The sequence below is a fragment of the Globicephala melas genome, chromosome 5 (genome assembly GCF_963455315.2).
Source record: "Globicephala melas chromosome 5, mGloMel1.2, whole genome shotgun sequence".
NCBI classification, from domain to species: Eukaryota; Metazoa; Chordata; class Mammalia; order Artiodactyla; family Delphinidae; genus Globicephala; species Globicephala melas.
The window spans coordinates 7,651,142-7,795,320 of NC_083318.1; positions in this window are offsets into that span (position 1 = coordinate 7,651,142).

Below are 144,179 nucleotides of genomic sequence, written 5' to 3' on the forward strand. Positions count from 1 at the left end.
CCACATCTATCAATACCCTGATGAAGGAAGTGTCCAGCTGTACCTCTCAGACTTGTATGGTTAAGAAATGGCTGAGCAATTTAAACATTTGACATGCCCATCTCCCTAAATCTTTGGACTTCTTCCTTTACATTATTCAAGGAAGTCCTGACAATTCATCCTCATAGACTGATATCAAATATTTAGTCCAAGATTTATAGCCAAACTCTCAGAACATTAATGCCACTCCAAGATGATCAAGCCAATATACAATATTAATTCTGAATGAATAAATCTATATTGCATTAGTTTTTTTTGTGCTCAATAACAAGCTACACAAACTCAAGGGCTTAAAGAACATGCATTTGCTATCTCAAGTTTTCCATGGATCCTCTGGTCCCCACGTTCTTGCAGGCTATGACTGGAGGCTGCTCAAGTTCTAGAGTCAGATGGCAGTCCCCTACCATGTGGCACTCTCCACCTTCTCCATGGTTAGTTCATAACATGACAGTTTGCTTCTTTAGAGCCAGCAAAGAAAATCTCTAGTGTTCTGGTATGCTGACATGAATTTTCACATAATACAACCTAATCAAAGGTGATCTATCGTCATCTGTGTCATATTCTATTGTTTTAGACACAAATCACAGATGCCTCCCACATTCAAAGGGAGAGGATTTTACAAAACTGACTCACTAGGGGTCACTGTAGGGTGGGCTGCCATAATATTTATCAGTTAAAGGTTTTCCTCTTATCTAGAGCATAAGCCCCATGAAAGAAAAAACTCTGTTGAAGAAATCAATTAATTCAGCAAAATACTAAGTCTTAACATATTGTATTATGTGTGTGTTTTATATCTATTTGAACCTTAAAAACTGTAATTGTATATACATGTTTGAGGAAAACCCAAGTGTCTGATTTCCTGAGAGGAATAATGCTATTGAGTTTTGTTTCTTGTTTTTTAATCACTGTATATTTATAATACATAAAACATAAGAACAAAAATGATGATCCGATTAGATCAGCAGTTACTGGTTTCTATCAAATTTTATCTGGTATGCATTCCAACAGTATATTTCTCTCTGGCTCCTGACATATACTTGATTTCAATCCTAAAACATCACATATTTTAGCAGGAGTTTAAAATAGTTATCTTCCAGTTAGAATGCAGACAGTGATGGATGCAAGTTGGTTCCCTGGGGACCTTGTTAGAGAAAATCACTCGTATGTTCAGTGAGCATTTGAACAAATGGACCTGCTGTTCTACCTAATGCTAGTGCAATTCCTTGATATATGGCCACTGTGTGTGACAATTGTTACTGTCATTTAGTTCAGATACATAACATTTCTAAACTCAAGTCATAAAAGCTGCATATTAATGCTTCTTTAAGGGGTTATCACAAATAAGACAAATAAATGAATAATTCTGGTCCGGGCAGTTATTCAATTAAAAATAAATGCATGTCCATCATTGAGGAAATTAAGACAACATTTAATACATTTTTGTATTAAGGCATTTTGGAAAACTCCATTTGAGCATGCCTCCTGGTGGATTCTATTTTTTTAGGCAACAGGTGTTTCATTAGAGTGTTTTGCTGCTGTAGGTAGGACTGTCTAACCATCAGAGACCATGAATCTATTTATGGTTTGTGTAAAGCTGCCAACAATAACTTTAATCTGGCCTTCATGATTTAAAATAAAGCATTTAATCTGATTTCCACTAACAAAATACTAAATATTCCAGGAGATATCTTTGTGGATCAAGCCTAGAGGATGTTTAGGTGTTTAATACAAAAACTAAAAATTAAATATCCATGTACATTTATAACAATACACAGTTTCCCTAATGGCATTCTTTAAATAGATTCAAATTACAGTTAATCTGATTCCAAAAGGAAAAGGTTTTCCGAAATGTATTTCAAAGACTTTATTCGGCTATTTAATACCACATTCAGTATTCAAATAAGAAATCATAGAATAATCTAAGTTTTTCTACATTAATAAAAGGGAGTAACAACTAAATAAACCAGAAACTTAAATAATCCAAAAACTAACTGTGTTTGGCATTAAAATTTGATTTATTCACTTAATTTAAATGAGTATTATTTGAATTCTAGTAATTGAGTACATTACCATAGATTGAAGTCAAAGATGATGAAGAACTTGCCTTTGTATCAATTGATCAGCTGTTTTTCTCTCCCAGTCAGCACATTATAGTTATTTTCACAAACATAAGACACTCCAGTGGGTTCCCCTGGTTTTTAAATCTTCTCTTACAAATGTTGGGGATTAAAAGGACTCATCCAATAGATTTCAGTAACCTAAAATATTAACAAATAAGTGTTTATGTAATAAAATTTATACATAAAATATAAAATAATCATGAGGCAACTATACAACTATGACTAATCTCATTATTTAGAATAGTAAATATACATTTTTAACCTGAGTTTTCTAAAGTTCTAGTTTACTTATAAAAACATGATTATTCAATAATAAAACTACTATTTGAATGTTTCAGATATATGCATATGTAATTTATGAGATTTACATATATGTAAATGATGTATGTGAGTACATAAGTATTGATATATGAATAAGTATAAAAATTACACATACTTAAAATATATTTACATAGTATTAGTAGTGTCGTGTGAGCTTCAATTGCATTCCATTACTGTGCTCCTTCTATTACTAAGGTTATTTATAATTCTTGCTATGGTGCAATGATGTTGAGACATGTTTCTCATGGTTTATTATATTCCTTCTTTCTTATCCAACTTATATACATGTGTATGCAGAATATTTTTTTCTGACAAATTGATAGTTATAAAAATACCCCAGGAGAAGTAGACCAGGAGAACATATATAAGCTTCATTTTTTTTTTTTTTTTTTTTTCGGTACGCGGGCCTCCCACCGCTGTGGCCTCTCCCGTTGCGGAGCACAGGCTCCACACGCGCAGGCTCAGCGGCCATGGCTCACGGGCCCAGCCGCTCCGCGGCATGTGGGATCTTCCCGGACCAGGGCACGAACCCGCGTCCCCTGTATCGGCAGGCAGACTCTCAACCACTGCACCACCAGGGAAGCCCCTAAGCTTCATTTTTAATATAAAATGTATGACTCCTCAGTTATAATATGGATGGGTGGGGATTCAACTAAGAAAACTTAAATTCTTTATATAACAAATTATGATTTTGAAATAAACAACTGACAGCTCTGGAAGATGAGATTAGAGAACAGGTTTCTGGTTGGAAAGGAATTGACCCCAAAATATGGCTGAGGGAGCCCAGAAAGAAAGAGAGACAGGTAGAATTTACTGCAAGAAGTTTTCAATGAAGGCACAAGATTGAGAACAAGATTTAGCAGAACTTTTAGGGCTCACGGAAGTAAATATTCTGTTTGTTTCAATCAAATATATAGTAAGGAAAATGGTTGTCATGTAAGTTATTATTTACAACACTGAAGTTACAAAATTTATATAAGATACCATAACTAATGAAATAATGCAATATTTATAAATTAGAATGTAAAACTCTAACCTTACCTATCTCCTTTCCAACATTCCTGAAGTAAATAATTTTAACAGCAAATAATGTTAACATTATATATATCTATTTATATAATTTCTATTTTTATACATATATGCACAAAATATTTTGAAATACATATTTCTGGATTATTGGTTATTTTATAAAATATAAAGGAATCATATTTCAGTTCCACAATTGCGTATCTGGAAACCTTGGGACTATATGTGTTTCAGGATTAAGAATTTTATTCAGATTTCAGAAGGGTGGTGTGATGCAAGTAATGATCAGGTTGTGTTTCATCACCAAATGAGTTTACAGCAAATTACACTGTTGGAAAAAATTCACTTTTCAGAACTTTGTAGCGGAGAGGTTTTGAAATGCAAGTAAGACATTGTGAACCTACAGATATGTAGTCAGCTCTTCATATCTGCAGGTTCTGCATCTGCGGATTCAACCAACTGCGATGAAAATTATTCAGGGGAGAAAAGAATTTGAAAGTTTCAAAAAGCAAAACTTTGCACAGGCAACAATTTATATAGCACTTACATCGCATTTACAACTATTTGGATAGTATTTACATTGTATTAGGTATTATAAATAATCTAGAAATGATTTGAAGTATGTGGGAAGATGTGCTAGGCTATGTGCAAATACTACCTCATTTTATATGAGAAATTTGAGTGTCATTGGATTTTGGTGTTTGGGAGAGTGGGGGGATATTTGGGTTGGTGTTCTGGAACCAATCCCCTGGAAGGTACCAAGGGACGACAGTATTACACTGCAACTGGTTTTTCTTACCTAATACATTATGGAAAGTCCTTCAGCCTGCTGAATGTAGAATTTAGAAGTTACTTGCGTAGTATTAAAAAGTTTAATTAAGCATGATTTATTTAACATTTCTCCATTGATGGGCATTTATGACTTTTTTTGTTGTTTTGCTATTATAGATACAGACAAGGAAGAAATGTTAGAATTAATTTTAAAATAATATTTATTTGGAAAATATTTATCTGGGTTTACATCAATAGACAAACAATTTGGAAAAGCCTGTATTTCAAGTAACTAGAAATAATTTTTTTTTAAAAAAGCCTTTTTATACCTTTATTCCATCTTAAGGGTTGAAGTGATTTAAAACTAGGTTTTAAGTCCCTATGAAAGCAGGTTCATTTCAAGTGTACCCTTAATCCTTTGGTGACAAGTTTTGGGCCCCCAGTGTATAAAATTTACCAGGATTCCCTTTTTGTTGAAGGGCAAGATACTAACTTTGTCCACCTAGCCCCAACAGCATTAGCAAGAAGGGAACTTCTGCCATGCTGGTGATGCTCTATTGTTTTTTAATGTGTTCATTGATTATATGAGTGTTCACCTTTAGATATTTTATTTAGATGTGCAGTTGTGATTCTAACTCTTTTTGATGGTGTGGAATACGTTAAAAAATGCAAATATTTTCTATTGTTAATTAACCAAAGTTATATCTAAGAGGATCACATAACTAAATTTTTTCAATTTAGTTGATATAGGATATCAATCACTATAGTTGGATTTTTGACATGGTGAGAGACGATTCGTTGCACTTAAATTGCATTTGGTGCTTTAGAATGAGCGTAAGAAGATAAGATACATATACACTGAAAAATACAATTTCTTAAAACATTTTTTCTTCCAAAGTGAAGTACAGGCCGCAAGACCTTCCAACTCATGACCAAATGAGTTTTTAAACTTTCACAGGTGTCTCAATTCAAGTACAGCAAATTTCAAACTGGCTTTTGCAAGAATTTTCCTTCTATTATAAGAATTTTCCATTTTTTATTTCTTTGCCCCACATTTCAGCAGAACAAAGTTGAGTTTATATAGAAATAGGTAGTTTTCAGTTCATTCTCTGATTATAATATACAACTATTTTCTAGTATTTCCACTAAGACATTAACTAAAGGAGATCCTGCTGACTATAATAAACAAGCAGGTATTTAATTTTTTATGGCAAAATTGGAAACCCTTATGATGATAGAATAATGCCCTCAGTGCTTACCATTTCCAGTGAATCACCTGATCCAGTGCATTGAGATTTTTAGAAGTACATATTAAAACACATTGTACCAATTTAGTATATTAGCTTTCTTAATGAGGTGAGGGTGATTGTAAAAATTAAATAGCAACCTTTTTAGAAGAGGAAAACATTTATTTTAAATAATTCTCTATAACTGTATTAAATCATCATTACATGACAAAGATATTCCATAAAGTTTTAATAACTTTCTATTTTACACAAAGATTTATAAATTCCTGAGTGTATAATAATTTTGAGAAGGTTCAACTCTAAAACTCAGCAAATTGCAACAAATCATCTCCTTGTTTGTCTGTGTTACTCTATTAGGTAATGCCAATTTATGGTGAAATGCAAATATATGACCTATAAAAGAAATCACCATTGCTAAGTCTCAAATGATATGATAAAGTAACTTAAAATTTAAATGTTACATTAATATAACTGGAAAAACTTTAAAACGCTTTTGAAATATTTGGCAATATCCTTGTTCAACACTGTTGAATAAATGGCATTAATCCCTCAAGAGGAAAGTAACTACTTACAACCACCTAAACACATTTGAGTCTCAAAGTTGATTTGTCTGAGTCCTTTCTGTTAGAAGAGTTAAGAGAGTGGACGCAAGAAAGCAGTCATCAATCTTCTCATTCTCTGTGCTTAGTGGATTGAAACATGGTAGGAAAGAGAGGGAGAAAAATCCCAGATGACATCAATAAAAGTCAAAAAAAAAACAATCATGCTCTGTCTCCACCTCTTAAGACTCTGGAAAGACACAGACCTACTAGAGAATGGACTTGAGGATATGGGGAGGGGAAAGGGTAAGCTGTGACAAACCGAGAGAGAGGCATGGACATATATACACTACCAAACGTAAAATAGATAGCTAGTGGGAAGCAGCCGCATAGCACAGGGAGATCAGCTCGGTGCTTTGTGACCGCCTGGAGGGGTGGGATAGGGAAGGTGGGAGGGAGGGAGACGCAAGAGGGAAGAGATATGGGAATATATGTATATGTATAACTGATTCACTTTGTTATAAAGCAGAAACTAACACACCATTGTAAAGCAATTCTACTCCAATAAAGATGTAAAAAAAGAAAAAAAAAAAAGAAAGAAAGGGCAAAGAAACAGATCTCTATAAGCCTCCAAAAAGAAATGCCATTCTGTGGACCCCTTGATTTTAAACCCATTGAGACCTACAAAACCATAAGATAATAAAGTGTTGTTTAAGCTGCTAAAAAAAAAAAAAAAGACTCTGGGACATAGATTACAGTGTTTGATAGACCAACTTTAGGAAAAGCAGGGTAAAATTGGTAATTTGATCAATTAAAGCACTTCATGTCTCACAGACCAATTCCAGTAAAATACAAAAAGTCCCAGAATTTCCCAGTCGCTCTCCAGTCCTGGATACAGAACATCACCGAGATGTAAGAATCAATGAACCTGCCATGGGGTTTCTGTGGTAAGAAGAGGGTGATCACACAGCATAGGTTATGAGATATACAGTCTAGACTGGGATCAAATGGAGGATGTGACTGAAATTGTGAGGATTAGTAGTGATTCCATTAGCTTCAGGTGAGTACTCTATCGGGTCATATCAGACCGAAGAGACCACCAGGGCTTGGTAGAGCTAAAAAGACTGGACGTGAATTATAGTAACCTCAGACTTTTAGTAACAGAGTCAGTGAGGGACTCACTGCCCAATCAGTGAAATGAGTTAGACTCAACAGGAAGACAGTGTTAAGTAAACAAACAAACAAGCATCCACATAAGCACAGATCACCCAAATGCACTATGGAAATTTATCCTTTTTTTCACCATTCATTTAGTTTTTATATTTTATGCATGTCATCATTTAGAGTTTACTCATGTACTTTCAGTAAATAGTAATTATTTAATTGCTTATTGAAAAATATACTTCATGTATAATTTTCACATATGGATGGAGCATTGATTTTGCAGCTTGTGTCTAACTGCATAAAAAAAGAAACGATGTATCAGGTTTATATCATTAATAGATACATAATCATGTTAGACACTTTTGCTCTAAGAAATCCTTTTTGCAACATGTCCAAAAATGATTGTAAATATACTAACCATTCAGATATACAGTGTGCCAAATTCTTGTTTGAATTTAAATAGCATATTTATGAGAATTTTCCAAAAAAGCTAAACTGCACATATGTTTAAATCAATTTTTATAAATGTCATTAACTATAACCAAAGATTAAATTATTTATTCCTTCATTCATATAAATTATGAAGACATGGTTTTTAATGTTGGGAAGGAATTCTCTATGCATTTCTCTCATTTCTGAACATCTTACAATAAGATATACTGACAACTTTTTGTTCTGGACTATCATTTCAAGGATATTTGTATAGCAAACATCCTTGGAAGATAGAGTCAGTGCTTCCATATAGAACAGAGAGCAGGTTTGTTTGTGTGTTGTAAAATGAAGAAAACACCTGTCTTTGAGACAAATATTGGGAAGGTGTGGTTGTGATCCATTATGAAAAACTGGTTTTCTAAGCTTAAAGTTTCTCAGCTGGGACATAAAAGCACTGCTTGAACAGTACCCTTCTATGTCCACCTGTATCACCCTCATGGGAGCCCCCTGGGGAGCCAGAGCAAACACGAAGTTCATACAGCAGGTAGCGCAACAAGTAATAAAGTTCTTTGTCTGACTCAGAATTCTCATGTCTTCTGGCTGCATCTATGAAATATGGCAGGCTAACTTATAAGCATGCAAACAAGATACAATCTCAGATACTTCACAGTTCTTGATACTGTGGCTAGGCACTAGGAATACAGATAAAGAAATAATGAAAGGACCTTTCAAGAGCTGAAAAATAAAAAGACTTGGAGAATGTCAAGCAAGATTGAATAACTCATTTGAAGGAAATAAGATGGGAGATTTTCTCTACCACATATTAATACTTATTATAATCAAAACACTGATTGTCTTGCCTAACATTTATCTCATGCACTAACACTCACCTAAACTCTGTGTTTAGTTTTGTTTAGCACAATAATTGCTCAGTCTAGTCTTTATAGAAACTTTACATCTTTTTTTCAAACATTCTTTTAATCTAAATGAGTCAATTCTCTCATTTTGAATTTGCTATTAAGATGAAAGGGGAGAAGGAATGAAACAGGAGAAGACAAAAATGTAAATTTTTCAAGACTGTCATTGTAGCATGGCTGGATAGATAATTATCTTTTCTAAATCTAGCTTCTGCAGAACTTGTGTCAGTTTAATAGTCTTGTTTTTAACTTTAGTGAAAGCGGTAATGCTCTTTCCCAATCTGTGCGATTTAATGTTTTAGAAAATGCACACAATTATATGAAGAAAAGAATGTAAACCATTTTTTGAGAAACAATATGTACACTATGTTAAATTTCTGTCCATTTTAAAAATTTTTACATAATTGAGAAAATAAAACATATGATATAGATTGACATCATTTTATGTAAGTAAAAAAGCATTTCTACCTCATTTAAAATGTTATAAGCATCATTTTTAATCACTATATAATATTATTGCAATAGTACATTTCACAGTATGATTAATGATTGTTAATTCTTTACATTTATGTTTTCATTGTTATATATAATGCTACAATGAATGCCTATATGATGTTATATCTTTTAAAAATGTTATTAAAACTATCACAAGTAGGAGAGTTACTGGATTAAAGGATGAAAACCTATTTGAGACTTCTGATACACATTGCTAAATTGTTTTCAAAGAAGCTCTAATAATTTACAATGCTCCAAATATTTTATAGACATACTTATTTAAATTTATAACATCTAACATTGGATATTCTTTTATTATAAAATATCTTTCAAGTATATAAATAAAAATGCATCTCCCAGTTTTACAATTTATTTCCCTCATCAGTGAGCTTGCTGTATTATAAATATGTGTTGACAGTTTTCATATTCTTTTGTACATTTTTCAGTTTACTCTAGTTATTTAGAGTCTGAGTATGGAGTCAAATAGAGGTAGGCTTTATGCAGCTACTTACTAATTATGTCACCTTAGGCAACTTACTTAACTTTCATAAACCTCATCTATATAATGGGGGCATAAGGGAGGATGGTTTGTAATACTGAAGTTACGGAGTTTTTTGAAAACTGCCAACTGTCCTCCCCAGCTCCCATCAACAGAAGAGTTAGACGTAGAATTGGAAAGGTAAGGAGATATCCTGAACCAAACTGCCTCCTTGTACTTTGTTGCCAAGCGTTAGAAGTAAAGGGTAAAAGAGGAGTTCAGTCACTGTTCCCACTTCAGGTCCCCAAACTAGAACTTAAACATGCCCTTGGAGAGGGGAGAAAATAAGATGCAAATCATCTAGTGTGAGATTTTGTGTTTAAACTCAACTGAGGCTTAATAACTAAGTGAACAGAAATCAGTGAAATCTGCTTAAGATCTCATTGAGGATTTTGAAAAGAAGCTATACAGAATATTTAAGGTAATTTTTTATAAAGTGTACATTATTTAGAATGTATTTCCTACTGATTTTATATTGCTCAATACATCAGTTTTTTGTTTAATGTTCTAAAAGAAGTTTCCAGTATAGAACTAATGCTAAACAAATTCCCTTGTTTGATATAGTGTTATAAGTGTTGTATGTATATATATACATATAACACCTTTAGTCAGTTCGGTGATTCATACCTTTTTAGAAATGTGTCCCAATCTAAGTCGCCTAATGTGCTAACATAAATTTGTTAATTTTCCTTATATTTCTTTTAATTCATGTTGAATCAGTATTTGTTACACTGGCAACCCAAACTCAGGTTCCAAAATCTGTATAACTTTCCTATTGCTACTGTAATAAGTTACCATAATTTAGTGGCTTAAAACAATATAGCTCTAGAAGTCAGAATTCCTAAAATCAAGGTGTCAGCAGGGCTGTACTCCCTCTGGAGGCTTAAAAGTGTACCTGTTTACTTGCGTTTTTTCCAGCTCCTAGAGGTTACCTGCATTCCTTGGTTTTTGAACCCTTCCCCCAGGTTCAAGGCCAGCAGCACAGCACCTTCACTATCTCTCTCTTTCTCTCACTTCTACTCTGTCATTACCTCTCCTTCTCTAACTCTGAGCCTCCTTCCTTACTTTTAGTAGGACTCTTTTGATTATGTAAGGCCATGCAAATAATCCAGTGTAATCGTCCCATCTCAAGGTCCTTAAATTAATCACATCTGTAAGGTGTCTTTTGTTATTCACAGGTAGCAGAGATTGGCATACGGTCAACTTTGGAGGGCTATTATTCTTTCCAGAAATAACTTGTCTCCACCACTTGTGAAGTCTGTCTCCCTACAATGGGCATCTACTAATGACTCTACTCGGCTTTATTTTTCTTTTTTCTCGGCTTCCTTGGGGCCACTTCTGCATCCTCATTGCTTAATTGACAAAGGCTGGTGAAAGATTTTGTTCAAATACCTTGAGCATATAAGGCTTCCAACCTCTAGTGATAGATCTGAGCAAATTGAGGCTGGAGAACTAGTCAGAGACAAAACACTTCCTGTATTTAGATATAGAAACCAAATAAGAAATTTAGGTTCCAAAACAGATGACAATGAGAAGTGATAAAGAACTTTAAACATAGAGATATATGATCATATTTTCATTGTGGAAAAAATATTGTGGATGATGTGAGGAAGAGATAACTGCAAAAATAAGAGCAAGTGTAGCTATGCCCCTTAGCAGACTGTTTCTGTTGTTTGAGAAGAGGGCATGGAAGCCTGAAGTAGAGGCTAGTGGCAGTGCAAATGGAGAAAGTGGAGAATTATAAAATACAGCTGAAACATCAATAGAACCTAGAGATTTGTTCTATAGGAGAAAAGGTCAAAGGCAGGTCAAAGACTATTCCTAACTTTGTGACTTATAAAACCTGGTAGTCATTCACTGAGAAATAGGATGGTAGAGTATCATCAAAATTGGGGATGAGAAAAAGGCCATAGATTGGTTTTGTACATATTCTGTATTTTTTTTTTTAATGTAGAAATTTGGGGCTAAAGATCAGAGAACAAGTTAGTCCACTGATTTGAATTTGTGAGGCTTTTACATATGAGTGGTAAACAATTCCAAAGACTCATACAAGAATGGTATGGAACTGAGTATTGAGTTAGAGGACAGCATTCCCTATTACTTCAGTAGAAACTTGGATATTTAATGAGTGGAGGAAGATAGGTTTCAAAGAAGATTCATAAAAAATATTTAGAGAAGTTAAATAAAAATGAGGAACCTGTGTGTGACAGACAGAATCATAGTAGGCCCCATGATCTCTGCCCCAGTGTTATTTTTGTGATTTAGGGTCACCGTATGGCAGAAGTAATGGATGAGACTCCCTTGTTTAGATTATCTTACATATCAAAATGGAAAAGGTTTTTCAGATATAATAAAGGTTATTATTAATCTGTTAGCTCTATGTTAGTCAAAAGGGAGATTATCCTGGGTGGTCTGAGCATAATCAGCTGAGTTCTCCAAAAGGGAGCCACTCAACAGGTGGCCTCAAAAGAGCATAGATAACTAGTAAGGACGTACTGTATAGTGCAGGGAACACTACTCAGTACTCTGTAATGGCCTATATTGGAAAAGAATCTAAAAAAGAGTGGGGGCTTCCCTGGTGGCGCAGTGGTTGAGAGTCCGCCTGCCGATGCAGGGGACACGGGTTTGTGCCCCGGTCCGGGAAGATCCCACATGCCGCGGAGCGGCTAGGCCCGTGAACCATGGCCGCTGAGCCTGCGCGTCCGGAGCCTGTGCTCTGCAACGGGAGAGGCCACAACAGTGAGAGGCCCGTGTACCTCAAAAATAAATAAATAAATAAATAAATAAATAAATAAATAAGTGGATATATGTATATGTATAACTGATTCACTTTGCTCTACAGCAGAAACTAACACAACATTGTAAATCAAATATACTCCAATAAAAATTGAAAACAAACAAATGAACAAACAAACTAACAACCAAGCAGCCATATAGTGAATTGCTTATGGAGAAGGGCAGCCTTTAGGAGCTAAGGATCTCAGTCTTACAACCAAAAAGAAGTGAATTCTGCCAACAACTAGGAAGCTTATTTAGAGCTTCAAAGAGGACCTTGAGCTCCAGATGATGATATAATCTGGTCTATACCTTGACCAACTGCAGCCTTTTGAGATCCTCAGCAGAGGACCCAGCTAAATCCTGTCCAGTCTCCTGACCTACAGAAACTGTGAGGTAAGAAGTATATGTTGTCTTAAGCTGCTAAAATTGCAATAATTTGTTATGCAGCATAGAGAGCATAGCAATATTCATAGCAGCATTATTTACAATTGCCAAGATATGGAGGTAAACTAAGGGTCCATCAACAGATGAATGGATAAAGAAGATGTGAGATACATATATATGTGTAGACACACACACATACAATGGAATATTACTCAGCCATAAAAAGAATGAAATTTTGCCATTTGCAGCAACATGGATGGATTTGGAGGGCATTATGGTAAGAGTAATTTCAGACAGAGAAAGACCAATATCACTTATATGTGTCTAGCACTTATATGTGGAATCTAAAAAATACAACAAACTAGTGAATAAAACAAAAAGAAGCAGACTCACAGATATAGAGAACAAACTAGTGGTTATCAGTGGGGAGAAGGGGGAGGGGCAATATAGTGGTAGGGGATTTAAAAAATGGGTTATTATGGGATTATATGAAATGATGCATGTGAAACTTTTGAACACTGTAAAGCACTATACAATTTAAAGCATCTTTCATTCAATGAAAAAAATAAATTAAGAAAACAAATACTTGTAGTATCACCAAAGTCAAAGTATATTTAAAGAAAAGTGATTAATAGTTTTGCAAATTACTAAGACAACAAAGATGATTGAGGTTGACAAATAATCCTCGTTTGGTTATGCAAAGAGCACTGGTAAATTTAGCCGATCTGACAGATTATGGGGGTACAAAGTAGGTTGAAGTGGCTCCAGGAGGGAGTGTAAGAAGAATTAATGGTAAATATGAAGTAAACTTGTGGAGAAGTTTCCCTGTGGAAAAAAGGTCAGGTCTAAGGAGATTGCTAACAGGGAATGTGAATTGGAGAGAGATGATTTGTTTTAGGCTTGTCGATATGTTTTGTTTTGTTTTGTTTTAAACAGAAGAGACTTGGAAATTTTTAAAGGCTCTTTAAAGATTTAATTGAGGAGTGACTGAGGAAAAGTGAAGTGATTCCCCACAATAGCTTCACTTCCATCTTAAATCTTTTCTTATTAGAGCTTATATTGTCAGTGATTATTCATTTAACTATAGCCTCTGAGAATAAAATTTAAAAATATAAAATAAGCTTCTATTTCTCTTTCTCATAGGAAAGTGTGTTGTTTATATAGCTTTGCCTTTTATACACTTATAGGAACCCAATTTTGTTTAAATGTCTATCATGATGAATTAAGTTTTTAATCTTTATTTGTAACTATTTACAATTGATGATATCAAAAAATGATACATTGCTGTGTCTAGGTTGACCTGAAATATATTTTTAGAAATTCAAATATTTCAATCAATGCATAACACATTTTTTTCTCTCAGCTGTAAGTGACTTTGATAAAGGAAAACTACCTTACCTGAAGCAATTACTTACCTCTGAAACTAGAAATGCATAAAGTATAATTTCTAAGGAATTTATCATATTTTCAATAGCAGGCATTTGGACATTAGTAACATGACAAGGCAATTACCTATATATTAAGGGTTATTTAAGGCATTATGAGATTAGAATACATTTTTTACACTGAACTTATAGGTCTCAAGTATTTAAATTCCACATATATTGAGAAATGTAGTTAGGACCCTTCAAGCATAATTTTCCTTCAGTAATTATGTCTACAAAAAATAATTTGCATGACAGGAATTTTTGTATCCTGTAATGCATGGTGATTTGTAATAATTCAGAAATTTATAGCTGTCATAAGAAAAAAATAATGATACTTGGTATTTTTATTATAATAAAGATCTATAGAAGAATTAAAAAGAGAAAGAATTTCTATAAGTTTAACTTCTCAAAGATATATTAGGGGAAAGAAAGTGAATGATCTTTATAAATGTGTGCTAATATACAGGCACGTTAAGTAACTAGAGAAAACTTTGTGAAATAAACTGTTACTTAAAACAAAAATTTTTAAATAAATTTGAAAAATACATAAAGTTGATGTGTGAACTTACAAGGTACTGGGATAGAATGGACAATGACTATTGCTTTAATGTTTTTTTCATAAAAATTTCAGGCTTCGCATAATGTCACCAGAAATGTGACATGTTCCTGCTGCCTAATTAATTGTTAGGTGTCATGTATCTTGCTTATTAAAAAATTTTAGTGTTTTCCATATCAGCAGAATATGAAAATAGTTATGCTTCGCTGCACTGATTAATGTTATGTGCCATGAACTATGAAAAGATGGTTAGAACATACCGTTATCATGATTTTTGTTCAAATAGGAAATGCTATAAAATCAGACCCAACAAGGGACATGTTATAGTTTGATGTCATTAATATTTGGACAAAAATGTAAGCAAGAATGTTCTTGGAACTGAGTGAAGATGTTTATTCCACACAGATGGTATAGCTTACTTCAGCTTATGGGGCTTCCAAACACATGTTCCTAAGTTACTTTTTTTTTTCTTTTTTTTTAAATAAAATGAATGTTGACGGGTACCTCAAGGTCTATGAGATCTAGAATCAGAATGACCTATATATGATTATTAATACTTTTCTAACACACACACATATGTCAATTGGTTGGGCTGTTTTCTGCAGATTGCAGATCTATCCAATATCAGGCTCCAGTAGGAGGGTTAATTATAATTTACTATGACCCCTAGAAATAAGGAAATATTTTAAATCCAAGCAATTACAATACATAAGTGACAGCAGACCTGCCATTAGAAACATAGAATATGATTTTAAAATTTTAGAACTGTTTATAGCAAAACTTCAGTTACTAGTAATAAAATAAGGCATAAAGTTTGCAATTTGTTAATTGATCTAGTGAACTTACTTTTTGTTTGTCAATATAAATACCAGATGCTCTGGTGTGTTTAGTCAATATATTTATCTTCAGTGTTTGAAGTAAAAAAAAAATTTTCTTATATTTAACTCGCTGCTTACAGATTAATGGTGAAGGTGTGGACTCAGCCAGGCTGCCTGGGAATGAGTCACAATTCTTACCAGCTGGTGACCTTGAATTAGAGACTCAAACTCCCACTGTCTCAGTTTTTCAAGTGTTAAATTGGAGATGACAGTATATAATCCACAGGGTTGCTGTGAGTATTGAGTACTTTACTACATGTGAAGTGCGTAGAACTGAGCCTGGCAGACACTAAGTGCCTTATAAATATTAGCTCTAAATATTAAGGCTAGTGAAAGTATTTATTCCCTTCCTTAGCCCATACAACTTCTGGAATTTATCTACATTCTAATTATCTAAATAGCTTCTATACCATGGTCATAGAGGCATAAGTTAAAGAAATTTAATAAGTGCCTAGTATATGCTAGATTCAGATTTGAGCAGTGAAAAGCTTATCAAAGCTATTAGTGTTTTTGGAGCCACAAATTATGATTTTCCTATATCTATCTATATTAACTATGTATTACTTCAGAGGAATGGTTCAAAACTAGTTAGTAGGTGTTTTAGCAGTACATGTTCACATTTTTAAAAAAAATTTAAGCGTATGAATGCTGTTCAAAATTAATTGAAAAAACAACTAGCCAAATTAATAAAATAGTAAATATATAAAAATTCTAAAAAAATATTTATTGCTCCTTGCTAGTAAAACTAAATTAAAAAGAACACAATTTTGTGCAATTCCATTTTGCCTCAAGTACAGGTTTTTAAGTAAAGGTTCTCATTTGTACCCTTTCTGAATACAAACACCTTGCTAAACAGCCATATCGAAGGCATTTACTGGAAGTATTTGGAGAAAGAAGGTATTTTTTTCCTGGCATAACTAAGCTGGAGCTCTTGGTTACAATGTGAAGAGGACTTGTTTCAAAATAAAACCACTTTAAAGGAAAGCAGGGCTGAATGTTGCAGAGATTAAAAGGGAAAGTTTTCTGATGTCATCCTTCACGTGGATCTGTCCATGTCAAAGGTTAGAGTGCATCTTTTCAGTTAGGTAACCTTTATAGTTATGTAAACAAATTAATTTCTCTTGAGTTTTAGCCAGTTTAAGTAAGGTTTCTAAAACTGACAATCAAATTAATCTTAATATATTTATTTATATGTATGCTTTTTCTTTTCTTTCTGTAGTGTGGTAAAATACACATAACAAAAAATTTATCATCTTATTCATTTTTAATTATACAGTTGAACTAAATACATTCATATTGTTGTGAAACTATTACCACCATCCATCCCCATAACTCTTTTTATCTTGTAAAACTGAAGTTCTATACCTATTAAAATTTCTTTGTAGTGAAACAGATATTCCAGAAAACATTAAAATCTCAATTAAGAACGTTCAGACTGCATGTTAATTACATGGACAAATCAATATAATACTTTTTCTCCTTTCTTTAAAAAAAAGTCTGTTATAATTTAAATAATAAAACAAATTCAATACATTTTCCATATTTCGTAACTTCTTTCCTTACTTAGGAAAGTATCTGAGGTGAATTTTCTTATAAAAACTGCAGAAGAAATTAGTTGGAAACTCAGAGAAATACCAGTTTTATTAACTCCTATAAACCTAATCAGAACTAAATGTCATAAGTTAATCATTCACAATTAAAATATATTTTAAAAACAGATACAAAATAGGGCCACCAGCAATGCTCATACAGTAATATTCATGCTTTCTTGAGCCTTTAAACATTCTTCCAGAACTTCATATTTTGCTTCAAAAGAAATTCTGAGTTTTTGTTTTCCATATATCATATCTGAAGGTGAATGGGTTCTAAACCTTCATTCTAAAAGCAAACCCTCCTACACTGTTTGTGGGAATGTAAATTGATGCAGTCACTATGGAAAACAGTATGGTGGTTCCTTTAAAAAACTAAAAATCGGGTTACCATATGATCCAGCAATCCCACTACTGGGCATATATCTGGAAAACTCTAATTTGAAAAGATATATGCCAATGTTCATAGCATCAGTATTTACAATATCCAAGGCATGGAAGCAAACTAAATGTCCATCAATAGATGAATGGATAAAGAAAATGTGGTGTATATATACAAAGGAATATTACTCAGCCAAAAAAAGAATGAAATAATGCCATTTGAAGCAACATGGATGGACCTAGAGATTATCATACTAAGTGAATTAAATCAGAGAAACACATATATTGATAACGCTTATATGTGGAATCTACAAAAATGATACAAATGAACTAATTTATAGAACAGAAATAGACTCACAGACATAGAAAACAAACATATGGTTACCAAAGGGGAAAGAGAGGGGAGGGATAAATTAGGAGGTTGGGATTAACAGATGCACACTACTATATATAATAAGTAAATCTTACATATAGTAATAAATAAAAAGGATCTACTGTATAGCACAGGGAACTATATTCAATATCTTATAATAAGCTATAATGGAAAATATATATATGTATAATTGAATCACTTTGCTGTATACCTGAAACATTGTAAGTCAACTATACTTGAATTAAAAAAAAAGGAAAAGAAAAAAAAAAACTAAAATAAATAAATAAATAAAATCTTCATTCTGATAGAAGTTTTATGGTGACATTGACGTTAAACATGTACATGAGATATGCAGCTGTAAATATGAAATTTTATATTTATCAAATCAAATAGAATAAAGAGAAAAAATTTTAAAGAATGATCCACATCATGTCACTGTAGGTTATCATAAAACTAAAGATTTAGGTCAAAATTTCACAGATAGCAAGTGATAAGGCAAGCTGAATTTTAAAAAAGGTAAGAACTAAATATATAAAACTATGAAAACATTTGGCCTATTTATTGGGGAAATTTAATTAATTCTTTTCATGTTTGGATTTGGTCTATACTTCACAACTTGGCCGGCAGCACTCAGGGAGTGAGGTATATAGAGTGCTGAGTTGGGAGAGTAGAGCTTTGGAGATACTTTTCTGGCACAGTAACTGCTGGTGGCACTTTAGATGGTAGATCTAGACAAAGAAAGTATTTGTTTGATTCTGTAGAGGCATTAGAAATAATGAGGAGCTCCTCTTACTTCACGTGGAAAGCAGAGTTCTAACAAAATTTTCTTTGAAGACTTGGATTGTTCTGGCCCACTTCTTTTTCCCTCACATTGTGAACAGAATGTATTTCTTTGACTGATGTTCTGCTTGGCAAAGTGATTTGATTAATCCTCTATAATACAACCGGATGTCATCTGAGCAGAAATCTTAAAGATGTTTGCACAGTTGTGTTTGTTTCTGGAACTTGGGTGATCTGCCATGAGAATAGCATGCCCCAGGAGCTGCGCTCCCTTAAGCCTGGGCTACAAAATGGAACAGATGTGAACTCAATCTGCAGCTTTGAAGGAAGCAAAACCAGGCTGTAGTCTGAAGCACAGCCATCTACCCACTAAATTGACTGAACTACAGTCACCCATCCTGTGGAACTTGCATGGGCTAAATGTTTACTATTGTAAGTCACTGAGATTTGAGGGCGCTTTTTAAATAGCAGTATTGTGAGAAGAAGCGACTTATACAGATATTAGGACTAAAATACGTAGCATTGGCTTTGGATTGACAACAGATGGAAAGGAAACTCTCATAGGTAAAATAATTTATCTCATTTATTGAGAATAATAGCAGGTTGCAAACTGAGGTGGGGTTTCTCTGATACAATCTTGGGGCAGAATTTTTTTCCCCAGAAAACGTGTTTTTATTCTTAAGTTCTTCAACTGATTTGATGAGACCCACCCACATTATGGAGGGTAATGTCTTACTTCTAAGCAAGGGATTGTAAATATTAATCACATTTATTAAAGATCTTCATGGCAAAATCTAGACTAGTGTTTGACCAAACGATTAGACCAAACACTCACTATAGCCTAGCCAAGTTGACACATAAAATTTTACCATCACAGTAGCCATAACTAAAGAAAGATAGAGATATGTCTTGAAAAGGACTTTGGTTATGATTTTCTGCACATGGAGTTGACTGGGATGAAAAGTGTTTTAACTTTCAAAATTAATTCTACACATAAATTGAACAAAGGAGAATGGCCATGTGATAGTATCAATTATTTGTAGAAGTAAAGTTGTTCAATAAAATTAGTTGCCCATTTTATATAAAATACTTTCAGTTCATTAAAATGTGTTTTAGGTTTTTGATACTGGCTTGCAGTTTTCCTTCTTCCAATATGCTTTTCAGCTTTTGGTATGATTTGGCTGACAACAAAGTGAGTTAATGGTGGTGTCACTATTTCTCACTTTATGGAAGAATTTTTGTAATTTTAAAATGTAAATTTGTAAATTTTTGTCAGAGTTTTCTGTTGAAGCCATAAGTGCCTGTAGTTTTCATTGTGGAAAGGGTTTGCTTGAAGGCTTCAAATTACTGCATAGTTAAATAAATATACAGATTTTCTATTTAATTTTGTTTAAGTTGTATTTTTCTGGTAATTTGCCTATGAAATTTAAATGTGCACTTTTTGACGGTATGCTGTTCATAATATTAATTTGTTCCCATTTGATTGCCTGCAGGATTATTATGATGTCCTCTTTTTTCCTGGCAATGATTATTGCATCTTCATTTTTTAAATTTTTGTTAATATTACCAAAGAGTTAAAATTTCAATAGTCTTTATAGAAAAACCATTTTGTCTTTGATGATTATATCTGTTTTATGTTTGTTTTTTATTTCACTAATTTATCTTATCTTTATTATGCTTTCTTCTACCTTCTGTGGGGTACTACCTTTTTCTAGTTTCCAGAAATATACCCATAGGTTTTGGTATTGTACCTTTCTTCTATTATAATATACTTATGGCTATAAATTTCTCTCTGAAATGGCTTAATTTGCTTAACACAGTTTTGGTTTGTAGTATTTTCCTCATCACCCAGTCCAAGCTGTGTTCTGATTTCCAGGGTGTTTTCTTCACTGGCTTATGAGAATTTATATTAAATATTATTTATATTATATATTAAAGTATGTATTCTACATTAGTTTGTAAACATATGGGTATTTTGTAGATATGTTTTACTTATGAATTTCTAACTTTATTTGACTGTGAAGCAGTTGTTCCTTTTTGCTTTGTCTAAAAAGTGTATTACTGAAAGCATAAATATTGAGAATTTTTATATATTCTTGGAGAATAGATTGTATTATCATTATGTTACATCCTTATTTATCTCCAGTAATGCTCTTTGGCTAAAAGCCTTTCTTATCAGTTATTAATACAGCCATACTAGTTGTTTTGTTGTAGTTATTATGTCATTCTGTGTTTACTTGATTTACCAGTTATCTTTTGCTGTACAACGCTTTATTCCAAATCTTAGTGGCTTAAAACGACAATAATCATTTACTATTTCTTATAGTTTCTGCAAGGGAGGAGTTTAGCTGGATATATCTGACTTGAGCATCTCTCAAAAGGGTGCAATCAAGATGTTAGCTGATACTACAGTTATCTGAAAGTTTGACTGTGGCTGGAGAATTTTTTTCACAATTGATTCTCTGACATGGTTGGAATGCTGAGCTGATTCTTGTTGGGGTGGGGGACCTCAGTTTCTGCTCAAGTTTGCCTTTCTCCAGATTGCTTAAGTGTGCTCATGACATGAAGGCTGCTTTCCTTCAGAGAGAGCAATGTGGAATCTCAATGTATTTCATGATCTAGACGCTGACACACTGACATTGCCTCAGAATTCTACAGATGTACAGATCAGTTCTATGCAGCATGGTAATGCACTACACAATTCTGTGAGTACCAGGAGGTGAGAACCATCAGGGACTATCTCACAGGTGGTCTACCATACATGGTCTATTCTTCCATTAGTCTACTTCCAAACTTTCTATGTCCTTAATTTTATAGAAATTTCTTTTAAATACCACATAGTTTTTAGTCTAACAGTCAACTATTTTTCTTTAAATTTCAGCATAAGTTGGCCAATTACATGTAATGTAATTTTTGGATTTACATTAGTATAATTCTACCAATTTACTAGGGGTGACTTATTTGTCTTACTTTTTAAATGTTTTTCTCTTTCTTTTGGATTGATATGTTTTATTATTCTATATTACTCCTGTATTAGCTTGACAATTTTATGGCATGTGCATTTGTGTGTGTGTTCACTTTTTTTTAATGTTAGTGTAAAGAATATATCATTCTTCCTTGGCTAAGCAAATTGTAATCTTACTTTGCTCTTTTATCCTTTTCCTAAATAACACAAAGTCTTTAATAGATTTTTAAAAATTCCATTTACTAGACTTCTTAAATTACATGCAATTATTTTGGTGATTTTAATTCTAACATATGCATTTCTTACTTTATCCAGTTAACATTCTCTTAGATTAGCCAGTATATTTACTTTCTACAAACTCTTCATTTCTCTCTGCATCTCTGTGCTACCACCTGGATATTATTCTATTTTTTCCCAAGTTATACCATTTAATATTTCTTTTTGTCTGTGCCTGTTTGTGATAAATTCTCTAAACTTCTCTATCTCTAAAACTGACTTTTTCCACTTATATTATCATAAAGTATTTTGTGTTGAGTTTATATTTAAAAGTTGGCTGTTTCATTTCTTTAGATTTTGAATTCATCATTTCACTATGTTCTGACTTCCATTTTTTTTCTATTTCTATTATTTGTGTGGCAGCTTGAAGTCTAATTATTGCTCCTATGAAGGTAATTAGTTTTTATTCCTGGTTATTCTTGAGATTTTCTCAATGTTTTCATTTTTCAGCAGTTTTATTCTGGTGCCTTGTAATGGCATATCTATTACTTTGTGATAGGTCTTCCTTTGAAGTCTGGGCCTGAAGAGTACATTTTCAGAAATGCTTATGGATTTGTGTCTATTGCCTCTTTCAACTCCTGACTTGGACCACTGTGCATTTGCTTAGTTCTATTTGATTGAGTGACTGAAACTATACAAGAAACTATAGAAAAATGAGAGGCATAAGATGATATAATTTTTCTCAAGAAAGGATTTATGTTTGTTCCCTGGGATCATTATTTGAATATCAGAAATTAGGAAGATTTAATTCCCTTCAAGGGTTGTCTACTTCCAGCTATTGTTGACCTCTAAGTGTCGAACCTCAGGGTCCAAGCTTAAAATAAGAAGAATTAAGATAGTGCTACTTCCTTTGACATATTCTCTCTGAAATTTTTTGTGAGTTTGGATCTGTGAGTGTCTCAAAGCACCTTTCACCTTATTATCCTAACAGACATCTCTTTGAGAACTGACAGACCCATTCAGAGAAAAAGATGTTCCAAAATTCTTGGTTAAAGTATCATTTTTTTTATCTTCTCCTGAATCTTTGTCTTGTATTTTTCTTCACTGTTTTATTGACTGTTTGATATTATGTAGTTATAAATATATATATATATATTTTTTTTTTTTCAGTTTTTCTCTTGGCCTTAGTGGGTGGTTGTCAGAATTACCTAACCCAATATTATTCTACCTGATTTTACTAAAGAAATAATTAGGGACTTCCCTGGTGGTGCAGTGGTAAAGAATCCACCTTACAATGCAGGGGACGCGGGTTTCATCCCTGGTCGGATAACTAGGATACCACAGGCCGCGGGGCAACAAAGCCTGCGTGCCACAACTACTGAGCTCACGCACCTCAACTAGAGAGCCTGCGTGCTGCAAACTACAGAGCCCATGTTGTCTGGAACCCTCACGCCACAGTTACACAGCCCATGTGCCCTGGAGCCTACATGCCACAGCTAGAGAAGTGAAAATCTGCAGACCACAACTAGAGAGAAGACCACAACTAGAGAGAACCACAACTAGAGAGTGCACCCCAGTGAAAGATCCTGCATGCCTCAATGAAGATCCCGCATGCTGCAAGTAAGACCTGATGCAGTCAAAAATAAATTAAATAAATTATAAATAAATCTTTAAAAAATAATAATTAGATGGCTTATATAGGTTGTTTGATATTACCAATATGTTTTCTTTTAAATAAATGTGCTTACATCTCCCTATTTTATAAAAATGTTAAATGTTGTCAAATTAAATTTTTTTCTGATTTTTAAAATATAATTAGAAATATAAATTGGAAAATATTAGATTCAGGAAGTTTAGATTCAGGTTTTATTTTTAAAGCAAAAATATATTATGATTTAACTTAATTACTTACTTGAATAGCCTTAAAAGGAGATCACAGACATCTAAGTATTTTTCACCAACAACTTGAATGACTGTATTAAGACGTGACGAAACATTTTATACTACTATACTATAATATCATTAAGTTTCAAAACATATTTTTCATGATATTATGAGCCTGCTATCAACTACCATAAAATTCATCCCTTTTTCCAAATTCAGTTATCAATTGACAAAAATAATTAACATAATATCTTAGCAATGGATAAAAAAACAATAACATGTTACTTAATATTAACTATTCTGTCATAGATTTTGGCTGCAAATCTAACTATTAAGGAATCGTAACACATTTATACTAGAAAAATATTGTGTACATAAATTCATATACATATTTAAGTGTATTCAGTTATCAATACCATTTCACAGAACGCTAATTTTTTCCCTATTTTTTCCATTAACACAGTAAATGGAATATGTGGATATGAAAAAAAATTTGTTAACTAATTGTGTTAGCAATACCACACATCAAATTCTTTATAACTATTAATGAATCAAATCCAATCCAAATGGAATGCTAATTCAAAAAAAGGAAAATAAGGCTCTTTTGGTCAAAACATGTTTTGTTCTTTACTGTGCCTGTTAAAGGATATAATCAGTGGAAGCTGTTGTTTAGTAAAATTAGTTGAATAAAATTCTAAACATGAATTATGATATGCAAAATTTAACATCTTAGGTATGATATGAAGCTTCCGTTATTTGATTTAAATTTTATCTTTTCTAAAATATATATTTTGATTTACATTTCTCTAATAATTACTGATATTGAGCATCTTTTCATATGTCTGTTGGACACCTGTATGTCTTCTTTGGAGAAATGTCTATTTAGGTCTTCTGCCCATTTTTTGATTGTTTTGTTTGTTTGTTGTTTGGATACTAAGCTGTTTGAATTGTTTGTATATTTTGGAAATTAATCCCTTTTTGGTACCATTGTTTGCAAATATTTTCCAGAGGTTGTCTTTTTGTTTTGTTTATGGTCCCTTTGCTGTGCAAAAGCTTTTAAGTTTAATTAGGTCCCATTTGCTTATTTTTGTTTTTATTTCCATTACTCTAGGAGACGGATCAAAAAAACTATTGCTGCAATTTATGTCAAAGAGTGTTCTGTCTGTGTTTTCCTCTAGGAGTTTTAGAGTATCCAGTTTTACATTTAGGTCCTTAATCTATTTTGCACTTATTTTTGTATATGGTGTTAGAGAATGTTCTGATTTCATTCTTTTACATGTAGTTGTCCGTTTTTCCCAGCACCACTTATTGAAGACACTGTCTTTTCTCCATTGTATATTCTTGCCTCCTTTGTCAAAAATTAATTGACCATAAGTGCATGGGTTTATTTGTAGGCTTTCTGTCCTATTCCATTGATTTATGTGTCTGTTTTTGTGCCAGTACCATACTGTTTTGATTACTGTAGCTTTGTAGTATAGTCTGAAGTAAGGGAGCCTGATTCCTCCAGCTCTGTTCTTCTTTCTCATAATTGTTTTGGCTATTCTGGATCTTTTGTGTTTCTGTACAAAATTTTAAAAAAATGTTTTTTGGTTCCAGTTCTGTGAAAAATGCCCTTGGTAATTTGATAGGGATTGCATTGAATCTTTAGATTTGGCTTGGTACCACCTCACGCTGGTCAGAATAACCATCATTAAAATGTCTACAAATAATAAATGCTGGAAAGGGTGTGCAGAAAAGGGATCCCTCCCACATTGCAGGTGGGAATGCAAATTGGTACAGCCACCATGGAGAACAGTATGAAGGTTCCTTAAAAAGCTAAAAATAGAGTTACCATATGATCTAACAATCCTTCTCTTGGGCATATATCTGGAAAATATGAAAACTCTAATTTGAAAAGATACACACACCCCAATGTTCATAGCAGCAGTATTTATAATAGCCAAGGCATGGAAGCAACCTAAATGTCCATCTACAGAGAAAGATAAGTATCATATGATATTGCTTATATGTGGAATCTAAAAAATAGATACAAATGAACTTATTTACAAAGCAGAAATAAACACACAGACATAGAAAACAAACTTATGGTTACCAAAGGGGATAGGGTGGGATAAGTTAGGAGTTTAGCATTAACAGATACACACTACTATATATAAAACAAATAAACAACAAGGACCTACTGTACAGCACCAGGAACTATATTCAGTATCTTGCAATAACCTATAATGGAAAAGCATTTGAAATAGCATCTGAAAAAGCATCTGAATCACTTTGTTGTACACCTGAAATTAAATCAACTGTACTTCAATAAAAAAATAAAGATAAAAATTTAAAATAAAATATATATTATGAAAAATGATGTTCTAACTTACTTGAATATCATTTGTGCATGTGGTCAGTATAAGAGTACATTTCTAACACAAATATCCTTGAAAGGCATTCTAGTTTGAAATTGCTAGAAGGAAATATTGCTAGAAGGATAGAATGTTGGTACAGTAAAGTTGCCACACATTATAGATAACAAATGTTTATCTTTCTACCTTTATTTACTCACTTGTGATTGGTTTATTAAGGAAACACAGATTTTCTAAGTGTATAAAATAAGAATGAATTTATGGATCAAGTCTAGGAGTTTGATTATTAATGTGTATGCAATCTTTACTTCAAAGAAGATAACCAAAATTGTACATGCAAGCTAGTATAATATCTTGAAGCACAGAGATATTTTCATAGCACATTACATAATAGACTAGGTGTGAAATTAGTTTTATGGTGAATGGATACCCTGAAGGTTGTTAGGTTTTTATTATGTACAACTCTTTGTACACCAGATGCATTAACATTTCTTCTTATAGATAACAAAATTAATATGTTTAAATGAATGACTAACTCTTAAAGTGCAGTCACAATTTCCTATGTGCCCAAACACTAATTCCACTTTTATTTTGCAACTTTAACTCAAAAATAGATTTGCTTTGTATAATTTAAGGAATGAAGTGAAAATAGGAAAGACCACATTTTCCAAGTGAAGTATTGTGAGAAGATAAATAAACAAACATAAAACTGTATATTTATAATCACTTTATGATTTGAATCTAGCTCAGTTTTCAAAGAATCTAAAGATATGGATAAATTGTGTGATCAACTCTAAGTTGAAATGACTAAAATGAACTAGGAACAGCTGTATGAACTAATTTAGCAGTAAGCAGTTGAGGGCTATATATGTTTCTCTTTTCTCCAAATTGAGCTGTTAGCTTAGTGCATGGCAATAGTAAACAAAAAATAAACACAGGTTAAAAAATGTACATCTCTTACTCATGGATTTTTTCTGGGACTATAGAATTTAATTTTGTTTGTTTGCTTGTTTTTATTCAAAGATAATAATAGGAACTACGTGAAATGTAAGGTATGTATTTCTCTTAAAATTTCATACATGTCAAAGAATTAATAAAACTGTGTTTAAAAGTATAAATATAACCAATCCCAATATTTCCTCTTTGTGGGTTCTGTAAACATTTAGCACATAAGTATGAAAATTAGGTATTTTAAATTCTATAACACCCTGATAGTGGAAGATGTTATTATATTCCTGAATTTAATCTTCAAAGCAGTGCATTTATTTAAAAAAGATCAAACTCTGATTGGAAGAAAGGAATCTGTAAAGAGATTATGAAGGTGTGTACCATCATGAATATATATGCTATTTAAATACATGCCATTAAATTAAATCCAGCTCTCATTTATCCTTAATGTCATTCAGGTAAAATTTTCTGTAAATAAGTCACATATATGGTCAGAAAATTTTTTTTCTTAAGCAGTTTTTCCAATATAATGCATAACTTTTACTATATTTTCAATTATCTTACAGGGAGATTTAAAAGTTTTGGGCACTCAAAATGTATTTTATTTGGACCCCAGATAACCAGAGAATTATTCCAATCCATTCTCAGATATCTCTGTTTTCATTCATTTTAAAACATCTTTTATCACATTAGTTATCATCAACCAAAAAATCCACGTTGGAGGAATAACTACAGCTCATTGACGTCTTAATTTGTATCAAACAACTGGAGTAAACACTTTAGATCAATTGTCTAATTCTGTCATCAAAAATTAGAAATAGGTACTATATAAATAATTTGATTTTACATATCAGGCAACTGAGACATAGTGAGGTTAAGTAACTTGCCAAAAATTACATGACCACTATGTGGTAGGAAAAGATATGAGAGCTTTTACAGACTGTATTATATTGATATGAGTATAAACTTAAAATGGAAAGTCCAATGGAAAAGAGAGAAGTAAAGAAATAAATAGGAAAGTTACCAAAAGTGCAAAAGCAAGATTCACTGTAATTTTTTGAAGATTTTATTTCTACTTGAAATAATTCACTTTTTAAATAACATGCAATTAAAGTATAAGAAGAAGAATAAATGTAATATTCAAAAATATGTAAAAACAGATTTAAGAGGGTCAGCTAAACATTATGTATATAACAAACTTTTGTTTATACAGTTTGACAGCAATGTCAGTAATAACTTCCCAAAGCAGAAATTTAATTATTTGTATTTGTCTGAAATGCATTTTTGTATATGCAATATTTAACAAAATAATATGTCAGAATTATCCTGAATGCTTTAAAGTATAATAGTAGGAATAATCTATCCCTATTTAAAACGTGTTAGGATAATCATAGTATCAATACAGAACACGATCACTTTTTAATGGACTTTCTTGACCTCCAAATCCACCTATCAACAATAAACTAGAGAAATTAATGACGATGTAAAATTTATGTAGACTGTTGGCCTTCAATCATTTTCCTAAATCTTCAGTTGTATAAGTTAATTTAATTTGCTTGAAAGCCACAGAAACCAGCTTTGTCCAATTGAAGGAGATTCGTTGTTAAAATATGGGACATATCTTAAGAAAACAACAGGCTTTAATAGAGGACCTTTCACCTAAGTAGCAAGAGCTTAGCAAATTCCTACTTTGAATGACTCTGATAGAATTGATGATCCTCAGTGGGAGAGAGAGAGTAGAGCTACTTATTGATTAAACTTTCATAAACACTGTGTATCATAAGGAAGAGGTATTTTGCCAAATGAAAATCAGGGTAACATTAAGAAAGGAAAGGTTAGTACATGTAATGCACACACATAAGTTAGTCAATACATCTATTCATCTAAGTGTAATTTTTTTTCAAAGTAGCTTTCCTACTTAAAACTAGCACAGCCAGTCTACTATTAGATATTTCTCATTCACTGTATGTTTGGCAACAAGAAATCATCTTTAAAATGAATAGCTATGAGGAATGCGAAAATTATGTCTTCTCAGTTAAATAACTATATGTGTATATGTATTTCAATGAAATTCTAATGTTTATTGAACAATAGATATTCTGATAATATCTAATCATAAACATGGTGTTCAACACACTGAATTTCAGAACCATTAACCCTGAGATATAGCATTATTTTTTTTTAATTTGATACCACATATTTCACTGTTGTATCTATGAGAACACATTGGGTTATGCAGACTTGTTTTTTGTTTCTTGTTCTTGTTTTTTGTTCTCTAATATATCCTTAATTTCCTTCCAGTTACAACATACTTTAGTTAAAATTATATATATACATATATAATATATACCAGTTAAGTATTCAATCAACTCACTAATAAAAGAGAATGTGATCAACATGGATGTCATATTTAATGAAGGTAATATTAATTATATATAATGGCCAAACCCAGCTTCTTGGTTTCACTTAGACTATATCTTTATGAATGTCAAGAGTATATAAATATAAAAATCAATTACTCCTTCTCTGATATATACTGAAAATTGTAAAACATATGGATTATAATTACTTCAAATTCTACTTCACTTCTAGAGAATAGTAGTTTAAAAAATTTAATGATTTCACAAATCTATTTAGAGGTCTATTGTGTGAGAAAAAAAGTAAACTTGATATTACCATTCCCAGCTTAAGTCTTAGCTGTAACATGCCAGGTTCAGGGTGCAGTATATTTCAGGACTGTACAAATGATAAATATTCATGTGGACTTTACCATCTCTGGGATGAAATATTTTAAATAATGTCATGTTCAGTGTTTATTTTGCTCATTTAATCATAAATAACTTAAGGTGACAATTTCCATATTGTTACCTTATTTCAACTTCCATTTTTATGAGAAACAGTGTGAACAAAATGTAAAGCTTTGATGCTGAAACAGAAGAAATAGAACAACTATAAACTCTTTTATTAAGTTGAGAATACTTACCTGAAATTAATACAATAATTCTGCTTCATTTACCTGGCATCACTGGAGAATAAGCTATTTCACAAACATGAATTATCCAAATGAAATTCTCCCAGTTACTAACTGAAACTTTCATTATAATTGTTCTGTTAGAAATCTTTCAATAACTTATGACACACTTTTCTGACTCATTTTATAGTAGAGTGAATATAATTTAGCCTTTTCTTGTTGATTCAATCAATCATTTTAAATGTTATTCATTTATTCATCAGACATTTTTACTGAATGCCCACTAACTCAAAATCTGCAAAGGACTGGGACTAAAAGGATGGATCTCAAACATTAATTGCCTGCTGAAAGCCACTGGGATCATAGGTAGCTGAAATAGCTTTGCTTTCTTTTATAAGTGGCCCTCTTACAAGAAACGGTTTGGATTTTTCCTTCAGATTCCTTCAAGGATCTGGATAGTTACTCTTCAATCTTGACATAAACAAAAACACTACCTTTAAAAATCTATGTTGCCATGCCTTCCCCTTGAAAACTGAAATCCCATCTTGACCTCACGCCTAGGATTCTTTTGTAGGTTCCATTACCACCTAGATTATGGAAACATTATTTTATAAATGCTGTCATGAATTTAAAATATTAAGAATTAACATGTTGTGTAGATTTCTCTTCCCTTCTCTTAAATGTCCCATTAACTTTTATTCAGGAATTCCATGTTTCTAAGGGATCTTCTCTCACATTACTTAAGCAAGTCATTATTCTTTATGTTCTGCCCAATCATCTGAGTAATCTTCATCTTATATATTTTCTAGGACAGGGTAATTAAGCACTTGGCATTCCATCACATCTCCTTATTATGAGCCTTTCTCCAATGAAAAGATCTAAAAGCTCAACAATTCCAAGACTCACTTAGCTAGTGCTATGGAAAAAGGTCAGGCTCAAACAATTGTATGCTCTGATTTTTCCATTTGAAAGAGAGGTAGTTGGTGGGAGCAAATGGCACCTTGATTCTAGGCAGTTACAATGGTGGCATTTTCCTGACTCTAGCTTCCTGAGTACTGTACCTCAACTAAAGTGATATCTGGATTCCACTGGTAGCCCCTGATTCCTCACTGAGTGAGTTCTGCAACATGTTGGTAGTAACTTGTAAATGCTCAGCTCAGAGGCAGTTTCTCTAGCTCCTGCAATGGTTTGGTAAAAATGAATTCACTCTCTGCTTAAAATCACTCTAGGTTTCTACTTCCTGTACTGAATCCTGATGGACATTCATAAAATTTCAGATCTCTTAAGCAATATGATGAAAATAGATACAGTATGAATACATGAGCTTTTTGGCAACGAGTATCCCTCTAAGTCTAGTAGGTTTATTTTTATTTATTTTTGCATCTATGTATTTTTAAACTTCTATTATATGCGGTTCATTCATATATAGCAGATGGATAAAATAACTTGAATTGCAACTTTAACTCAAAAGCAGCACTTACTAAAAAGTAAATGAAAACATTGGGAAAATATTCTCTGGGGAAAGGGGTAGCTTGTTGGTACTGGTAGGCACCAAGGGTAAATAAATGAAAATTTGAAATGTAGGGCAGAAAAATTCAGAATAACTTTCAATCCACCAGTTCATTTAAAATTCTGAGGGGCTCAGGTCCTGCTCCACCCATGAAATTGGAAACTCTACTCTAGTAGAAGGGAAAAAGAAAATTCATGGCTGTGGAGCCAATGACCACTACAACTGGAAAATAACTTTAAGAAATAAGAAAAAACAAGGTAATAGGACCCCAATTAAAGACTATATTTGAAATGTATATAGATTGGACACATGCTTAAAAATCTACATAAGTTTTGATACCTCTATCGTTTTAAAAAAAGAACTGTTTTATTCCCAATTGAATTTGATCAAAACTGACATAACATCAATTTCCAGGGTTATTTACTAACTAGGAGCAGAGATTAAATTCCTGATCTCAGGAGAAGACTGAATTCACCAAAAGAATCAATTGCAACCATAACAGAACCATCAAAATCTGTGGTAAGGGGGATAGCTTCAAGATGGCAGAGGAGTAAGACATGGAGATCACCCTCATCTCCACAAATACATAAAAATACATGTACATGTGGAACAACTCCTACAGAACACCTACTGAATGCTGGCAGAAGACCTCAGACTTCCCAAAAGGCTAGAAACTCCCCACGTACCTGGGTAGGGCAAAAGAAAAAAGAAGAAACAGAGACAAAAGAATAGGGATGGGACCTGCCCCTCTGGGAGGGAGCTGTGGAGGAGGAAAAGTTTCCACACACTAGGAAGCCCCTTCGCGGGTGGAGACTGTGGGTGGCGGAGTGGGGGAGCTTCGGAGCTGCGGAGGAGAGTACAGCAACATTGGTGCAGAAGGCAAAGTGGAGAGATTCCCGCACGGAGGATCGGTGCCGACCAGCACTCACCAGCCCGAGAGGCTTGTCTGCTCACCCGCCGGGGCGGGCGGTGGCTGGGAGCTGAGGTTAGGACTTCGGAGGTCGGATCCCAGGAAGAGTCCTGGGGTTGGCTGCGTGAACACAGCCTGAAGGGGTTAGTGTGCCACGGTTAGCTGGGAGGGAGTCCGGGGAAAAGTCTGGACCTGCCGAAGAGGCAAGAGACTCTTCCTTCCCTCTTTGTTTCCTGGTGCGCGAGGAGAAGGGATTCAGAGCACCGCCAAAACGAGTCCCAGAGACGGGCACGAGCCGCGGCTATAAGCGCGGACACCAGAGACGGGCATGAGACACTAAGGCTGCTGAGCATCAACCAAGAGGCCTGTGTGCGAGCACAAGTCACTATCCACACCTCCCCTCCTGGAAGCCTGTGCAGCCTGCCACTGCCAGGGTCCCGTGATCCAGGGACAACTTCCCCGGGAGAACACATGGTGAGCCTCAGGCTGTTGCAATGTCACGCCGGCCTCTGCCACTGCAGGCTCGCCCCGCATTCCATACCCCTCCCTCCCCCCGGACTGAGTGAGCCAGAGCCCCCAAATCAGCTGCTCCTTTAAGCCCATCCTAGCTGGGCAGGGAACAGACACCCTCAGGCGACCTACACACAGAGGCAGGGCCAATTACAAAGCTGAACCCCAGGAGCTGTGCGAACAAAGAAGAGAAAGGGAAATCTCTCCTGGCAGCCTCGAGAGCAGTGGATTAAATCTCCACAGTCAAGTTGATGTACCTGCATCTGTGGAATACCTGAACAGACAATGAATCATCCCAAAATTGAGGTGGAGCAACTGTAGACTTGGGGTTTGCTTTCTGCAATTAATTTGTTTATGGTTTTATGTTTATCTTAGTTTAGTGTTTAGAGCTTATTATCATTGGTAGATTTGTTTATTGATTTGGTTGCTCTCTTTTTTATTAATATATATATATATTTTCCTTTTTCTCTTTTTGTGAGTGTGTATGTGTATGCTTCTTTGTGTGATTTTTGTCTGTATAGCTTTGCTTTTACCATATTTCTTAGGGTTCTGTCTGTCCTTTTTGTTTTGTTGTATACTTTTTAGTGATTGTTATCATGGATGGATTTGTTTTTTTGATTGGTTGCTCTCTTTTCTTTCTTTATTTTTATTACTTTTTAATTTTTTATTTTCAATATTTTTTTTATTTTAATAACTTCCCTTCCTCCCTCCCTCCCTTCCATCTTTCTTTCCTTCCTTCCTTCCTTCCTTTCTTTCCTTCCTTTCCTTCCTTTCTTTCTATCTTTCTTCCTTTCTTTCTTTCTTTCTTTATTTCTTTCATTTTCTTCCTTTTCTTCTGAGCCGTATGGCTGACAGGGTCTTGGTGCTCTGGCTGGGTGTAAGGCCTGAGCCTCTAGGTGGGAGAGCCGAGTTCACAACATTGGTCCACCAGAGACCTCCCAGCTCACGTAATGTCAAACAACGAAAGCTCTCCCAGAGATCTTCATCTAAACACTAAGACCCAGCTCCACTGAACACCCAACAAGCTAAAGTGCTGGACACCCTATGCCAAACAACTAGCAAGACAGGAACACAACCCCACCCATTAACAGAGAGGGCGGCTAAAATCATAATAAGTTCACAGACCCCAGAACAAACCACCGGATGCAGTCCTGCTCACCAGAAAGACAAGATCCAGTCTCATCCACCAGAACAGAGGCACCAGTCGCCTCCACCAGGAAGCCTACACAACCCACTGAACAACCTTACCCACTGGGGGCAGACACCAAAAACAATGGAAACTACGAACCTGCAGCCTGTGAAAAGGAGACCCCAAACACAGTCAGTTAAGCAAAATGAGAAGACAGAGAAATACACAGCAGATGAAGGAGGAAGGTAAAAACCTAGCAGACCAAACAAATGAAGAGGAAAATAGGCAGTCCACCTGAAAAAGAATTCAGAATAATGATAGTAAAGATGATGCAAAATCTTGTAAATAGAATGGAGAAAATACAAGAACATTTAACAAGGACCTAGAAGAACTAAAGAGCAAACAAACAATGATGAACAATACAATAAATGAAATTTAAAATTCTTTGGAAGGAATCAATAGCAGAATAACTGAGGCAGAAGAACGGATAAGTGACCTGGAAGATAAAATAGTGGAAAAAACTACCACAGAGGAGAATAAAGAAAAAAGAATGAAAAGAATCGAGGACAGTCTCAGAGACCTCTGGGACAACATTAAACACACCAACATTCGAATTATAGGGGTCCCAGAAGAAGAAGAGAAAAAGAAAGGGACTGAGAAAATATTTGAAGAGATTACAGTTGAAAACTTCCCTAATATGGAAAAGGAAATAGTCAATCAAGTCCAGGAAGCACAGAGAGTCCCATACAGGATAAATCCAAGGAGAAACATGCCAAGACACATATTAATCAAACAATCAAAAATTAAATTCAAAGAAAAAATATTAAAAGCAGCAAGGGAGGAGCAACAAATAACATACAAGGGAATCCTCATAAGGTTAACAGCTGATTTTTCATCAGAAACTCTGAAAGTTAGAAGGGAGTGGCAGGACATATTTAAAGTGATGAAAGGGAAAAACCTACAACCAAGATTACTCCATCCAGCAAGGATCTGATTCAGATTTGATGGAGAAATTAAAATCTTTACAGTTAAGCAAAAGTTAAGAAAATTCAGGACCACCAAACCAGCTTTACAACAAATGCTAAAGGAACTTTTCTAGGCAGGAAACACAAGAGAAGGAAAAGACCTACAATAACAAACACAAAACAATTAAGAAAATGGTAATAGTAACATACATATCGATAATTACCTTAAATGTAAATGGATAAAATACTCCAACCAAAAGACATACAGGGTGAATGGATATAAAAACAAGACCCATATATATGCTGTCTACAAGAGACCCACTTCAGACCTACAGACACATACAGACTGAAAGTAAGGGAAGCCAAAGAGATATTCCATGCAAATGGAAATCGAAAGAAAGCTGGAGTAGCAATTCTCATATCAGACAAAATACACTTTAAAATAAAGACTATTACAAGAGACAAAGGACACCACATAATGATCAAGGGGTCAATCCAAGACGATATAACAATTCTAAATACTTATGCACCCAACATAGGAGCAAATTAATATAAAGGCAAATACTAATGGCTATAAAAGGGGAAATCAACAGTAACACAATAATACTAGGGGACTTTAACACCCCACTTTCACCAATGCACAAATCATCCAAAATGAAAATAAATAAGGAAACACAAGCTTTAAATGATACAATAAACAAGATGGACTAATAGATATATATTGGACATTCCATCCAAAAGCAACAGAATACACTTTCTTCTCAAGTGCTCATGGAACATTCTCCAGGATAGATCATATCTTGGGTCAAAAATCAAGCCTCAGTAAATTTAAGGAAATTGATATCATATCAAGTATCTTTTTTGACCACAATGCTATGAGACCACATATGCTATGAGACCACATACTTGACCACATATCAATGCTATGAGACCACAATGCTATGAGACCACATAATTGACCACATATCAAGTATCTTTTCTGACCACAAATGCTATGAGATATCAATTACAGGGAAAAAATCCATAAAAATACAAACCCAAGGAGGCTAAGCAATACACTAGTAAATAACCAAGAGATCACTGAAGAAATCAAAGAGGAAATCAAAAAATACCTAGAAACAACTGACAATGAAAACACAACAACCCAAAACCTATGGGATGCAGCAAAACAGTTCTAAGAGGGAAATTTATAGCAATACAATCCTACCTCAAGAAACAAGAAATATCTCAAATAAACAACCTAACCTTACACCTAAAGCAATTAGAGAAAGAAGAACAGAAAAACCGGAAAGTTAGCAGAGGCAAAGAAATCATAAATATCAGATCAGAAATAAATGAAAAAGAAATGAAGGAAACAATAGCTCAATTGTTGAGCTATTACTGATATACAATTTGATCAACAATAGCTCTTATGGATCAAACAAAGATCAATAAAGCTTAAAGCTGGTTCTTTGAGAAGATAAACAAAATTGATAAACCATTAGCCAGACTCATCAACAAAAAAAGGGAGAAGACTCAAATCAATAGAATTAGAATTGAAAAAGGAGAAGTTACAAATGACACTAGAGAAATACAAAGGATCATGAGAGACTGCTAAAAGCAACTCTAAGCCAATAAAATGAACAACCTGGAAGAAATGGACAAATTCTTAGAAAAGCACAGTCTTCCAAGACTGAAGCAGAAAGAAATAGAAAATACAAACAGACCAATCACAAGCACTGAAATTGAGACTGTGATTAAAAATCTTCCAACTAACAAAAGCCCAGGACCAGATGGCTTCACAGATGAATTCTATCAAACACTTAGAGAAGAGCTAACACCTACCCTTCTCAAACTCTTCCAAAATATAGCAGAGGCAGGAACACTCCCAAATTCATTCTACGAGGCCATCATCACCCTGATACCAAAACCAGAAAAAGATGTCACAAAAAAAGAAAACTACAGGCCAATATCACTGATGAACATAGATGCAAAAATCCTCAACAAAATACTAGCAAACAGAATCCAACAGCACATTAAAAGGATCATACACCATGATCAAGTGGGGTTTATTCCAGGAATGCAAAGATTCTTCAAGATAAGCAAATCAATCCATGTGATAAACCATATTAACAAATTGAAGGAGAAAAGCCATATGATCATCTCAATAGATGCAGAAAAATCTTTTGACAAAATGCAACACCCATTTATAATAAAAACCCTCCAGAAAGTAGGTGTAGAGGGAACTTACCTCAACATAATAAAGGCCATATATGACAAACCCACAGGCAATGTCATTTTCAATGGTGAAAAACTGAAACCATTTCCACTAAGATAAGGAACAAGACAAGGTTGCCCACTCTCACCACTATTATTCAACATAGTTTTGGAAGTTTTAGCTACAGCAATTAGAGAAGAAAAAGAAGTAAACGGAATCCAAATCAGAAAAGAAGTAAACCTGTCACTGTTTGCAGATGGCATGATACTATACATAGAGAATTCTAAAGATGCTACCAGAAAACTACTAGAGGTAATCAATGAATTTGGTAAAATAGCAGTACACAAAATTAATGCACAGAAATCTCTTGCATTCCTATACACTAATGATGAAAAATCTGAAAGAGCAATTAAGGAAACACTCCCGTTGACCACTGCAACAAAAAGAATAAAATACCTAAGAATAAACCTACATGAGGAGGCAAAAGACCTCTACTCTGAAAAGTATAAGATGCTGATGAATAAAATCAAAGATGATACAAACAGATGGAGAGATATTCCATGTTCTTGGATTGGAAGAATCAACATTTTGAAAATGACTATACTACCCAACACTATCTACAGATTCAATGCAATCCCTATCAAACTACCACTGGCATTTTTCACAGAACTAGAACAAAAAATTTCACAATTTATGTGGAACCACAAAAGACCCTGAATAGCCAAAGCAATCTTGAGAAAGGAAAACAGAACTGGAGGAATCAGGCTCCCTGACTTCAGAGTATACTACAAAGCTACAGTAATCAAGACAGTATGGTACTGGCACAAAAACAGAAACATAGATCAATGGAACAAGATAGAAAGCCCAAAGATAAACCCACGCACCTATGGTCAACTAATCTATGACAAAGGAGACAAAGATATACAATGGAGAAAAGACAGCCTCTTCAATAAGTGGTGCTGGGAATACTGGACAGCTACATGTAAATGAATGAAATTAAAAAACTACCTAACACCATACACAAAAATAAACTCAAAATGGATTAAAGACCTAAATGTAAGGCCAGACACTATAAAACTCTTAGAGGAAAACATAGGCAGAACACTCTATGACATACATCACAGCAAGATTCTTTTTGACCCACCTCCTAGAGAAAGGGAAATAAAAACAAATATAAACCAATGGGACCTAATGAAACTTAAAAGCTTTTGCACAGCAAAGGAAAACATAAACAAGACAAAAAAACAACCCTCAGAATGGGAGAAAATATTTGCAAATGAGGCAACTGACAAAGGATCAATCTCCAGAATATACAAGCAGATCATGCAGCTCAATATCTGAAAAACAAACAGCCTAATCCAAAAATGGGCAGAAGAGCTAAATAGACATTTCTCCAAAGATGATACACAGATTACCAACAAACACATGAAAAGATGTTCAACATCACTAATCATTAGTGAAATGCAAGGCAAAACTACAGTGAGGCATCACCTCACACTGGTCAGAGTGGCCATCATCAAAAAATTCACAAACAATAAATGTTGGAGAGGGTATGGAGGAAAGGGAACCCTCTTGCACTGTTGGTGGGAATGTAAATTGATACAGCCACTATGTAGAACAGTATGGAGGTTCCTAAAAATCTAAAAATAGAACTACCATACGACCCAGCAATCCCACTACTGGGCATATCCCCTGAGATAACCATAATTCAAAAAGACCCAGGCATCACAATGTTCATTGCAGCTCTATTTACAATAGCCAGGACATGGAAGCAACCTAAGTGTCCATCGACAGATGAATGGATAAGGTAGATGTGGCACATATATACAATGGAATACTACTCAGCCATAAAAAGAAATGAAATTGAGTTATTGGTAGTGAGGTGTATAGACCTAGAGACTGTCATACAGAGTGAAGTAAGTCAGAAAGAGAGAAACAAACACTGTATGCTTATACGTAAGCATGTATGTATATACGTAATCTAAAAAGAAAAATGATTCTGAAGAACCTAGGGGCAGAACAGGAATAAAAACGCAGACGTAGAGAATGGACTTGAGGACATGTGGAAGGGGAACGGTAAGCTGGGACGAAGTAAGAGAGTGGCATGGACATATATACACTACCACATGTAAAATAGATAGCTAGTGGGAAGCAGCTGCATAGCACAGGGAGATCAGCTCGGTGCTTTGTGTCCCCTAGAGGAGTGGGAGAAGGAGGGTGGGAGGGAGATGCAAGAGTGAGGAGATATGGGGATATATGTATATGTATAGCTAATTCACTTTGTTTTACATCAGAAACTAACACATCATTGTAAAGCAATTATATTCCAATAAAGATGTTAAAAAGAAATAAAATCGGTGGTAAACGTGCATGAAAATAAGCCAGTTTGAAGTTCAGCAAATAAAGAAATGCTTGCAAATTGATCAGAGATAATAACCTTGTTGGAAGCTGAAGAGAAATGTAAGGGCCGGGAGCCCTGAGTTCTTCCTGAGAACTGTCCATCTTGAACTCTCAAGGCTGTCACTAAAGTCAGAGGGATACTTAAAGGGGTTTTGTTTTATTTTGTTTTTCTTTTGGTTTCGTTTGTATTATCTTAATCCAGGTTGTTTCTTTTTAGTAGTTGAAAGCAATGTGTTAAGTTATGTAAGACCTGTTTTTCATTTTATCTTCATTCAGTTAACAATAAAACACACAGGCAGGGTTTCCCTGATGGTGCAGTGGTTGAGAGTCTGCCTGCCGATGCAGGGGACATGAGTTCGTGCCCCTGTCCGGGAAGATCCCACATGCCGTGGAGTGGCTGGGCCCGTGAGCCATGGCCGCTGAGCCTGCGCGTCCAGAGCCTGTGCTCCGCAACGGGAGAATGTGATATGTGGTAGAAAATGTAAGTATGCACAGAGATGGATAAATTTACTTCTGTTTCAATGCTGTACATATTTAGTTTGTACAACTTGATGAGACTGGAGATAAGTATATGCTCATGGAAACATTACCACCATTAAGGCCATAAACATACCCATTATCTCCTAAGTCTCCTCCTGCTCCTTTTATTATTATTATTATTGCAACAACATTTCACGTAAGATCTATCCCAAATATTAAGTATATAATACTTAACTGGGGTTTAATATACAGGTCTTCAGTTAATAAATTTGCATCACAATATTGTCAGAGCCCTCCTCATACCAATTTCTTTTCCATAATACTTTCAATTAAATGGCATAAATGAGAACATGTTCCATACAATTCCTTTTTGTGCAGTAATATCTCATATGAGACTCTGAACACTGTACTACATGGTTTGCACTGATTCATTGCTTTTACTTAAAATTGTTGTAAGTATCATTTGACTGGGGTAGAGACTTGGTTTGAATTCTGGAAGATTACACTGAAAATGTAAGCCTAAAAATAAAAGCACAGTTTAATTAAACTCATGGATTAGGGATGAGGACGAGGTTATTTCACAAATATGAATTTGTTACTGAATGTCTCTTTGAATTTGGCTCAATCAGTGAGCTTGTTTTCTAAGATGTTTTACTGTAATTGGCAATAGAGATTTGGAAGAAGCAATGTTAAAGTAGAGATATAAATAAGAAACAATCCAAAGACTCAGAAGCCAATAGCCAATAATGCAGTTCAGAATGAAAGAAAAAAAAAAGTACCTGTTGAAAATTAAATTAAAAAGAGCGATATTTTGCCAGTGCAGGGAAAAGAACATTTCCACTTTGCTCAAAGCTACGTATTAGTATGCAAAGAAGCTGGAAGTAAAGTCTCATCTCAATGTCTTGGGATTTATTCACAAAGAGGTGCAGATACTTGGAATATTGCCAGAAATTAAAGTAATATGAAAGGATTCACATATAAAGCAGATATCCAAGTGCAGATTATTACTGATTTATGCAGGAGGCAAGAGAAAATGGAAGATACAGGGAAGTTACAAACAAGGTGAATGTGATATATTATTGCACTTGAATATTTTTTTGCATGTTAGTACACAATTTTGATATCTACCTTTCTATGCGGAAGTATTTATAAAAAGCTTTTGTAAATATCTGAAAATCCATTCAAATCTAAATTATAAAATAGCATTTAAAATTAAATTTTAAATATTTTGTGAAAGCTTTACAAAGAATAAACATTGTGTAAAAATACTACACATATTATCCAACATTTTCATTTTAACGTGATAAACCTTATAAATTGTATTTCAGCAGAGATCATCAGGACCCATTTTGGGGATAACTAATGACTAGCTTTCGAAAACTGTACAAGTTATTTTCTGTATATGTCCTACAGCTGCAAATAGTTTGGTTTCCCTTATACTGATGTTGTCTACCCTTAGGCAAGCTTAGATAATGTGTAAAGTATGACCCAAATCTTATGACATATACACAAACACATGAGGGTTGACTCTGGAAACAACTAGAGTCTTACATCAGGCTATGCATGGGTCCTTAGCCCATGGAGAGCTTTGATCATTATCAGCTTCAATGAAAGGCAGCCTGCAGGGAGTTAATTCAAGTTTAGGCTGAAATTTGCTGGCTTGATGTCATGGGAGTTCTAAAAATGGTTAAATTACTATTTTATTTTAAAAAATCAGTGTCATTTTATCTATTTGTTTAGAATTTTCCAAACAGAGTTAGATTTTTCTGGGGAATCTTATGTTTATGCATTTAAAAAACAGTAGTGGATTTTCTTGCACCCATCTTTGTTTACTGGATTGGTATCGTATAATTAGGTAAGGAAGGAAAAAATACCTTCTGTCATTAAAATATGCATGATAAATATTAACTGATCCGGACTTTTGAAGAATTGAACTACTATTTAAACCAAGTTTTTGTTTCTATGCATCTCTGACAATTAAAAGGAAGGAAATGCTATTTACTCATATCTTTACAGCTAAATTTTATATATATTCAGATACTCTGTAGACTATATCATATTCTGTAAATGAATAATACTCTGTAGTAAATATGTGATCTAGCAGACGAAAGTTCATTCTTTGTTATCAGCTAATTTAAGGGGTGTTTCTGTGTGTGTGTCCATTTATCATGCATTAATTGCATGATTCTTCCATGCTAAACACAGTCTCTTCTGTTGAGGGGCTTATAGTTTAGTTAAGGGAGCAGATAAATAAACAGGCAATTTTATGGGAATGAGATGAAAGCTATGATAAGGGGAGATATAAGAAAAAATAAAAAGGTTATGGGCAGGAAAATATGACTGGAGCAATAGCAGCTACGTTAAACAGTCAAGAATAAGTAGCCTGGTGAAGGCTGCTGGAAGAGGGGGTTTTGAGAAGCAATAGCTTTTAGAAAACCTATACAAATAACATTTTTAATTAAGACAAATAGCAGCTTTGTTTAAAGTTAGATAGCACACTTTGATTATACTAATAAACTTTGATTATACTAATAATCAAATAGCAATCGCCTAATAGTAGGCTATTAATTATGTATAGATTAATTTTCCCTTTACACTTATTGATGACTTATAGACATCTTCTCTTGATTTCCACCATTAATCTGCCAGAGTATTTAAGTTCCTCACTTTGTTTAGCAAAGCATTTCCAAGGTTTGCGTTGTGTTTTGCTGCTTTGGCATCAGCACAATAGCAAGAATCAAATCTTTCTGAAAGCTACATTTTTCTTCTGTTTCTTTCATCCTGCTGAGTCAAGTAATAACTAAATCTAAGCTTCATTATAGTTACAGTTTTGTTAATGTCATTTTTCACACCTATTACTCATTTGAGTTAGTTTTGTCATTTCAGTTGGGTGTTTTACATTTTATCCTCTGTTGCAAGCACTTAATTTTTTTTAATTTTTTGCTTGTTTGTTTCACACACTTATGTTTGCACTTAACTAGAGGGACTTCATGATTTACCATTCAAACCAGTACACTTTGGAGAGGAAAATAGGGCAGTATTAGTAATTCAGCTGTGGTGACAGGTGTAATCTTAGACTATCTGTGGCAAACCTACATCACGGTACTTCCCAACTCTAAGCAACACTCTACCTGAAATACTTAAGTTTCATTTTATATAGAATTTAAATAATCTTTGAAAGAGGTATGGTTATGCTATTACATAATTGAATGATTTCATATTCCTATTAATCAAAGTAGATTTTATTTAAAAAATTTTTTAACATCTTTATTAGAGTATAATTGCTTTAAAATGTTGTTAGATTCTGCTGTATAACAAAGTGAATCAGCTATATGTATACATATATCCCATATACCCTCCCTCTTGCGTCTCCCTCCCACCCTCCCTATCCCACCCCTCTAGGTCATCACAAAGCACTGAGCTGATCTCCCTGTGCGATGATGCTGCTGCTTCCCACTAGCTATCTACTTTACATTTGGTAGTGTATATATGTCAGTGCTATTCTTTCACTTCGTCCCAGCTTACCCTTCCCCGTCCCCGTGTCCTCAAGTCCATTCTCTCAAAGTAGATTTTATTTTTAATTCTATAAAAGGTGCCCTTAAGTTAGAAAGAGAGATTTGTATAGTTTAATATAATTACTATTGTCTATTAATATGAAGGTGGAAAAATTAAATCTTCTGGGGTTTATTTGGTCTTTGGAGAATATATTTTGTATATAAAGTGGTTTTCAAATCTCAGATTCACAACTGCTTAGCAGTGTGCTCTGGAGAAAGCACTTAAACTTTATGACGTTAAATCCTTCATTTGTAAAAGAAAAATATCAAAGCCTGCCCTGTTGAGTTTCTGTGAGGATTAAATATCATGAAAAATAAAACAATATGCATGGTGCCTTACTTATTATGGAGGTACAGTATATGTTACTTTATTACTTTACAATCATAAATATTAAATTGACAGATTTTTAAGTCCAATATATTGATAAATTACATGAGATAATTTTGTTTTTACATTATTTTCATAAAGATTTTTTATAGATTTGTACAAAATAACCTTATTTTTTGGAAGGTATCTAAAGTTGTTATTCACTTGTTCTGTCTTTACTTTTATTCTCGATCTCCAAGGTCAGATGCTTTCTTATTTTCATTTCTCAATATTTTTGGACAACTTTTGCAAATGTATTTTACCCTTTGCATTGCCAGACAAATTTCTCCTATAAGTAAATATTATTATCTTGGGTGTATGTAGATTATTTTGTAGAAACAGAATAATAGAATCCCTGTTTTAACTAAGAAAATATGAGATTAAAAATTAGAGTTTGCTTTTAAAAGGGAATCAGATTTCTTTTCAGGAAACTTATGTGGAAAAACTCACATGAATCCCCAAACCAGTGTAAATGTGTTTATTTGCAGGGACAGTGATACTTCATTTCCAAAAATAGTTTCTTCAAAAAAATAACCTGGATTATACAGCTAATCAGGTTTTGGAGATGGTCACAAACAACCTTAACTATAACAATGTCCAGTTCTTCATCAAAAGTGAAAAACAATTGATAATAATTCTCCTTCCATTCAGTGTAAAGAGATAATGATTTGTCTTTCTGAAATGCACTTTATATTTCCAAAAATTAAATTTTTGTATAGCATGTCTTTGGATCAATGTGCAAAGTTATAAAATTTGGCTACTATATGAAAGAATGATAATTTATACATTATACTTATTTAGATGTAAGTTACATTAAAAGGAAATGATTTATCATCATTATGATAATTATGATACCTAAGCACACCTGCTGTACTTTGGATAAATATGAAAGTCCATGTAGTTAAATTCTGGCATTGAGTATATATTGCTTTTCCCTATAGCTGTTAAAAATAAAAAAGCGGGTTTCTGAAAGTCTTTAATCCTAAAACGAACTCTTTTCAATCACTTTATTCTTTGAGGTCTATACCTATTTTATAATCTTGCATAACAGTCATCTAATCACTCTATTTTTCTTCTCCACTTGTTGACAAGTTCTTGTAATGTCTTATTTATCTGGTGATGTATGTGTGGATAATTCACTAAGAAATTAAATGTTGTGCTATTTTCTCTAATATAACTTTGTTTTCAGATTCTTGAGCCCAACACTGTAACTGATATTTTGTTTCCTTTTCCATAGGAACATCTGTTTGTAGACCCAGAGCCAGAATTTCCTAGAAATAAGATGCCAGTTCTCCAGTTAGGTCTTATTTTTGCTTGGAGAAAGCTGATGAGCTTTAAGATGTATGATGGACTAGGATGTGGAGATGGTGACAGATTTATGACAATGTTTAGATGTGAGGAGAGGAATTAATCTGAAGAAGAAGTTTAGAGAACTTCCTATATGATTGCAGATTGAATAGGATTTTGCAGATCATGTAAGGAAAAAGTCCATATAAAAGAGAATAAGCAAAGCTTTATGAAAGTTTGGGAGAAAGATTCTGTTCCAGGTTTGGGCGAGGTCAGGAAAGGGTTCATTCAAGTCATCTTTAAAGTTGGATAGGAGTCTGTGGGTAAAGATTAAGAGGCAGAATATTCTAGGTGGTAGGAATAGGGTGAGCAAAGGAGGAAAGGTAGAGAGTGTGGGGCCTGGTTGGGGAATGGCAAAAAGCTTGGCGAGGCCTCAGTGTCAGGGACTGGCAGGATAACACAGGAGTGAGAGCCATCTTGAATTCTTAATACATTTATTTTTGCACTTATGCGTAATTGAAGTCTGATGGGATAATGGAGCGTGTTCCTTGCTATTCTACTCACAAACAGCCTTAGCACTGCCTCATGAGCACAGATTTCCAATGAACCCACAGTGTGTAGGAGTCAAAGCAAGTCTCAGAGCAAGTCTAAAGTAAGCCAGTTATGTCCGTGACTAAGTAAATGGGGCACTGGCAGCCCCTAGAGAACACACTTTTCATCTGAACCAGAAATTTCTTCAAACACAGAAAGAAGTCAATGGTGTTCTATGAAACAACCGAGAAACCTTAAATTGTTTTTTAGCTGTGTCACTTTCCTCTATTAGCTAACTTCTTAAGTTGAAATGAAGTGAAGAAAAAAAGTAGGTCTACACAAAATTTCTTTTACTTTCAGTTATTCCTTTTTCTTCAGTACCAGAATGTAGAGTGTAGGTAGAATATGCATGGATCAAGAAGTGAAATGTAAACATCTCAGTTAATTTTGCTCAGTGTTTCTACTCTTCTGGTAAGAACAAAATAAATATGCATGTACTAGCTACAAAATACGAATTGTATAATTTCAATGATTCCACATATTTAAATGCTCTTATATTTGCATTTAAAACTGGCATTTCACTGTGTAAAGATGTAAAAATTTATGATGAAAATTTTAAACTTAATTTTTTCTTTTCTTAAAACATTAAATAGAAAAAAAAACCCACCATGACAAGTCAAGAGAGAGATGGTGGAAAATAGAAAAAAAAAACAAAACATGTTTTCTATTTTAGCTCTTTATCACTTGCATTTGCACTGTGTCCAGCAAATTATGTAGCCAGCCTGCCTGCACAATAAACATATACTAATAACCACTGCAGACTAAACCTCAGACCTATCCTTATAAATTCAGGGATATGTAAATTCCTCAGAACCAACACAAGGCAATGGGGTGGGAAGGGATTAACAGTACTTGCTGAAATTGAATTTCATTCCAACTTGATGTGACTGGATCTCAAGGCAGGTTTCACTTAATGTTGTGGAAAAATACTTGTTCCAAGCACCTGTGGTTTTTGGTACTTTTCCCAGTAGCCTTTAACCTCCTTGAATGCTAAAATGATATTACTCTCATCTTAACCTATATATCAAACCATGTCAATGGTCCAAGCATATGCTCTTGGAGTTCTTTACCCTTTGTGCTGTGTACTGGTTCCCAGTATGTTTCAATAGTGCCCAGGAATATTCCTCTCCTCCATAGATAGAACTTAACCAATGACTGATAGGCTATTAACACTCTAACTTCTTTGCAACTGAGATAATTCCAGGTATTACCCACATTACCTTCAGAGATTCCCTGTGAATTGAGGTGAAATTATCCCCTTTGTGATGTTTGATCACACATACTTGCTTGGCTGTTTCCTTGTTCCTGACTCACTTTCCCATTATTCTACTGGTTGCTTCTGGAAAATATCCTACTATGCTCTTTTTACAGAAATCCTTGTCTCAGAGTCCACTTAAGATGAAACTCCACCTAAAACTCTCAGAGAAAGTAAAATATTTGACAAGAATAATAGGAAACTGATAAATATTTATTGAGTTCAATTGAAAATGGTATGTGTGTGGATGGATAAAATTCTCTACATAATAAGTAGTTTATCACTATAAGTTTCCTTATGAACACTTTAATGGATAACATGAAATCTAATCATTTAAAGTGTCTCATTTTATATCACCGTTCATTGTGAATAAGCTGGCTGAATTAATGAATTAGGTCTCATTTTCAGTTATCCCATATCCCATGTACATAGCCTTACTTTTTATGTTATGAGTGAGTACTAATTAGTTCTTTGTGTAATTCTGAAGAAAATGTAGGCCATGATTAATTCAAAGGCTTCATATATTTAGTCATATTTAGCCATTAAATAGAACAAGTTAACAATTTAACATTAACCTTCCATCTTTAATAGTTTCTCTCTTTTATAATATTCACTCTATATAATACTAATCAGTATATTTGAAGAGATGAAATGAGTATTGAGAGTATCATGTATATGAACATCTTATGACAGAAAATAAGTTTAGTCATAAAGAAGGAAATAAAATGAGAACAATCAACTAAAATTATTTTAAAAGTCAATAGTAGAATTACTTGACTCTGAAGATTTATTCAATAATTTTAAGCGGCTTTATCTTGAGAAATGCTAGCAATGCAACTGGATATCAGTCAAATTAAACTATTTCTCAGGAATCCAGATTATGAACACCTAAGTGATCTATACTGAATTTTAAGTATATTCTGTTGTCATATCATTTTAGAAGACTAAAAGTGAGATGCTTTGCCACCTTTACATAGTATATTTTTTTCTTACTTTTCTCCTATAAAGCAACAGTTACAACTGAGTATTTTTATGAGTGTATATACATATTTGTAAGAGGAGGGATAGAGAAGAACTGAGAGAGAACATACAGAGTATATATTTTTTAAAGTCACCAAGAAGCTCTACTTTTGTATGTGAGTGTCTCCACATTTTCCTAACTCAAAAGAGACAGAAACGTGCAATGTGGTCATATAAACACACTTCATAAAGCATTTTCGGGATAAAATATATTCAGGATGAAATATTATATCATACTGCCAATATGTCTATTCTGATAAATATTTCTTTTAGAAACATGAATTTACAGGTCATTCCTCTCTTTCTTCCTACTTAAATCTTAGAGTTTAGCCCAAGGTCTATAAAATTGGTTTAATTAACAAATTAAAGGCTATTTGAGGTCTTAAGTGTTTTGTTTAGCTCTTGAAAAAGTTATCCCAGTGATGTGTGGGACAATAATAGGTAACATTTTCATTCATTCACTTATTTAACAGATTTTTGAAACTGCTCTAATGAATAATGGATAATTCTTCTGAATAATGAGCAGTAAAAGAAGGGGTTTTAAAAATGGTATGATTGGTGAGGGGCCATGCAATTCTTCCTAATCCCCAAAGTTTTACTTTTAATCCATAATAAAACTAATTAAATTTTATTCCCTTGATTATGTCTTTCTAGTTTTTAGGAGTTGTTACTTAAAATACTATAAATCCTTTAAAAGATAAAATATAAAGCATATATTAGGTAATGTAATGCACAACTCATTTAGGACTAGAAGGTGAAAAAGGTTACCCAGAGATTAATAGAATTAAAAGGGAGATTGTTGGTACCACAGGTAAACTTGGGTCAATTTACCATTTGGCCTGTGAGCAGCTCTTCCTTTTCCAAGGTGATAGTGTGTGTTTCTTTGTGTATGTATGTGTAGGGCAAGGAAACTATTCAACTCCAACATAAAATATATATTTGTTAAATTTAAATATTTTTGATGTCAGTTCACCTTACTTGATCATTTACTGATACACAAATTAGAAGTTATATTAAATAATAATCTTAGTATTAAATAACATATTACCTTTTCCATATAGATCTTAATGTTTTTACCAATCTGTGAAGCATATCTTATAGTTCTATGTTAAGTAATATGGTTGGTAAACAAGTAAAACCATATGAAAAGATGACCTTTAAGAGCTTTCAACAGCTTTAATTCAGTGGCATTACAATTTATTTAACCTTTTAGAAAGTACTCATTTTGAACAGTGACTTTACTTTTCAAAGTCATACAACCAGTATGTTAGAAAATATACTTTATATTCACTCATAAGCTTGTCTATATAAGTTTTTAGGTCATGGTTTACTTAAAATCTGGAATAAATTACAGTTTATGTACATAATATTCACTTAAAATATATACATACATTTATATTGTATGTCTTTTATATTGCTGTTACATGTGTATATACATGTTATTCATGTTAATTATCTATATTATATATATTTTCTCATCCTAAATATATATAGTACATAAACATATGCAACAAGAAAATATATACAAGTATATAACCATAGAAATACATGTATATATTTTATAATATATATACCATAATAAAAATACATAATATATTAATGTCATGTATATGTATCTATTTACATGTACATATATTTTTCTTATTGAAAAATACATGTATTTTCTCCCTCAGACTGTGAACTCCTCAAGGTCAAGGACCATGTCTTATCTTTATGTTAATTTCCACAGTCTAGCACAATATCTAGCTTAAATTAGGAACTCAATAAATGTTCATATAACTAATAAAATTTGAAACAGGTCACATCAGTTGGCTTATATATTCTTATATGAAAAGTGAGAAGAGCAGTGATTTGAAGCAGCTTAGATGAAAATAACAGTTTTGAAAAGTGAAAAACTTGAGGGTAATGAACATCAGGTTTTAAAAAATAATGATACATTTGCAATATCTCCTAGGTATATTTAGAACATATTGTACCTCCAAGAAGCAATTAGTATTTAAAATGTATTATATATATGTAATAAGTATATATCTATATGTAGTTCATATAAAACTCTCATATTTAGATATTTAGAAAATGTATGATTTACCTATATGAGTGGCAATTTGACAGATATTTAAAATACTTTAAAATTTGGATAATATTTTAAAAAGCAATCAGGATAGTAAAAAGTTTCCGTGGGTGGCTTTTTCTATATCTTTTAATGTTTACTTTGATGTGCTTAGATGATGCATATTTTTGCTTCCACTATATAAAGACTTTCCCCCAATTTGTAATATAATTTTAAAAAATTTCAGAGATAGTGTAAATGTGACAGGACATATTGTCTCCCTACCTCCTCCTATAATTTAATATACATCTTAAATTATTACAATTTTCCATAAATATCCTTTTAAGTTGCAATTTACTTGATTTTTTAATGCTCCAAAATTCGTGCACATAATAAAGCTAACTGATATCCTTGACGTTTAAGATAACTTTTATTTCTATATTTGTCTCAGGTTGCGCTTTAAGCTTATGATTAATTGTGTTCGAAAATCTACACTATTGATTTTTTAATGTAGAAAATTGATATTGCATTCATGGGAGGGGGGAAAGAAAAGATGACTCTAAACTCTGCAGACTCTAACCAAAAATGTCCCATGATTGCTCCTCAACACTACAGGATGATTAAAATCAGCACTTCAGAACAAACTGCCATTTTCTTTCTTTATTATCCTATTGGAAATAATTATTTAAAAAATAAGTATCATCCACTTTTAAAATTATTCCAAGATATATGAAACAATTCTTCCTATTTATACTATTATTACTATTTCAAATATCATTATTTGAAATATTTCAAATATCATTATTTGAAATAATCAACTAATTATCAATGGAACCCTTCTTTTATTACATTTGCTACTTTTTAAAATATAAGTTTAATAAGAGTAACTTTAATACAACCAGATCTGAAATTATTGGAGAATGCCATAGTACAGAAGTAAAAAAGTTTTAAATGCAGATAGTACAATTCACCCTTTTTTCCTCTATACTGGGCAGGTAGACTGTTCTAATTTCAGCTTTGCTCCACCATCGCTCAATGCTTACCTGGCATTTGAGATATATAAGACTCTATCAGAATTAGTGATTACCTATCAAGACTTCAGATAGTTATCCCTTTGGTTTGACGTGTGTTAGATCTAAACAATATTGTGTGTAAGATTTTGTTTAACATTTAACAAGCATAATGTTCAAATTTTTCATTGATTTATCTTACAGTGTAACCATTACTGTTCCCTCTGAATTAACTCATCTCTCAAAGTTATACTGTCTCCATTATTACACAGTTTACAAGGGACTCTTGGAATCCTGCAGAAGAAACTTGATGTCAAATCTTTCCTTTTCTCATAAGGTCTTGCTATTTCTTTCTCTGTGGAGTCTACAGGCTTTGGAGACAGGCACTAATAATGGATCTGACTATACAATGAGAGATGAGGGACTTAATATGGATCAAGTTTGTGAAAGAGGAAAGTAAATCTGTTTAGCACATACAAATGCACACACACACACAACTGGCAAGTTTAGAGTTGGTGTGCATAAGGACATGGTTTCAGGAGGAATTCCCATTAGAATTTACAAATAGAAAACCAGATTGAAACCAGGATATTAACTCAAATTTCTATCTATTTTAAATCATGCAATGATACATATCAACAGAATTATATCTTCTTCATTTTCTGAACATAAAACAATGTAGTTTTAAAAAGTCTGTTTTTCTAATCATACAAGATACCCTCTAAGTAATTATTTGGCCAGAATCACTGAAATAACTGTAGAAGTAATTTCTGTAGTGATTACTAAACACTATTAAAATGAAGCTATTTCCCCTCACGTCTTTATTCAGTCATCATTTATTCAATTATAACTTTCCATGTTAAACATTTATTGATTGAGAGCCTACTATGTACCAGGAAGTGTGTGCTAAGTGCTGTGCTTGAATGACAGAAAAAAAAGACCTTATTTTTCTTACGGTCTAGTGGAGATACGTACACATATATACATACACAGAGAAAGCATGCATATTAAACAAAACATGCAACACATACATAGATACACTTAGATATGTACGTACAAATGAATTTAGGTGGAATACACTTTGGAACTCAAGAAAGGCCACTCTGAAGGAGTAGTATTTAAGCTGGGAATTAAAGAATGAGTAGAACTCAGCCAGAGACAGATTTGGGAGTTGGGAAGAGAGCTAGTCTACTTGTTATCTCAAAGAAACTGTAAAAGTATAATACTCACAAGTTTCAAGTGTTGGAAGCCATTTCAGGCAACTATACCAATCTCTTTCCAAATAAATGAAGAAAATAGTGCTCATAAGTGCTGTCAGAAGAATATTAGAAACCTTAGTTTTATGTCAAGTATAAATCAATCCTTTCAACATTTATGTCTTCCAAAAATCTCCAAGGCAACACAAATCCATCAAGAGTAATAGTGCCAGTGAATGCCTGGAGGACAGCGTTTTATTTTATAGTTCCAAAGAGGAAACAGCAAGTGTGTCAAAGAAATCTGACTTACTCAGCACTGAGAAAATAAGACCAATAAGAGTTGTGTGTCTTCATGCTCTATTTCAGGTGACTAAATTTCTCTGGCTTCAAGCTCTTAGTAGGTTTAACCAGATGAGTCACTGCTCTCATCGCCTGCTGCTTCTGGCAGACATTTTATTGCTGCTCCAGATATTCAGGTTTGCTGGCTGTGTCCCTCAGGCACAGCATGGGTCTCAAAACTCTGGATCATTTTATACTAATGACTGTGAATTATTTGTTCATTTGAATTTCAGGCACTTAATTCATTGGTTTAAATAGTGTCTAAGCTTTATTCATGAATAAAAAGCAGCTTGAGGTGATGAAAGGGACAGAATCACAAGAATAAATTGTAAGAAATATGTATTAGTCCACGATTATAAGATGTTAGTGCCAGAGAAAATTTTGAGACATTCTAATGGAAGTTTTCTTATTTAAACATCGAGAAGTATCTCATGCCAGATTAACCAAATTGTTAGATAGTTGAGACAGGATTAAACCAAGGTTGCTTAAGAGAGAGTTCTGGAGAATTTGCACCATCCCACAACAATTGTTTGCCTCATCCCACAAGAATTGTTTGCCTCAGGGGTTAACAAACTATGGCCCGTGGACCAAACCCACTCTTCTGCCTGTATTTGTATATACAATTTTATTAGAGCACAATCATGCCTACTTATATCAATTTTTTATTTATCTTCTAAGGTTCTTCCCAGTGACAGTTTGAGTAGTTGTGACAGAGGCTATATCGTCTGCAAATCCTAAAATATTTACTAATAGTCCTTTACAGAAAAAGTTTGTTGACCCCTGATCTAACTCATAATTATTATTTATTTTATTCTATTTTTTTAAATAGATCTTTATTGGAGTATAATTGCTTCACAATACTGTTAGTTTCTGCTGTACAACAAAGTGAATCAGCCACATGCATACATATATCCCCATATCCCCTCTCTTTTGAGCCTCCCTCCCATCCTCCCTATCCCACCCCTCTAGGTCATCACAAAGCACCGAAACTCATAATTATTATATAAATAATTGTGCTCAATTTCAGCTTTCCCCCAAATTGTTTGAAATACATTGTGGTCAGAGTAATTGCTTTGGACTTTCATTATTATCATAAAATCACAAACTGTTATGGCTGGAAATGGCCATGTAGGACATTTAGTTCAACTAGCACTCAATGAAAAATGTCTTTTGTTCCATTTCTGCAGTTGCTCATTTAGGCGTTGCTTAAATAATCCTACAGAAGGGAATTAGAGTACCTCTTGGAGCAGCATGTTGTATGGATGGACAACACTATTAGTTGGAATAAACTTCTATGTTTTGAATCAGCTCTGATATTTGCAAACTTTACTGATTATAGTCTAGTCTGTACAGATAACAGAGGACAAATACACAAGCTCTTTATGCCAGGCTTTCCAGTGATTTCACTTTTTACATGGCAAATCACATTAATCCTGCTCTTCCCTGGGAAAATATATTCCATTCTTTCTCACTGTCAGACCACTTAACATCCTGGTCATGTTCCCTGGGTCCTATTTAACCTGGCGAGAATTGTACTTTAAATGTAGCACCCAGAATTGGAAAAAGCCCAGTCCTGTACAAAGTATACCCTTTCAGTAATATTAGACAAATTATATCTTAATATCTCTGTATTATGGTGATAACACATGTTACATGGTAGTACTGCAAAAATAAAATGCACTTGTATCTTCTGTGCTCAGTACCCTGACATAAATATAGTAGGCATTCAGCCGGCACAAGTTCCTTCTCTAACCTTTCCCCTTCTTTTTAGGAATTGATTTGCATATAAAAAAATAATTAAAGCATTTGCTTTGTTCCAAAATGGTTAATATTGTATTAGGGAAGATTAGTACCTAACCAAATAATTACAGTGCAACGAAATAAGTTCTCTATTATAAGGTCCTAGAAAACATGGGAAATAAGTTTTAAAATATGAAGAATTCAGATGCGTTTAGTTTTAATAATCTATGATCTTTCTGAAGTTCCTAAACTAGGTAGCTTAAAAATTCATTCTGTAAAGTATTTCAGAGGAAAAAAATCAGTTTTTTATGTCTTGTTCAATAAATATTGTGTTGCCTCTGGGGTTTAATGAAAATTGTATATTATAATCATTTGTTTGTTGACAGCGTAAGCTCAGCTTAAGACGTAGAATGGCTTTTTGATGTGGCTTCCAGCCATTTGTGAACTCATTCTTACAATAATTAAATACCTTTTAAAGTGATAATACTCTTATAGTGATTACAGTTATTCTTTAGACAAGTAGAGTTATTTGCTTAGTATCCAGTATCTTCAAAAAGCTAATGAATTTTTCAAATATATTAAACCTATTGTAAGAGTTATGTTCTTCCGTGAAGGAGTTGGCCCCGGTGGCAAATCACTTTCTTATTATTTAACAATTACCATTTCCTCAGTTCAGTTTACTTTTTTTTTCTTTTACATTTTGGATTATTAAAATAAATACTATGAACTACATTTGTATGTAATAGTTAATCCACTTACAAATGTTGGATTCTGTGAGGTTGACTGAGTGGTTTTATTTGTACCAGTTAAGTTCAGGGAATGGGAGAAAGTGACTAGGAGACAAGGAGAGAGGGATCATAGTAGGTGGAAATTTCCAATTTTATTTCAAAAACTGCTGATTATTTTGTATATTTGATGACACCTCACCAAATCACTGAATCTTTTTTATTTACCTATAGAATTTTTGCTAATTTTCACTATGTCATGAAAACTTCCCCAAATCAAACAGTAATATTGACTGTGTGTAAGAAAAAAGAATATATAAAACCCTATAAGTTACTGTTATCTCACAGAGAATAGTGTATCCAGCCAAAAAATCAGTTGTATAATTTTGTGTTTTATTGCAAAAATCCTACTCTTATTTCAAGAATTTTATAGTTATACATTATTTTAAGAAAGAGATTAAACTGAAAAGATTGGAGGAATTTTAGATTTTACTGATGTTATATTAAGCAGGACCCATAGGATTAAGGCTATGGATATCTTCCATTGGGCTCAAAAGTGCACATTCTGATGAGTACTTATTTAAAATAGAGACATTTTGTGTTTTCTTGCTTTAATTTTTCTCTAAGTGCTTCCATTTTTATTTTCCTGTAAGTACCATAAAAAATGGCAGCATTATTAGCAAAGATTTAATCTGTCACAGCTTTCTTTGCCCCTAATATATAGCTATTTATCTATAAAAGCTTTTCCAGTCAGTCCCTTTTAAGCTGTTATCTTGTAACATCTCACTGGACAAGTTGGCTTTAACTGAATCACCTAGTTTCTCTATCATGTTCAACATCAATAAATCAAATGAATAATCAAAGTGGGTTAAGCCTATATATCAAACTATCACACTCATTGAGAAGTTAATAGGTATTATTTTTTCTCCTTCTGGGAAAGAAAAAAAACAGAGAATATATACATTTTATTTTTATTCCTAGAGATTTCTTATCATCCTAAAATAGCCAATCCACACTTGGAGGAGATACTCAATAGATTTAACAATCTTCACAGCGTGGAAATTGACCAATCAGATTGAATGTGATTTGGCCGTCAACTGATCAAATTGGATACAACAGAAACACCTTTTACAGCCCAGTTGGCTAAATAAGAGCACTGTCCCTCAGTCCAGGAATCCTATTTGAAATCCTGATTTAGGAGAAAAATGATACAGTCTCACATTGCATACCATTCTCTAATTAAAGAAGGCAAAGAGATAGGAGTATTAAAATTTCCAAATCTTGGAAGTAAGAAAATCATACTCCAGATTTGGGCTCTTTATTCAGAGCACCAACTTTCCTGCTGAACAAAAACAGATGTGATGATAAAAAATATTTAACAAATATGGAAGGAAAATACACAATTAGAATATATACTGGCTGTATTCTGAAGCCAGGAGCTAATGTCCTTGTGGCAGACAATATACCTTTAATAGTTGGCGTATAGGAATGTCTGGGACATCTCAAAGGAGTGTTCCAAGTAACTGATATGTTTGATGTGAACCTTGGGGTCCAAGAACAATAGCTAAATATATACACTTGATACTTGAACAGTGGGGGTTAAGGACACTGACCAGTGTGCAGCTGAAAATCCTTGTATAATTTTAGAGTGGGCCCTTCTATCCACAGTTCTGTGTCCACAGGTTCAACCAACTGCAGATTGTGTAGTATTTAGTGAAAATACTATAGTAGTATTTAGTGAAAAAATTCCAAGTATAGGTGGACCTAAGCAATTCAAACCAGTGTTGTTCAAGGGTAAAATGTATTAAAAATCAGATTGGCTATAAAAATATCAGTCGTATCCTCAGCATCTATTACAACACTTAATTCTCACAACCACAACTGAGAGCTAGCTAATAAGAATTTACAGATAAAATATGAATCATAGATAAGTCAAGTGACTTTACCATGGCCTCACAGCAGTGTCAAAGACAGAATTGAATTCCACATTATTCAGATTCCAAAGTGAGAGGAAAAATTATTCCAACTACTTTTCCAGTTTTAAGAATGTATTTAACTCTCACCCATGGAAAATTTAATTTAATTTGAGTTTATAAGATTGGAACTGCATTAACTTTTATATTAATAGTGTTTATCTTTGAATTAAAGTATCAATGGCACATTGTGCTTCTTTTATATCCTTCTATATTTTTTCAAGTATTCTAAATGGATGCTATTTTTACTAATTGTGAATGTTTAAAATTAGGTGTTGCTTCAACAGGAAGACAAACTGAGAAAAATGTTAGTTCTATCTCCATTACTGAGACCAATAACAATAGTTATGACCAAATAAAAACAGACACCCCTTTCTTTATTCTGAGTCATGGTACTCAATCTCATCCATTCCCACATTAAAATATTTTTAAATATTTTATTTATATGAGGAAAACCTTGGCCAATTTGAGGAGCAAGTTTTGCACTATTGAGAAATACTCCATATTTGGTCTTTTGTGAGTGAACAGATCAACAACATAATTTTTAAAATATATTTTAAGGCCATTTCTTTGATCTTGAACTCCATTAACTTGTTTTGAGTGAAGCACCTTTGTCAAAATCTATTAACCATTTGTATGTGGATCTATATCTATTTCTTGGCTCTCAGTTCTGTTCCATTGATGTATATGAACAACTTTACACCAAGGCCATGATTTCTTGTTTTCTGTGGAATTAATTAATCCTGAAACCAGGTACTGTAAGTACTTTCAACTTTCTCCTTCTTAGTCAACGTTATTTGGCTATTCAAGTTCTTTGTAATTTATATACATTTTAGAATCAGCTTTTGGTTTTCTACAAAAGTCCTGCTGAGATTTTGATTGCTGTTACATTGAATCTACACAAAAAATTGGTAAGGATTAACATTTTAACAATATTAATAATATTTTAATAATATTAAAAAGTATGATTTAGATTTTCCTTCAATTTTAGCAGGAATGATTAGTAGTTCTTGTTGTACAGGTCTTGGACACATTTTGATAAATTTATTTTTAGGCATTTTATGTTTTTTGATACTATTGTTAATTATTTTGATTCATTTTCAGTTTCCTGGTATTTGTTCACAGTACATACACATATAATTGATTTTGTACATTAAACCTACTTAAACCCACAGAATGGGAGGAAGTATTTGCAAATGATGCAACCAACAAGGGATTAATTAACCTCCAAAATATACAAACAGCTCATGCAGCTCTATGTCAAAAAAAAACAAACAACCCAATCAAAAAATGGGCAGAAGATCTAAATAGACAGTTCTCCAAAGAGGACATATGGATGGCCGAAAAGCACATGAAAAGATGCTCAACATCACTAATTATCAGAGAAATACAAATTAAAACTGCAATGAGGTATCACCTCACACTGGTCAGAATGGCCATCATCAAAAAGTCTACAAACAATAAATGCTGGGGAGGGTGTGGAGAAAAGGGAACCCTCTTGCACTGTTGGTGGGAATGTAAATTGTTACAGCTACCATGGAGAACAGTATGGAGGTTCCATAAAAACTAAAAATAGAGCTACCATATGACCCAGCAATCCCACTCCTGGGCATATATCCAGAGAAAACCATAATCCAAAAGGACACATGCATCCCAATGTTCACTGCAGCACTATTTACAATAGCCAGGACACGGAAGCAACCTCAATGTCCTTCGACAGATGAATGGATAAAGAAGATATGGCACAAATATACAATGGAACATTACTCAGCCATAAAAAAGAATGACATTATGCCATATGCAGCAACATGGATGGACCTGGAGACTATCATACTAAGTGAAGTCAGACAGAGAAAGACAAATATCATATGATATCACTCTTATGTGGAATCTAAGTTTAAAAAGATACAAATGAACTTATTTACAAAACAGAAGGAAACTTACAGATATTGAAAACAAACTTATGGTTACCAAAGGGGAAAGGTCGGGGGAGGGATAAATCAGGAGCTTGGGATGAACACATGCACACTACTGTATATAAGATAGATAACTGGCAAGGACCTACTGTATACGACAGAGAACACTACCCAATATTCTGAGATAACCTATATGAGAAAAGAATCTAAAAAAGAAAGAATATATGTATATGTATAACTGAATCACTTTGCTGTACACCTGAAACACAACATTTTAAATCAACTGTATTCTCTGAAATGAACACAACATTTTAAATCCACTATATTCCTATAAAATTAAAATATTTAAAAAAAAGCCTACTTACATCCTGAAATTTGCAAAACTTGCTTAATAGTTTTAATGGCTTTTTGTAGAACCTAAGAACTTCCTGTTTAGACCTAAGTTTCTCCATAGTGGCACTGCTGACATTTTGAGCAGGATAAGTCTTTGTTGGGAGGAACTGTCCTGTGTATTGTAGGATATTCAGCAGTGCCTCTGGTCTGTGCTTGCTAGATACCAGTAAACACCTACCAATTGTAACAACAAAACTCAACCAAAAATGTCTCCAGATATTGCCAAATGTCCTGGGGGGTCAGGAGAGAAGGAATTACTTCTGTTGAGAACCACTGATGTAGACTCTTACCTTTTCTGCAAATAAACGACCTGAATAAAAATATCATACATTTTATTTCTATGTCTGCTGTAAACCCAGCAATGTATTATTAGTGCTGTAACCAATACATTATTCATTACAAATTTTGTTTTAGACAGTTTTTTTTGGAAAGAGAGGGAGAAGGAGATTGAGTGCGAGCGATTCATGATATATTTACTCACCTTCTGACCAATTCTGGGAACTTTTAATTCCTTTAATGTAGATCCAAATTTCCATTTAGTATCATATTCCTTCTGCCTGAAGAACCTGTCAGAAGACAGATTATTTTGGTTCCTATCCAGTATTACAACCCCCTTCCTGATTGTTTTGGTTAGGAATTTGATGCAATATAGCAACACTTTGAACAATGAGACAATACATTTGGTAATACTTGTCTACTGCACAGTTTTTTTTTCTTTTTACCATTATGAATAAGTGCTACATAATATATGTGCATTAAGAGGATGCTTTTTTTTAGAAGGAGTTGGGCATTCAAATTTTATGTGTATTAAAAGTGAGAATTATTATAATAGATGTGGTATTGTTTGTTCTTCTTTTAGTAATGAATTAAATAACAAGACAAAAATTATTTTAAAGAGCATCCACCCTTACTGCATATGGTGACTGCAGATGGCCAGCCAGTGCATACAATCAAATTAGAGCAGTAGTTCTGAAGAAGCTTTTTGAATGTCTGTCCTCACATAGAGTGGATTTCCTCATTCCAACTCTCTTGTATTGAGAGAATATTGGCATTGAAACGTTAAAATCAGTTTCCTCTTCTAGAATCCCAGGAAAGGGGAAAAAAAAGACAACTTTGATCTGTGGTGTTTCCAAGACAACAAAAAGTGTGGTTGCTTTGAGGGCTGAAAGTAAAAGACTCTAAGGCTTATCGAGGTGGGTTTCTGGCTTACTCAGAATGAACTGTTAGTATTTACATTTGGCCTCTGTAGGTTCCCTATGTTCCTAGAGGTACAGTGGGAGGGAAACCTTCAATTAGGGGTAATAATCATTCTTACAATAGACAGGATGAGGGCTCACAATTCTTTTATTTAAACCAAGTGGAAGTAATATTCATATTTTGGTGTTTTTCTGTGGATTATTCCTACTGTATGGATTCTAGTTAAACATCTACTTTATCCTTGTGAAAAAAAGTAGGATATGAATAAACAAATGAAGAAGTAAATAAATACAGATAGGGCTATGAATGAATGAATGGATAAATAAATGAAGAAATTCATGTTTTCCTTGTATTTTATTCTATAAGGGGAAGAAATCTTTAGTAAAATCACAGTTATAATTTAGACAATATATGTTCATGCTGAGATATGCTAAGATATGTTCATGTGCTGGGTATATAGGGCCCAATTCGTTTTAAAAATTTTGGCAATTTTGCATGGAAAATTTATCTCTTGCATGTAAAATATGTGTTCTCTACTAATATAGAAATGTTACTCTGATTTTAACTTACTAGCTGTATTTGTGATTGTCTGCTTTGACTTTGGAGAAGTACACAGCTAAGAGTACAAGCAGGTATTGAACCCCTTTTATGGAACTCATACATACACTTGATGTTTTAACATAGACAAACACACTAAAGATTATAATCCTATTAAATAAATCATTAAAAGAAACTATTAAAATCGATACCACCGAAACATAATATTGTATGTGCCATTAAACACTTGGATTTTATCAACTGAATTTCACAAAAACTGTGAGACATATCACATCTAGTTGACCCTCCAGTTTCTACCAATTAAGCAATGTTAGCATTGAATCATATGTCGAGAGAACTAAATTTGTGCTACTTCCATATTAAGCTTACTTTCATCATTATTAATATGCATTTCCTGGGTTTTGTAAATCAATGAAATATTAACTATAAATATGATGCCATTTGCTTCTTCCTGGAATATAATTCACTGTTTCCTTTCCATAACCTGGTTTTCAGACCTAATACCCAGTTTATAATACTCTTTACAGTAGACTCTACTTTCAATGCTAGAATTCAGGGACACATCAAGGTCAAATTTTGCAAGCAAGGACTTAGTTGCATGTTTCAGTAACTCTTGTGGAAGTGATAAGCTATCTGCTCCAGTACACTTGTGGGTCTCCAATCTGATGTGTCACTCAAGGAACAACAGCCTTTGCCATAGGTATGGAAGACCTCTCGGTGTATGGTGCATTAACTCCTTCAGTTTATTCAGCAGCAAAGTATTTCAAAGTGAGGGGAGAGAAGAGAAAGTGAGGAAAATATTACTGTTAGACTTACATGTGCTGTATGTAAGGTAAAGTATGTCAAAAGTTATTAATGTAAGAAGTTGATCAGTAAAAAAGTAATATCATTGAAGATGATTTTTAAATTTGAAGACTTAAAAAATGAAATAAAAATATTGTAAATGCGAACAGATCACTGACCACCACAGAATTTTCAGCTTATTCTGAGATGATTTGTGTTACTTTGTGCATCGTTATATACCTATGGGCCTTCCAACGTGGAGCACAAGGTGTTCCTATGGGTCTTCCAACGTGGAGTACAAGGAGAGATCCCAAAGTAGTGGTAGTGGGATTGCACTTAAAATATAGCACATGGCAATAGTTTTCTTTAGTTTCATGATTTCCAAACAGACAATAAACACGTGAGATATTAGACAGAAGAAGAAACTGGTACCATTGTCCTGAGTTCAGTAAACATGAATGCAAATCCTTAAAATGATCTTTTGCTTTCCATACCCTCATACCACAAGTTGCATCTTGCATTTTGGTTCCTTCTTTTCCTATTAAAGTGTGTCAAATAAAAAAATTTCACTGGAAATCCTTAACTCCAAAATCTGAGATTTATAGAGAGCCTTCTATTTTATCTCTCTAAATTCTCCCTAGGCGAAAATATGCCATACAGTTGTCCAAGGTGTGTAGCCATCTTCCTGGGAGAGATTTACTAGCTTTACTATCAGAAGATTAAAATTTGAGACATCTGTATTTGTTCTTGTATTCACCTTTAACAGAATCTAAGTTTTCATTGCCATAACTTCTAAGAACTTCCTGTTTCCATGGAAGAAACTAGTCTCACTTTGAAATGACATTTTACCTATATTTGGCCATATTTAAATCAAAGGCCATCATATATCCTTGAGATTTTTCCCCATTAATAATTGAGAGTTCCATTGCCTTTTTCCCTACGTAATGATTTCCTCAAATTTAGAGCCTATATGTCCTATTATACCCAGGTCTAGGCTTTGAGTCAGTATCAAATACCATTCAAATTAAGTTAAAAATATAAAATAACAACTTTAAATGAGAATAACTGGCACTTTGTTATTCTCATAATTACATTTCTTATATTTTGTAAAACAGTAATTTGGGTATCCTCAAAAATGTGCTTAGAAATCTACTATCTATGAAATGGGGAAGTGGTTACAAGGGAAGTAGATGAGATAAGCTAGAAGGTGGTGAAACAAGAAAATCATTTAAACATATATACACTAATATGTATGAAATAGATAATAAGAACCTGCTGTATAAAAAATAAAATAAAATTCAAAAAGAAAAACAAACAAAAAAAGAAAATCATTTAAGGAAACTAAAAATAAAAGAGGGAAAAATATTCCAATAAGCATGGCAACAGCCATATATTAAAATTAACATAAAGGAAGCAAATTCATCATTTTTCCCTATAATACTAACTACCAACTCAGAAAAATCCAAAAGATTATTTGATAGAATGTGAACTGAGTAAATCAGTTTCAGGGTGGAAGGAGGGCAGGAAAGACTTACAAACCAAGGATTTTATGCTGTAGTAATATGTGACTCACGTGCAAATTCACAAATCCATACATTATTGGCATTATTTATCCTTCCTAAAATACTTTAATTAAGAGTAAAATTTAAATATTTAATTAATATTAAGAGTAAAATTGAAATGTACCTATCAAAGGTATGTTTGTAGTACTTTTGTGTGTCTTCATAAGTAGAAAACAACACAGAAATAAATAGCACAATATGCTCTGCATACCTGTAGCTATGTCCTTGCTAGGTGTTTTTATTGGGCAAAGAAAGAGACATGATCAGAGCATTTCAGGTGAGACCACCTGCTCTACTAAAAGGGACATCACCTGGGGCTTAGCCAAGATGAAAAGATGAAACTTTAAATTACAATTATTATTATTGCTATTGTTATTATTACTATCATTAACATTATTTTATTTTCCTCACTAAAGATAGATTTTATAATGACACCCTAGGATGAGGAAATAATTGCTGGCTTTATTTTGTAATTTGAAAGCGTGTCATATATTCTCCTTAAATTAAAATAGAACTTTCTGAATACTTCACTTTACCATATGTGAAGTACGTTCTTAATTATTCAAAGCTTGTAAATAACTTTTTAAAAGTCTAAGTAGGATATTACATAGTTTAAACAACTAAGAATACAAATTTTCACAATTAAAAATCAAGCTAAACCCCATTAACTAGTGAAGGTAAGTAATCATAGTATTTAGAAAACAGGTTGACATAGCAGGTAGACAATAGGAGTACGCCTTCTTTATCTTCTCATATGATAATCTTTAAGTGTAATAAATAAAGGTAAAAATTAAGTAATTTTCTGCATTGCGTCTGTAAGCTAACACAAGTGAGTAATTAGGCCTCTTACTCCATTCAAGTTTTTACAGTAATATGATTTGGCAAGCAGGTAAAAGATTATTTTTCTTTGCCCAGAGGTCATTGTCTTTAAACACGTTATAACCAAAGGCTTCACACAAGTATTTTAATTTAAAATTTTACTAAGTCTTTAATTTAAAAACTAGTGTCAGATAAACATTGAAATTATCAATTTATGCTTTTCAATCAAGCCAATAGCTGAAGTCAAGGGAAGTCACAAAAGTCCTACAGAAGCTGAAATAGAGCGGATTCTTGGTGCAATCAGTGTCTACTTTTCAGGTTATGTTTGATCACGATTGGTTTTTAAGCATGAAATTTCACATTCTGCTTCCTTTGGGGCCATAGATCATGTACTTAGTGTTAAATATAAAACTATGATCCTTCAAGTGATTAAAAATTTTACTTCATAGTTTCAATTTCATGATCAATCAGATGTTAAAAATAAATTCTAGAGTTTGCCTTAAGAATACCTGAGATATCATACACATTTCAAGAAGAGCCTCATTTTACTGTCTCTAGATGGAGAATGAAATATGTGTATAGTCTATAATGAACGATCTCTAATAGAAGATTATTTAGGAAAGATGTGTGTCACATTCCAATAACCCACTGATTCTTTCATCTTTTCTAGTGCACTATCTCTTCTTCGTCAAGATCTTGATCAAGTTTTTTGAATCACAAATGTCTTAGGACTTAATGTCTTAAGACTCTTAGGAGTCTTAAGAGATGGATAGTGGAGTCTAAGAATTATCACAATCCTAATGCTGTTCCATGAAGCTTGGGTTCCATTACCTCTCTTTATGTTTTGGTTACATTCTGAGACTTTACACAGTGGAGTAGAGTTTTAAGGAAACACTTGCCTAATAGGCAACATCTGGTATCTTCTCATGGTATAGGACAATCATTATTTTAACTCAGGTTAATAAGTTACCAAGGTCCTTCTAGGAAAGTACTTCCAAAGTACACATTGCAATTTATTAATGATTGTGAAATCCATGTAGCAGAATGATTTTTTTTAAATTAAAATAAGAATAAGCTAAAATAAAAATTAAATATTAGATGGCATCACCCAAAATAAGTATGGTTTTGTGAATTCTGGGTCATAATGTAAAATATATTCTTAAAGTGGTCAACAGAAAAAGAAACAAACAAAAAAAGGTAAAACCATCAATCTAGAACATGTACTGAAGCAATCTAAAATATGTGCTGAAAAGAACTTCTCACCATGATCAAGGGTGCACACACACACACAAACATAAAAAGATACAAAAATACTTTCAAAACTTAAAATATTCAATTGAAAGAATGAAATTAACTTTCAGTGAATAACTGGGGATTATGCTAGATGCTTTCATATATTTAGTTATCACAGTTATCCAAAATGTATTATGCTTCCAGTATTTAAGAATGAAGCAGAGAGATTCGGATAGTTTACGCAGGTCACAGACTTCCTAATTTTCCAAGACGGGACTTAAACCCAAGGGTGGCTCCAATGCCCTTACTATACTGGTCTGACATCCAAAGCATTTATTTCTCTGCCAAGACCATTTTAGTCCCAAGTCCACCAAGGTGTCACCGCCTAATCTGTAGGTGGCTACTAGGATCACTGTCATATGATGCCTTGCCTCTCCCAGGAGATGCCTCTGTTTTAATAAAACAAAGTTTACACTTACCATCTTTTATTCCTGAGAAATCAAACAGGATTTTCAGTGATAATAATTAACAGTATAATTTTTTTTAAAATTCAAGTAAACCAGTAAACAGTGAAGTAAATGTCTGTAAACTACTCAGAAAATTGCCTGGCACCTAATAGGTTAACAATAAAAGTTACCTTCCTATGTAATCTTCTATATGTAATAAATTCAGGTAAAAAGTAAGCACCTTTCTGCCTGTTAACTATAATTAATCACAGGAAGTAACAGGGCTTATTATCCATTTCAAATTTTGATAATATGATCTGGAGAGAAGGCAAAATTTTTTTTCTTGGCCCAATGGCTATTGTCTTTACATACTACCCGTTTTAAAACCGCTTATCATGCATACTTCAAATTGGAGTTTTACTTAGTCTTTAATTAAGAAAGAGAAACATTTGAATGAAGTCAGAAGTGAAACCCCAAAGACAAGTATCACATTAAACTCAAAATTTCCCCTTCTCGAATTAATAGGGGAATTGTTCTTTGACTAAATTTTTACATTGTCTTTTATCAACAGGATAATCCATACACCTGTCCCAGGAAGAATTTGTTTCCTCAGGCAAACAGACACCTAACTGGATGGATGAGACATCCCAGGGTGGCCTCAAGCTGCTGGACATGCTATCTCTTTGCCTAAGTATCCATTCAAATGACTCTCCTTGCAGACAAGGACTGTTTCTGACCATCTGTGTATACTCAAGACCTAGATTATACTTTTAGAGAATTCTGAAATAAACTAGCCAATTATTAACATCCCTGCCATCACAAACACTTCTTCAATCCTATCAATCCTGTCAATTCAAAATTTTTACTATAGCCAGATATAGTGAAATCAAGAGTATTTTAATTGCATCACTTTTTCAAAATCATGTGTGTGTCTACATATGTATATACATATATGCATAAACATATATATATATGCAATCTGATTTAATTCTACCTAGATTCAACTATAATCAAAGTGCAACTTTAGTTTAAATTGTGAGTCATCACTGTAGATATGGGCATATCGGGGCAATTGCTCTGACTCTGCTATTAATGGAAAGGACGCCTGCTCTAACTAATTCAGAGAAGTATCAGGTAGGAGCAGAAAGGGGAACCACCAGGTGGTGGTGATTAGATCCTGGGGAAGGCAATTAGATACTCAACTCAATATAGGCTGTCTTCTAACCACAGAGAGACTGAGTTTAGGGCAACACCACCAAGCCCCCCACTTCTGCATTCAATCCCCCCATTTTCTTGATTTTTTTCTATTTGCAAGGTGTTCTTATATTCCTTTTAATCATATCTCTCATTTATAGAAAGGGTGCAGGTAAAGAGCAAACATATATATCCATGTTTGATACAAAAGAGAAATTCTCGTGAATTAAACCAAGTTTTTAAAATCTGCTCAATTTGGTCCCCAAAATGCAGGTCTTTTCTTATTTATTCTCCATGTCTCCTGCCTCTTGGAGATATATATTTTAAAGATGAGGTAAACCTCATATTCCTTGAAAACTCTAATGAAGATATCAGGGAATATGACTGTCTTGGGAGCCGAGCAGTTTTTCCAGTTGACTTCTTGCCTATTGCTGATTTGGCACAAGGGTAATTTTAAGTATCAAATATTCTTAGTCTTTTTTCTCCAATTTATAGATATTTTGACAATGCAATTGTCACAAAATAATGTAGTCTGCTTTTTATTAACTTTTTAAAAATTATCTCGATGTGCTAATTATATATTTTATTTTTATGTTCTTTAGAGACATAATTCTTGCTTTTGCTATATTTTTTATTGCAGCTAGGCACTCTCTCAACTTAACTAGAGGTACCTTAAGCATATAAGATTTCATGAAAGAGCCACATAATCTTACCATTTTGCCTAAGCATATTTTCAAAGATTTACTGGCTGCCTCAACTTTAACAGGGCATTTAATGGTCCCATATATTGTACTCCCTGGTTAACAAACTCCAAGGCTCTGATGTTTGCATGCAGGATTTTTGAGGAATATTCTAGGAAACAACACCATTAAGGGATATTTTTAAATCAGGTTAATATTCTTCCAACATGGTAACCGTAACAATGTGTCACTTCTAGTACTTCATCCATCCATCAGCATGGTAAAAAGACTTCTTTTTAATGATTCATGCCATTTGGATATGTTTGCCATCATCTCCCCTTCCTAATGCTGTCATCTGCTGAACTTCTAGTTATTATCCTGAGTTGAAACAAATACTTTGATAATTGGTCTAAGGTCTTCCTGTCCATATCACAGTGTGCCACCAGTGTGTGTGATATGTGCTAACATGGCAAACTATGACCCTCAGTTGAATTCCTCTTCTCCATGCCATCTCATCTACCTGCTCCTGTGGTTAACTTCTTAAACCAACTTCCTATTCTCAGTAAGTTAACTAGATTATTTGTATAAAAGAGGAAACAGAAGCCATCACATAGGATGCTCTCCAACTTTCAAACACTAGACAGTGAGCTCTATGTCACATGTACTTATCATGTCCTTCCTCCCTTCTGTCAGAAAAAGAGGAATGCTCTCCTAAGACAAAAATAAAATTTGCTTATGTACTATCCCTGCTCTACAATCAAATTTGAACACACACACACACAAACACACAAATACACTCTTACCTTTTTCTCTCCTTCATTACAACACACCTAACTCTATCTGCTTCTATGCTTCTACTCAGATCATGCCAACTAAACTACTCTTTGGCCAACAGCCTCAATATCACTAAAGCCAAGATATGTTTACAATTCCTAAACTTTAACTCACAAGTTCATTTAACACTATTGTCCACTATTGTTTTTGGAAATACCATCTGTTCTTGAATTTTGTACTACCATACTCTACTGCTTTCCCTCCTACCTTCTCAATCTACTTTCTGTTCTCTCTCCCTTCCCTGGCCATTAAATATTGGAGTGTTTCTGTGATTGGTTCTAGGTACTTTTCTCTGCTTTCCCATATACTCCCTAAAAAAAGTATAAAATATGCTGGAACTTCCCTACTTACTGATAGAATTGCTAATGAAAATATTTTTGTTTCCTCTAGTCTAGACTTCGCGTCTGAGTTTTGTATAAACTTGTTTTCTTAATCTCTCTTAGAGGATTTCACAATCCTCTTGTTTCTCATTCTATCCCCAGCCAATATTGGCTCTCTTCCAAAGTTTTCTGCATCACTGAATTTTACTACCATGCACACTGTCATGTTTAGCTATACATTTAGGATGATCTTTACACTTATGTTATCTACCACTTTAAATTTTACAGTCTCTGGAGAAGGCGGAAGATGGCGGAAGAGTAAGACGCGGAGCTCACCTTCCTCCCCACAGATACACCAGAAATACATCTACATGTGGAACAACTCCTACAGAACACCTACTGAAGGCTGGCAGAAGACCTCAGACCTCCCAAAAGGCAAGAAACTCCCCACGTACCTGGGTAGGGCAAAAGAAAAAACAGAGACAAAAGAATAGGGACGGCACCTGCACCAGTGGGAGGGAGCTGTGAAGGAGGAAAAGTTTCCACACTCTAGGAAGCCCCTTCGCGGGCGGAGACTGCGGGAGGCGGAGGGGGGAGCTTCGAAGCTGCGGAGGAGTGCACAGCAACGGGTGCGGAGGGCAAAGCGGGGAGATTCCCGCACAGAGGATCGGTGCCGACCGGCACTCACCAGACCGAGAGGCTTGTCTGCTCACCCGCCGGGGCGGGCGGGGCTGCGAGCTGAGGCCGGAGCGCAGGGAGAGGACTGGGGTTGGCGGCTTGAACATAGCCTGAAGGGGTTAGTGCACCACGGCTAGCCGGGAGGGAGTCCGGGGAAAAGCCTGCACCTGCAGAAGAGGCAGGAGACTTTTCCTTCCCTCTTTGTTTCCTGGGGCGTGAGGAGAGGGGTTTAAGAACGCTGCTTAAAGGAACTCCAGAGACGGGCGCGAGCCGCGGCTGAAAGCGCGGACCCCAGAGACGGGCGCGAGCCGCGGCTGAAAGCGCGGAATCCAGAGACGGGCGCGAGCCGCGGCTGAAAGCGCGGAATCCAGAGACGGGCGCGAGCCGCGGCTGAAAGCGCGGAATCCAGAGACGGGCGCAAGCCGCGGCTAAAAGCGCGGACCCCAGAGGCGGGCGGGAGACGTTAAGGCTGCTGCTGCCGCCACCGAGGAGCCTGTGTGCGAGCACAGGTCACTCTCCACACCCCTCCTCCGCGGAGCCTGTGCAGCCCGCCACTGCCGGGTTCCCGGGATCCAGGGACAACTTCCCCGGGAGACCGCACAGCGCGCCTCAGGCTGGTGCAAAGTCACGCCGGCCTTTGCCACCGCAGGCCCGCCCTGCACTCTGTGCCCCTCCGTCCCCGCCGGCCTGAGTGCGCAAGAGCCCCCAATCAGCGGCTCTTTTAACCCCATCCTGTCTGAGCAAAAAACAGACGCCCTCCAGCGATCTACACACAGTGGCAGGGCCAAATCCAAAGCTTAGCCCTGGGAGCTGTGAGAACAAAGAAGAGAAAGGGAAATCTCTCCCAGCAGCCTCAGAAGCAGCGGATTAAAGCTCCACAATCAACTTGATGTACCCTGCATCTGTGGAATACCTGAATAGACAACCAATCATCCCAAATTAAGGAAGTGGACTTTAGGAGCAAGATCTATGATTTTTTCCCCTTTCCTCTTTTTGTGAATGTGTATGTGTATGCTTCTGTGTGAGATCTTGTCTGTATAGTCTTGCTTCCACCATTTGTCCTAGGGTTCTATCCGTCCATGTTTTTTTTTAATTTTTTTTCTTAATAATTAATTTTAATAACCTTATTATACTTTACCTTCGTTCTTTCTTTCTTTCTTTCCGTCCTTCCTTCCCTCCTTTAGACAACGAATCATCCCAAATTGAGGTGGTCTCTGACAGCAAGATTTAGGATTTTTCCCCATTTACCTCTTTTAGTGAGGGTGTATGTGTATGCTTCTGTGTAAGATTTTGTCTGTATAGCTTTGCTTCCAACATTTGTCCTAAGGTTCTTTCCGTCCCTTTTTTTTTTTTTCTAAATAAGAAGTTTTTAATTCAATAACTTTATTATACTTTATTTTATTTTTACTGTATCTTCTTTCTTTCTGTCTTTTTTCCTTCTTTCCCTCCTTCCTTCCTTCCTCCCTCCCTCCCTCCCTCCTTTCTTTCCTTCTTGCCTTCTTTCCTTCTTTGTTTCTTTCTTTCTTCCTTCCTTCCTACCCTCCTTTCCTTCTTTCTTTCCTCATACTTCTACTAATTCCCTCTACTTTTTCTCCCTTTTATCCTGAGCCTGTGGATGAAAAGCTTTTGGTGCTCCAGCCAGGAGGCAGGGCTCTGCCTCTGAGGTAGGACAGCCAACTTCAGGACACTGATCAACAAGAGACCTCCCAGCTCCACATAATATCAAACGGCGAAAATCTCCCAGAGACCTCCATCTTAACACCAGCACCCAGCTTCACTCAACGACCAGCAAGCCACAGTGCTGGAAAACCTACGCCAAACAACTAGCAAAACAGGAACACAACCCCACCCATTAGCAGAGAGGCTGCCTAAAATCATAATAAGGCCACAGACACCCCCAAACACACCACCAGACGGGAACCTGCCCACTAGAGAGACAAGATCCAGCCTCATCCACCACAACACAGGCACTAGCCCCCTCCACCAGGAAGCCTACACAACCCACTGAACCAACCTTAGCCACTGGAGACAGACATCAAAAACAGGAGGAACTACAAACCTGCAGCCTGCAAAAAGGAGACCCCAAACACAGTAAGATAAGCAAAATGAGAAGACAGAAAAACACACAGCAGATAAAGGAGCAAGATAAAAATGCACCAGACCTAACAAATGAAGAGGAAATAGGCAGTCTACCTGAAAGAGAATTCAGAATAATGATAGTAAGGTTGATCCGAAATCTTGGAGATAGAATGGACAATAGATTGGACAAAATGCAAGAATCAGTTAACAAGGACCTAGAAGAACTAAAGATGAAACAAGCAACGATGAACAACACAATAAATGAAATTAAAAGTACTCTAGATGGGATCAACAGCAGAATAACTGAGGCAGAAGAACGGATAAGTGACCTGGAAGATAAAATAGTGGAAATAACTACTGCAGAGCAGAATAAAGAAAAAAGAATGAAAAGAACTGAGGACAGTCTCAGAGACCTCTGGGACAACATTAAACGCACCAACATTCGAATTATAGGGGTTCCAGAAGAAGAAGAGAAAAAGAAAGGGACTGAGAAAATATTTGAAGAGATTATAGTTGAAAACTTCCCTAATATGGGAAAGGAAATAGTTAATCAAGTCCAGGAAGCACAGAGAGTCCCATACAAGATAAATACAAGGAGAAATACGCCAAGACACATATTAATCAAACTGTCAAAAATTAAATACAAAGAAAGCATATAAAAAGCAGCAAGGGAAAAACAACAAATAACACATAAGGGAATCCCCATAAGGTTAACAGCTGATCTCTCAGCAGAAACCCTACAAGCCAGAAGGGAGTGACAGGACATACTGAAAGTGATGAAGGAGAAAAACATGCAGCCAAGACTACTCTACCCAGCAAGGATCTCATTCAGATTTGATGGAGAAATTAAAACATTTACAGACAAGCAAAAGCTGAGAGAGTTCAGCACCACCAAACCAGCTTTACAACAAATGCTAAAGGATCTTCTCTAGGCAAGAAACACAAGAGAAGGAAAAGACCTATAATAACGAACCCAAAACAATTTAGAAAATGGGAATAGGAACATACATATCGATAATTACCTTAAATGTAAATGGACTAAATGCTCCCACCAAAAGACACAGATTAGCTGAATGGATACAAAAACAAGACCCTTATATATGCTGTCTACAAGAGACCCACTTCAGACCTAGAGACACATACAGACTGAAAGTAAGGGGATGGAAAAAGATATTCCATGCAAATGGAAGCCAAAAGAAAGCTGGAGTAGCAATTCTCATATCAGACAAAATAGACTTTAAAATAAGGACTATTAAAAGAGACAAAGAAGGACACTACATAATGATCAAGGGATCGATCCAAGAAGAAGATATAACAATTGTAAATATTTATGCACCCAACATAGGAGCACCTCAATACATAAGGCAAATACTAACAGCCATAAAAGGGGAAATCGACAGTAACACATTCATAGTAGGAGACTTAAACACCCCACTTTCACCCATGGACAGATCATCCAAAATGAAAATAAATAAGGAAACACAAGCTTTAAATGATACATTAAACAAGATGGACTTAATTGATATTTATAGGACACTCCATCCAAAAACAACAGAATACACATTTTTCTCAAGTGCTCATGGAACATTCTCCAGGATAGATCATATCTTAGGTCACAAATCAAGCCTTGGTAAATTTAAGAAAATTGAAATTGTATCAAGTATCTTTTCTGACCACAACGCCATGAGACTAGATATCAATTACAGGAAAAGATCTGTAAAAAATACAAACACATGGAGGCTAAACAATACACTACTTAATAATGAAGAGATCACTGAAGAAATCAAAGAGGAAATCAAAAAATACCTAGAAACAAATGACAATGGAGACACAACGACCCAAAACCTGTGGGATGCAGCAAAAGCAGTTCTAAGGGGGAAGTTTATAGCAATACAAGCCCACCTTAAGAAGCAGGAAACATCTCGAATAAACAACCTAACCTTGCACCTCAAGCAATTAGAGAAAGAAGAACAAAAAAACCCCAAAGCTAGCAGAAGGAAAGAAATCATAAAAATCAGATCAGAAATAAATGAAAAAGAAATGAAGGAAACAATAGCAAAGATCAATAAAACTAAAAGCTGGTTCTTTGAGAAGATAAACAAAATAGATAAACCACTAGCCAGACTCATCAAGAAAAAAAGGGAGAAGACTCAAATCAATAGAATTAGAAATGAAAAAGGAGAGGTAACAACTGACACTGCAGAGATAAAAGAGATCATGAGAGATTACTACAAGCAACTCTATGCCAATAAAATGGACAATCTGGAAGAAATGGACAAATTCTTAGAAATGCACAACCTGCCAAGACTGAATCAGGAAGAAATAGAAAATATGAACAGACCAATCACAAGCACTGAAATTGAAACTTGATTAAAAATCTTCCAACTAACAAAAGCCCAGGACCAGATGGCTTCACAGGGGAATTCTATCAAACATTTAGAGAAGAGCTAACACCTATCCTTCTCAAACTCTTCCAAAATATAGCAGAGGGAGAACCACTCCCTAACTCCTTCTACGAGGCCACCATCACCTTGATACCAAAACCAGACAAGGATGTCACAAAGAAAGAAAACTACAGGCCAATATCACTGATGAACATAGATGCAAAAATCCTCAACAAAATACTAGCAAACAGAATCCAACAGCACATTAAAAGGATCATACACCATGATCAAGTGGGGTTTATTCCAGGAATGCAAGGATTCTTCAACATACGCAAATCTATCAATGTGATAAACCATATTAACAAATTGAAGGAGAAAAACCATATGATCATCTCAATAGATGCAGAGAAAGCTTTTGACAAAATTCAACACCCATTTATGATAAAAACCCTGCAGAAAGTAGGCATAGAGGGAACTTTCTTCAACATAATAAAGGCCATATATGACAAGCCCACAGCAAACATCATCCTCAATGGTGAAAAACTGAAAGCATTTCCACTAAGATCAGGAACAAGACAAGGTTGCCCACTCTCACCACTATTATTCAACATTGTTTTGGAAGTTTTAGCCACAGCAATCAGAGAAGAAAAGGAAATAAAAGGAATCCAAATTGGAAAAGAAGAAGTAAAGCTGTCACTGTTTGCAGATGACATGATCCTATACATAGAGAACCCTAAAGATGCTACCAGAAAACTACTAGAGCTAATCAATGAATTTGGTAAAGTGGCAGGATACAAAATTAATGCACAGAAATCTCTGGCATTCCTATATACTAATGATGAAAAATCTGAAAGTGAAATCAAGAAAACACTCCCATTTACCATTGCAACAAAAAGAATAAAATATCTAGGAATAAACCTACCTAAGGAGACAAAAGACCTGTATGCAGAAAATTATAAGACACTGATGAAAGAAATTAAAGATGATATAAATAGATGGAGAGATATACCATGTTCTTGGATTGGAAGAATCAACATTGTGAAAATGACTCTACTACCCAAAGCAATCTATAGATTCAATGCAATCCCTATCAAACTACCACTGGCATTTTTCACAGAACTAGAACAAAAAATTTCACAATTTGTATGGAAACACAAAAGACCCCGAATAGCCAAAGCAATCTTGAGAACGAAAGAAGGAACTGGAGGAATCAGGCTCCCTGACTTCAGACTATACTACAAAGCTACAGTCATCAAGACGGTATGGTACTGGCACAAAAACAGAAAGATAGATCAATGGAACAGGATAGAAAGCCCAGAGATAAACCCATGCACATATGGACACCTTATCTTTGATAAAGGTGGCAGTAATGTACAATGGAGAAAGGACAGCCTCTTCAATAAGTGGTGCTGGGAAAACTGGACAGGTACATGTAAAAGTATGAGATTAGATCACTCCCTAACACCATATACAAAAATAAGCTCAAAATGGATTAAAGACCTAAATGTAAGGCCAGAAACTATCAAACTCTTAGAGGAAAACATAGGCAGAACACTCTATGACATAAATCACAGCAAGATCCTTTCTGACCCACCTCCTAGAGTAATGGAAATAAAAACAAAAATAAACAAATGGGACCTAATGAAACTTCAAAGCTTTTGCACAGCAAAGGAAACCGTAAACAAGACCAAAAGACAACCCTCAGAATGGGAGAAAATATTTGCAAATGAAGCAACCGACAAAGGATTAATCTCCAAAATTTACAAGCAGCTCATGCAGCTCAATAACAAGAAAACAAACAACCCAATCCAAAAATGGGCAGAAGACCTAAATAGACATTTCTCCAAAGAAGATATACAGACTGCCAACAAACACATGAAAGAATGCTCAACATCATTAATCATTAGAGAAATGCAAATCAAAACTACAATGAGATATCATCTCACACCAGTCAGAATGGCCATCATCAAAAAATCTAGAAACAATAAATGCTGGAGAGGGTGTGGAGAAAAGGGAACACTCTTGCACTGCTGGTGGGAATGTGAATTGGTTCAGCCACTATGGAGAACAGTATGGAGGTTCCTTAAAAAACTACAAATAGAACTACCGTATGACCCAGCAATCCCACTACTGGGCATATACCCTGAGAAAACCAAAATTCAAAAAGAGTCATGTACCAAAATGTTCATTGCAGCTCTATTTACAATAGCCCGGAGATGGAAACAACCTAAGTGCCCGTCATCGGATGAATGGATAAAGAAGATGTGGCACATATATACAATGGAATATTACTCAGCCATAAAAAGAAACGAAATTGAGCTATTTGTAATGAGGTGGATAGACCTAGAGTCTGTCATACAGAGTGAAGTAAGTCAGAAAGAAAAAGACAAATACCGTATGCTAACACATATATATGGAATTTAAGGGGAAAAAATGTCATGAAGAACCTAGGGGTAAAGCAGGAATAAAGACGCAGACCTCTTAGAGAACGGACTTGAGGTTATGGGGAGGGGGAAGGGTGAGCTGTGACAGGGCGAGAGAGAGTCATGGGCATATACACACTAACAAACGCAGTAAGGTAGATAGCTAGTGGGAAGCAGCCGCATGGCACAGGGATATTGGCTCGGTGCTTTGTGACAGCCTGGAGGGGTGGGATGGGGAGGGTGGGAGGGAGGGAGACGCAACAGGGAAGACATATGGGAACATATGTTTATGTATGACTGATTCACTTTGTTATAAAGCAGAAACTAACACACCATTGTAAAGCAATTATACCCCAATAAAGATGTTAAAAAAAAAAAAAAGAATAAAAACTGGTATAGCAATTTAAAAAAAAAAAAAATTTTACAGTCTCTGCCCACTTATCCTAACCTGCTTCTTAATCTCTCCATTTTCCAAGAACAAATAATCCTGGACAAGACACCATACATAAGATTTAGCGTGTACTATTTATCTGCCAGGAATGCTAACTTCCACTTTTTCTCCAGCCCCCATGGCCACTATAACGATTTTTACAAATTCCATACCAATCACTAGTCCTGAGATGTTTTATCTGACTTCACCCTAAACTTTTCTAATTATACTCTGTTAAACCTGCGTGTATTTTCTGTGTAAGTATAAAACTGCATATTAGTTATTTGCTTAATAATCACTTCCAAATCACAGTGTAAGTATTAGGAGTCATTCACTGAATTTTACTAAAATTTATATGTTATATATAATTTTACATATTTGGAACATACGAGACCCTCAAATACTACTGGAATAAATGAATAAGTACATCTTCTGAGGCAAAATAATTATAGCGTAGTTGGGAAATTGAAAGTATTGAAATAGGACTACAGTATATATTTTGAGAAGTTTAGAGATATCAGGAGTACTCCAGGCACCAGAAAATGATGATCCTTTTAGTCATGTTAGGAGGTTTGGACTTTATCCTGATAGTACTGGAGAATTATATGGAAATTTTGAATATAGGAACTTGCTAAAAAAGAATAGGTTTCTAGAAATCTCAATCTAAAATGTAGGAAAAAAACCAACTTAATTATAATATTGCAGGTAACAGATGATTATATTGTGAAAAATGACAGTAGAAATGGGATGGACTATATAAGGACTAGACTGGAAGAATATTGAGGAAGGAGGACCCAGTATATAGACAATTGTCAATTCACGTAGCAGTGCAACATTGTAAAAATGATTGTGAAAGCTGAACCCATGTGTAGCAATTCAGTATTCAATGGGAAAAATGATGATAGTTCCTGACTTTTAAACATTGTCAAAATATTAAAAAGTCTCTTCTATTAGTTATAAATTTATAGGGAAATGGAAAAAATAGTAAAACTACCATTTACATAGTACACTATAATTTGTAACATTAGAAACATTGAGAGTTAAAGTGTATTATTTCTTTATAAAAACTTCTAAAAATAGTTTGAGCAGTTCTTGCTTTCTTCTTATTTCATAATTTACAATATCTAACATACGTCTTCCCTATTTCTTGGAGAATTCTCATACTCCTTTCTAAATTTGAGTCAGCTTCCACCATTTTGTCCTTTGTCCTTGAAATTTCTCTGAAAGTTCCTTTAATGCTAAATGTTTTATGGGCAGCACTTTCTCTGAGATGTCTTCATCCTTTCAGTCTAAAATGCTTTTCTCATTTATGTGTATTAGTTCACCTTTACTAAGATCTTGTGGCTGCATAGCTAGAGTCTGACAGTGGCAGTGTCAACATACCCACTGTCAACTATTTCTTCTAATAACTTCATTTGCATTCAAATTGAATTTCACTTCCAGCATGATCATTTAAAAACATTTCTTGTTGACCAATTCTCTCTTTTGATCGTCCATTTTTGTAAAATGTCATGCAGGTTTGTTATTGAGAGTCAAGGAAGCAACACCAGTGCCTGCTTTGTTGTCTGTGTGTGAACAGAATAACAGATGTGCCATGACCAGGCACAAACAGACTTTGAAAAAAATGACATGACTGGTCACTAATCATGATATGCATGTTTATGTAATGATTTATGGACTGAAGAGTTTGCAGTGAAGTATGTACTTTGTTACTTTGATGGTTAACATAAGGTGGTACCTGGAATTTGAACTGTGTTGTTGGGGAGCTGATGTTATTTGACCACACCATAGTAAGTGAAATTCATATGTATTAGAATCATGCAAAATGGGGACTGTCTCTACCCACTGAGTGATTGAACTTGAGGAGCAGGGGAGATGGTGGAATATGGAAAGTTGCTAAAGGTATTTGCTGAAGGATGGTGTCTTTTACTTGGATGGGAAATACAAGAAGAGCAGATTTACAGGGAATTCTTATGAATTCAACTTCTGAAAATGTTATGTTTCTTGTTTCTGTCTGAAACTCAAACAGAAATGTCCGAGATCGATAGGTCTGGAGCTCAAAAGAGCAGTCTGTCTGGAAACAGGAATGTTCATGTTATCAACATACAGATGGAATATACTAGGACAGGGAAGGTAAGACTAGGAAGGACTTTAAGAAAAATTGTCCAGTGAGTCCAAAGAAAACTGTTGAGTGTTTCACAAAATCCAGCTGATAAGAGCTTTGCATTAAAAAATGGAATGTAGTATCACAGGGTTCCAATGGATGAAGAAAGATGTGAACTGGAAAATATCTTTTTTGATTTAAAGACAAGGAGGGTGGTTAAAACAACAACAAACAAAACAAACTTCTCTTCTCTGTGGTTTGAGGCAGTGAGTCTTGCTAAATAATACTACTTAACAGAACAAATTGCCCCTCAACTGTGTCTTTCCAAGCAGAAGAATAGATGAAAGTGGTAGCAAGCCTACTTGCAATCATAGACTTAAGATAGACATGGTAGACAATCTAATTTAATCAGAAATTATACTAATATTTTAGTCACAGCCTATCTGAAAATTTTGTCAACTTACAAATTGATTCAGGTATTCGAGGTGATTTAAGGGATGGTACAGTCAGGAACCCCTTTGTGACAATTATTATTTTGGTGTGCTAAATCTGTTCCATAGTTGCATTGCCTAATAAGAGGCCCGGGTCAGCTCTATCCTTATCTCTGGGCATGACTGTAGTCTGAGAATCACTCAGTGAATATAGGGATAAGATTTGCTAGCCAATGACTTATAACATGCTATTTAATGTTCAAAATTTCCCTTGAGGCACTCTGTACTAGATTATCTACATTGTTTGCAGAGGTACCGATTGATGGTTTGCACCTAGTTTAACTAGTTACACAGTCTAGCTTTAAGTAAGCTAGTAAGGTAAAAAAAGTCTTCTTAATAGATTTGTGCCTTGGTCCCCCTGAAACTAAGATATGTGGCACATATTTCAGTAGTTAATTGTACAAAATGCGAAGTGTGTCCTCTACCACCGTCAAAGGCCCTGGAGCTATACCTGGAGACTTTTACCCCACTCCAATAATCTGTACTCTCTTGTTGACTGTACCCATTGCTATTATTAAAGCCATGCTGGAGTGCATCCTATGGAGTCTTAAAGAGCCTGTCTTTTATTCAAACTGCGTAAACAATTCATAATCGTACCCTAAAAATTTAAGATAATGCTTCCTCCTAAATTGAGAAAATGTTCCTTTACATTGGTACAAGATAAAGAGATCACTCAAAATTGATACTTACTATAAATAGGAAAACAATCATTAATGAAAGCCCATTTTATCAAGATTACTTGAATATCTTCTAGTAATATACTAGATGAGGCAAACAAAAATTTTATAAGAGGTAATCCCTGAACTTTCAGGAGATAAAACTTACTATATAACACTGCCCTATTATATTCTCAGGGTTTTGATATGCACTGAAGATTTAATAATGTGAAAGATAGACACTGCCTCTTTCATATGAAATATTTAAGAGAGTAACCTAATTACTTAATTTATTATAGTAGTAGCATCATATATTTCTTCATTTTCTGCAAATACCATTACATATTATGTATATGCATATATCTGTGCTAATTTTGTAATACGTATTAAACGGTGCATTTTAATCCTTTCAAACTCCATGTACCTATAATTTTAACTCAATGTACCTATGATAAAAACAATCAGAAGTGTAAACAAAGATGTATGTACAATGATATTCAGCACAGCTTCACTAAAATAGAAGCAATTTAAGTGTAGAATAAAAGTCAACTTGTTAAGTATCTCACAGTATATTTTTATGGATAATAAAGAACTAAAATAAAAATGTACAAGGTTAATGACAGAACATTTCTATAATAAACGAGCTAGTGGAAAAGAGACCATTGAAGAAAGGTAAATGATTTCAGATGATTTAAAATGTGTATGCCTTTCAGAACACACTTTGACATAAATCACAGCAATATCTTTTTTGATCGTTTCCTAGTATAATAGAAATAAAAACAGAAATAAACAAATGGGACCTAATTATACTCAAAAGCTTTTGCACAGCAAAGGAAACCATAAGAAAAATGGAAAGACAACTCAAAGAATGGGAGAAAATATCTGCAAATGATGTGACAGACAAGGGATTAATCTCCAAAATTTATGAACAGCTCATGCAGCTCAATATCAAAAAAACAAACCAGCCAATCAAAAAATGGGCAGAAGACCTAAATAGAAATTTCTCCAAAGAAGACATACAGATGGCCAAGAAGCACATGAAAAGATGCTCAACATTGTTAATCATTAGAGAAATGCAAATCAAAACTGCAATGAGATATCGCCTCACACCAGTCAGAATGGCCATATCAAAAATTCTACAAACAAACAAAATTCTACAAACAATAAATGCTGGAGAGGGTGTGGAGAAAAGGGAACCCTCCTACACTGTTGGTGGGACTGTAAATTGGTACAGCCACTATGGAGAAGAGTATGGAGGTTCCTTAAGAAACTAAAAATAGAGCTACCATATGATCCAGCAATCCCACACCTGGGTATATATCTGAAGAAAACCATGGTTGGAAAGGATACACGCACCCCAATGTTCATTGCAGCACTGTTTACAATAGCCACGGCATGGAAGCAACCTAAATGTCTATTGACAGATGAATGGATAAAGAAGATGTGGCACATATATATAATGGAATATTACACAGCCATTAAAAAGAATGAAATAATGCCATTTGCAGCAACATGAATGGACATGGAGATTATCCTACTAAGCGAAGTGAGTCAGACAGAGAAAGACAAATATCATATAATATCACTTATATGAAGAATCTATAAAAAATGATGCAAATTAACTTATTTACAAAACCGAAACAGAATCACAGACTTAGAAAACAAACTTATGGTTACCAGAGGGGAAATGTTGTGTGGGGAGGGATAAGTTGGGAGTTTGGGATTAACATAGACACACGACCATATTAAAAATAGACAACCAACAAGGACCTACTGTAAAGCACAGGGAACTCTGCTCAGTATTCTGTAATAACCTAAATGTGAAAAGAATTTGAAAAAGAGTAGATACATGTATACGTATAACTGAATCACTTGGCTGTACACTGAAACTAACACAACATTGTAAATCAACTATAGTCGAATGTAAAATAAAAATTCTAGAAAAACATTAAAAAAATAAAATGTGTATGCCTTTTATTTAAAAGTCTGAATAAGTATATGCAGTATTAATGAATGATGAATATTAATTAATGAATATTATATGCAGATTAATGAATATTATATGCAGTATTAATAATATTTATGTATGGTCTTGGAATTACATGATTTTAATACTTTACGCAAATATCTGCATTTAAAAATGTTATCTACTGTACATATATTACCTTTACAACTGAAAAATCATATTTTAAAATGTACAGTGGAAAAGAAAATTTAAAAGTTTTTCTTTTAAAGAGAAAAAATAGCTTTCAAAATCTAGGTATATGTGTTGAAGTTTAATAAGTAATTTTACATGCAATATTTTTAATAGATTTTTTTAAATTTTCTTTAAAGATCTTCAGCATTATTGGAAAGTTTAGTTACAGCAAAAGTTTTAATAAGTGATTTTTGGAATGAAAAAAGAATTGTACAATTCCAAAACTTAATACTTATATACCATATAGTTTATGTAAGATATTGGTCAACTGGTCATATTTTTGAATGTGTGGAAAGGGACATTTCATGAGTCCTTATCTTTTTCAGAAGTACAGTGTATATACACACAATATTTAATCGCTTTACAGACTCATGATTCCCTTTCTCTGAAATATAGTCAGCAACCTTGTGGAGAGAGATTTCCATTAATTAAATTATTAGTCACTCTAAGTAATTTAAAAATTATGTGAGAAGTATCTACGAAAATAGAAATCAAAATGGTGAAATTAGGGCTTCCCTGGTGGCGCAGTGGTTGAGAGTCCGCCTGCTGATGCAGTGGACACGGGTTCGTGCTTCGGTCCGGGAAGATCCCACATGCCGCGGAGCGGCTGGGCCTGTGAGCCATGGCCGCTGAGCCTGCGCGTCCGGAGCCTGTGCTCCGCAACGGGAGAGGCCACAGCAGTGAGAGGCCCGCACACCAAAAAAAAAAAAAAAAAAAAATGGTGAAATTATTAGCAGTATATATACTCTGAACTTGGTCTTTATTATATAAACACTTGGGTGGCTGTTGGTTTTTTTTCCCTGTCTGCGTTCGTGTGAAGAGACAGAAAATTACTGCTGCCAGGAAAATAATCCATTTTCATTGGGCCTTCCTTATTTCCCCCGTGTCTGTGAAATATATTCTGAAAATCTGAAACAATGTTTTATGCAAAAGTGAAGGATGAATGTTGTTGATTTGATTGCTTAATGTGATGCCTCTACCAAGGGACCACTAGACTATCAATAATATTCTGCATTATAAGACTCAAAGACAAAGTAGATATACAAGTTTCTTATTTCTTTTTGAGGCTAAAAAAAATTGTATTAACTTATCCTACGATCCAGTAGAGGTTTGCCTCCGCCAACATGTATTCTATATAGATATATTTTTAATGTTGTCGCCTTTTAATGGTTCTGCATTTTTTTAGTCTAATTGTCATTAGGCATACTCCATAGTTTGTGTGTAGTGAGAATGTGTAATACTTAATCCAGTATTCTATGAACGGAATATGTTACTTTTTCCCAAACCACAATACAAATTTTAAACAATATGATAGGAAGGAATAGAATACAATTAAATGATAACTTTAAGAAACTAATGGAATTTTAATTACACCATTAAGAATTGTTTTGCAGGAAACTTTCTAGTTTAATCTGTCAACCAGATTGTTAAAATAAAAACAAGGACAATAGGGAAACTGAGATTTACTTATGCTCAGTACGTTGCATATAATTTCTTAAAAGCTAAAAAGCTTTTCCAGGCAGAAATGTATAGATGCATGCATGTATGTATCTTTATGCATGTGAATTAATTATGCAGTATAGATTATCTTTAACTAAACTATATTAACTGGTAGCAAATAGAAGCTTTTTTTATTTCATGACATAGGTGGGAATATATTAGGCCTTTAATCAAGTGAATTACAAAATGCATGGTTTAAAATACCCATAGTTTTAATTTATATTTTATTATTCAATATGAAAACCTCAATGTATTTTGAAAACTTAATCGGTGTAATATACACATACACGCAAACACACACACATAAACATCATAAGTTTTTTCGGTTAATGTGATTACATGAATATATTTTTAAATATCTTTATTATAAACATAGACTCAAGAAGTACAGCAGGGCTAAAAGTAGGAAAACAAAACATACTGTGCACATGAAGCTAGCTGTAAATTTTAAAGCAGCAGTGATTAAAGTATGTTTCTCAGAACATAAAACCCCTGAGATGTACTTAAAGAAATACAGTTTTAACACCAAATGCTTTGGAGACATGTTGCACAGAATATAAGTGAATAAGAATGCAGACCATCATGGTAACTATGTATCAAAGATATTTAGGAGGTATGACCAACAGAGTTTGGTGTCAGATTGATTGTGTATGATGATTCTTAAATGGTGTCTTGAGCAAAAGAAACACACACACAAAACCTTGACTATGAATTGAGAAGAGCTGAGATAAATGCTGGAGTGGAGGGTGGGAAGGGTTGGGAGGATACGATAAAATGCATTCTTTAGAGAACACATATTCTTGGGCATTGCTTTATATCGAATCCAAGAGGAAGTAACCACATCAGAAATTTTGACATTACTCACATCATTAAATCTCAAACATAGATTGAATACTATTAGAAAGTCAACATTTACAATATCTAGACTTCATCCAGTTTTCTCTATTTAAATATTCATGGCACCAATAATTGTTTTAACAAATCTTATTCTAATAAATATAGACAAGTATATCACAATATACATATTTTTTTTTTTGCGGTACGCGGGCCTCTCACTGTTGTGGCCTCTCCTGTTGTGGAGCACAGGCTCCGGGCAGCCATGGCTCACGGGCCTAGCTGCTCCGTGGCATGTGGGGTCTTCCCGGACCAGGGCACAAACCCGTGTCCCCTGCATCGGCAGGTGGACTCTCAACCACTGCACCACCAGGGAAGCCCTATCACAATATTTTATTCTTTTTTTTTTTTTGCATCTCACTGTCTTTTTTTGTAACATCTTTATTGGAGTATAATTGCTTCACAATGGTGTGTTAGTTTCTGCTTTGTAACAAAGTGCATCAGCTATACATATATATATACCCCCATATCTCCTCCCTCTTGCATTTCCCTCCCACCCTCTCTATCCCACCCCTCTAGGTGGTCACAAGGCACCGAGCTGATCTCCCTGTGCTATGTGGCTGCTTCCCACACTCAGCCATAAAAAGAAACAAAATTGAGTTATTTGTAGTGAGGTGGATGGACTTAGAGTCTGTCATACAGAGTGAAGTAAGTCAGAAAGAGAAAAACAAATACCGTATGCTAACACATATATATGGAATCTAAAAAAAAAAAAAAGGTTCTGAAGAACCTAGGGGCAGGACAGGAATAAAGACGCAGACTCAGACATAGAGAATGGACTTGAGGACACGGGGAGGGGGAAGGGTTAGCTGGGACGAAGTGAGAGAGTGGCATGGACATATATACAGTATTATATTTTCTACCCCATTTGTGCCCCTCATCACATTTTTCAAAAAGACTTTATAAAAGAATTACCTTGACAATCACTGTTGACATTATAAGATTATTTTAAATAAAGACAATGGGAAAATTCAGAAGAACAAATGACTTTCATATACTGTTCTTAACCAAGAGTAAAATAGCTCATTTATAGACACAATAAAGAGGAAAAAAAGGCAAATAAAACAAGTAAATAAAAAAACAGGAAACCAGGTAGTCTTTGGAAAACAAGGAAAGAAAGGTGATCAGAGATCTGTATTGTTCCCAGTGGCCACCTTTTTTGGGGCCAATCCTCCTAGGGAGTTCTAGTAATAAAAACGCTTCTTGAGATTTAGTATAGAACTTTGTATATTATAAGTACAAAATTTTAGCTACATAAACACTTCACCGAAATCAGTCAGAACCAGGAGCCATACAACGTTGGTTCTCCTGGGGCAGAAACACTCGCAGCTATGTAAAAGTTGGGGGAAATAAATTGAAAACTGCTTCTCCTCCAAAGACTACATATTCTCTGAGCGCTTGCTAACCCTGGAAGAACAGAAAGAGTAAATGCATGTGTTTTAACAGTGTATGAAGGTTGTTTGCTCCTGAGTACATCTGCAAACATGGAAATATTCTGACATGATGTTTGTTAATACAATATTAAAAAAACAGAACAAGCATTGTGAAATAAGTCCTTGAGACACATAAAGAAGGCAATCGAGGTTTTCCTGTCTACACTCAGCTTCTCTATTCCAGGTTTTGAACCTGTTGTTAGAGCATGACTCTTCCTCTCACTTCAAACTCCCTGAAGGAAAGGATAACTTTTTCTCATTTCAGTATCTCTGTCACCTGCAATGGTATCTCACACACAGAAAACAATAAATGTGTGTTTGTCGAAACAGGCAGAAGTGTAATACTTTTAAAAGATATTAGAAATGAATTAGGAATGAATGAGATTCAGGATGACTTAAGATATAGGAAAATCTAGTATGATTTGTGATGCACAATGTGAACTTAAAGCTCTTAGTGTCAACTTAATACATATTTCAAACATCCAAAATCTAAACAGAAAAGCTGCTCTTGTCATAAATAATGAGTTTGCCATAAAACCATAAAAATTGTAAAAGATCTTGCATCTATCTGATCATAGGCTCCTAATTCATATATAAAAAGTAAGTCCTATTGGGTATATATGTGTAGGAAACCTCTCCTATGCTCCCAAGAAGCTCCCCCATCTATCTACACAAGAATCAGCAGAGCCTTTTAACCTTCCTATAATCACTTTATTATCCATCTTTTCATGTTTTTAATCTATATTTTAAAATATTTGACTATAAAATAGAATAGCTTACATTTTAAAAAGATGTGTTTTCAATATGCACCAAAACAAAAAAACACTACACACGTTATAAAATAAAATGCTTCTTAGTAACTTTTTAAAAAATTGAAATATATTGTTTTCATTTTCCACATCTTTTCAAAACGTCAGCGTGTAAATACCACATTCTACAGCAAATAGAAAAGTAAATAATATAAATACTTATGTAAACATTTTATGCATGTATTAAATCTATTATTTTCACATTAAATAAATGTTAAATAAAAATAAATGCAAATAAAAGTTAAAATTAAGTAAAAATAAAACTATTTTTTAAAAAGAAAAATAACTGATTAGTAAGCATGAGTATTAATTTGAGATACTTTTTTTCAACTTTTTCATATAAAGAATTTTTTAAAGCATCTCAAAGTTTAATTTTACCATTGACAGAAAATGGCAAAGTAGCATGGAGACATCAGTGTGTATAAATGTCGAGATACATAAAAATCTCTATAGCTAGAACCAAGAAACAAGATATAGCTGAGCTTTTATTTTGATAATGAGAGCCTAATCATCATTGTTATTATGAACAGGGACATAGACTTCTTACTGTGTAGTTTAAGAAAATCATGATCTTGATGTGTAGTCATTAGCATAACCTTACTAAAGAATATAGTAAGGCTTGGATAAATTGTATTTTAGGAATATCATTTTAATTTCCTTCATTCAGGAAATGTATTATTCATGGAACATGATTTGGAGCTTCTGTGGTATTTGTAAAGCAGTTGGCATGTATTTGAAGTAAGTTGCCAAATTTCTTACTCTAATTCTGACAAGAAAGGCTTGTAGAAATAAAGACCCATATATATATCTTCTCCATATCAATCTGCTAATCGGAGATTAATTTATGCTAAGAAAGACATTTTAAAACAACTAAATGAAATTGGAAGGGAGACTATCAATTATTCAAATGGTAATGTGAATGCATTTAATTAAAATTTAAAAAATGCTTATCTGCTAGCAGCAAAAAGTTCTAAGCAGTGAGGTCTGTTAATCATAGGAGGTAGAGTAAATAATCCCCAGGAATATTTCCTTTTACCCTTTGTGTTAAACAATTTCCAATCAACAGAGACCTTCTGCAGGTTGCTTTCCACACTCAGATTATTAAGGACAGGATAAATTAGCACTAAGCATCCATTTCAAATTTGGGATACTAAGCATTCCTTTATTGTAGACACTGGAGATTTACAGGTTCTGGATACAAATTAGGTTTTGCCAGTTAGATGCATTTGCAAAAGATTTGGAAGGTGGAAGTGAGGCAGAGGCATTCTTCTTTGGTTTTGCTTGTTTCCTGCAGGCAAGCAAGGTTCTGAAGTCATTGGGGTTTTCTGCAGCAGTGTTTTGGTGTTCAATTATTATTAGTTTTATGACCACTGAGAGGGGTTCAGGAGACAGCAGCCTCCAGATCTTGGGATCACAGCTACTGTACTGTGATCCTGAAGTCAGCAGTACCCACGGGTTGCTCTTGACTCCCCCGCTCCCCTCTTAGGCCAGCTCTCACGGAAGGTAGGTCAGGTTTACAGCACTGCTGTGGGAGCAATTTTTGAGACCCATCAAGATGCAATTTCCCACCCCTTCCAGTAATGTTATAAAAACCTAAAGTCATTTGTGTTTCAGTAGCTAGTTTTTGTTTCCTGAAAATAAATCCTGATGATTCTGAGATATGTTTTAATTAGTAGGAGAAGCTAGACTATAAGTAGGCCTGCTATGCAATGAGCGCAGAGAATGCCTCTCACAGACTTTCATCAATGCACAAAGATTTTTGTGCTTTCTCTATTCCATCTACTTCTATGCAATCCACATCACATCACTGTGGCTCTGTGATTATCCTTTTCTATATTTAAATGACCTCAGATTTGTATTTTAAAGTCAAAAAACAATAATAAAACTACAGGTTGTAGATTTAACTTTGAATGAAAGAGCTAAATCAACATAATAATCATGATAGCCAAATTATTATTTTAATTTGGTGGATTTCTTTAGTTGGATTTTCTTACCTATCACAGCTGAAACAACCTGAGTCACATAATGAGTGACTGAGACAGGACAGACCATTTCAAACATCCAGATATCCTGTGAGAGCAATCATTTTAGCCGAGGGATAAAGCATGTGCACTAGAATGTATCTTAGTTTGGCCTGCTGTAACAAAGTACCATAGGTTGGGTGCCCTATAAGCTACAAAAATTTATTTTTCACAATTCTGGAGGCTGAAAGTCTGAGATGGGGGTGCCAACACCGTCAGTTTCTGGTCAGAGCCCTCTTCCAGGTTGCAGATGGCTGACTTCTCCTTGCACCCTTACGTGGTAGAGAGCAGAGAGAGGAAGCAAGCTCTCTCTTGACTCTTTTTTTTAATAAATTTATTTATTTATTTTTTGCCCGCGCTGGGTCTTCGTTGCTGCATGCGGGCTTTCTCTGCAGCGAGCGGGGGCTACTCTTCATTGCAGTGCATGGGCTTCTCATGGCGGTGGCTTCTCTTGTTGCAGAGCATGGGCTCTAGGCGTGTGGGCTTCAGTGGTTGTGGCACGCAGTCTCAGTAGTTGTGGCTCGCGGGCTCAGTAGTTGCTCCACGGCAGGTGGGATCTTCCCAGACCAGGGCTTGAACCCGTGTCCCCTGCATTGAACCCATGTCCCCTGCATTGAACCTGTGTTCCCTGCATTGGCAGGCGGATCCTTAACCACTGCGCCACCAGGGAAGCCCCTCTCTTGACTCTTGTAAGGGTACTAATCCCATATATGAGGACTCTAATCTCATGACCTCATCTAATCCTAATTAACTATCAAACACCTCATCTCCTAATACCATCGCAGTGGGTAGAGTTTAAACATGGGAATTCTGGGGGGGACACAAACCTTCAGTCCATAACAGAATGTGAACTACCTCAGGGAAATTTGTCTTCCTCCTCTTATTTACTTTTGTATGCTTAAGACCCAGAAGAGAATGCAGCACGTAATAGTACTATTAGTTGAGTGAATTTTGGTGACATTTTCTTAGAGCACTGTTACTCTCTAAAACAATTTCTAAAGATGTTGCCAGCCCAGGATAAATAAAGCAGTCGTTGCTAAACAAGCGTAGAATATTCTCGGCACTGCCTGAGACCTGATGAAATCAAATATTTAAACTTGGGTCTTAGAAAGCGGTATTTTTAAAAAATGATAGAGTCTGAATATTTATCACTGTAGTGAAACTTATACATACTAGGTCTTTCATCACTACTGTCATCTACATTTCTAAAAAGTAAAATTCCCCAAATAGTCAATTTTCCAGTCCTTCTGACGATTTTGTAAAAAACTTGAATTCATTAGTGTTTCAAATAGCTAGAGGGAGGGAGGTGACATTCCTAATCTCTCCATTCATACCCACTTCAGGCTTGTCTTTAGCTCCTTCCTTCCATGAAATTTTTAACTTTCAAGCCATTGATGGGACAAATATATCATTGGTTCTCACCTTCCTAGGCTTATGCCTGCACAGTCTCATTTGTTTCACCTGTAGTTTCTGCCTCTGTGTTTAAAAATGACATGTTCTGCTTAGTCATGAACTATAATGTTCATAAAAGTACTTTTATCACCAACAAATTTAGTATAAACTTCAAGTCCATAGTACTTTTAAGTTTCATGTATCTGCTAAAAGTCTGCCTCTCTCGATTTAGGAACACATATTCTGACATAAAGGTTAAACCGTTTTTAGTACAGATTTCTATCATTTGCAGAAAGATCCAGCTACCCTGTCTGTGGTACCTAGTCAGTTCCTACTCTTGATGTCTTCTCCTTTAGGTAAGGATACAAAATAAAACTTATAATGAAAAAGTGGCACAAAAGATAATCCCTCTTTTCTGTTTTCCAGAAAAAATTAATTCACCAGGAAGGCTATAATTATCCTTTCTATAGTTTTTTATTTCATTTTACAGTTTCCTTTTTCTCTAGGAGATCGTGTTTATTAAGCTCCTTTGTATTTCTTTTAGTATTTCTTTAATGTATTTCTTTTAATGCAAATCTACTGGACATGCATCTTCTGATTTTGGTTGTCCAAATTTCTTTATTTTACTTTCAGTTTTTAAGGATACATTTTGCTTGAATATAAAACTCTTTCAAGACTTTAAAAAGATCAGCCCATTGATATCTGGCTTTTACGTTTTTGTTGAAAACCAGCTGTTAAGTCTTATTGTTGTTTTTCTTTTAAGGCAATGTGCAATTTTTTCCCCTTTGGATATTTTTAATATTCTCTCTGGTTTTGATCAGTTTCTCTATAATATGGCTAGGTGTGGATATATTCTTTCTAGCGTTTGCTTAGCATTCTGAGTATGTGGTGCGACATTTTTCATCAGTTTTAGAAAATTTTTTATCATTATTTTGTTGAATATTTCTTCTTTCCCATCGTTTTGTCTTCTATAATTCCACTAATACAAATATGAGAACAAGTGAGCATGCCGCACATCTATCGTTCTTCTTTTCTCATTTATTTCTCTTTGTACTTTAGTTTGTCTTTTTCTAATTTCTTATGTTCATGTTTCTTGATCTGATGTTCTATTTCCAATACTTTATTAAACTCATCCATTTAGTTTTAAAAATCAGTATATTTTAAATGCTTTTTAATATATCCAAATTCTCTTGTGAAACTCCAACTAGTATCTTCTATTTGTTCTTGGTTTTTTTTTTTTTAATAATCAGCATTATGTAAATTCTGTGTCCATTACTTGGTTCTCTTATCCATCTGGATCATTCCTAACACTTTTTATATTATGTTTTTCTTTTTCTATTGACTATAAAACATTTTTTGCTTATTTGAATGTCTAGTCTAATTTTTTAATTTTAGACATTAAAATTAATGTCTAATTTTTTAATTTTTTTAATTGAAAACTGTGTACATAACAATAACAGAAGCTCCAGACAATTGTCTCTTTTCCCACAAAGGGCTATTTACTTTAATTCTATCAAGAATTGAGCTAGGTTAGTGTTGGCCTGACTCTTTAGTAGACTCAGACTATCTCTGCTTTGTTTCTGATTCTCGAGGAAGCTTCTGAAACAATGGGTAACATCCAATTTTGCCCTAAAAATATTATACCCAACTCTGCAACCTTCTACGAAATTCAAGTTAAGAATATTACAAGTATATTAAGAGAAGTCCAGCAGTTTGCTGAAGGCAGATTCACTCTCCAACAGGTTCTGTTTTCTAAAAACATCAGCAGTCAGAAAGAGACTTTATTCTGACTGCTTTAGAAGATTTTGACCTAGCTTGCTAGCATCCTCAGCAGCAACAGATGTCAGCACCTTTGAGTTCTGAAGACTACCTTGATATTTTAATAATTAAATCTTGGCAAAATTGCCAAGATTACTGTTAATAAATATGCCACATTTTCATATTATTCAGGATACATACAGAATATTTATAATCATGATTGATTGTGAATAGTAAAATACATTTTCAATTTTGGTTTGTTTATGTACATCAATACATATTTGGAAGGTCAGTTTAAATTGCATATTCTGTATAATTTTCCTAATTTTCTCTGCCACTTGGGAAATGAGAAAAAGGCATCTTTTTTGTTGTTTGTTTTTTTAGATGCTGTTAGATATAAAAAATGTTTGTCATGTAGGCAATAAGAATTTTTACTTCTGTTTGTGCATATTATAATTGCAGACATCAGCCATACTTTGTCCTCTCCCTATACTCTATCTTTTGCATACACTTTTAGCAGTATATGGCCCAAGAAATACACTAGTTCTGGAAGAAGAGGAACTCTGTGAAAAATGGTGTTCTAGAAAAAAAAAAATTGAGAATTTTGTTTATGAAGTTCACCAAACTTCTTCCTGGAAATACAAAATTAAATTAAAATATCTTTATATCAAAATAATGTATGTCAAAATCTGCATGTTTCTCCTTTGGCCCAATGTCAGATACTCTGGCCTAAACTGAACATATTCTACATATTGTATTGTAAAGTTGTGCTTATGTATAAGTATGATTATGCATACCTTCAAATTCTGTAGCTATTTTGATAAAATTTATTTCAACATATTTTTTCAAATAATCATTATTTTTAAGAGTTAACATTATTAATTGCCTCTTTGAGCATGCTTCAATTTAATAATTTGGTATTATAGCTGTAATTCATAATCATGAAACTCTACATAAAAAATACGGTTAATTTATATAACAAACTCTATGGTGAATGGTTAGTTTATATAATAAGCTCAATGGATTCGATATTTGAATTTTGTATTTGGAATCATTGTGTTAGGCTATTTTTTGTTTAAAATTCTACCTTATTTTCACTGTTTCTTTCCTTACTCTCACCAGGGAACACAATGCTGTATCACTATGCCCATTTCTTCTTTTTTTTTCTTTTCGTTTCTTTCTTTGGTCATAATAAAGGAAAAGTAAAGACGTGAAAATCTGACTTTGACATATCATTAATTCCACCTTATTCCACGTATTTAAAAAAATAATAATTACATATTAAAAAGCAGTAGGTTAGCTTTTAACTTTTATCTCCATAGTTATAGGTAAAGATTGTGTATATATCTCTATTTCAAGTAGTATTTTTTAATACAAATTTCTCTAATACTTAAGTACTTTTAGCAGAATTCTAGCTATTGGGTAAATAAGAAGATTAACTTTTTCTAGATTGTAATAGAAAGACAGTAACTGAGTTTAATAGATTGATGAATCTACTATACCTATATGTATATTTACAATAAACAATCAACAGAATCTTTAAATAATAATAGCAATGAAGTGAGATCTGATTAAGTGATCAGCTGGTAGAGAAATAAACTCTATGTTACATGTTTATAAAGACAAAAGTAAGTTGCTCAATTTTGTGGCTAAACCTATCAATGTATTTATATAGGAAATTATACAGTTTTGCTTATTCCTTAAAATATAGAATATGGTAGTGCACATTATTTTTTTAAATGTTTGACCATACTACCAAAGCATGAACATATGCTCAATCAAAATCATTCAAAATCTCACTCAAAATGGACTATAAACATCCCAGTCTTCTTTTCAAAGACCAATAAATCTATCAATAATCTGCATATCTTTACAAAAATACACACAGGGTTATATGAACCTGGAGAAAACATAAATTGTAACATAATGTACCTATAACTTTGTAAGACATTTTCCCCACTAATTGGTATCTTAGTAATCTACTAATTTATCTAGGTAGCTTATTCTTTTTATATACTACTCCGAAGTATGGATATAACCATCATTTTCATTGTTAATCTCTAGTCTCTAGACATTTAGGGTGGTTCCACTTTCTTGCTAATGTGAATGGTGTTAAGTGAGTGTCAGTATGTACACTTCTGTATTTTATAATTGTACCTACCCAGGGTATATTCCAAATGATGGAATCCATATATTTATTTTAATTTATACTAAAAGATTGTCCTCTAAAGTAGATGTTCCAATATAAAACATTTACTAAGAGGCAAAACCACATTTTAAGGGAATTGTCTTAAAATAATACACTAATGCTTATATAAGCTGATGAATCCCAGTAAGAAACAGGCAGTAATATTGATAACAGTAAAATAGTAATTTTGGTTCACCATAAACTTTAGTTCAAAAAAACCACAATATTTTGTAATGTACCTATGCTTCTAGTTTAATATTGTATTGTCTCTTTTGCCCAGTATCCTTTTCACGAGTGCAACGACTTTTTAATAACTTTCCATATGGATATGTTAATTTTACTTTAAAATCTCCATGGACTTATAATGAGATATTAAACCAGAGAATAACATTTCTACATCTTAAAATTATTATAAAGACATTATGATGCCCTTCTCCTTTATTAGAAACGTCCTGAAGAATAACATAGTGGCTTGGAAAACCTAAAAATTCTTGAAATTTCTGCTACTTTAAACAAGGCCCTGAAACGAATTCATCAACTTTTCTTAGGTGGTGTGATTAGTTGCTTTCTAAAGCAATAAAGAATGTTGTTCACTACTTTTTGTTCAGAAAACTGTCACCACTTAGCTTCCAGTTATCACCTTCTCTTGGCTTTTGCTGGCCGCTCTATATATCTTATTGATTGGTCCTACTTCATTACCCTAGTATCTTAATATTGAAGTTTCCAAGAGTTCAGTTCATGGAATTCTCTTTTCTTTCTATTCACTTTCGAGAGGTGATCAAATTTAGTTCTTTGGCTTTAAATATCAACCAAAATATTTATCTCTGAAGTTCTTCTCTGAAATACACCTGTCTATGTGATATATCCAATGAATATTTAACAGGTATCTCACACTAAGTATGTGCCAAAATGAACTCCTTGTCCCCCCATCCCACATCTTCTTCTCCTGGAGCTTTCACCTTTACAGCTGATACAACCCTGTAAATCAGCTGAAAAACCATGCAGCTATTCTTGACATTTTTTTTTCTCTCAAATTGGTATTCCTGCTGGTTCTACCTTCAAAATATAGCCAGACCCTGGCCAGGTCCTTGTCACATTACCACCACTACTATACCCTGATTACAACTGGCAATATTTTTGCCAATTTGTTGAATATCTCTTTATTTAGTCAGTATGCTTCAAATTTTGAACCTATATCACCTATTATCACATTAGCAACTAGAGAATTTTGTTAAAATACAAGTAGTACTTCTACATTAAATATCATTCATTAATTTCCCATCTCAATTAGAGTAAAATCCAAGGCCTCAAAAGGACTAATGGATAGTCAATTGTTCTCTCTTTAATCACATCTACTACTTTCATCACTCTTCATTCTGCCAAGTCACCATGGCCTCTTGAGGTACCCAGAAAATGCAGGGCAGCACCTACTTATCCCCGAGAATTATTGTTGTGGTCCTTTCTCTTTCTGACAGGTCATTTCCTCCAGACAGCCACAGAGCTCACATCCCCTTCTTCTTTGAATGAGTTTTTTCCTAAGCACCATCGATTTCCTAAGCACCATCTAACTTTGCATTTCTCTTGTGTGACTGAGCAGGACCCTATGAGGCCTTCCCAAAATAGACGCCCACCCATACATTCTGCCTGTCTTTCGTCTGTAGAAAAGCTTTAGTCAAAGAATAAATTTTATCAGAGAGGTGAAAAATGCAGAAAGAAAGGAAAATAGTCAAGCAAGACAAGATAATAATACTTTAGCTATTAAACAGTCAAGGATCTTTATTTCTTCCTCAAAGACTATAGAGAATATTCGAGCCATGTCCCTTGAGCTGTTTTGCAGATACTAAAACCCCCACCAGGTGGAAGAAGTTAACTGTAGGCTGCCCACAAGCATGTACATCCCAGACCAATTGGAACCAGAAGACTGGTGATGCTGACTCCTGATTTCCTCACCCCCAACCAATCAGAAGAATGTCCACAAGCTGAATATGCCCTGCTTTTTTTTTTTAAATAAATTTATTTATTCATTTATTTATTTTTGGCTGTGTTGGGTCTTGGTTTCTGTGCGAGGGCTTTCTCTAGTTGCGGCAAGCGGGGGCCACTCTTCATGGCGGTGCGCGGGCCTCTCACTATCGCGGCGTCTCGTTGCGGAGCACAGGCTCCAGACGCGCAGGCTCAGTAGCTGTGGCTCACGGGCCCAGTTGCTCCACGGCATGTGGGATCTCCCCAGACCAGGGCTCGAACCCGTGTCCCCTGCATTGGCAGGCAGACTGTCAACCACTGCGCCACTAGGGAAGCCCCCTGCCCTGCTTCTTGAACACTGTAAGACTCCTCACTACCCCCTCAAGGGTGGGACATACAGTTTTGAGGGCATTAGCCCCCTTTGCCTGGCAAAGCAATAAAGCTATTCTTTTCAACTTCACCCAAAACTCTGTCTCCGCGTTTCTATTTAGCACCGGTGAACAGAGGCTGAGTTTTGGCATCACTTGGCATTCCTTATCTCTACTCCTTACACACCATACACTTATTTATGTTGTAAACTTATTACCAATAGCCCCCAACTGGAATGAAACTATATTAGTGCATGAACTTTTTGTCTGTTTTGTTTTCTGTTGGATACCCAGGCCAAGAACATATTATTTGTTAAAAGAATGGATGAATGGTCGTTTAGTCGAGATGTTTCTCTTATGTTCCCTAAGATTTACTTTAAAAAAAATGTTCTCAATTCTTTTAGTCTTAGGATCACCTTAAACTCTTAAAAATATATACCAATAAACTATTTATTATGTATTCACCTATGTTTCAAGATTCAGTAGCATGTAATATAAAACACACTACCTAAAAATATGACCATTAGTTAATAATTTATTTTTTAAAATGTACAAAGTAAACGTTTACACAACTGCTACTGAATTTTACAAAACATAGTATGATACTTTCCAACAGTGAAATTTCATTTGCTGATTGGCTTTATGTACATATGTGGCTCTGATTTTCAAGAAAGATGCAGTGAATGCAAGAGTCATGCTCAATATAATGGGAAATTTAACTTCCTCTTAAATGAAAGCTTGTCTCACATTTTTAATAGACCTTGAAATATGTATAAATCTAGCTTTAATTTCTGAAATTTCAATAAAATTTGCATCACAAATTTAATAGAAAACTAAAATACCATGCATTTTATTCTGAGTATGTGAGTTGATTGGAGTAGATAAAAATATCATGTCAGTCCTCTAACAGATTAGAACAAAAGTTATAGAAACACATAATCTAAAGATTTGCCATCTGAGACATTTCAAATTTAACAACGTTTCAAAAAAAATTGCCTAACTATCCTAAGGAATGAAATTAAAATCATCTCAGATAACATCAGATCACTAATCTGGTTCTAAGCCAAAAGAAATTGTGACTTGAATGGCAGAGAAAGGAAATACATGTCACAGCAACTACAGCTGCCAACTTCCTTAATTTAACTAGTTTTTCACTCCCAATTTCTCTTGCATCCTTTATTCTATCATTGAGGGTTCTAACAATATGGTGAATTATTTGTCCCTCTACTGATGATGTTACATGATTAATAACATCAATAGTTTCTTTACTTTAAAAACTAAGGTGACTTGGGCTTCCCTGGTGGCACAGTGGTTAAGAACTGCCTGCCAATGCAGGGGACATGGGTTCAAGCCCTGGTCTGGGAAGATCCCACATGCTGCGGAGCAACTAAGCCCGTGCACCACAATTACTGAGCCTGCGCTCTAGAGCCCGTGAGCCACAAGTACTGAAGCCCGCCCGCCTAGAGTCCGTGCTCCCCAACAAGAGGAGCCACTGCAATAAGCCCGCTCACCTCAATGAAAGAAAGCCCACGTGTAGCAACAAAGACCCAACATAGCCAAAAATAAATAAATTAAAAAAAAAAACTAAGGTGACTATATTTGTCATTTTTTATGTAACAGCTTGTATAAGTTATTAGGTTAAAATGGATAATCAAGAAAATATCTCAATTTCTGCAAATATGGAAAATAATCCATATAATTATATTCAACATGATAAATACATTCAGAGAATGAATGAAATATGATCAGAGTGTAAGGGAATGCAATGTACTTATTTAATGCCATGTGCATATTCTTAACATTTTCATGTTATTTTAAGCCAGTTCTTATAGTTCCACATTTTACACTCTTAGATAGTAAAACTAAGCTAATTATTTTCCTTTACTTTTGAAAGTGACAGTTCACATGTGGTTTCTCTTACACTTTGGCTCCCCAAGTTGGAAATACTCTTGAAGGGAGCAGAGCTGTGGTATCATATGGCAGTTTGAATGACCTGGTATAAAATAATGGAAGCTGGTGAGGAGGAATCACCAGAGACCCTGCTACCTGAAGCCATTGCAATAATCTGGCCTTGCTTTAGTTATGGGCAGTAAAGTTTACTCTAGAGCCAAATGAAAATATTTTTACTGCTTTCTCTGGAATGTATGACAAGGTTTCTTCGATGAATTTTTCTTTAAAGTCTTGAGAACAGCTGGCCCCAGCAGTGCAATCCTGACTAGAGCAGCTTGATTCCTGGCAGCATTTACCCAGGCATATATGCATTGCTGTGAGTAGTCATTATATCCAAGTTTAATTCAGTATAATAAGGTACCTGATAATAGGCAAATCTTTAGCATTCAAAAGAAAACATACCCAATTAAACTCGAACATGTATTGTGCCTTTTAAATGTTGTTTAAAAATAATACTGCATATACTTTAAAGTTTAGAAATTTGCCAATAATTACTATCAAAATAATTTATGTTCACCAAGTCACACATTTTGTAACAAAATAATCACTATTTGAGAAATTAAAATTTTTAAATACAAAAAAGTATATGAAAGGATCAAATTACTTATCCTCTCAGATACCGGATACTATTTTTAAAGAAGCAAATCAATGCCTTCAGTAGATTAAACGTGTGTTTACTTACATAACACTACTTGTTATGTTCTACTTAATGTGGAAATAAGATTTTATATGTATTAGCAAACTCACTTTAATATTTATGCACATGAAAATCTCCAAATTCTCCCTTTTTCTTCAATTTCTTGTTAAAGAAGGAAGGTGATGGGAATAAGAGAAAGGCAAATGAATTTATGGAAGAAAAAAGAAGTGGTAAGAATGAGTTATTTTCATTCTTGATTTTTTAAATTTTGGGATAAATACACAATTAAAAAATAAAAATATGGGAAAAACTATTTTTCATATCTTATACCACAAGTTATCACAAAACAAAAATATGATTGATGTTCAAACCTTACTATAATTGGTATCCAAGCCTTACAGATAAAATTATACATGTAAATGATCTATCATACACCATGGAAATTTTAAAGTTAAAAATAATTTGTCTCCTAAATTGAGGTCAACTTATAACTGGCAACTGACTGTTCACACCCTGATTTCAAATATATGCATGCTCAACTCACAACAATTTCTGTCAAAATATAAAATTAGAAGCTGTAAATAACACATCATGAACTCATAAAAGGGTAACACTGTTGGAAGGCTAAATTGATACCAAAAATAAAAATAAGAAATGATGATAAAGGCCATATGTATATTACAAGCACATTCACATTTTTTTTAATTGGGGAAAATGTCACTTTTCAGTTAATACTGCAAAAGACTCTATGTCAAGGACACTTTGATACTGCACATTTATAGAAATGAAAGAATGCATTGATTGCTTCTCTCTCTCTCTCCCTCCCTCCCTCCCTCCTTCCATCCCTCTCCCTCTCTTTCTATTTCTGTCTATCTCTCTTATTTCTCTATTTCTCTTTTTATCTCTATCTCTTCTTTAGAAACTATATAAGATAAATAGAATATAAAATTAGTTACTAAAATGTTATTTTTTAAATTGAACTATTTTTCAAAAATAGAAAATAAAATCTCTTAGGAAAGTTTCAATACTGAATTAAGTACCACCACATAGTCACTGGAGATTGAAATTACTCAACTTGATCTTTCAATAATAGAAAACTCTTGAAAAAATTTTCAGAAAATGCCATTCTTCCTGTCAATGCAAAAGCTGTACCAGACAATGTTAAAGAGGTAAGGAAGATTTTATTCAAGGCTATTACAAAAAGGGAGGAAGGCCATCAACTCTGCTGAAACAAAAACTGGTAAGAATTGCTGATCACATGGCTTCTAATTTTAAATTTTTGAGGAACCTCCATACTGTTTTCCATAGTGAGGCTGGAGTGAGAGGGAAATCACGAGCTGTGTTTGCTAATCGGCCTTACCCAAGAGAAAACTAAACTTTCTCATATCTTCATGACAGGAGGTATTTTTACGACTTGGGAGTAACGTGTTTGCTAATGTTAGGTCTCTACCTTTCTACAGAAAATAGAAGTTTGAAGCAGTATCCTCCTTGATGATTACATTTTAAAGGGATAGCTCCCAGGTCCTTGAGAAAGATATTCCTGGATTGTAAAGCTGGCAAGAGGCTGGGAGCAGATTTACATATCTAAAGAGCTGAGAAAGAAATTACAATTTCTGTAAGTTCTCTAAGAAAAGGGAGGTCAGAGACCTAGAAAAAGGAAGAAGCTTGCTTAAAGTGTAGTCAAGCTGAGGGTACCATTAAGGTCTTCTTGGTCATTTCAAACTGTTTTAAACTTTTTTTTTTCAACAAACATGTCTTCATTTAATTAAAATTATCTCAGTATATTTTTCATAAAGATTTAGCTGTTAACAAGATTATATATGTTTTTTGCAGTGTGAAAGAATAAATGTGGGCATTTCAACATCTATTTTAGAAACTATAGATGCAAACTTTGATGTTTAACTTTTTGTGAGAAGCCTGTAAGCCCTGAATCAATTAAAGGGCACTGAGTCTTACTTAATATTCCACCAGAAAAAAATAAAATTAGAAAAAAATAAGTTTAAACATCTTTCAACCCCTAATTCACTTATGCATCACTGATTTTTTAAATGCTATGTTCCACCCACATTTTCTTTAGTTCCTCCAATGTATTAAACTACTTCCTGCCTTCGGACCTTTACACAAGGCTGTCCCTAGAATGTGCCCAGATTGATAAAATATTTTTTATGGGACCCTTTCCTACATAAACAATTGGAGCTACCCAATATCAACTGATCAGTATATTCTGGACCTCACTGTCACACCATCTGGTAAAAAAATCCCATACAGGCCAACAGAGTAATTTGCTCACCAGGCTGTGCTCCTAGAACCCGGACCAGCCACTGGCCACTGAATTAACCCCATAAGCAGGAGATCCAGAGTTCCTTGGGATATATGGGGGACCCATGACCAAGAAGGTCAGAGAGTACCCCAGGGAAGAGATACATGGAACTCCTGTCACTCAGTCCTTACTCAGGAGACACTACAGGCCCCAAGGGGTCCCAAGAACTTAGACTATTTTTAGGAAGGCACTCTATATCTTGGGTAGCTGCTTTTCTAAAGCTGGGGTTGTCTCCCCATGCTCTTTCCAATCTAGGGAGACTATTCTCCAGTCCCCTAGCCAACTCCCATTACACCAGAAGTTTCAGCTTATGTTCCACAAGAGAAGATTTCCCTGACTCTGCTGATCAGAATCAAACTCCCTTTTTTCCCCTCTTTTATAAAATTGTTCCCTTTTCTTTCCGACTGTTAAGCGTAATTATATTTAAATAACATCTATGCAATTATTTAACATATATCTTTCCAATGTGTTGTAACCATAATGCGTTAAATTTGTCTTCTGCACTCCCACACTCACCTGTAACAAGTACATATTTAACACATATTCATGAATGAGTAGTCTTAAGTGTTTTCCATCTCTATGTTGAAAAATTTTACATACTGCCCGTATAAGTCTCTGTCCTACCTCTATTGTTTCACGTTGGATTGATCTTAATATATAGAATTTGTTTATTCATTTAGCCCAAACTGACTTCAAACTTCTAGCTATTTACTAATCCTTACAGTATTTTTGACTTTCTAAGGCAATATGTAGGAAACAAAAATTTATAATCATTGCTATTATAGCTACTGTAGCTAATAATAGGATGAAATTTGTTCACTGTATTATACATTTTACTTGTATTATTTCTCATGTTTATAGCAATTTGGGTAACTAGAGTAATTGTTATTTTGAAGATGGGGATAATGAAGATAACAAATTATGCTATTACTTGCCAAATGTAACACACTTTGTAGGTACAGAGCCAGGTTTCTACCACATGCTGTTTACTCCAAAGGTGCATCTTTACCTTAGTACATCAGGGACTTTATTTTTTCTTTCGAGATCTTAAAATGCTATGGAAGCACTAAGAAATTTCCAGAGATCACCTTATTCCACACACATTTGTTTGATGCATATGGAGTAGCAGCCTCAACACAACAAACAACAACAAACAATACCACGTACTCAGTAGTTAGGAAATTCATTCCAGCAGGAAAGATAAACCAGTAAATAGATCATTATGAAACACTATAAAAACAAAGAGGGAAGTATCCACAGAATGGTTTGGAAGTGTAAAGAGAAGCTATCCAATCTAATTGGAATGGAAGGTAACACAGAAGCTCTGTCTTGTAAGATGAGCAAGATTTAGGCTTGTGAAGGAATGGGCAAAGAATATGCCAGGTAAAATACAAAAAGGTAAGATAAAAATGCATATAAGTAAAAGACAGATTGTAATAGTGATATGCAAATATGATTACCTTTCAATTTTCCCATTCTAGGATAACCTTACCATCATGCTCATGAAATACAAAATTAATGGATGAGATAGATGTAATCTGAATCTTAATATTTAAGATAAATTACTTAGCTGGAGGAGCAGCACAGAGGGGTGAGCACATATAAAGCATGTAGGCAGTAGTACTGGCTAGTTAGGCAATGTGGATGTATTAAATCGACAGAATGATTTAAAGAAAGAGATGCTTGTAGAAATATTATTTACACTTACATTGTAGTAAATAGTTTGAGTTAAGGAAATTGGTTAATGGTACCACAAAATTACTAGTCTATTGGTTCTGAAAACTGATGTAAGATTGGAATAAGCAAACGGAATTAAGCACAGATTCATCAATCCATATATTAATAAATATTGAAAATTACAACATGTGGACTTAGAAATTTAGAGAGAGTAATTGGTATTGAATTCCTAAGGTAATCAAGGTATATAATAGAAATATTATATATTTCTAAATCATCTTATTTCACAGAAATTAAGGTTTGGGGCTTCCCTGGTGGCTCAGTGGTTAAGAATTCCGCCTGCCAAAGCAGGGGACACAGGTTTGAGCCCTGGTCCGGGTAGATCCCACATGCCACGGAGCAAGTAAGCCCATGTGCCACAACTACTGAGCCTGCGCTCTAGAGCCCGCGAGCCACAACTACTGAAGTCGGCACACCACAACTACTGAAGCCCACGCACCTGGAACCCGTGCTCTGCAACAAGAGAAGCCACCGCGATGGTAAGCCCGTGCGCTGCAACGAAGAGTAGTCTGCAACTAGAGAAAGCCCCCGCGCAGCAACGAAGACCCAACACAGCCAAAAATAAATTAATTTTAAAAAACAAAGAAATTAAGGTTATAATGTCTTTTCATATAACTGTTGACAATTCATGAAGAAACAAATTATACAATGATTACATTCCAGGAAAGAAGTGTTTTGAATCTTGTATAAAGATTAAAATAGAATACAAATGTATATGTTAGCATAAAACAGGCTAATGAAAGAAAAAGTTTTGGAGTTCTGTAGAAGCTAACTATCAAAAGACATTTTCCTTAGCTAGTTTGGATCCAAAGTAGAAGAGTAGAGCTTGAATAAACTAGGCTCTTAAAATTTAAGGAAAAGGAAATACGGAAGAACAAAGCATTTTCTATACAAAGCAGGAGGAACCTGTACTTCAATCAAGATTAAATCAAGCATTTGCAAGGATTGAAATTGTGGAGAATCCATAATGAACCCTCTATGCTCAAGGGAAATAATGAATGCATCTTTTGAAAATACTGGCATATTCTTTATCAGGAAATCTGAATATTTATTATTCAACATATTTGGCTTTGAAAATATGTGATGCTATCTGCACCTCTTAAAAGAAAATGTCGTAGGTAGACCAGGAAGAAGTTGCCTTCAATAGTCCAGGCCTGAGAGGTGGTAGCTTCCCAATAAGAAAATTCTGTCAGGTGTCTAATGGCTCAGGGGAAATGAGAGCTGGGTGGGAGGGATGTCTGGAGATCACCAGTCTTACTTAGTTCTAAATCCACTTATTTATATGGTGTAGTTTACATTTTCTTTTCCCCATTAATCATCTAAGGTAGAGCTTACAGCATAAATTCATTCTTGCATTTATTCAACAGTTTTTGTAAAGTAGCAATAGCTGTACACCAAATGTTGAACATAAATGACAGAATGGTAAGGAATGGGAAAAAAGGAATATATTCCCAGGAATATTATTATTAAAAGGAATCTCTAAATTTTGCAGTGTGCTCATTGGATAATTCATGGGCAAGCTATTATTTTAGTGGTTTCAAGTTTAATAAGGGAAATACAGTAGATTTTTTAAATGGGAGAAAATTACCATTTGTCATGTTTCTGTTGGTCTCATCTAAATTCACGATGTAATATTAAATATTATACTCAATAATAAAATAGAAAGAAAAATCAGTAAATGCTTCTTTTTCATAAAACTTTACTGTACTAGCTTATGGAAATTATACCTGTAAAATTGTATTGAATTCACCATTCTTTTTTTTCTGCTCCTCTTCCAATCTATAGTGCTAATAACTTTTTCCAAGTCTTTCAAATTATTGCTTAGTTTGAAATCATTTTAATTTCTATTTGCCACTCTGAAATTGTAATGAATGATCTACGAACTGTCATTTATTCTGAGAACCAAATAGTTCATTTGGTTCACCGTTTTAATGCTTAGCTGGATTCAGTCTCATACTGAAATATATTTCAGTATAACTATTAAAAGTGACAATACATCTCCTCTATAAATCTCATTATTTCAATAAATATCACATTAAATTGAAACTCACTGAAATCTAAAAGACTAAAACTGAGATAAATTTAAAAAGAGATTAAAAACTTTAATGATTTCCAAACTTTTGCTCATTTACCTTCCAATTGTGAACTCAAATTCTTCTGCCTTAATTTTCTACATACTACTTAATTTTGGCATTTCATTATTAGAAGTATTAAATTGCTATCTAGCAGCATCAATATACTGTGACAATTGCCTTAATGAGTACAAATGAAACAAATCTATTGACTATACTTGCTTTTATATTGAAATTATAAATCTTAGAATAGTTCACTGTTTATTAGTTCAAAAGATATTAAAAGCAGAAAAATCTAATAAAGGGAAAAATCAAAGATAGATTACCCTAAGAAATGATTTTTCTTCCGAACAAAATTATTTTCATATATTTTGGAGATAAACTGTTTTTTTCAATTTAAAAGCTTATCATTTAATGATAAACTAATTAATGGTTCACTCTACCAATAGACTATTTTCTGCGTGTAGCTATTAATATTCATTATATGCAAGCTTGAACAACTTCGACTAAAAACTCTTACAGGTAGTATATTATACATAAATTGCTTGCTAGAAAGTATAACTTTATTTTCTTTAATAATCTGAAGGTAAAAATAAATCAGACTATTAATTCACTCCATCTATTGATAACTTCCTAGTCCCAAGAAAAAGTTATCTGAACTTTAGAAATTTTTTGTTAAGCTCTGAGCGCTTGAATCTCAGTAATGTCAAAGAATGATTACAATATGACTTTACATTTCTGTGCCAGGACATTGATATAAAAAGATTTATTCAATGTGTCTTATTTCTGTAACATCCCTGCAAAAATTGGTATTACATATTCTCAAAATGCAGTGCTCCTCTTTCTAATTAAAGCCACTGCCCTAATGCAGGACTTGGTCTTGAGTTGTGTGTGTTTTCACCTTTCCTTCATTCCTATTCCCCTTAAACACAGGCCCAGCTCTAGAGTGTCTCCTCTTTTTTTTTTTTTTTTTAAATAAATTTATTTATGGCTGCGTTGGGTCTTCGTTGCTGTGCACGGGTCTTCTCTAGTTGCGGTGAGCAGGGGCTGCTCTTCGTTGTGGTGCACGTGCTTCTTACTGCGGTGGCTTCTCTTGTCGTGGGGCACTGGCTCTAGGCACGCGGGCTTCAGTAGGTGTGGCTCGCGGGCTCTAGAGTGCAGGCTCAGTAGTTGTGGCGCACGGGCTTATTTGCTCCACGGCATGTGGGATCTTCCCGGACCAGCGCTCAAACCCGTGCCCCCTGCATTGGCAGGCGGATTCTTAACCACTGCGCTACCAGGGAAGTCCCTCTTCTCTTTATTGTATTTGTCCAAGAGGACTCTTCAGATTTGGGTAAGAAGCAACAGGAAGTCTCACTCGTTGCTGGTGGGAATGAAAAATCGTACAACGACTTTGGAAAACTGTTTGGCTATTTCTTACAAATCTAGGCGTACACTTACCATACAATCCACGATTAATACTAGTAGGTGTTTATTCAAATGAGTTTAAAAATGTGTATGCAGTGACCTGCATACAAATGTTTACAGTAGCCTTATTCATAATCGCCACAACTTGGAAGCAAGCAAAACTCCCTTAATAAGTGAATAGATAAATATTCATAGAGTGAAGTATTATTTAGTGATAAACAGAAATGAACTATCAAATCATGGGAAAATATGAAGGAAACTTACATGCATATTACAATGTGAAAGAAGCCAGTTTGAAAAGGGTACATACTCTTGATTTCAACTATATGATAGTCTGGAAAGGCAAAACTATAGAGACAGTAAAAAACCAGCAGTTGCCAAGGCTTCAGCAGAAGGGAGAGGTGGAGCACAGGTTTTTTAGGGCAGTGAAACTAGTATAAATAATACCGTAATGGTAGATACATGACATTACATATTTGTCAAAATTTACATAACTATACAACATACAAAGTAAATCCTAATGCAAACTATGATCCTTAGTTAACAATAACGTATCAGTATTCATCAATTGTTACAAACGTGCCACACAAATGCAAGATGTTAACAATAGGAGAAACTCTATGAAGGGAAGTGGGTGAAGATGGGATCTCTCTGTACTTTCTACACAATTTTTTCAATCATCCTAACACCCTTTAAAATAGTTTATTAAATATGAATATATCAATTATAGTAATATTGTGTTATCTCAAAGTACAATGCCATAGGAATAGATACATCTTTATATACGATTTGCTTTTAGGGAATGGCTGGATGAGTGCTGTTAATGGGAACACACAAACTGGGATCAGTAAAACTTGGTAGAAGCCAGTTCAGGTGATTCACTTACATGCTGGAAGGTGGTGCCGGCTGTGCAGTTTCCGGGAGCTCAGTTAAGGCTGCATGTCTCAATTCTCTTGTATGTTAGTCTATTCCTGTGGCACTTGGGGTTCCTCAGACTTTGGTGGCTGGTTTTCTACAGGAAGGATCTGAAAACTGACTGACCTTCTGAATGCCTTCCTTGGAGTTACTAAAATGAAATTTCTGTTTCCAGCGATTAAGGCAGTCATTGACACAACCTAAATTAAAACTCAACTTCTGGGCTTCCCTGGTGGCGCAGTGGTTGGGAGTCCGTCTGCCGATGCAGGGGACACGGTTCGTGCCCCAGTCCGGGAAGATCCCACATGCTGGGGAGAGGCTGGGCCTGTGAGCCATGGCTGCTGAGCCTGTGCCTCCGGAGCCTGTGCTCCGCAATGGGAGAGGCCACAACAGTAAGAGGCCCGTGTACTCCATAAAAAACCCCCAAAAAACTCAACTTCTTAATTGGTGGAGTGAGGTGGGTGTACAGGAAGACACACAATTGATTGGGCTATACTGGAAGGCCTGTTACCATCAGTGTGCCCCTGGTACAATGACAATTGAGTTTATTTTCAAAATCCATTCCACCTCTTGTCAGAAGCATGAAGATGACTGCCAAGAACTATGAAGACGCCTGAGATTTTACTTTACTTGCAATCTAACAAACTAGCCTGTCACAAATTTTTTTTCTATCACAATCTCATGGATGCTGGAAGAAGACTCCTTGTAAGAAACAAAGGACGATTTAATACTCATACCAATAGCAGTAACTCAGGGTATCATCATTTTAGTTTTTGTATGTTTAAGCCCGAACTTCTTCAGGGTGACATGACTTAGGATAAGATGACGTTTGCACATGCTGTGGTTTGCATTACTGATCTGGTACCCAAGGCCAAGGGCTTAACACTTTTTGAGCAAACAGCAAACATCCTACAAATAGCAGACAACGCAGCCCAATTCCTTCTCTCCATCCCTGCTTCCAGTAAGTTAAGAAACTACAGGGAATTCCTGCTGTGGTTGCCTTCACCTAACTTGCTGCCTATGTACCTACAGAAACTGCTCAGTATAAGGCGACATATGTCACGCACTCTGGCACACTCAAAAGGATGTTCAGGGATGCTCAAGCCCATGGCAGACTGCCTCTCCCAATATAGCTCTATTTGTGAATTTAGTATCTGCCTGGTTTATAGATGTTTCTGAGGTGCATCCTTCGGAGAGGTTTTGAATTTGCTTCAAATCCAAAAAGGCTTTGCTTCAAAGGGTTTTTGTATTTTAACTTGCTAAATAAAATTATCGGCTTGAAGTTTGTCAGACCACCTTAATTTTGTGATTTGGGAATGTTTGTAGTCCCCAAATTTTAGTAAAGTACTGTACTCACCACTCAGCATCTAAGTTTATGATAATTAATTTTCTTGCCCTCCTTTTAGGCAGGGGGCAGTTCTGTTTTATCATACATTGACAGAATGGTTGTTTAGAATCACAGATTTACCAGAGGTAGTACTCCGATTAGATTTTTCACCTCAACTCGTAATTCTATCTCCTTTTCTTCATGTCCTGTGAGACCTGAGCACCAAATTTCAATTTCACTGATTTTGCAAATGCCCTCAGCTGCTTATCTTTCTTAGTTCTTGACTTCACTGTTTTGCCTATTTTATTTATTTATTTTGTCTGAAAATTATTTAATATTTTGCCAGCTTATCATTTAAAAATACATTTCATTTAAACCTTTTAGCTGTCAAAGAGAGGGTCAAGTTTCCTGACTCTCATAATATTGGAAATGGAAAGCCCTCCTTTTATTATTTTTATAAGATATTACAACAGAGAAAGCCTGAAGAATTTCTCATGACACAATGTGAGATTTAAGACCACAGATTTCATGGTTTGTTCACTCTCCTTGTTATAACTTACATAGGTGAACCCATGAGAATGGAACGATATCAGCTTTATTTTATCCTGCTCTGTTACTGACAGTTTAGCATGACCATACACTAATAGATTTGGTAAGCATTGTAGCGTAGCACGTGGCCAACAATTTTCCTGGGCTTCTTTCACAGGATTGTCCAAAGTTCTTTCGCATAAGTGCACATGAACGGTCTGATCATTTTTCTCTCATAGTACAGGCTGCTTAGCAGTTAGAATGTGTGCCTAGGTACCTGAAGGAAACCAAAGCACTAGGATTATGGGAAAATCAAACCATTTATCTTAATACTGGAATAAATTCATTAAAATTTTCTTAAAAGTCTTTATCTGTTACAGTTGTTTCAAGGATGAGAGAGAGAGAGATTAAAATAAATTAGTCTTCAAGCTCCTTGGTGATGAACATATGGATTCAGAGATGGAGTAGCTGGAGCCTGAGAACTCGGGGTTGATGGCTGACTTGTTAGGCTAGCAGAATACTGAATGATTTCCTTTTGGAAAGCCTCACATGTCCAGCATTGAGTACCTCAAAGTTAAGAATGCTTGGCAATGAGTTGAGAAATATCTCAAAAAACTATTCAGTCTACACTTCTCAACACAATATTTTCCCCATACATACAGAAGATAAGCACATTAAGCACAGGAATTTAGCAAAAGATTGGACTTCCTTGCCAACTGCATTATTATGGTGGACAGCAACTTCTGTAACCACAGTTATAACTACAGAAAGGGGGAGGAGGATCTCTGATTGCTATGAAAACCAAGGAGGTGCCACCAGTCCACCTGAAGCTTCAGAGCAACACGTGTAAGAAAAGAGACTTCCTATCCTAAATCCTCTGGAGAAACACATGTAAGAAATAGACAATTTATCCCAAGTCCAGAGATGGTAGATAAGATTATCCAAAATAGAAGAGATGAAAAAAAATTATTTTCTGATATTTAAATGGTATTCACACGTTGCCTTTCAGCATTTTATTACCTAGTTTTGGTTTGTAGCAATATATGAGAATTGGCTGTTTTCATTTTTCTATGAAATTATACTTAATCACCATACATGAGGCCAAGAATATTAGCTCTAACTCTGTAACTGTCAAGCTGTTCACTTTTGAACAAGACAATTAACCTGATTTTCTTCAAAAGCACATTGTGTTTTAGGGTGGGATATATTGGATCCAAACCGAAAGGACTTGTTATCTTTGACTCATGCCTTTTGAGCCGAATTAGCTTCAACAAACAATAGAAACCCTCTGATGCAGAGTTTTCTTATCTTTAAAATGTGAATAATAATACCTACCTAACAGTTGTGTTATAAGGACTTCTTATACTAATACATAAATACTTAGTAAACTTAAACACAGTAAGAGCTCAGTAAATAGTAGCAGAGATATATTATTTTAATATTTCAATTATTAATATCTATCTTATAGGTTTTTTGAAAGGGCAAATGGAATATATTATTTAAAGTATATCCTATGTTTTCTAAAAATGATTAGTTTTCTTTACTTTCATTATCTCCAATCTGCCTATATTTATCAGTAAGAATATATTATCCTCTATAATTAGCAGAAAGAGTTACTATAGGATAAATTAGGAAAAAAATTTAAATAAAACATACGTGATCTGTTTTAGGATAGAATCTTAAATTATGCATGCATTAGGACCAATTTTATGGGCCCATTTTATTGAGGCACAGAAAACTTAGGTAACTTGTACATAAGTACACAATTAATATGTGCAAGATGTGGGATAGAAACTTGGAAAGACTGCTTACAGAGCTTGCACTATTAAACCAAAGTGTTATAGCTCTCTTGGCTTGCAAGCATCCAAATTGAGGATGTAAATTATAATGAAATCTCTAGTAGTCAGAACACAGTCATTAGCATGTTCATGTCAATCTGGCTTTAAAAAAAGCTTTTGCTAATTCATTTGCATATTCTTGCTTCCTCAGAATTTTGTCAGTTCCTCTCATTATTCTTGGACAAATTCTTGATGGTGAAAAACAACTTTTAAATTGTTTTAATATCACACTTAAAAATATATATATTTCCCAATTCCACAAGATAAAATGTATAGCTGTTATTGCAAGATATTTCCAGGTGAGATATTTAGTCATATCATTAATTGTTCTCTAGATCAGTATTGGAAAATAATCCATGTAATATCCAGTGATTAAGTTGCTTTTGGTGTAAAAGGTGCACAAAAAAGTATTTTTGTGAATACTATTTTTGAGAGTCACTATTTAATAAAATTAGTGAGCATGGCATATATAATATATGTATATTCAGCAAATGCTTCATTCACTAAGTAGTATTGAGATGATCAAGGTTTAGACATAATCTGCTCAGCAAAAAATTGTGGAACCAAATTGTTTGATAGCTTACTTGATTATTAACTTCTTTGGTACTACTGACAATCATAATTTTACTGCTTGATAATTATTGTTGAATTCTTCAAAAAATTAAAACTGATATTTCCAGGAGGTTAGAACTTCAGTAAGCCATGGTAGGCTAAGGGCAGCATACTGGCCATAAAAAAAAGGCAACAGTTATTGCATGAACTTAGTAGTGCCCTTTTATTTCCACAAAACTTCTAATGAGTCCATATATACTGCATCATTGAGACTGATTAATTGAGAATCTAAGAATTATTAACGCAAAATGCAAGTTTTTAGAAAAATACAGGAGATGGTGAAAATATATATACTTTTAATTTGTTTTAAACTTTTTTATTCTTTCCAGTTATCCCAATAGCTAATTTGGTGTTGATATGAAATATATTGTGATCTTTACTTTTAAAGACAGGAGCTAACTATTTGCATCATTCCAGGACAGTCCTGATTAGCTTGCTTCACTAGGGCATGAAGTGTCTCTGACATTTCTATGTCATAACTGGAGAAATTCAATGCACAGTCCAAAAACAAACAGGTGAAATGTTATTCACTTGTTTTTTTGTTGTTGTTGTAGCTTTTAAAAAAATATTTCTCACTGAGATGTTAGTGTACTTGTTCTCAATTTATTCTCAAAATTTCTTTTTTTTTGCTGTAAACATTGAGATATTACTTTAAAGGTCAGAAATATGGCTTCTCAGTTAGATAAGCTTGCATGTGTTTTAAGCCAGGGAACTTGCTTCTTAACTTACTCGAAAGAGGTAATAAACAACGATTTCCGTGGGATAAGCCATCATGAGAAAGTTTATGAAAGGCTGGGGGGAAGTATCTGTTTATTGGCTCTATATACACAGGCGTGGTGCTGGGTTTTTTTTGTTTTTTGAAGTGGTATTTTTTTAATGTAAATGAAAGGAATTTCTAAGTTGGGGATAGAACATTACTATGAATTTACAAGATCCTTAAAATATAAAATTTTGAAGAATTATTTGAGTTTATTATTTTAAATAAATGGTAATTAACATGTTTAATGTTATGCTATTTAACTTAAGCATTATCAATTAAAAAGTAAACACATTTTATACTCATGCATTATGTTTAAAAAACACAAAATTACTGAGTTCATTCCACAGCTATAAAGTACATAGATGTTACTCTGGGATTAACTTTCTTGGGTGAAATCAGTATAGTAGTAAAGACATAAAGAATACTTCAGTGACTACAGACAGACCATTTGGTTGAATATACAAGTGAGTTAACTGACAAGTTCTCTCTCTTCTTTCGGTTGCTGGGCAGCTATCAAAGGCTCAGTAAATTTCCAGCTATGAGCAACTATACTCATTGATATACACACACTCATGAAATAGGAAGAATCACAGATAGGAAAACTGAGACATACAGATTTAGATAGGCTTCCTTGAGTGGAAATATTAGTAAGCTACAAGCTATCTGATGTTATACAGAATAAGTAGTACTGTTTTTTTTTTAAGAAAGTTAAGGAGTTGCTTTCACTCTTATTTTGAATTTAATAAAGCAACTTGATAAATGTATTCTTAATGATATTTTAATGTAAGAAACTTTTTTAAAGTTTTGAAGCTCAGATCAAAACATCTTAATGTGTGGAAAAAATGTGATTTCCTTTTATATTTAATTTCGATGGAATGCTATTTGAACATCTCTAAATTAATACTGAATTTAATGAATGCCCAGTCTACAAATCAGGGAATATAGAAAAGTATAATGATGATTTTGGCTTCCAGAAGCTTAAAATTTAGGTGGGGAAACAATATAAATGTTAAACACAATTTTAGGAAGGGAAACCTGATTGAAATAAAAAGGTGTTTTGGGGTGTGTGTTAAGACTGCAGCACAGGAGACACAGAGTCAAGAAGCACTAGACTTGTGTTCTGTTGGACTGCAAAATGGGGGAGACTTATAAAGGCAAAACCACAAGATTACAGTTAGTTACATGAGTTATCAGAATTATAATTGAAGCTGGCAAGAAGTAAGGGTGCTTGTTAAGTAAGGATTGGTTGGGGTCCAAAATGGTTGCATAGTTACTAGAGGGAGACCTTGAGACCAAAAGGTTGCAGCCGGCAGATGTGGTTCGCAATACAGCTGGTGGTGTACTACAATTCAAAGAAAGTTCAAGTTCTCAGTGGGGCGGAGATGTGTCTGAGACCAGGTCCATAACGGCCACCCAACTCCATTTTTGTATGCCTGAACCATGATTACTCCATTATAATTTTAATTTGTCATCATAAATATATTTAGGAAAGAAAAGAAAAAAACAAAAAGAGCTAAAATATATGTTACTGTCCAAATGTATTATGAATTAATAAAAGGAGATAAGCTTTATAGACTTAAGTTTAGAACACAATTTTGATATCAAAATACTGCTGGAAATAACAATCCTAATTATTTTGAAGAAAAGAGTTAGGGATGATCTCAAGAAAACAAACACTAAAACTTTATTTTGATTTGTTTGAATTTTATAGGTGGCAAAATAATATTACCTTTGAACTACATTTAACATGAATCAATCTTGAAGCCATTGCATCTATAAAACAAAGGCTCAAGTTTTCCAATAAAGTACCTCTAAACAATCTTGTTGCTTAGGGTGAAAAAAATTTTTAACAGAAGGAAGAAAGGAAATGAATGTTAACATTGAGTCTTTAAAACAATTGATATATTACTGCATTTGTGTGACAACCAATCCTATTCAGAGGCTCTTGTAAATTTGAACTCAGTTTAATTAAACATGATAGTGCAACTTTGTGTACATTCCAAAAAGAGTAAAGCAGAAGTGCTATTCAAATTAATTGTAGATCTTCCCCAAAAGTAGAGAAATATGTATAGGAGATCAATAGATATTTTTGTATGCAGACAATAAATATTTCTGTATTAAATAATTAATTAATTATGTTAATATGTGCTTCTATTATTTACATGATATTTTGACATAAACCCTTATCCTGTCAGCCTTAGATTTTGTTTAGCAAGTGCTATGGTCTAAATGTTGTGTCCCCTCAAAATTCATATTTTGGAACCTAACCCTTAAAGTGATGGTATGGGGCCTTTGAGGGGTCATGAGGGTGGAGCCCACATGAATGGAATTAATGCCCTTATTAAAGTGGCACAAGAAAATTCCCTCACCCCAGCAGCCTGATGAGGGCCCTCACAAGAATTTGACCATATGGCACACTGATATTGAACTTCTACCCTCCAGGACTGTGAGAAATAAATTTGTTGTTTATCAGCCACCCAATCTATGGTACCTTGTTATAGCAACCCAAACTTGCTTAGACACAAAGTGATCTACAGATTCAATGCTAACTCTGTCAAAACTCCAACGGCCTTTTTAAAGATACAGGAAAAAAATCCTAAAATTAATGTGGAACCACGAAAGTCTCAGAATAACGAAGCAACTTTGAAAAAGAAGAACAAAGCTGGAGACATCACATTTCCTACTTTCAAGAAGTATTATAAAACCACCATAATTAAAACAGTATGGAATTAGCATAAAGACAGTTGTACAGAACAGTGGAACAGAACGGAGATCCCAGGAATAAACCCACACATATACAGTCAAATGATCTTCCACATGCATGCCAAGAATACATAACAGGGAAAGGACAGTCTCCTCAACAAATGGTGTTAGGAAAACTGGGTATCCACAAGCTAAAGTGCGAATTTGGACCCTGTCTTACACCATATTAAAAAAATCAACTCAAACTGGATTCAAGACCTAATTTTAAGTGGAGAAACATATATTGCTGTATTTTTCAGTGACTCATCACAGAGCAATGCCAGATAAGATGGCAAAAACAATGAAAAGGAAAGCATATGGTGATATGTGGGGGAGAAAAATATAGCTTCAAAATTGCAATTTATGACAGGGATTTAAATTTTGTTGAATGGTATTTTAGCACATATATATATAATTATATGATTTTTATCCTAGATGTATAAATGTGATAAATTACATGAATATGCTCTAACATTTAATGATAGTTAACTTTTCAGGAATGAACTGCTGTGATGGTGTGTTATTCTTCTTATTTTTAGATTCTATTTGTTAACATTTTATTTAAAATTTTTGCCTAATTCATAATTGAGATTGGCATTTAGATTTTATTGGTGCAATTTGTGTCAGGTTTTATAATCAATATGTTACACACTTAATAAACAATATTTGAAAAATTATCCTTTTTGTTCTATGCTCTAGGATAGTTTAGTGTTAGAATTATCTGTTCTTTACAATTCTGTCGCTATAACTTTATGAAACTGAGCTTATCAAGTGTTTTCTTGGGGGATAACTCAATGACAGGTTTCTCTGATTCTTTTGTATACATCAACATGTATATTATTATTTCATTTCCAGGATGGATTGTGGCAACTACGTTTTCCTGGAAAATTATCAGTTTCGTTGCAATTTTCAATTATATTTAGATACAAGTAGCAACTCAATTTACTATGAATCTTTCTGTGGTTCGTTCTACATTTTATTTTCTGATTTTATAAATTATTCTTTCTTGCATCATTATTAGAGAATAGTACTTGTTTCATTTCTACTCTTTGTATGGTGTGTTTTTAATTTCTTTTTGAGCCAATTTTAGTTTATGTTCCATGGACACTCAACAGAAAGTGATCCTCTAATTTCAGGACTAAGAATTCACATGTCAGCAATCACCTCTAATTCACAAATTCTTATTTTAGGCTTTGTATCTTTTTTGTTTTGTTGTTCTTCTTTTGACCTTGTCATTGTCTGAGAGGAGTGAATTAAAATATTTTACCATAATTATGTTTCTGTTTATTAATCTTATTTTTTCAAATACAATGCTTTATGATTACAGGTACTAGATTATTTGATTTGTGGATATTCATAATCTAAGGTCTCCCTGCAAATTACTTGTTAACTTTGCTGATTTCTTTAATCCTGAATTTCACCTCATTTGATGGACTATATAGATTAGATAATAACGGTGTATCAATATTAATTTCCTGATGTTCATTGTTCTGTGATTATTTATGAGAATGTCTTCTTAGAATATATACTTTGAGATATTTAGGGATAAAGTCATAATAAAGAGTCACATTTTCTACAATTTACCCTCAATGTTTAGAAATAATCTTTACATATATACTATCATTAATTATTATTATATAGATCAACAATAGGTAGATGGATACATAGATAAAATAGTATGATAATGCAAATAAACTAAGATGTAAACAATTTGTGAACCTGGGTAAAGGATATAGATACTTTTTTGCAGTATATGTACAACTTTTCTGTAACTTTGATATTATGTTTAAATAAAACAAACCACCAGGAAGGGTTTAGCATTTGCTGCAGTTTACTTATGTTTATGAACTGAAGCTTTCTCATCATTCCTGGACACTGATGCTTTTCTTGTCTTTCCAGGCCTCTGGGTATTTATTATGCCCTGCTCCCAAAATGTAAAGTTAAAAGTTTTATTTCTAATAGTGACAGTTGAAACTAATAGCTAAATATAAGTGAAATATTGAATGTATAATTTAATAATCAAATTATGTTCCACTACACTCTCTTTACATATTCATCACTATTTCATAGTTTTATTTTATATTGGGTTGTTTTTTAATCAACCTCTTTATGACCTAAAATACCCTTAGTGAGTATTTTACAATAAAATTATACATGTTATTATGAAGGTATGCTATCTTAGAGAAGGATAAGATTTGCAAGGCAATGTGGTATTGTTTTCATATCTTTTTGGACACCAAGATATGATTTATTAATTAGCATTTTTCCTCACCATTTGGAACCCCAGTTTATTTTTAAATAGCCACTTCAATTATTACCTTTCTTTATTTATCTTTGCCTCATACAAGCAAAATTAAGTAGATTTACTAAATACTAGAATAGACAAAACAAAGATTTGATGGTTCATTGGGAAAAGGATCAGGGAGTATAGTAAAATTCAAAAGGAGGAGGAGAAATATGTGGCCACAAATATTGGGCAAGTTTTATTTAAGAGTATTTCTTTTTATTTAATTTTTAAAAATTTTTACATCTTATTGGAGTATAATTGCTTAACAATGCTGTGTTAGCTTCAGCTGTATAACAAAGTGAATGAGCTGTATGTATACATATATCCCCATATCCCCTCTCTGTTGCGTCTCCCTCCCACCCTCCCTATCCCACCCCTCTAGGTGGACACAAAGCACCGAGCTGATCTCCCTGTGTTATGCGGCTGCTTCCCACTAGCTATCTATGTTACATTTGGTAGTGTATATATGTCAGTGCCACTCTCTCACTTCGTCCCAACTTACCCTTCCCCCTCCACGTGTCCTCAAGTCCATTCTCTACATCTGCGTCTTTATTCTTGTCCTGACCCTAGCCAATCCTCCCAAATAAAGCGACTTAAATATATGGTAGGGAAAAGTAAAAAAAAAAAAAAAAAATTAAACTTAAAATTAACATTATAGGCATAAGATTCTAGCATGGCAATTTAGAATGTATTAATATTTGTTTGTGTACATTTAACTTAAATCCTTTGTTATTGTAATGTGCTTTTTGTGACTTGATTACAGAGGTTATAAAGGTAGATTCATATTGAGAAAAATATCATTTGATTGCATTTTGCTATCTACATGTGAGAGTAAATTCCATATAATTGTATATTGTCCCATAAGTTATTTTTTTACATAATTAATCACTGATGGAAAATTTTTTGTACACAGTTTTACAGAAAACAGACATATGTTTTTGATTAAACATAATGTAATTTTATGTTTCAAAAATCAGGGACTATTCATTGTTGTGAAAAGAAAATAAGAAAAAAATTCGATTGTGAGTCTTCCAAATATTGTACTATTTCAGCATTGATTTAAAATATTCAAATTCATATGATAAAGAGTATGTTAAATTCTACACACATACAAAGTTCTGGAAAATAATTTTAAATAAAGAGTAAAGTTTTTAAAGTATATAAATCCTTCTATGAAAATAAAATTACTGAAATACTTCACTTAAAACTAACACTTTACTGACCAAAAAGAACACAAACAAACAAGTCTTTGGTACATAAAATTGTAAAACCTCTTCTTATTTCCTTTTTTTAATGTAACTTTCCAATATATTTCCATACACTGACTATATCCAGGCTGACTTATTTAGAGAGACTTATAAGTGGAAATTATAGTACATCTTTTCTGAACAAATAAAAGCAACCTGGACAAATTCTTTTTTCCAATCAAATGAGAAATTCAGAGAACTCCCAGAGAAAAGAGAAGCACTTTTCTTGAAACAAGCTTCCTTTAACGTTGTCTTTTAAAGACCAGAGGGACACGCTTTCCAATAATACAGGTAGATAAGAAAATACAAATAGAAGAATCACTCCAGGCTGTGAGAAAATATACCAGCATGGAGTTATGTTGTTTTTCATATACCTTATAAAATGTCAAAGTCCTACTTGCTTCAATTTTTTCAAAGAGTTAGTAAAAACCCACAAAGTCTGTTCAAGTTTATCTGCTCCCCTTTACCTCTCAAAATTGTCACAAACTATAGCTTTCTAGACTCTAGATTTGAAGAACAGAACTCTGCAATATTTACTTATAAGTTTAGGAATAAAGAAATGAACAATTCATATTCTATCAAAGGGTCTTATTTTAATCTGCTGATTTTTCTATACTTTATACAAAGCTATAAATTGTTTTCAGAGATAATGAATATAAATATAAGCAATTCAATATTTTTTGTGTAATTTTATGTAGTATGAAAACACATGTGTATATACATAATATACATCATAATATATGTTCTATTTAGAAACAGAAACTCACTCTTTATATTGGGACAAGAAAATATTATAGTGAAATACAAAGTTGCCAAAGTCTGCAATAGAGATCAATGCAAAAATAATATCAATGAAGCAGAAGTTTGTACATTGAAAAGAGATACAGAATAGTATCAATAATACAAAAAATCCAGTTTAAGATTTGAAGGTCAGGTTTTATAATTTCAGGCAGAATTCAGGAGAAATTATGAACAAATGGAAGAGGAGAGAAGACAGAAATCAAGAGGGACAATAGTGTTTCCACCTGCAGATAACTTATACCCTGTATTAGAAAGTACAATACATGGAACAGAGAACATAAACAAACAAAAAAACACAGCAATTACAACAAAAAAATCTATAAGTTAATCAAAAATGTACTCTACTTTTAAGAAATACCTAGGGTTGGAATGAGGAGAGAGCAGATTGTATATTTCACAACCAGAGGCCAACACAGGGCCTACTGGCCTCTGCAGGGAATGAGGCATCATGGCACCTGTCGCAGGGAGGTGTGACACCTTTCACTGATGCTGCCATTATGTTTAAGCTCCTTAGACTGAGATGATACCACAGGAAGCAGAAAGAGGGAGTCATAACAATCGAACTTCAGAAACAATTATTGGTAATGTTTACTGTACACAGCATCGGAGGGAGAGTCTTATAAAGAGTAGTGAGAATTTTTGAATGATATGAGTCGGAGACAGATAAGAACATATGAGTTTCAGAAGAGGAATTTTTCCACAGAGAGAAATGAAATTATTCCCGCATATTTTTCTTGTACCTCTCCGTTCTATTTTTTTCTATGTTGGTCTTTTAAAACTAACCTTTTCCATTAAAAATAGCTTTTACAGCTATCAATATAACCATTCAAGGACATATTACATTTATGGTTTACATTTATGTATGCACTTAAAGTAAATCAGTATATTTGTGAACTACTTGCAAATTCAGAAATATAAATGATGTATATATGTATACATGTGTATGTACGTATTTATATATATGGATGCGTATATATATATAGTTATAGAGATAGATATATTCTCCATACACAAAACCAGTGGGAGAAGACTATGTATCCTTGGCATTTTGGTTTATGATTGAAAAGTGAAAGAAGCCTGAGTGCTGTTTTTTTCTGTTTTTTTTTTTTTTTGAACAAGAGTCATTTATCCTTGAAGCTCATTCTTGAAAGTTCTGTATATTGATAATCTTTTTCACTTTTCAAAGTTCTGTATATTGATAATTCTTTTTCAAACAAAATACCTTCCAATTTAGTTCTTTGAGATATATCTTTTATTTTTCATATACATTTCTAGCAGTTCCCTGGAAAATCCAATTCAGCACACCCTAAGCCTGGAGGGGTTGTCTTATTTTCATATTAGGTTTAATCTATCATTGATACATTTATATAAAAGCTCACCACATGCCTTGCATTTTTATAGCAATTCATCTTACATTTGTAGGATATCAGATATGGAAATTAATTGAGAATATCCTGAAGGCATCTTTTTTTCCTAGTGAGACAGAGAGAAGAATTTATATCCATATATTATTTTTGCAATACCGTTCTGAGTAACTTGGTTAATGAAATATAAATTATGTCTGAAAATTCTTATATTTTCATTTTTTGTGATCTAATGACTTTTGCTCTCTGTGGCAAATATGTATTTTAGAAGATAAAGAAACATCTGTCTCATTTTGATTTTATGTTTCCTGTTATGAAATGGAAGTTTCATATCATTAAATAGAATTGAATAACTGGTGAAATTCTCTTAATAAGAGGACTTGCTGAAGCTCAACTTAAATCTTCTACCATTACTATGAAATTCAAAAACAAAAGTAGAGACACAGACTTGTTTAGTGAACAGCAGCCAGTGACTTTTGAAACAAATTATTTAGAGGGAGCATTAAGCTAATAGGTAGACTTTTTTCTTTTCCTTCTTTTTCCTCTTTTATTTTTTAAAGAAGACTTCATTTAACAAGAAATGCATCAGAGCAAAAAAAAAAAAAGCTGTGTGTGGTGTGAAAAGTGTCCTGCTACAAAACATCTATAATTCTAGGAAAGATGCAACATATATCATTAAATATATGTTGGAGCTAAAACAAATGTTGAGGAAAATCACATGAGCTAGTTACAAAGAGTAAATAAAATTCAGAGTGCTGGGTAGGATTTAATTTGGGGTTTACAAAGCCAGAGGGAAACAAGAGATAAGAGTTTGACCTGTTGATAACGGAGATTTAGAAACGAGATCCCTAAATAAAGCTAGGACTCCCAAAATGATACATCTTGAGGGGAAGCCTGAGTTAAAAAAGAAATCTGGGCTTCCCTGGTGGCGCAGTGGTTGAGAGTCCACCTGCCGATGCAGGGGACACGGGTTCGTGCCCCGGTCCGGGAAGCTCCCACATGCCGCGGAGCGGCTGGGCCCGTGAGCCATGGCCGCTGAGCCTGCGCGTCCGGAGCCTGTGCTCCGCAACGGGAGAGGCCACAACAGTGAGAGGCCCGCGTACCGCAAAAAAAGAAAAAGAAAAAAAAGAAATCTACTTACCTAGCAAGGGAGACAAGGAGAACCCTCTTCTGCTTCAACTCAGCATCAGATGAGGAAAATTTCTCTTAAAAATGTATAACCATTGTCTTACACTCACATAGGATTCTGACAGAAATTTCATGATGCCGTCATCCAGGAATCCACAAATTAATTAAAATGTGAGAGGCTCTGAGACGGTGGTCTTCTACAGCAAAATGCAAAAACAAGCACAGGTGCTCTCTAAGGAAAACTTCCTCAATTAAGTTTCGTCAGGATTCCCACAGACAATGGTCAGCTTTATTCTTTAATGAAAGAATGGAGAGGCGCGAGCTCACGCTCTAGCACACAGCGTCTCCCCCATGGGCCACGGTCGCAGCTGCGTTACAGGGTCTCGTCAGCCGGAAGGGGACAGAGTTCTCGCGAGACTGTGCAGTTGCGCTGCTCACGCTCTAGATCCCAAGGTCTGTGCGCAACATCTCTGCGCAAGGCCCGCCCACTGAGCTGAGGTGTCAGGGCAGCAGCCGTTCTGCGCTAGGAGCTCTGGTCCAAAGCGGCAGCTGGAAGATCTCTGCATGCGGCACCCTATGAGCAAGTGAAACTAGACTACGCACAAAGGCAAAAAGAAGGTTAGACTTTATTACCCAGAGTGTTTTTATTTCCTGGGAATTGCTAATGAGCTTTGCTGGTAACAGTTGTTGGGTCATAATCCCGGGAGCTTCCCAGGTATAATGTGAAACCAGCCCACATGCACAGAGGGCAGGGAGAGACTGGAGAAAGAGGTGGACACTTCAGATTGTTAGCTGGCAGGTTTAATCAGCAAGGGAACTTATATATGAGGCTTGTCTTGAGCAGCCGCGAGAGGCTTCGCATCGCCCACCAGAATCTGAAACGGTTATACAGAGGCCTTCGTAGGGTTTAGTCACATGCACCATCCAGATCGTCTCAGCACCCTTAGCCTTTCTCAAGGCTGTGACCTTGAGCAGCTTCCAGAAAGGGAGGCAAGTAGAGTGCCCATTCCAAGGACAGGAGAGACAGTGAGATGCCTCCAGTTGCCCCGGTCCAGCTTGAGGGTCAACCAGTGGTCATGTCCTCTCAGCGATTTCCCGCAATATTAATGCACTTTTCTACACGTTACAGATTTATGAAAATAAAAATAAATATCTTCCAATATGATATATAGAGAGATTTGTTACTAAAGGAAAATTGATCTAAAACTAGGCACCATTTTTGTCCTGATTCTTTATTTCAATGCTTTAATCTTAGTCTGCTCTATATTATTTTGGGTCTTACATCTCTCATTACTAACTTGCTTAACGTGTGTAACAAAACATTAGTTAGCTTCCTTGAGGACTATCTAGAGATCTTATTGCGCTGTTTAGGTATTTTCAAGTAATACCAACTAATTAATCGCTCTCAGCATCTGATATGACTTTTTTGGGGGGCCCTGGCACTTAGATTTAATTGGTAGATACAAGATGAAAACATAGGGTAGAATATATATAATCCAACTGGCATTGCCTGGGTTGATTCAATTAACTTTTCCAGCTAGGTGAGAACACCTTTTATTCCTCAGCACTTTATTTACATAATCCTAAACCTGGCGACCTACTCAAAATGGAGGTTTTTCTTAGAAAATGTGGGATCTATGTCCAGCTGTCTCATGTCCAACATATATATATGACTGGGGTCACTGAATCAAAACCCCTTACAGTTGACTAATGCTTAATCCAAGGCCAACTAGAAAAATCAGATAAAATACAGGATGGTGTGTTTATTTTGAGGCAGTCAGCCAGATGTAGACTTATGATTTGTATACATTTCTACATTATACCTGTAAATGCAGCTGCCAGTCAAGAAAGGAACTGCTGCTCAGCTTCGGGATCATATTGAGTCCTAATAACTAACTTGCACCCCAAACACTAGCTTCGTATTTGCTTCTGCAGACCCCACCTTGGTACAATTTCTACATATACTTTAAACTTCCTTAAGGTAACATTCAGTAAGAATATCCGTTTTAGGATACAAATGCATATGATGCAGAATGAAAGTATAGCACTAAATCAAAATATTGCTGGTGGATTACACATGTTCTAAAGATTGGCAAACACGTAATGAAAATTTAAATGGTCAAGTCAGGTCTCACGGAGTCTCTGAGGCTTAAGTTGAAGTTTAAGCAGGGCAAGTTGTGTATGGAAAGGTAAGAAAATGTGGACAAGTAGAACAACCACAAATATTGGCACATAAATGAAAAATGCCATGAAGTATGAGCACAGAATAGTGAGGATACAAATTACTTAGGAGTCATCTCAATGCTTTTAATATCTCATGCTGTGAGATATATATATATTCAAATGTTTGATATGCAGTTAGAAGCTAAGGCGTCTCTCATCAATAATGTTAAGAGTCTATAACCCCTCTTTCATATTTTCTTTACCTCATCACTTTTATAATGGTAATTTTGTACTTTAAATTGGCATTTATTTTGGTCACCTAAAGAGTTTTAACATTTAAGTCATTTGTTTCTGTTAAGTCTGAGAATATTAACAGGAATCACATAAATGTTTTTTAAACCTTAGTGATTCTATCTTTAAAATATCCTTTCTACATTATAAAACAAAATATTTCCTGTGAATAAGTTGATTTTGTATGGTTTTTTCATCCATCATGACAATGATATAAAATAGTGAGAATGGAGCTTTATCAATATGTTAAGGCTACCAAAACTTTGTGATGAGTATATTTTCAATGAAGTAGAGCATGTCAACTGTAAATATCAACCCATGCCCTATTTTCTCTGATTATTTGTTAATAAGCTCAACTTACCTATTTACATTGAACTAGTTTGCGTTCATGGACAATCACAGGACCACACTTGAGGATGTGTGGTCTAATTGGGACTTGTGCAGACTGATTTGTCTATTAGTCCCTCCTAAAGGAGTGACACTGTTTATGCATGAAATACATCTGCTTCGTATTGCTGGTGAGGCAACTCTGTTATTTTTAAGAGTTTGGTCTTATTTTTGTTTTATTTGCTGATTATTAGTAACTAATCTTCAAAATTAATAACAGACACCTACTGATTTGAGTAATTTTCCTGATAAAACATATCTGTATTATTTTGTTTTTCACTTGCATAAAGTGTAAAATAATATGTTGAGGTAATTAAATATTCATGTATGTGGATGTATGTGGAAATGAGTAATTACACATGTCAGAAAGATGGGAAAGAAGAGTCTAGATAATTGTTATAGTGTCCTTTGAAGATGTCCCTATGAAATTATTTCCTTCTCCTTTGGGATAAGGATTAAAATAATTCTTGGAAGTTCACCAGATGCCTTCCTGATAATAAGTTTCTGTCATTATGACAGATAGTTATCATTTTGGTAAATTATTTCTCCCTTCTAGCATGTTTAGATGTCTTCAGTGGATGCACCTGTCTTATGTGTCTTCTAAAGAAAATGAAAATGACACGACTTCAGGGGTCTGTTGGTTGAAATGTTTTCTCCAATTATCTGTGTCAGCACAGAGAGAAATAATGTTAATTCTGACCTAAAGATATGGTTCAAGAATCTTTGCTTCACACACTTTCACGATTCTCATTGATCTTTTTATAGTGAAGGCCACTTAGCAAAGATTTCCTCTGGTAAGCTCATATCTTTTTTTTTTCAAGTTTTCAAATTTTTCCTACATTTTCTCTGGTAGTGATATTGCAAATAGCAGGTAACTGGCATTGTTCTCTTGTGCTCATTATCACTGTAGATTTTGAAAAACAATCTTTGCAGAAGTACAGGATTCCAAGTTAACTGTCAATTATATTCTTACTGAACAGAAAGAGCATCTGGTTTTCTAAACTCCTGATTACAGCCTTAAACCTGAGCTAAATGTTTTAAAATACATTGCAATTTCATAATCTTGAACAAAATATTAACTGTAGATACAATATCAATTTGCAATTTCTTATACAGAAAGCTTTTTGTGGGGAGAAGAAAATTTTTATGTATAGGGAGTCATTGTTACATGAAAAATGCATAGAAATACTAACTTTGGAATGACAACTTACATATGCTTTAAGACTTCTCAGATATAGTAGAACTTACAAATGTTATTTATTGTGCATCTGTGAACACGAAGCCATGTGTTGAAATTGATTTTTAAAGTAAATTAAAACATTAAAAAGCCTAGAAGGCAATTACTAAATCTTTGTCAAAAGTCATAAAAACTAGCACACTCTCTAATCCCCAAAATAAATAAAAATGTGCATAAAAATATAGGTCTAAGATATTTCATAGTATCATTTACAAAATTAATATCTGGAAACAGACATAATATCCAATAGGAAATGATTACATATGAATTTTAGCACATCTATATGATACAACTGTAGACTTCGGTTAACATTATCTTTATTTTGCATAAGTACATTTGTTGGCATCAAATATCAACATGATACATTATGTATAAAAAGTTACAAAATAGGGATTCCCTGGTGGCACAGTGGTTGAGAGTCCACCTGCCGATGCAGGGATTGCGGGTTCGTGCCCCGGTCTGGGAAGATCCCACATGCCGCGGAGCGGCTGGACCCGTGAGCCATGGCCGCTGAGCTTGCGCGTCCGGAGCCTGTGCTCCGCAACGGGAGAGGCCACAACAGTGAGAGGCCTGCGTACCGAAAAAAAAAAAAAAAAAAGTTACAAAATAACATGTAAAGAAAAATGTTCTTCAGCATTTATTTATTCACAATCTGGAGAATTATATGCAAAATATATTTTCAGAAGTAGCATTATTATTGATTCTAATCTGCCTTTTGATTATGTCTGTTTATGAATTTACAGTGGTTAAAATAAGATGCGGTAATAATGATGATGATAGTAATCATTATTACTATTATATTAATGATAAACACCCAGTTTCAGTTCTCTTCATTTCTCCAGTGTTTCCCAATCATTTTTATGAAATATGCACAGATTAAAAAAATACTAATTTTATAGCAGCCTTAGCTAAACTGTAAAGAAATTTGAACATCAATATAGGGCTAGGTGAAAATTTCTCTTCTCATAATTCTATCAGATGGATTAATTAAATATATATTTTAGGCAAGATATTAAATATTGAGTTTGTAAAATACCTCAAAATAAAATGCTTTCAAATATTATAATGATAAAGTTGAGCTTACTTCTATAAACATAATTTTTTAATATTGAGTTTTATGTTTACAATGGTCACATCCAGCTATTGACTGAGGTTTTTAAAAGATTGTTCACATTCTGAGAGTCTAAACTGGTAAGAAACTGTCTGTAGAGACAGGTGGCAGCAAATGGCAGAAGAGTATTTCTCAGGTTTTCTCTAATTGATCGAAACTGTTTTTATCTTTATTAACTAGGATTTTGCCATCTCAACTTTTTAAAATTGTATTTTAAGGGTGAAATTTTTCCATAGTTTATCAGTTATTTCTTTTCTTTAATTGAACAATATAATGATGAAGTTAACTATGATCATACAAATTAAAATATGAGTACAAGTAATTTCCACCAAAATGGGATAATTATAATGAAGCTTTTTCTTAAGTCTACATAGATTCGGTTCTACTATCTCTAATAACTCACTTTTAGAAATGTAACACCATCCAAACAGCAACACTGGAGCATTTTTACACACACTCAAAGTTGACTGTTGCTCTAAATCCATAAAATGTGTCAGAACATGTTCCTATATTTTAACACAGTGGTTGTAATTATCAATTACACTTATTCAGGTATTCAAAATTTTCAGTTAACAAATCATTTTTGGAGACAAAAATATTTCTTCAAAAACCTGCAAAATTAGAGTCACTCTTACAATATCTTGAAGTATTTTGATTATAAACTCTTGATAAAGCTCTTCCTCTGGATAGCAGGTTCATAAACATTGTGAGATTCTATGTAAATTTTGGATTTTATATGGGTATTAGACTTTTTCAGGAGTATGTTAATGTCATTCTTCAAAATAAAAAAATTAGTAAAAAGGCAAGGATGTTTCTTCTGACCACTCCTTTTCAACAAAGTAGTAGGAGACCTAGCAACTACAGTAAGAAAGAAAAAAGTACACAGATTGGGAAAAAAGAAATAAAACTGTCTTTGTTCACAGATGATGTGATTGTCTATATTGAAAATAAGAAAGGATTGACAAAAAAAAAAACTCCTGGAACTGAAAAGTGATTAAGGTTGCATAATAAAAGGTTATAAAAAGGTTATAAAAGGTAACTGCTTTTCTATATACCAGCAATGAACATGTGGAATTTGAAATTAAAAGCAAATTATGACTTACATTAGCATCATAAAAATAAATATAACAAAATATGTACAAGTTGTATGTAAGGAAAAGTACAAAACTCTGATTAAAAGAATCAAAGAACTAAATAAATGGAGACATATTCCATATTCAAGGATCAGAAGACTCAATATGTCAAGATATCAGTTCTTTCCAACTTGATCTATAGATTCAATGCAATCTTAATCAAAATCCCACAAAGTTATTTAGTGGATATTAACAAAGTGATCCTAAATTTTATGTGGAGCAGCAAAAACCCAAGAGAGCCAATATGATATTGAAAGAGAAGAGCGAAGTTTGAGACTGATTTTCCCCAACTTCAAGACCTAAAATGAAGCTACAGTAATCAAGACAGTATGGTACTGGCAAAGAGTGGATATATCATTGCAACAGACTACAGAGACCAGAAATAGACTCCCCATAATTATAGTGAACTGATCTTTGACAAAGGAGAAAAGGCAACACAATTGAGCAAAGATCGTCTCTTCAACAAATGGTGCTGGAACAGTTGAACAACAACACTCAAAAAAATGAATCTAGATACAAACTTTATAGCCTTCACAAAAATTAGTTCAAAGTGGATCATAAACCTAAATGTAAAGAACAAAACTTTTTTTTTTTTTTTTTTTTTTTTTTTTTTTGCGGTACGCGGGCCTCTCACTGCTGTGGCCTCTCCGGTTGCGGAGCACAGGCTCCAGACGCGCAGGCCCAGCGGTCATGGCTCACAGGCCCAGCCCCTCCGCGGCATGTGGGATCCTCCCAGACTGGAGTACAAACCCGCGTCCCCTGTATCGGCAGGCGGACTCTCAACCACTGCGCCACCAGGGAAGCCCAAGCACAAAACTTTTTAACTCCTAGAAGATAACGTAGGAGAAAACTTAGAAGACTTTTGTTATGGTAATATCTTTTTTAGATACAACACCAAAGACACAATCCATGAAAGAAATAATTGATAAGCTGGACTTCATTAAAATTATAAATGTCTGCTCTGTGAAAGATACTGTGAGCAAAATGAGAAAGCAATTCATATACTGGGAGAAAATATTTACAAAAGACACATCTGATAAAGGACCATTACCCAAAATATACAAAGAACACTGAAAAGTCAACAGTAAGAAAATAACCCAATTCAAAATGGTCCCAAAATCTGAACAGACACCTACCAAAAATGATATACCAATGACAAGCATTTGGAAATATTCTCCACATCATCAGAGATGTGTGCAAACTAAACCCACAGTGACCTACTACTACACACTTATTAGAATGGCCAAAATCTGGACACTGACAACACCAAATGCTGGAGAGGAGATGGAACAACAGGAACTCTCCTAGATTGCTGGTGGAAATACAAAATAGTACAGTTACTTTGGAACACAGTTTGGTAGTTTTTTACAAAACTAAACATTTTTTACTGTATGATCCAGCAATCATAATTCTTGGTACTTCTGTGACTTGGAAACTTATGACCATACAAAAATCTTCACATGGATGTTTAAAACAGTCTTATTCATAATTGCCAAAACTTGGAAACAACCAACGTGGCCTTCAGTAGGTGAATGGATAAATATACACCCAGATGATGGAATATTATTCAGTGCTAAAAATAAATGAGCTATCAAGCCACGAAAAGACATGGAAGAACCTTAAATGCATATTAATATTACTATGTAAAGGAAGCCAATTGAAAAGGCTAAATACTATATGATTCCACTGACATAACATTATCAAAAAACTAAAATTATGAAGACAATAAAAATATCAGTGGTTGAAAATGTTTAGGGGGAAAGGAGAGATTAACTGGAATAATACAGAAGATTATTAGAGCAATGAAAGTCTTCTGTATGATATTATAATAGTGGATACATGTACATTATATAGTTGTCAAAACCCATAGAGTGTACACCAAAAGTAACGAACCCCAACCCCTACATAGTAGGTGCCTAACACATTTTTTAAAAAGTTATCTCATTTAGGGGCTTCCCTGGTGGCGCAGTGGTTGAGAGTCCACCTGCCGATGCAGGGGACACGGGTTCGTGCCCCGGTCCGGGAAGGTCCCACATGCCACGGAGCGGCTGGGCCCGTGAGCCATGGCCGCTGAGCCTGCGCGTCCGGAGCCTGTGCTCCGCAACGGGAGAGGCCACAGCAGTGAGAGGCCCGCGTACCGCAAAAAAAAAAAAAAAAGTTACCGCATTTAAACTGTAGCAGGGGCAAGGTTGTCATAGAAGGTGATCTCATTCAGCACACATCCCTAGGAAGTTAATAATTATTAACATCATTCTCTACTTGATCTCTGGTCTGGAGTGAGCTTAGCATCAGTTACTACCCTTGCTCTCCCAATGGTCTCCTCCAGTACTAGAAGACAGTGATGGTCAAAATCTTCATAGGTTCCTTTTTAAAAATGTGTCCCAAGAGACCAGTGAATATATTTACAATTTGAACAATACAAACAACATAAACATATGGCTTTAAAATTCCAATTAAAAAAAAAGTCTTGGAATTTTATATCTATACATAAAAACAATTCATCTAACTTTAATATGCCACATCTGATGATCATAGACTCTTAAAACTGCATGGATTTCCAAATAATTATTGCTAATTACCTCATTTGTATAGATACAAAGCCAATACGATTAAGTGAATTCCTCAAGGTCACATAGCTCATTAGAAGGTAATCCTTGACCCAGATCTCTTGGCTCTTTTTTTTTTTTTAAATTGGCATATAGTTGCTTTACAATGTTGTGTTAGTTTCTGCTGTGCAATGAAGTGGATCAGCTGTATGTATATATATGTCCCCTCCCTCCTGGACCTCCCTCCCACTCCCCCTCCCCATCCCACCCATCTAGGTCATTACAGAGCCCCTGATGAATAATCTTTTAACATCAAATCTTTTTTGTAGTACCAAGTGATGCGTTGTTCTTATTTCATTTTCTATAATTGAATTGCACCCAAACATTTCTAACTTATCATAAATAAACTAGATTTGTCTAACAAATTATGTATCAATATATAAAAATTACAGTACAGCACAATAGTGGGTATCTATTAAGTACAATGTGATTGCATGCATTTCAATTGTATTATATTTGTCCCTATGCCATTCTATCACTCTGTTACAAAGAGACTGAAACCTCTAAAGTTAAGGATAATTTAACAAGAAACTAAATATCTTTATTACATCTATCATACTCTAAAGTCTACTAGGTTAGACAGTGATTCTTTAGAACTGAACTGGTAGAAGAATACAGTTATTGGAAACCATCATATAGGCTCTGCTTTTCTCATGTTGAACCTAAGTAAGACTTATTTTTCCCAGTTTAATGCAATGTTACAGCCTAGAGTTTCAGTTAACTAATTACCTAACTAACTAACTAAATCTCAGTGTATCAAGTGTGATGAGTAAGTCTACCTTAAACTGATTCATTGTAGGAAGAACTTCTTCTGATGGCTCAGGAAGGCAAGTTAAAATGGATAAATAAAAACTAAATTGCTTCCACAGGTATATTAGCTTGACAGTGCTGCCACAACAAAATGCCACAGTCTGGGTGGCTTAAAAAATAGAAATTTATTTTCTCACAGGTCTGGAGGCTAAAAAACTGAGGTCAAGGTGACAGCACCTTTGATTTCCCTTGAGATCCCCCTCCTTGGCTTGTAGAATGGCCTCCCTCTTGCTGCGTCCTCACACGGCCTTTTCTCTGTGATCCAGCACCCTGGTGTCTCTTTCTGTATGTCCTAATTTTCTTCTTATGAGGACACAAGTCATATTGAATTAGACCCACCCTAATGGTCTCATTTTAGCTTAATTACCTTTTTAAAAGTCCTATCTCCATATACAGTCTCATTCTAAGTTACTGGAGCTTGGGGTTTCACCATATGAATTTTGGGTACACAGTTCAGTTCATAACAACCAGTAAGACTGTTCTTTATAATATGTATGAGAAAAAAATATATATTGGATAGTAAAGATAAAATGTACAATGTTAGCTAATTTTATCCAGGTTATTTTAAATCTAAGTTATCTTTATTTTTTAATTTTTTTATGTTAAAAAACCAGCAGATATGTATGGGAATAAGAAAGCTAGTCCAGAAATAAAAAGCTTGAACATTGACCCATTTTCTAAAACTTTTAACCTGAAAATGCTGGTGTATCATTAATTACATTCAGCTCCCTGGCAGAAATGTAAAGGCTGTAGAAAATGATAAGGGCTTTGGAATTTCCACCACTACCTGTGATATAAATTAAACTGTTAAGCAAAAAAAACATTTCCACATTATATTTTTTCAAACAACAAAAAAAGAAGTGATGAATATTTGTCTTACCCCTGATATTGTCAGAGAACAAATAAATGACCCAGAAACTGGAAAAAGAGCAATTGCTGAATAACTTTTATCATGTTTCTTTTCACACATTTTTCAATATGGCATTGCAGTGATACATTTGTTGCCTGTTACATTGCTTGACATAACCTGGATCATAATGCATAAGGATGTTAGTATTTCAAAAGCACTTTGTCATTTCTGATAATATATTGGAAAAGAAGTATAATTTTTAAAGGATGGTCGCTTTTTGATACGTTCCAGCAGTAATCCTGTATTTATTTAATCAATAGCCTGAACATTATTAAAATGAGTTCATACTTGAATGCTTCATGTTTCTCCCACTGTTGTGATTATTCATAAATATAAAATATAGACACAATTTTTAGTTTCAGCTGAAAAATAGTTGCTCATCTTCTAATAAATATGAAAATATGTTACCATTTAATATTTTAAAATCAATATAATTTTTATTAAATAGAAAAAGGTATAATTTTCAGATTTTACTATATGTTTATTAGCCTGTAACTTAAATTTCAGTAAAATCACTTCTCCATATCTTTCTAAATGTTTATTGGGTTATCATTTTTAAATGCTGCATTAATCATTAGATTCTGTAGGAAAATCATAGTAAAATTGTCTTTGTAAAAACCTATTCCTCTAAACATTTTAATGGAGGTATATGACCACCAATTCTCATAAAAGTGAAGTGAAAAATCACTAGTAACCTGTATTAATAAAACATATTTTGGTGAAATTATCTACTCAGTTATAAAGAATCTACAAGAGTAATAATTATTTTGGGGGAAACAACTGTGGTCTCCACTGTCTTGGTTGATTGTTCTATTATGTTTTAAGAACAAGTTCCAATATTTTGTAGCAATTTAGTTTTGTCATTTTGTAAGGGCAACTCTATGTACAACTTTGAATTTTTTTTAAAAATGCTGGATATTTGAGTTTTCACCCTATATTTTATCCTGTTATAATTTGGGAATAAGTTTATTTTTTCTCTAATTATTCATTTCTATCTATAGTTTGCTTTAAAGTAATGAGATGATCTTGTTAAATAAACATAAAAAACTGATCTCATAATGTTAAGCCCATACTCCACACACAGAAAGTGCATGGTAACAGGCTAGGCACTATTGGGACTTTATGTTGCTACTATCTGAATCTTAAGTCTAATGCAGATTTGTGATTAATGCTAAACATTTTGTCCTCCTCATCAACAACTCATTATATAACAAGAGAATACTAAAGTCATACACATGAATAGTTAAAATCTTTTTGTTAACAGTATTATTTTAGGAAAAAAATGCTTATCACATTATATTCAAATAAAGGCAACCATCTGTATATAAATGAAATCTTACTTTTTTCTCTCCTCTGTCTTGTGCTCAGTACCTGTTGTCTCCTTACTTCTTCAGATTTTATTTTTAGTTATTTCCCCAATTTCAATTTGTTTTTCCTCACAGACTCTCTTTTCCTCAGAGAAAATATGTTATCTTATGTTTCCCCTGTGTGTCTCTGGCAGCTTTTCTTGCTGTCTCATTTGGGGAAGCTAGTTTCTCCTCTGGGCTCCCACTGCCTCATTACACTTTGCCAAGATGTTCTTTACTCTCTCTTTCCTTCTGTCTCAGGAGAGACTGCTCTTTAACCTATTTTCCTTTGTTTAACTCTTAACAACTGTGAACCAAATGTTTTTAGCCACGTTAAAATACACAAATAAGAATATCACCTTTGGGATCATAGGAGTTGAAGTTCAGTAGTCCACTCCAACATGTAACCTAGTACTTGTCACCTTGGAGAATTCTCCATCAGTCTGAGATGATGAAATGCTTCCTTGTCCTTCCCACCACATTCTAGTATCTTCTTGGGAGAAACCACAAGCATAATCTTGCATTTGTTTCTGTGTGTATGTGTGTGTGTGTATGTGAAAATTTACACATATCTCAAGGATAAAAATTAAATCTCAGAGGCAATACAGTCCAACACAAAAATAGAGAAGGTATTCACATCATTAAGCAAAGGTGTCACTTTTGATCCTGTCACTTGAGAACACTAACAAGGTTTATAAGGGAGCAAAGAAATAGTTTCTGTTAGAATGTTCTTTAAATGGGGTTCTTTTAATTGCAAGCAACGGTTCCAACCTTAGTCATTTTCAACAAAATCATATGGTGAGTTCACATCTATGCAAAAATAAAAACCCATCTTGGAAGTTTGTCAGAAACCAAACAGCTTTACAGAACTAGAAAGCAGGAAGTATAAAAACCTGCCTCATAAAGCGTAATTTGGTCCAATACTGAAACTCTCATTCTCCAAGATCCATCTGACTTCTGCACAGGTCAAGGAGGTGAGTTGAATGAACATACGAAAAGATTCACCTCCTCTTCATCTTGATTGTGGCACAATCTTTGTCGTCCTTCGATTGACTGTTTTAATCAACAGAGGCAGGAATGATGGCTTTTAGTTGGCTTTTACTGCCAATAGTTTTCACTCAGTGGATCAGGGAACTCTGTCAGTTTCTGGGTATATTTATTTCAGTTATGCATTACAAAATTGAGAAATAACTACAGATTGCATACAGGGTCCCACGGTAAGCTGAACCCAAATCAAACTTCTTCGATTGCCTGACGTCTATAAGCCTCTGCTCTAACTGATAGAGTACAGTGACATTTGTGAACTCAGTCTAGAACCAGCATCAGATATCCCCAAATATTCTGATTATTTTCCCTTCCCCAGTACTGGGAAATTATGTCAGATCCCTCAGGGAAAGGCTGAGAAAAGATTTATAAATCTTTGTCAGTGTAGCAGGGTACTTCCTCAAGAGGACTAGACTTACTCTTCATTCAAGAATCTCTGTGCTGTGAATTGCCTTAAATCTGGGAAAATTTTGAGGAACTGTGACTTTCATTGTGTTGATTTAGTTTTACTTCTGTTCAGCAGCTCTAGAGCTTTTCCACTTACATAAATCAAGAAAACTCAGTAAGATGCCCATCTGTTTCAATTCCAGTGACATCGTGATCTGTTAGCTAATGTCCACTTCTGTAGTTCAAATTATTATGGGCTACTGCTTGTACATACTTACCATTAACGTAATCACAACCACCTTATCTTTAACAATTAAGTAGTGCCTTTTGACCCTTGCCATCTTGGTGCTGATCCTAAACTGAATTCAAGGAGTCAGATAATTCAGTGACAGCCTTTTTCACTATGATTTCTGGCCTACAGAAAGAATTAATACAGAGTTTTGAGAATGTTGGGACTGCCCTTACAAATATATTTACCAAAGCCTTCATAAAGCCATAGTCTCTGGACCTTTCCAAGAGACATAGTTTGGAGGTGTTACATGATAAATCCACTCTAACATTCAAATGTCTCTAATCCTCTGGATAGCACCCTTTATTGTATACTAAGGAATTTCCAACACTTTAATTTCATTTAATATAGGTTGCCTTTGAGTCTAGGTTTCACTCAAAAAACCAAACTGTTAAAGCCATTCCCATTCACCCTAGCTAACATTTTAAACCTAGAATGCCTTTAGTGTATCCCTGTCAATGACTACAGCCTGATAGAACATTGTATTTCTTTCATCCTAGCACAATACTCTTAGGATCCATTCCAAAACATTTGTTCCACACTTCCACTGATGTAATTTGACATAATCTTGCCATTTTTGGAGTGTATTGAGCTTTCTCGTGGGTCACACTTTACCTTTCCCTCTGGGACATGGTGGTACCTGAGTTTGTTTTGGGTCTGGAGGCAGTAAGAAGCCATAGGAATGGATCCTGAAGATGGTCAGAAGTCTCTTACCAGAAAATTGCCTCAGGGAAGGCAATTAAAGATTCTTCAGGCAAAGAGAGACTACATTCCCCAAAGAATCAGAAGGAATTTGGGAATTCAGTATCTCCAGCTTTATGAGATTCTGCCCATATGCCGCCATTCCAATTCCAGGGTCCCATTATTTCCCAATAGATGTCCTATCTTTATAATAATAAACCTTGTGAAGTTATAAATTTCATTTGTGCTGTAATTCAGCCACTCACAGGATTAGATTCTGGGTTTGGTTTTCAGAAATAGCAACTCTGGGGCTACAGGAAATACTGATTATTTAGTAGGATCATAAAAGCTTTCTTGTTCTTTACTCAAGCCTTTAATCTTGAAGTTTGAAGCACTGAGCTTACGATTTTCTTTCTCCAAGTTCTTAAGTGCACTTAGCAACAACTAATTAATTGTATTATATGCATTTTTTTAACTACAGTATTTTATGGCAGTGACTATTTGCTTACCCAAAGCCTTACTTTAAATAATTTAGATACTTCAATAATTTGTGTATAAATTAAGAAGTCACATATCACTACTCTGTCTTTCCTCTAACTTTAACTGTTGCATAATCACCTTGCTTCACAATTGGCACATTACTTGAGCACAATATCTACATATTTTATGTCATTTTGAACTTTAAAAATTCAAGATGAATAAACAAATGGCAAAAGCTAATTTCTAATTATTCTGTGCCTGGCAGAGAAAACCTCATTGGTAAGCAGTATATTCTCCCAAAATGACCAAAAGTAAACAAAATTATGAGCTCTCAATTCTGTTTTCCCTGTATTTCACGTTTAGATCTTTTGATTAATTAAGATTTCAAGGTTTGAAAATAAAATAAACTGCTCACAAATTATTATCTGATACCTAAGCATGAAGGAATTGGCACCTGACAACCTAGCTCTACCTAATCAGTGGAAATTGATAGAATTATAAATCCTGAACTCTTTTCCCATGATGATCATGGTGATTAGAGGGCTTCCAAAACAAGCAACACAGTGAGAGGAGTTTCACAAATATTTCTGGACAGTAGAGTAAACTCAGGCAACTCATAGATACCTAGATGGTAATGAGTCAGTGATAATTGATTATGCTTTTCTACTTCCACAGATGAAAAAACTCAGTTTTATTTCCTTCTTCAGAGTATTAATTACTAGTTAAAGGCTATGATGACTTAGTGACAATTGTCCTTCATTGTTTTATACAAACACACAAAAACACACACATGGCTAGAGTGGAGTCTGTAGTTTAACTGACATAAAAATAACCTGTTTCAATAATCTGAAATCAGGCAAGTTATGGTTTATTTGTTTATTTATTTTAGGCCGCACCGTGCAGCTTGTGGGATCTTAGTTCTCCGACCAGCGATTGAACCCGGGCCTTCGGCAGTGAGAGCGTGGCATCCTAACCACTGGACCACCAGGGAGTTCCCCAAGTTATGGTTTAGAAGGCACCAAATGAAATGCTTAAAGCACTCTGAGTATATTTTCTTTAATAATATTTTTATAATATATCTAATTGCTTTGTGTTACCTCATACCCCATTTGAGAACTACATTGGAAGTTAAGCCTTGGTCAGTTTCTGCAGTTTAATTAGTTATTAAACTCAGTCACTGCTGCTTTCCCCAATGTATCACCAGATTTTTGAAGACTGTCCAAATGGCTAAATGCGTAGTAAATCCTACATTCAAACACAGTTCGTGTAATTATACTACATTATCAACTATGTTCTTCCCAAACCAAAAAAATTTCAGCTTATTCTCATTATGTTTCTGAACTTTAAAGACCATATTATCTAATGCTTTTGAGGGTCCAATTCTAACATTTTAGTTAATATAATTTTGACAAAAGGAACTGTAACAATCTTTAGTTCCTTTCTGCAACCGTAAGAAAATTGTGAAAATGGACATTATTTTAATATTTAAGCTTTGCCTTCTGTTGTTTTAGTAATACAGCATAGGTTGCAGTTATTTTCAATGAGCCCCTTTTTTGCTAGAACGAAAAGTGCAGCATATTTCCTAAACTGCAACAATGTAAAAAGACTGCAAAAACAAAATATAAAAATACTACAAAGTGAGTGGTTTCTGTCATCTAACTCTCCTGTCTGCAAGCTGTGAATATAGATTGTGTTATTTAACTGTATAACCAGTAGACATCTAACCCTTTGCTGCCATGTTCAAAAAAATGCAGTTCAATGTGCAGAGGTACCCCCTCGAGGCATAAATTCATCTGTCTGTCATTTGAATTATGTTTACCTTCAAGCCTCAAAATCAAATGATCCAAGATGCCACTGTTATTGACATTTCCTCTTTTAAAATATTTCTTTTGGTTTTTTGTTAAAGATACACATTTCTAAATACTTTAAAAATAGTCACGGTTGCAAAAAGTCCTCTGAGAATTTCCTCAATGTGGGCAACAGCCAGCACTTGTCAGTCGAAACTAGGACGCAATTGCATTGATTCTTGTTTGTTTTCAATTTTTATGCAAGCAGTTGGACATTACAGAATTCTTTACATACAAAGGAGTCCACTCCTAATAGAAACCAGGAATTCTGTCACTCAAGGGATGGGGTGAAAGGGAAAGCTTTCAGATGTGTTGGTTACCCTCCACTGAATTATATAATAAGTGGTTTCAGAATGTGAGAGTGAGTAATAATAGCCTGAATGGAAGCCAGTGGTAGGTAACAGAGTTGTCTGTGACATTATCAGTGAATGGTAGTTGACATAGTGAATAATGTCATGAATAAAAAGTTGCTGTAGACTTTGTTATTTTTTTCCAAGTCTCTCAAACAATCTATATACAGTTACTTTAGAAATTTTTCTCATTGCATTGTTTAAAAATCAGATTTTGAGAAAAAAATATTTGAAGCAACCTATTTCATTTTTCTCAAATCCATAAATGAAGGTGAAGGAATATTTCAAATGAATACAAATATTGTCTTACATTACTAAATATATGTCATTAATAGAAATTTGAAACATGAACAGGCAATAATCTTTTATTGTATTTATTGGTGTAAACGAAAAAAATGACAAAATTCACTTTTAAAATAAGAATTGATGTTAATATATACTTAAATCATAAATGAATGTTATAAAATTAATTCTTTTATATAGTTGAACTAAATATGTCATGAATTGAAAATAAAATTGTGAAGATTTTCAAAGAAATTTCATTATCATAGAAATCAAAAGCACTAAAATATACTATTAGATAATATAAGTAAAATTGGTGTATTCTCTTAATTTTAGCCTAGAAAGAGGTTTCTGTGGGAACATTGCCATTTAAAGGATAGCAGAGAAGATCCTGAACAGAGACCTGCGCATAAGCTGCATAGAAGGAGTAATAAAACCTGGAGAGTAAGTTGTCATGTATAATGAAATATGGAGCTGTCACCTTAATATGTAATGGGGAGAAGCCTAGTGATAGTAGCAGTTTTAGTGTCTTGCAATGCAATATAATTAGAAGACATTCTGTTTTATTTGCTATATATTATTCCTTTGTTTCCATCTTTCTTTCTTTTTTCATTATATGCTAGCCTCTAATTGAGAAAACTCTGTTGTTTGCAGGCTGAGTAAGAACTTGGTAAATAGGAAGTAAGGTTACTATCTGAGAAATTGTAAGAGGAGATGAAATCTCGTCACTCCAACCCCTGCCAATAAAGCTGTTTATATAAGTCTAGATTGGGTTCCTCATGTTACTCTACAAAACCTCATCCATTTAATTGTCTACTTTAGAACTACTGAGATATGGCAGTTAAAATTAAATTAAAATGCTTGAATAAGGTTCATATTATTGTCAAAGAGGGGCATGCATATAAACATTGAAAACATACTGCATTTCACTATAACTGAATTGTAAGATAAGTTACTACCATTAACAGTAAATCATGAAATCCAAAAGCATGCTGATAATTAAAATGGTAATTATATTCATGTTTGGCCTCATAAATTGATCTATTTAACCTCTTTTTTTATTTCCTGAAAACACATAGTAGTAAAGTTTCAACTGAGCAAAATTAGAGATTTGCCAAGGATATAGAATTGAATAAAACATTATCCCTATTCTTAATAGAGCAGTGTTTAATACAAGAAGCAGATATGCTCAAAAAGATAGATTCTTTTTAATAACTTTTATAAGAGAATAGCAGGGCTATAAACTAAAGTGTGATAAACAAGAGGTAGTGATCAGTTCTGGGGCAGGTCTTGGGCCATGGTATTCAGAGGAAGTGTTATTTAAAGGAGACATTTATTATGAGTCTTGCACAATAAGTCTAAGCAATGTGGTGAGGGGAGATGGGAGAAAGAGTCTGAATTTGGGACCCTCTAATACTTGGCTGCCAAAAGCTGTTTCAGAATTTTAACTAATTTTGTAGTTTTCATCAGTACTGAATAGCTAATCATAGTTACTATATATTTTTACTCACACTGAATTCTGACGGCATAAGAACCTCATCATATGAGAGAAGCCAAGTTATAAACCAATAAGTCCAAAGAAGATTTATAACAGCCTTTTAATTGTTTTGCAATAAAATATGATTCACTTAAGCTAAAAATAGTTGAAAATTGTTCTGTTGTTTTAGATGTATATGGTCATATATCTACTAATATAATTTAGAGATAAAGCTATTCATAATTGATCAAAATCAGAATTATATTCAAACAATTGCAGTCAAATAATTCTGTCCAAAATCTGTGGTAGTTAGTGAGTATTTACTTTAGTGATAGATTCAGAGCTAGAAAAGATAAAAGAAGTCCCTGCTATCATGGGACTTACAGTGATATTGGAAAAATTACAGAAATTAAGTCTATTATAATAAAAATTATTAAAATATATTTTATAAATGCTACCAAGGATAACCACATGTTGTTTAGAGAGTATATAATATGGAGGCCTAGCAGAACCTGGGGAGATACAAATGGATACTCAGGGAAATCTTGATGGATAAGACTTATAAGGAAAAACTGGGATAAAAGAGTTCCATTATGGCATGGTGTTTTTGTGAAGATCTTCAGGTAGAAAGAAGTTTAATACTATTTGAGGATCTAATTGGGTCTATTCTTTAGGAAGATTATAGAGAATCCAAAAACTCAGTCAGAAATAATATTTACCCAACAAGACTCAAGAGTGCAAGCATTATCTTAAATTACTCAATATTATCTATTTTTCCCAGTGTACCTAAAATTCCCTTACTACAGCTCAAATATTGGGATCCAATACAATAATGAACTTCGAACCACAGCTTTTTAAACTTTAGCACCTCGGAGTTAAAGAAACCCATTTTTACATATAGATAAAATATAGATAAACTATATTTTATTTTATTTTGAATGATAAATGTATTAATTATTTATTAACTTATCCAATAAAAATATCACATAAAGTTTGTATCTAAAGTCAAATTTCACATAGTGATTTTTGTCATGAGTAAATATAATGAAATGACTTCTTTTTCTTCATTAAATTTTAAAATTTCAATTTTAAAATGGGGAGATAGCTCATTTTATAGGTTGAATTTAATTGTAATTATAAAGCAGTATTTTTATGACTTTTCCTCCTTAGTTGTCATTTTTGATTTCTATGCCATAGAATTGGTGGCTTGTAATAGATGTAGCTTTACAAACCATCAATGCAAATTATACACTTAATATTTTGAAACAATGTATTTTTTAAGATAAATTGAGTTCTGAGTATTCTTTACTTTCTGAGTTCTATTTATGCATATGAATTTTGACAGTTATTCTTTTCTGAAATTATAATGCAACAGATTAAGTCTTAGCATTTGCAAACTGTACTGATTTCTTTTTCAATCATTAATTCTGTAAGATAAGCAGAGAAATATGTTGCAGATGAAGGAGCAAGGTAAAAACCCACAAGACCAAATAAATGAAGAGGAAATAGGCAACCTACCAGAAAAAGAATAAGAGTAATGATAGTAAAGATGAGCCCAAATCTCAGAAATAGAATGGAGCACAGATTGAGAAAATAGAAGAAATATTTAACAAGGACCTAGAAGAACTAAAGAACAAACAGTGATGAACAACACAATAACTGAAATTAGAAAAACACTAGAAGGAATCAATAGCAGAATAACTGAGGCAGAAGAAGAGATAAGTGAACTGGAAGGTATAATGATGGAAATAACTGCCACAGAGCAGAAAAAAGAATGAAAAGTAATGAGGACATTGGGATTGATGTATATACAATAATATGTATAACATAGATAACTAACAGGAACCTGCTGTATGTATGTATAAATAAATAAATGAATAAATAAATAAAAAGAAATGTAATGAAGACAGTTTCAGAGATCTCTGGGACAACATTAAATATATCAACATTCGAATTATAGGGGTCCCAAAAGAAGAAGAGAAAGAGAAAGGATCTGAGAAAATATTTGAAGAGATTATAATTGAAAACTTCCATAACATGGGAAAGGAGCTAGCCACCCAAGTCCAGGAAGTGCAGAGAGTCCCATACAGGATAAACCCAAAGAGAAACACGTCAAGACACATATTAATCAAACTAACAAAACTTAAGTACAAAGGAAAAATATTAAAAGTAGGAAGGGAAAAACAACAAATAACATACAAGGGAATCTGCATAAGGTTATCAGCTGATTTTTGAGCAGAAACTCTGCAGGCCAGAAGGGAGTGGCAGGATATATTTAAAGTGATGAAAGTGAAAAACCTACTCTACCCAGAAGAGATTACTCTACCCATCAAGGATCTCATTCAGATTCGATGGAGAAATTAAAACCTTTACAGACAAGCAAAAGCTAAGAGAATTCAGCACCACCAAACCACCTTTAAAACAAATGCTAAAGGAACTTCTCTAGGTGGAAAACACAAGAGAAGAAAAAAGACCTACAAAAATAAACCACCCAAAATTAAGAAAATGGTAATAGGAACATACATATCGATAATTACGTTAACTGTAAATGGATTAAATCCTCCAACTAAAAGGCACAGGCTGGCTGAATGGAAACAAAAACAAGACCCATATATATGCTGTCTACAAGAGACCCACTTCAGACCCAGGGACACATACAGAATGAAAGTGAGGGGA